The sequence below is a fragment of the Crocodylus siamensis genome, chromosome 11 (assembly GCF_052110815.1).
Source record: "Crocodylus siamensis isolate JL-2025a chromosome 11, ASM5211081v1, whole genome shotgun sequence".
NCBI classification, from domain to species: Eukaryota; Metazoa; Chordata; order Crocodylia; family Crocodylidae; genus Crocodylus; species Crocodylus siamensis.
Window position 1 is genome coordinate 40,328,298 of NC_143405.1, and position 144,179 is coordinate 40,472,476.

General features: G+C 42.4%; 1 protein-coding gene across 3 annotated transcripts; it reads right to left on the minus strand.

The window, feature by feature from the left end:
• Positions 1 to 7,680: 7,680 nt before the first annotated feature.
• FAM120A (family with sequence similarity 120 member A) lies at positions 7,681 to 84,595 on the minus strand. Of its 3 annotated transcripts, XM_090021074.1 has the most exons (18): positions 83,975 to 84,595; positions 77,236 to 77,482; positions 69,968 to 70,050; positions 56,428 to 56,556; positions 54,294 to 54,390; positions 51,843 to 51,940; positions 51,258 to 51,541; positions 48,717 to 48,804; positions 44,925 to 45,149; positions 38,073 to 38,247; positions 27,898 to 28,147; positions 26,517 to 26,631; positions 20,297 to 20,506; positions 19,043 to 19,226; positions 17,985 to 18,122; positions 16,031 to 16,172; positions 12,716 to 12,812; positions 7,681 to 9,581 (listed from the first exon to the last, which is right to left on the minus strand). In XM_090021074.1, the coding sequence occupies exons 1-18, from the start codon at positions 84,446 to 84,448 to the stop codon at positions 9,270 to 9,272; spliced, it is 3,348 nt and encodes a 1,115-aa protein (XP_089877200.1). In that variant the 5' UTR covers positions 84,449 to 84,595; the 3' UTR covers positions 7,681 to 9,269. The 3 variants fall into 3 exon arrangements, with proteins under 3 accessions (XP_089877200.1, XP_089877201.1, XP_089877202.1); XM_090021075.1 differs by lacking the exon at positions 17,985 to 18,122; XM_090021076.1 differs by lacking the exons at positions 48,717 to 48,804; positions 51,258 to 51,541 and having other exon boundaries at positions 44,925 to 45,145; positions 51,839 to 51,940.
• Positions 84,596 to 144,179: the final 59,584 nt, after the last annotated feature.

The window sequence follows — 144,179 nt, forward strand, 5'->3', positions numbered from 1 at the left end:
GACACTTGAGCCTCGCTAAGGGTGCTCTTGGCGCCTCCCCGTCCTGATGCCTATCGGACCCCTTAGTACTTACGTGGGCTGTTCCAGCGCATGGCTCATGGTTTGTTGATCCTAGGTTCTCTCTGTCATCTGCATCTCTGTCCCCCGACGAACCTAGTTTAAAGTCCTGCATAGGAGATCAGCCAACCTGTAAGAGAACAGACTCTTACCTTTCGAAGAGAGATGAAGACCATCACCATCAGGATGCCCCTTTTGTGGAAGTGTGGATCGTGGTCACAGAAGCCAAAAGCCACTTGATGACACCAACTCCAAAGCCGTAGGTTGACTTCTTTGACACAGGTGGTGTGATGCTGACTACAACCACTGCCCAGGAGGATTGACGAGAAAACCACCTGTGCCTTCATCTTCCTAAGCCTGGCCTCCTAACCTTTTAACCCTCCTGTTTTGGACTGTACAGCCCTTAACACAAGGTGTTTCAGCTCAGATAACATATGTTTCTTGAAATTCACCCTGTGCACTGTCTAGCTAACTCTCTAGACCTGAATCCAAATAAGCATCTCATTTTTTCTTTTTGACTAACATCTCACAATACTTTCAGAAATGTGTACTTTTGTTTGTCCTTTCCTGATCAGAGCCATTGGTATCCCAGGTGAATCAGTGGTGGAGATTTTTGTTTGGAAATCTTCTCTTTCCAATACATGCATCTGTTAACAAGAAATAACAATCCTTGGCTTGTATATAATTTTACAATCCATCCCCTCATTTTGTCATAGAAGAGCGACTGCTTCCACCCTCTCACCTTCATTGTAGTCAGTCAGATGTAGGCAGAAAGCAGGATTTTAATTTGCAGGAAGAGGGACTTTAAAGCTAGTATCTGACAGAGGGAGCCGTTGCTTGCGCAAGCGTATACATCTCTGAATTAATCTATAAAGGTGCAACTCTACACTGCCTCCTGCCTGACTTCAGACTAACATGGCCATGGCTAACTACTTCCGTCTGTTCAGCTGAAAGTACTAACAGTAATACATTTGCTCTGACATTGTTGGCAGTGACCCCAGGAATACTCAAAAAGTTTGCAGAATAGTGATCCTCCTGATGAACCAAAATTTCCCTGGTGTAGACCAGGTGCAACATGAATGCTGATCCATTGCCAATATTTGCTCAGACAGAACCGTAGCTCCTTCTCCTAAGCTAGACTGTTGCAGAGTAGTTGCTCTGCATCAGCCACCTTTCCTAGTATTTGTATCTTTTAATATTTTTATCATCACCCACTCTGATACTGGGCACATCCTCTTTGATTCCATCCTCTCTTTTAAAATTTCTGTATCACCAGCCAATGTAGCATGCTCATTTATTTTTCCTTAGCACAGTCTCATGAATTCTGGTCTATGAGGAACATAAGACTGGAAAGGACTGCCTCGGTTATCATACCAACCCCCTGCTACTGTGGGCAGCACATTAAGCAATCCCTTTCCTTAAGTCAAGTTTCATCTTAAAGGCCCTTTGGCTTTTTGGCTTTCTTACCTCCTTTGGAGAGCTGTCTCAGAATTTCACTGCTTTAACAAAACTTTCTTCTAATTTTCAGCCTACATTTATTCCTGGTCAGCATATTTGTTCAATTGCCAACATTGCCATAATTGTCCATTAGCTTAAATAGCTCTCTTTTCTTCTTAGTGTTCACCCCTGCTGTATTTATAGGCAGCAATTAAATGCCCTCTTAGCCAATGTTCTGTTAGCATTGTCAGAAATCTTCCAGGAAAATCTAAAACTAAATCCCTTTCTTCTGTAGACATACTTGAACTGCCAGGATCTTTCAGAGCTAACTAGATGCACCTGTGTGCCCAGTAAACTTGTGGGTGGAGAGCAGGACAAACTATCATCTGAATAGGTTTATTTTAATTGGATTTTCACTTGACTTTGCCTCTAGGCCTCAAGTAAACTTAGCTTGAAAGTGACATCCCCACAGTAATTGAGTGAGAATGTTTCTTCCCATGAGGTTCCTAAGATCAAAACAATGATGCCCTTATTACAGGGGAACAAAGCCCTGAAGTGGAGCGGGTACCGTGGACTCCACTGGCATGATGTTCCCTGGCTGATGAAAACAGAAGGCTGCCTCTGGTAGAAAAGCTCTTTCCCTTCTGCCTCATTAAATTCTCCTTTCAACCTTTTTCTTGAACTTCCTTCCCAGCTGTCGCACCTTCTGCAATGATGTTGCCACATTGATTTAATCAGGATTTAGTTCTTATAGCAGATTAAGACACATCACATATCAGATATGGAGGCCAAAAAAGAAGACACAGGGACTCTAGGGATCCAGACTACATTCAGAGAGCAGAGAGGTTGAAAATATACAATAAAGATGCAGAGTAAGAAGGGAGCACTCCCAGGGCAAATATGGCTGCCAGTGTGTCTATTAAGGTTATTAGACTGATTTAGCAACAACATATTTCTTTGAAGAATGGTATTGCTAAAATCATATTGTGTATGTTTAATGCAAATGCCCCTCCCTCCTTTTTGTTATTAATTTGAATTAGAGTTACACCTGCAGGATGAAGCTTTGACCATGGCCTGATGTGTTATGCTTTTAAAGTATTCCCAATGGTAAGGGTGCAAAACTTCACTGTGAAAGCAGAGCTTCAAAAATGGCCAAAACATTTCATAATTACCTTAAAAAAAAGAGAGGATCATCTTCCTGAAGCATGTGTACCCTTGAATGGAGCATGACAGGGGGTTGCCCAGTACTTTGGTATCCCACAGTGCTGTTCCTGCTCCTGCTCCCCACTTCCGGCAGAATGGTAGAAGAGCGGGACAGACAACCAGTGACGGTTCTCCTGTGTCCTCAGAAGCTGAGGCATGTAGGGAACCCTGCTCTCTAACTCCTTGGCTGGAGATACCCATCACTGCTTGCCTTTGTGACTATTTTGCCATGCTTGGAGTAGGGGGAGGGCACATCTGAACAGTGCTAAAACACAGAGCTTGGAATCTATATATAGTAAAAACACAGTATGAGACAGCCATGGTCATAAGAAAGCTTAGATTCAAAAGGCAAATGAGAGAATAGAATGCAAAAAAATTAAAAATTGCTGAAGAGATGCAGCCAGTCATGCAACAGTTCAGCAGTAGAGTCAGGAAGAGAATTCAGGGGTAAATCCTTAGGTTTCAATAGGGCCAGGGTTTAATTGCAGGTCCTCTGACAGTCCAGAGCTGTATTCAGCAAATAATGTTGTCCCTCAATCATCCATTGTTCAAGTGTCAGCAGGAACCATTCGTGGACAAGCATACAGGTATTTGTGATGCAGTGCTCACCACTTCAACATCAAGGCTGACACCCAAAAGTCAAAGACTAGCCCCAGCATGGCTCCTAGGTATTGTCAAAAGCATATCCATAAAGATAAAAATATACCCCTAAGACAACTCCTAAGATCTGAGGGTCACCAACTGTTCTATAGCCTAGGGCGTTCTGCTCATAAAACACTAAAGATGGTGGTATAGTTATCTGAGGACTGATTACTTAAAGTTTCCTGTTTTCTACTTTAATAGCAGCTACAACCTTACTACACTGCAAACTGCTACAAAAAGCAACGTAGGTTTGGGGTCAGTTACACCACTACAGTTAAAGCTGAAACAAACTTGTAGCTTCACAATTTAATCAAGTGATGTCAATCTCTGGTTAAATGCAACTATGTTCAGTGAAAACAGAACACAGGATTTTCCTATATCCCAGTATACAATCCACATGTACCCATGGGTGAGGAAGATATGTACAAATTATTCACTCAAGTTCTATGTCACTTCTCAAGTCACTTAACCCCTTTGGCCCTGAACCTCCTCACTATAAAACAGAAATACTAAAGATTAGCTAGTACCTATGAAAGGACTACTTGAAATCTTTGATGAAAATACTGCAGTTAACAAGAGCTAGGTACTATCATTGTACCTAGCACCATTTTTTGCAACAATCTTGTTGGTCTAATAAAAGATATCACCTATGTCCATGAGCCCTGATTGCTTTTTCCTCTAGACCAATACAGCTACTACCTAGATACCAGGTATGATCATCATAATCTGTTCTCTTCAGAAATTTCCAATCTGTGTTCCCAAACTCCATTCCTTTCAGGAAGGGACTCAGTTTATTGAAGAGCCTAAATCCCAGCTGTGAGAAATTACTTAACTGTCTGCTTTTGAAGACATAGGATGTAAAAAACAAACAAACGAAAAACCCCCCACACATTAAGGTGATAAATTCTTGCATGAATGGGCAAGCTGTCATTAAACAGTTAACAACATTGTCAAAAACAAATAGTAGCTAATTATAAAAAATGCAAAAAGAGCGGGGAGGGGTAATTCAGACAACAAAGTTCATTCCAACCAGATAATTTGAGGACCCCTGTTGCTTTATTGCGTCTATTTGGGAATTGTTTCTTGCCTCTGCTTAGCACTTCCAAAGACACTTAGATTTTAGCTGCTTGAAAAGCAGAAGACTCAGCAAAGCTCCGTCTTCACTGAAAAGTGTAGTCACATGAAACCTGAGCTAAAATTCTAGTGGAGACAAAATACATTTTTTTTCTCTTTATGTAACAGTAATGTAGCCAGATGATGTTAACCCTACATGGGGTAACAGGCACAGGTTTAGCCCTCAGATAGTTATATCAACCTAAAAAACTAGAGGGTTTGTAGAGAGCAAACTCCGTAAAGCTACCTTGACAAAGAAGTTAGTCTTCACTGAAAAAAGCTGTCCAGAACATTTTTCAATCCAACTGTTATCTTAAGAGATAGCAAGCAATCACTGCCATTGAAGCAAGTATTGTCAGGCTGACACAGCACACAGATTCCACCATGATGTCTACTTCAAAAAAGGTCTAGGGTCTTACCACTCACCATGGAGAGAGGGAAGGAAGCAAACACACAAACCAACCAACCAACCTCCAGTCTGGCCACATTCCCTAACAAGACTTACTGTTGTTCATTATCCCACTGGGCTTTGTGTACTGTTCTCTGCAGGGTCCCAACAGGTCACGCACCAGCAATGAAGACAAAACAAATCACACAGTTGGCTTCAGCCTTTCCACTGTGCCTGAAGCAATCTTTCTGGGCATCAGTAATCTTGGAGGTGATGTTGGGTGGCCTGAATTGTTGATTAACATACTGCATCTCCCCCCAAGGCACAATCTGTCTTCATAAGCTCAGGGAGATGCAGTCTGGGTATGGATCACCTCTGGCGAGGAGAACAGAACAGTAGGAGAGGGGGAGGCGGCTGCTAAAAAATCCAGTAGTTAGCAGCCTGCATACCCCATGAGCCAGATACTATGCAGAGCTCTTAGTTAAGGCAAGTAGAAGACTGTGATACCATTCCAGGGTTTCATATAGACCCTACTGAGGCTAGACAAATGGATCTTGCTTTAAAGCATCTTAAATGGTTTGATTAACACATTTTCAAAATAGCAGGCAGTTCATCACCTTTAAAAAAATAGGTCACCTATCACCTGGGCTCATCAACACCAAAAATTATTCTGGTATAGCTATTCCCTATAATTTATGTGGATTAAACAATATGGAATCAAGTACTGTAACCCAGAAAAAAAGCTTTCATGAAAGAAATCAATCAGGAAGAGTTAGTCTGTTTTAAAAATCAACACCCTGATTTTCATCCTGTATTAATTTTCATGTCCTGACTTGGTATACACTTGAAATATTTTAATTATAGTGGCTAGGAACATGGGGGGAAAAAGTTATGTTCCAAAGATATTGTTATGCCAACAAAAGTTCTGAAGACAGCACAGGTAGAAAGTCCTTTTTGCTGATATGTATTCCATACCAGACACTATTTTAAGCCATACCAGGGAAAGACTTTTTTTGACACTGTAAGATCTGCCAGTTACTTTCTGAAACACTATTGTATATACCAGTAAACTGAATGTAATGGAAATTTCAAAATAAAGCCATTGTGTGTTCACTGTTCATTTACTCAACTACATCACTACACTAAATAGGTGTATACAATGACACTGGACAACGCTGCCAGTGTTCCCTGCTGCTGAGTAGTTTGCCATTCTTAGAACACAAAACATTATTTTAAAACTGATGCTATTTTCTGAAATGCCCTCCTAATATTTAGTAAAAGAGAATACTGGCAAAAGTGTAGACAAGTCCCAAAAATCTATCACCTGTTCAAAGCACAAGTATTAAGACCGTGCCTACACATCAGGCTTCTACCATGTGAAAGATGGCAAGAGGAATTGTGGGCAGTGCCTTGTACTGAATCAGCATAATGCCTTGTACTGAATCAGCATAAAACCCTGGTGTAAATGCAGTTGTATCAGCAAAACTGCTGATATATTTTTCCTAATATAACTTGTTTCATTGATGGGGTGGGGAGGGGAGAAGCATTTTCCTATTCATGTACAAAGCATAGCTGTTATGTTATACTTGTAATCCTAAAAAAGTTTGAGTAGACATAACCTAAAACTGACTCTAAGGGTCTTATAAGTTATCACATTAACTTGCAACAGTTGCAAATTGTTGTAATGTAGTAACCTATTAAATCAGGGATCAAACATATCCAGCCCTGAAGACTTGATGAGGGTGACTGGACCCATCTGCAGGCCAGACTGGGACAACCCCCTGTACTGTGCATGCTCAGAGCCAGGGCTAGGATGTAGGGTCAATCCAGCAATCCATGACTCAGATCATATGGCTCCATGTGTCATCTGGCCCCCAGGCCATATGCCTGACACCTCCATATTAGTATGTTAGGAGATAACCCTTGTCTGAGAGGTAACAACTTTGTGAAGCTAGAAGGGCACTTAACATGTGCTGGACTGCTTGAATGTGCATGTGCTTGCATTTCAACTGCACTAAGTAGAACATGACACCTCCTAGAGATAGCTTAACTATGCAATTGGTGTATATCCCAAGTTTTGCTTTCTGGTCTGACCAGTACTAGTAGTGGCTGCTGATCATGAGCCTGAGATGCTTTGTGATTTTGCTTACTGAGATAAGAAAGTATGTCATCTTGAACTGACGGGACCCCATACTTGTTCAGAGGGTAAAGAATGAGGAGGAATTCTGCCAGAGACACCATGCAGAAGTAACTTTTCCTTGGATAGCAGCATTTTTTATTTGCAGGGATTCAGTACAAGGCACTGACCACAATTCCTTTTGAGAGTAAGAAAATGCTGGGAGTTGAGTCTGTTCCTTCATAAGAGTGAGGGGGAAAAATTCAGCTGTTCCAATATTTCATCCATATTTCTCTCTATTACAGTAGTTTCTGAAATAAGCAAAGATTGTTTTGCTTTTCTATTATCCGGTCTACTTCACTCTTATTGTGTCAGCCAGGATGGTTCTGGAGATGTGGGACTTGATGACCTCTATAATATTTCAGACAATATTGTGTTTAACCCCCTCCCCCCCAATCTCAGATGTATGCCCATTTTTTTTTAAATAACTTCTTTCAAGATCATTTGGTATTTTGTATTTCACAGTGAGAAACTTAGTAGTTCTACAATACAGACAGCATGAAGCACTGTTCTCAAAGGGAACATATTTCACTATGGGATTGTGTTGAAGTTTTGTTTTTTGGTAAAGAGATCATGTTATCTGCTAACTCAATCAATTTATTTGGGCATAGGAAAACTTTTATTTAAAACATATTAAAATATTTGACAAAAAAAGCATACAGTATTTTATACTAAAAGAATAAAGATTTTTATTAAGCACTGTAAGTTGCATTCAATAGCCTTCAAATACACCACACCACAATCCATCTACAACCAATCAAACCCAACAGTAGTTCATTCTTGCACAATCCATGAGTTGGGGCAGAACTCCCTTCAACTTACATTAAGATACCTACTTAGCTCTTGCGGGCAGGGAATGGGGAATTACACCTCATTTCTGATCACTAATGTGTGATGAAGAGCATCAGGAGAATTATATGAAAACGAATATAAAGAAATGATTCTGATTTTGAAGTACATTAAGTTTGGAAACACTAACAAAAACATCAAAATGATACAGGTATATTTGCTTATACTAAATTCTTGATGGGAAAGTTCTCAAGAACAAGCCATTTGTTTCCTGCTACAGAAGGGGGGTACTTTTTTTTTTTTTTGAAGATCAAAGCATTTTTTTTTTGTTTTTCACAGATTTCATATTTGCTAATATGAAGGCATAAAACAGCAACAGAGAACAATAATGCATACAGCAATGAGTACACCAGGGTAACGTTGATATTCAAAACGGCTAGATAATTTTTTTTAAGTTTTAGAATAAATGCAACAGAGGTCAATAATCACAAAATTTTAAGGTTAGAGCAAGATCAGTCAATGACTAAACATAGTTAACATCTTTTATAGGACTATTACTGATTATTAGCTTTTCTTGTTTTGCAAATGGGCACAGTACTTGTAAGAATGGAAGAAAGAGGACAATAACATGCATAATATTAACTACACACTTTAAAAATTATGAACCATGCAGAAGTTTAGCTCAAATAGTAGTACTAATGGTCTACGTCTGATTCAAAACCACATAGTTCATTGATCACGGATGCATGGTATTAGTCACAAAAAGTTTCAGAACACATTGTGTTTATTTTGAAAGGTCATTTGTATCTTCTATGATTTCAAGTTTATCTCCATTTAACTTGCTTGTAAAGTATGTATGATGTATATTTAAAATCAGCAGAACTGCAATATTACTCTATAATTTTTAGTTTCGATAGTTTGCACATTTGAACACAAAAGAACCACATCAACAGTGATGAAATTTAAGAAAGAAAAACTGTGGTTGTGCCTTTTTCCCCCCATAATCATGAAATCAAAGCCTTAAAGAAAGCTTTATTGTGACACAGTAATGCAAAATCAAATATAATGGCATACATATGGTGCCAAGTACTAAAAATTATATTTTAAGCTATATATACTTAAAGACTGCCAAAATTTGTTTTCTTTATATTTCAAGAAACAAAACTACAAGCTTTTGTCATAACCAGTTTAAACTTTATGTATACTTCATTTTAAGTGCGGGAGTCAAATGCTCTTCATTCTCTTTCTTTTTTTTGTTTTATTGTAGCATTTTGACTACAACTGGTTAAAACTAAAAAAAGTGTTGTTTAAATCTCTGACATCAAAGAGGGATCCGAATTTCCAAAGTCCTCATTTTTCTCTTACGGAAAGGAAAAAATGTACGTAACTGTAGGCTCTCTTTCTTTCCAGATATTCCTAATCCTGACCCTTCCCAACATCCTTCACCCTCTATAAAAAATAAGTTTACTCTTCTTTTTTTAAGACAGTGGCCTCAAGAGTATCATCTTTATGGCAAACACTGTCTGCATTTAGTGCATGTAAGTGAGGATTTGTATTGCACATTTTAGAGTCATTACTCAAGGCACTTTCAGACTGGTTGGAAGCCCTGATGTCTCCTGTATTCCCATTCATCTGGGAAGCTGGTTTTTCCTCATTCACTACTCCATTTTCAGCCAGGGATCCATCTGAAGACACAAGTGAGGATTTAGATTCCTCTGATTTTGACTTAAGTTCTTTGGCTACTTCTTCTGCTGAAGCAGCATAAGGAGGTTTGCCCTATTAAAAAAAAAATAATTAGGACTCTACATTTGTGATTAAGGTGTCACTATTTCCAACAGCATGCAAAAATTAACATTGAGCATTCCCAACATATACTGGAATAACAAGAATTACCATACGAAACTAAAGTCCTAAATTAGCACAGATTTGGAATAATTATAGTCCTTAAGAGAGATTCATGTGAATGCCTTTTAGTCCAGTTTTCTGAAGTCCTCATTGTAAATTGCTCTTTTTGCCAGGTAAAAGAAAAGGTGGCATTCAGACTATACAGTTAAGTCAGGAGATTCCAATATTAAGATTCAGTGCACAACCTTAACTCTGCCTCCTTGTTTACATGCAACAGTTAAAAGTCATGACATACTATTTCTCAGATACAATACAAAATACTTCTCTAACACTTTGAGGTATAGGTAGAGTTGTGTAACTATGGCATACTTTCCATAAAACAGATTATGACAATGACAGACTCATGTGAAGTGCACAGTAAATTTTTAAAACATACAGATGAATTAGAGAAAAGTATAGTCTTGGGGGTTTTTGGAATAAAACAAAATATTTTTCAACACTACAATAAATTTCATATCCAACAAAGCATAAAAAACCCATCAGTTTTACACTGAAGTTGATAAAAGACACCAATGTACACTGTAACACATCAGATGAGTCATCAAGCCCAAGCACTTAAATGAAACAAAATGAAAAGGTTCTATATACTTTAGGCAGGGGTAGGCAAAATGCAGCCTGGGGGCAGGACGCAGCCCTCCAGGCCATTCTATCCGGCCTATGGAACCCCTAAAAAATTTGGAAAATTAATATTAATCTGTCCTGGGCTGCCTGTCATGCAGCCCTCGATGGCTTGCCAAAACTCAGTAAGCGGCTCTCTGCCCAAAATAATTGCCCGCCCCTGCTTTAGAGAGTTCATGTGACACACACACACTTTCCCAACAAAATAAATCTTGAATCCAGGAAACAACTGTTAATATTTTCAATTCTGAACATAGGGGCTTTTTTGGTTAAAACCCCCCCTATAGTCACTGTATTACTACTATTATAATAGTAATAATATTACTATTATTTAGCTTGCTAGCAAAGTACATCGTAACAATCTGTAGTAAAACTAAGTAGATTTACATTTGAGTAATAACATTTCTATCAATTTTCTTCTTTTCTGGTTGTATTTTGAGGATACTAAAGAGAAATGCCATTTATTTTTAATAACAGCATTTATTTTCCATTTTAATTTTACACATACATGCGCTTCAGTTATGTTACTGAGACTCAAAAGAGTTAAAATGTTGCTTATTGTGAGTAAGGCTATCACAGAATCTGGCCCTACTTGAACAATGGAAGATTTACATTAGGGTAGTTAAAAACCACTGTAAATGATGTTGTAGCTGTAACATTCCAGAAATTATGTGAGAAGGTGCAGGTATTTTAGGATGATATCTTTTATTGGCTCAATATAAAAATCACTCCAAAAAATCCTTAACTATCCTTGTATTTCCATGCTTCAGGTGTTCAGCTTTACAAAGGATACAACTGATAAGCATATCGTCACTAAACTTATACTGGAATTAGAATAAGGTCCTTTGTCTATAGGATCTATCCCTTGTGTACTTCTTTTAAAACTTTTTTTTCCTTTAAAGAAATTGAGACATTGCTTAAAACAAAATCTATTAATAAATGACGGGATAGTAAACACAACAGCTCAGCAGACAGTTTACAGGAAAAGCCATCTTTCCTCCTTGATCTCTAAAGCAAAGTCACAATTCTAGCTCAAGATGTTTGTAACACCAAGTGTTTACCATCTTCACTTTCCACATCATTTATAGAAATCAATGGCAAAACTGGCAGAAAGCCCAAGTAGTGCAACAACATGGAGATTGATCTAGCCTCTTGCTTCTAAAAGTTACTTTCTCTGAAAGCATCTTATGAAACCAGCAAGCTTGGACAGCTGCTGCATGTGCTTTATTGATTCTTTGGGTAAACACAGACCTGCCATCACTAGGCCTTGTTGATTTTGTAACTTTCCTAAGCACTACAACTGCTGTGAATTAAAATAATAAATACAGACTGTGACTTAACCAATTTATTGAATAGAAGTTGAGAGGGAAAATTAAGAAAACTGAAGCTTAACCCCCTCCCCCCCAAATTAATATACAGCCACCATATACAGTGAAATTTAAATCAGTCTAATTTAATGGATTTAATGAGAAGAGCTAGTAATAAAAACACATTTAATTTTTTACAACTAGGAGATAGTTTTATTTAAAATTAGGAGTTCCCTAATCACCCACAAGAGAGCACTCCTTTTCCATTTGGGGTGTGTGCACACCACCTACTAACCTTCCTATGCTGATATCCATTTGATAACTTTCAGAACCATGTGATAGCTTTTATCAGGCACTTTTGTCCATCTTGTCTACTGACTAATGCATCTCCCTGGGAAACTGGTGAGCAACTGGAATGAAAAACTAAGCAAAAAATAGGGGAAGTGTCAAGCTACAGCAAACTGCAGTTGTATGTGTAATATTAATTTGCTTTAGCCAATTTGGTTGAAAAAGATCAAAAGAAAAATGAAGTGGACTTTTCAGTGGACCACCCCCCCAAACTTCATCTCTATTTATGGACTCTTAATGCAACTATCAAATAATACAGCAGCAGACTTGCATATGAGGCAAATATTATTCCATAATTTCTCAGAAGTATTTAGAGCATATATTCCAAGGTGAAATTTTCTCTGTAGAGGGACTGGGATCCCACAGTTAAAATTACAAGGGGGAGGCAACAATTTACTGACAATTTACTTCAGCTTCATTTCCACCTCTTTTATGCTTTTTTATGTTCTTTTAATTCCAGACTCCATATCACTTTCCTTCTCAGCCTAACCTTCATATGAAGGAACATTTTTCTCCTCCAATTCCATAATTAAATTTATTTATGAATAAGATGCAACATGGGCCATATCACCATCTATCTACACAGCTTAAAGTTTCAGTGAACAGCAAGTACTATGGTACCTAAAGGTAGTCCTCTATTCATCCTTCTCCGCAAGAGCTAACATAACAAACACCTTTTGGCTTAGGAAGCTTGTAAAGTACTGTCTTGGAAGTAATTCACACCACTATTACCTGCATTGCTCCCTGGCTTTTGTAACCTCTCCCATAGTACCTTCCACCTCTTCCAAATGTTCTTATCACTGGAGTGGAAATAATTCCTCTGGGACGCCTAGGAGTGGGGAAAGGAAAAATACATGTGACCTTTGTGGTAAAATACCTTAAACCAAATAGAATAAATTTGTTAAAACAATCTATTCCTAAGAAAAGTAAGACATTCTATAGTAACAACCAATTCAATATCAATCAATTCAGTATTTTAGGAATTTATTTCCTGTGAAAGTATAAATCACCGTTTTTGTTTTCTTAAAAAATAGCTACTACTCTTGTTTCATTTCAAGTCAAGCAATGATGAAGCACTTTTAAACTCTGCAAAAATGCCTTAAAATGAATATAAAATGGTCATTAAAACCCTTAGAAATACCATATATAAATCAGCCTGGCAACAAACAGTTATTATGAACTATATTTATAAGACTATCTTTTCCATTTACTTAAATGAAGGGCCTATAAACATAAAGATAAAAATATTATTTTAAAATGTGAAACAGCTGAAGCACTGGATTAAGTATTATCATTGATGAAGGACTATGGAAAGAAGAGGACAGGCTTGAACCAAGCCTGGTACAGGTTTAATGACAGTACCACTACACTCCAAGTTATGTCCAACTTTGGGTTGCTTTTGAGTGAAGACCTCCCATCTTACAGGGGATTCTATCTAGCCATATACACATACATATGTGACATACAAATGGCAACAGGTTGTTCCACCTTCACTCCAAGCATGTAGATCAGTGATTCTCAGTGAGGATGCCATAACACCCTGAGGTGCCTTTTAAGTGGTGATGCTTTCAAGGGTGCTACAAAATATTAGCACTGTTAGGTTTACAAACATAATTCACAAGATGGATCCAGAAATTTCAAATAGAAAACTACAGTTCTGGTCTTTGAGTTCTTTGCAACAGAAAAGTTCTATTATTTTTCTGTAGATAAAAAGTGTGAAAACTAAGAGCTGGCATTTTCCAAGGGTGCCTCAAGTCTATCCAGGAGGGTTTTTAAGTCTAAAAAAGTTGAAAACCACTCACTGGCGTAGATCTAAAACCAAGGGGCCATGAGTTTAGGACTGGCCCCTTTAAACCTAGCGGAGAATGGAAAACAGGACTTCCACATCTGACCAGGTAGAAAAAACAACTTGGAACCACCTCAATGCTATTTCAAGTTTCACTAGCTGCAGCTGCCACCAGTGAACCATTTTGACAGCTGGCTATCACTGCAGCACTCCAACAACAGTTACTTTCCTGCACAGCAAGCTCTATGCCAGGAAAAAGTCTTTAGACCAGTGATTCTCCACCAGGATTCCACAGCACCTTGAAGTAACACAAGATCTTTCTGAGGGTGGTACAGGGTGCTATGCACTATTAACACAGTTACATGTTCTAACACTTACTTATGACCCAGAAAATAAACCCAGGGATTTCAGATAGGAATCGACTGTCTCAAAAAAATCTGTTGTGGTTTGAGATATTTTCAACAGAAGTGATCTACTTTTTGTATTCAAGAAAGGAGTGAAAACTAAGAGCTGGAGATTTTTTAAGAGGTACCTTAAGTCTGAAAAAGGGTTACTAGAGCCTAAAAAGGTTGAGGAATCACTGCTCTAGATAGCTGATTTTGCCAGCTTAAAAGATCACTTTGTATTGCTAGAGGGGCACAAAACTGCTTACGTAGGAAGCAAAATCTGGTCCAATGCTTCCAGTTAACCACATTTTTACAAATTGTGATCATTCTTGGTATCTTATTATAAACATCTAAATGATAACTGCCACAACAGTTTTAGATTGTTCATTGCCATATTAGTCTTTGTGCTTTCCCCTATTCTTCAGCCAAAAAAAATAAATAATGGAATTAAAAGGAAAAAGGGAAGTGGTGGTTTTTTTCCTTTTTTATTTTAAGGTAATATCTGACTCTTCATATTGTATTCTGGTACACATCATTCTTTTGGATTTTAAAGATTACAAAACAAACCAGTCTCATTTAATAATTGTAATTACACTGGTATGTAAGCTCTCCAGACAGCTAAGAGGAAGGTTTTTGTAAGTCACACTCATAGCTCACTAGATACTAATGGACCACAGTTAATCAAAAGCAAGTCAAACTTAATATAATGGAGAAGACAGAAAATTCGGCTGCAGAGAACAAAGAGAAAAGGTGAAGGTGACTTAACTCACTCTGCTAAAATAGTACTGAAGAGAGTTCTAAATACATGGGAAAAAGTGATGAGGCTTGAGGTTACTATCTCTGAACATCAGCTGAAGAATAACTATTCCCTCTCGCTAGGAATCAAGCTCAAAGATGAGGCTGCCAATCATTCTTTTTTTTTTTTTTTTTGTTAAAGAAAGCACTGAAAAGTTTACTTTCTTTTGGCCGTTCCTATGGGCTGCTACAGTGAACTGGTGACCTCTCTGTAAACAGCATTTTCCCCATTCTGAATGATCCATTTTTAGTAAATCTAGATGTAAAGAGGTTAGCATCAATTATGGTCTGACCAATGAAGGCAGGCTTGGCACTGTAAAAAGTTTCAACATTTTGGAGGTGATTTATCCCCACCCAAAAAAGACAGCATCTCTGATGTAGGGCAGGTAGAAATCATGCATAACCCTTCTTCATACCACTTGGATGGTATATCTGCATTTCTCTGCCATGTACAGGTAGGTGTGATTGTATCCTTGCAGTTATTTCCCCAGTTCTTCCAAGGATAAGCAGTGAAACTAATCACTAGCCTCAAGCTGTAGTTTGTTTTGACTATATCAGGGGCAAAGTCTCTTGAGCCTTGAGGCTGAATCCAGAGGTGGGGGCCTCCCTGCAGGGCAGCAGCAGGGCATGTGGGGCTATTGCTTGCCCCCTCACCACGGTTCTATATGTGGGAATTCAGTTACGGACCCTTCTGCTCACCCTGCCCCAAACTCCAGGCCCATCCACAAGCCTTGTGGGTCGGGTGAAACAGATCTGTGGGTCATAGCTTTGATACCCCAGACTTAGTCCTCCAACAGAGGTTCAGTTTTAGGTGCGATGGGATCCAAGTTGCAATCCCAATAATTGTGCCCCCTAACATGCCACATGTGCATGGCAAGACACCCGATTTTTGGATTGGGGATTAGATCCCTATCATGCCTTTGTTGTCATTGCAGAGGGAGCCTGGGATCGAGATAAGCATTAAAAAATCCAGACATACCATGTGATCTCTATTGCTGCTTCTGTTTGCCTTTGAAGAAATAAAAGAATCCAGAAATCACTGAATTACATGAAGAATAAATTTCAGGGTATTGCACTTACCCTCTTGCTGGTCCTCCAACAGAAACTACCTGTAGAGGAAACGGCCCTCTACCTCCTCGTCCACGCCTGCTTCCAGCCCAGTGGCCGACTACAGTGCCGGCAATTTCAAGTTTCCCTCCCTGAGAAGGAATAGGTTGGACGCCTGTACATAAAAGCAAAATCAAAATTTGTTCTTTATAATCATAAAATTAAAGTTACTAATGAGCGGAAAACATGCTCCAGCAACCTCCAGTACAAGAACTGTACTGAACTGCTATAAGAATTACTTTCTCTTTGAATAGTACATATCTAATTTTCATGGTATGATTGTTTAAAGGAATTAAAACTAAGATTCAATTTTAGGGGGCCTTCATCTAAATAAATAAATCCCGAACTAAAAGAAAAATACGATGATATTACTACTTTAGGTTTGGGAATTTCAAACATGCATAGACGACAAGAAATTTAAGTGCAATTTTTCAAAATACACAGACCATTTCCCCTTCATGTTTACAAGATGGGGGAACTGGGTAATACAGGAGGAATTGTTTTTATATTTTATTGTCCCGGATACAGTACTGTATGTAATTCCAGGTATCAGCATAAGACACAAAGGTCATTTAATATATTTAAACTTCTTATGCTGAATTGTCTTACAAATTCTAGAGTACAGTAATATTGAAAAATTGTATTTTAAGTTTCCTTGATTATAAATTCTATATTTACCTTTAAAAAATAAAGGAAGCAAATAGTTTAATTATCCCAAAAACTGGGCAAATATCAGTTTCATGCATGTTTAGATGTGCATTTTATACCCCTCTAATGTCCTTCATGCTGGATCAGGGCATAACAGATATTTCCAGAAAACCAGATAAGCAGATATTAGAGCCAGATGTTATTGGTTATGAACCATCAGCAATGAAAGGGTTAAAAATGAGCATGTATGCAGCTATAATTAGTCTTCAAAAGGTTATTCCACTAAAAACTATATTACTGGTTAAATTCAGAAAGGATCATACTTCTCTGTGCAATTTTTACCTTTTACTGCATATAGTTTATGCTGGTTATTTTTATCATGAAGCACTAGAAGTATACATATATATATATATATATATATTTTTTAAACTAGGAGCTTAGAGAGTAGTAACTATAACTAACTCAGTGGAAAACAACTCAAATTAGAAATTGGAACTCAATAAAATATCTATTTTCCCATTTTATAGGAGGAGAAAATGGGCAATGGTATCTAAAAAAAGTGATATAAACTGACATGAGGCACGAGATAAGGGATATATTAGTAGTAACACAAACCTCTCAACTGTTTCACTTTCTCAAGATGCCTTATTCTCCTTCAATTTTAGAAAGGTTTTTGACATATCCAAAGTTGCACTTATACTGCCCATCCTAGGACCAGATCCTATGCCACCTACACCAAGTAGCCTTGGAGACTGGAACGTCACTTAAAATGTCACCAGATTCCACTCAGTCCCTGAAAAACCATGAACACAAGATGTAAGTGGGTCCCCCTCCTCCTCCTTGCTGTTTCTTTTCCCTTGATCTTAAAGCAAAGATGATGGCATGTTAAAAAAAGTGGCTGTATTAATAGTTTTTCAGGGACTGGAGCTGGGTGGAATAGGATTTTTGGAACCTACCAGGTGGAATAGGATCTGACCCCTGACATTTTGAAGGGAGAAGCTCAAATTAAAATCAAAAGGTATTTTACACTTGAAGAAAAGATTTAAGCTAATGTAAGGAGCAGCCTGGCCCGTAGACCAGTTTGCCACCAGGAGAAGACTCAAGTAGAGCAGAGCAGGCAGTGAGCGACTCCACCGCACCCTGAGAAGGTTCTAGACGAGCGATAGCTGGAGACAGTTAGGTAGAGAGGAAAACTGGCAGTCAGTGGAAAGCCTCAGACCAGACTGGAGTGAAGGACGCTGTTGCCAGAAGCTCTAAGAAAAGGGTTTGGTATAATTACCGCCCTGAAACTTGCTAGTCCTGTTGCTGTCATTGCCAGAGAAGGCTCCGGAGTGTCCTGCTGCTGCTGCCACCCGGAAGGCCCGGTAAGCGCCTGTTGCTACTGTTTCCCCATAAGGGCCTCCAAAGCCATAGACTCCTGTTAGACCCAGGGTAAAGAAAGACAGGGGAAAAGCTGTGAGGGGGCCAGGCATATGGGAGTTCCCCTGAAAGAGAAGCTGCTGCCATGTTGCTTTTAGAGTCACAGCATTTCTGAACACTTTAAAGATTATCGTTTAGCAGCACAGGGATTACAGCACCATTGGGGCCCAAATGCCCAGGCAGATCAGAGGCTGATGAAATGTTGAAGCAGCTCAGCACCAGGTTAGAGGGTCCTGCCAAAAGAGTAACTGCAACCTTGGTCTACATGTCCTCTAACCACTAAGTGCAGTCCTTTGCTTGGAACAGGATTTGCAAATTTGGAGAGCTGAACTTCCATAGCATAAGTAGCGTCAACACCCTCATAATTTGTGAGGCTACAAAGCTTCAGTGATTGCATTTTCTGCATTTAAAAAAAGCTATTCATCTTTCAGTTTGTCTAATATAACAAGCAGAGCACTCTGGGGCTACTGTTACAAAGAAGGAGATTCAATTTAGAAATGGGTGAAAGGGTACACTCAGATCTCTGGGACTTGCTCTAAGAGGTCCCACTGGTTAAGTAACTGTAGAAAAATGGGAAGCAGCATTCTCCATTCTTTTAATGAAGGTATTCTCAGTCTAGATTTATAAATGTAAACCAGTTTAAAAGGCAGTCTTATAATTGTACCTTTCATTATTTTTGTGGATTCATTCCTTTTTTTTTTTCCTCTTTACATTCCAAAAATATCCATCAAGGTATTTTAGGATTGCTATAGCTACATCCATATTTACTAAGGCATAACTAATAAAAATAACAGGCATGCCAGACCACATTCAGACCATTTATTTTACTTTATTATTAAGTTGACTGGATTAAGAACTTCGGAAGGGAAAGGACATGTCTGATTCTGTGACTGTGGACATGGTTTTCCACATACTTACCAGCAAAGCCTCTCCCCCTGCCCTGAGGTGGTGGGACTGGCCCAAAGTGTCGAGGATACATAGAAGCTGGATAGAAAGGCATGGCAGGTGGAGGTGGGAAAGGAAGTGGATGGTTCTGCCTGGAGAAATTTAATCCTTCTAGGATGCTCTGACGCATCTTTTCCACCTTGGCAGCCTGCTCAGCCTACAAGCAAAGAAAGAGACAAAATGCATGTTAAAATCCTCCACACAAACTAGACAAGTTATTGTTTTTTTGTAAAAGCAACCTAAAGAATGCATAAGGATAGATACCTGCTGCAACACACCCATTTTTCCCTCAGGAGAGTTAATTTACAGTAGATAAATAAGAATTTTCTACAGCATAGAATTGCCTATAATCTGTATTTCATTGGTGCAAAAGAAATGCCCCCATGTTCCCAAATCTACAATCTTTTTCAATAACATCAAAAACAAAGCCAAATGGTGGTTCTTCCTTCTCTAGGTTTCTAATGCTGTCAAAAATAGGCTATTACTATGTATTACATTATTCACTTTATAACAGTATTCATTATTCCTAAAAACAGAGGTAAACTTAATTATCATGGGCAATACAGAGATATTTTCAGGTACCTACCTATAATATGTCAAGTTCTGTTAAAAAACAAACAAATCAAACAAATGAAAAAAACACCCTCTTAAGGAGAATTTTTGAGCAAAAGTGCTTTAAAACTGACTTCAATTCCCTGTTGAGTAAATTAGGGATAGGATCTTGTTTCTTTACAAAACAATATTGGGTTCACCTTTTCTGACAGCATTGCCACCTTAATGCAAAACAAGATGCTGTTGCTATAAAGAATGGAGACAGCTGCCAGCTCTATTTTATTTCCTCTTTACTTCCGGAATATACACAGATTTCAATTTCCAGATAAATATCATATATGTGTATTTATGACAATCTTTGATAAACTGAATTTAGGTTCACCCTCAAAGTAATCAATGCAGGCTCAAGGTATATACACTGAAATGATGATAATGTTAAAAAATGAATTCATTCTATTTCTTCCAAAAAATCTATTACAATTAAAATGTCATCACCCTTCCCTGAGAAGATACAAATGAGACAGACTTGCACAGAGAGCAAATAATTAATAGCCATCCCCTCCCAGGTAGCCACATTCAAGATAGGAAGTATACACAGTGACTGATTCAATATATATAATGATTAACAAAAGCTCAGTATTTACCTCCTACCACCACATCTCTTAAGCTACATACCTGACCATCACAGAGGTCAATAAGAGGAACTTTCTCCCGGCTTGCTTTAATTAGCTTGGTCTGGAATAGCTTTCCATCAAAATACATCCACGGACAGCAGTGCTCCCATGGGATTGGCTGTCCACAAGCATCATTTGCAAAGAGTGCCATATCCACACCACTCATAAACAAAGCAGACAGCTGAATTCCCCGGGGATCTAGATTCTCAATCTGTAAGAGAAGATGAATTTTCAAAGGATGACACTGGGGAAGTACCAGGTGGAATTCCAAGTTTTTCAATATGCCAATTATTTTGAAAATAAAATGATTAGGGGGAGAGAGAGAGAGACAGAGATTTATAATTAAGTGGACTTTTGTGAGAAATTTATACATACACTTAATTACCTTTGTACTCAGTTTCTGGTGTCTGACCCATGCTTGCAAAACTACAAGTACCAAGGAGCCTCCAATCCTTAGCTGAACCCTCCCATCCTCCCACTCCCCGACCCACACAAAATTTAAACACAAAACCAATCAACCTGTGTTTCTAGACATCTACAAAGAAAAAAAAGGAAAAAAAATTGTGAGCTGTTGCTCAAGAAAGCTTATGTGTATCTGATTTAGTCCATAAGGTGTAACCTATACCCTGCATTTTGCCTGACTTCAGACTACCTCTTTCTCGATATTTTGTTCCAACGTCAAGAATTTACTGTAAGATCAAGGAGCCAGTGCAAGTTTAAAGGGATACTGCATGAATCACTCCACTTAGAAACTAATATTTTTCCATTGCTGTAAAGTGGAGAATATTTTACCTTTTTAATGGGATACAGAAAAATACCTCTCTATCTTGTAAGGTAAATGCTATCAAATTTCAAAAAAAGTTCTGATCACCAGAGTTCTTTCCTGTCTTATATTTAGCTGCCGTTACTTTAAGAAGTGCTAGTTAAAAAAAACCTGCTTGGCCATTTATTTATAAAAGTTTGAAATCTTGCTTCCTAGTTGTATACAAAAAGAAAAAAAACTATAGTGAGATAATTTTCACTAAAAGCACATTGAGAACTGATTGAAAGGGATAAAAACGAGAGGAGCAATAACATTTTTAATATGTCGTACCATACCTAATATCAAAGTAAAAATATCAACAGACCAATACAAACTTTCCAAGTCAAGTCAAAGTTCTAAGGACTACTCCTGGACCAGTACTCCAAAAGGGGTAGGAAGGGGTAAGATCTCTTATATTGCAAATTTATATTTCAGATTTTAATATTCAGTCTTAAGTCATGACAGGTAGAGGAGCTGTAGAATGTAAGAATGAGAGAAAATTCATATCAGAGTAAAACTCAAATGATAACAGCAGAGGAAAGAAATTATGACTGTACTAAGAAGAATGCTTTACTAAATAATACATTAAATAATATGTTTTGCATTGATAACAATTTACCTTTAGGTAGCCACCATTAAAAAAATACTTAAGACTAATTTACGCATGTTGTCAAACTGGTCCCATTAGAAGATTTAAAGTCATAATTGCAATTTATCAACTGAAAACTAAAAAGCTGTTGTTTGGCTTTACCACAAGACTACTATAAAAACAACATCTTCAAACAAAACTGGACAAGAAATATTTTAAAAAGCTGGAGTTTGGGTTAAGAAGCCTCAATGTTAATCTACTTCCATCTTTTCTCTAAACAAAGATCTTTACAATGAATATTTTTATTTCATGCTATAAACTGTAATTCATTGAAAAGTCGAGGAACTACTCCACTTAAAATTCCTTTTTTTGTTTTTTGTTTAGAGAATACAATTTTGAAATTAGTACATCCACTAAAATCCAGCTTTAATTTATACACACTCATTCTGAAAGAAGGTGCATTCAATTACAGCAGTCCCTAATGAAACTCTCAAAATTCCTCAGGGCTGTAATAAATTACAACAAGAGGTAAACTTGCCCTGAACTGAGGATGCAAGAATGAAGTCACTGTTGTCTCTCAACTACCCAGGTCCTTCACTGGAAGCTACAGGACCCAAGTTTTGTGGCCTGATGTACAAGCAATGTCTGATGCACACTAACTTGGTGCTGTATTAAAACCAAGTACACTTTGGTATGCTACAGATTACACAATTTTTCAAGTTCTGTATTATAGCATAGAGAAGTTACTATGGCCATGTAAAGACATTCAGTTTTTCCTGTAAGAGTTGCTGCTCTCCCAGGACCAACTATGAATGTACAGAGACTTGAGATTTTCCTCCCACAGTGAAAATGGTTACTCCAGGAGAAAAATATCCTGGGAACAACTAGGGTAAAATCACTGTCGGGAGAGCTTCTCCTAGAAAAGCAAAAGTCTGTATACATTCTTTTCTGAGAGAATCCACAACCCAGTCCTCCTAGCGTCCAAGGGTGCTTTGTCCCTTCCCTCCAAACACTGTATTGCTCACTGGACTCTACTACTACAGTCAAACAGGAGCAGAACACACCCTCTTCAAAATCCCTGCATCCCTGCATTGTACTTCAGGAAGACACAGATTGACCCTGATCAGTCTGGGTCAGTCATTCAGGACTGTCCTGGTGCACTGCTGCCATTTGTCTTCAGGCACACTGAGGGAGCCTGCAGAGCACACCGAGATGTGTGCACAGGGGGCTCCCTGGCTGCACAGGGTCAGCATTACAAGCCCTCTACTCTTCAGGGACTCCACATTTGAATGTCTGTTCAGATATATATCTGGGTAACATTTTCTACCAAGAGAACAAACCCAGGAGAATTCTGTCAGATTAGCTGAATGTGCATACATAGCCTAAGATGAAGAGACTTCAATCTTATTTTGATAAAAAATTTAATGGACTTGTAAACCTGTTGGTTTTAGTGCATTGTGTGCTTCTGTTAATTTTCTCCTAAAAAGTTGTACTAGCGGTCAACTTTAGCTTGCCGATTTTTATCATGTTCTGAAATATTCTACTCTCCCCGCCGCCCAATTCATTTTCTCTATAAGTGAACTTTTACTAGTTCTAGGTTGTCATCTTTGAAAAACTCTCTCTCAGAAAGCTTACAAAGTTAGGAGAAGTCAGTAAAAATCCCTAAATTATTACACATACATGAAGGCCTGTGGTTAAAGAAATGCTGAATGGATATATGGCATTAGAAGAATTATGAAATGAAATGAAAAAAAATTGCTTGCAGCGTATGTTTCTAGTGCGGAAACAAAATGTCATTGTCTCCAATTTCCACCCCCCACCCTTTCAGCATGTGAAGATGTCAATCCTTTGCTGGAAACATTTTTAAAAGGAAGACTTTGCCATTAAATTTCAAAAGTAATTAAACTGCATTACCTGTCTTATGCATAAGAAATCTGCAAGATCAAAAAGACAATCCAAATCACTTTGTAGATATGCAGTTGTGTTAAAACTCAGCTGCTCCTTCTGTGTCTGACTTCAACAGAAAGAGAAGCAGCAGCTGCATATGAAGACACTAACAACATAGCAAGAAATATAACATTTGCAGTTACTAACATGTAGTATGGAAATCATCTGTATTATATCCCATTCACAATCCAAAATAAAAAAAGTGGGAGAAAATTTTTCATAAAGAAAATAAAGATAAAAGCTTTAAAGATAAAATATCCTATCAGTCCTCATGTCCCTGATACTCATTCCCTGCAGAAGTGGAAACAGTTATCCTTATCTGAGAATTCTTTTCCTAAATCCTTCACTTTTCACAGTAGGTTTTCCTCCTCTCTGCCAAACCTGGAGGCAAAAGCAAAACTTTTTTCTTTGATAATACTTGTAAGCACTCTTGTTAAAATATGTACCCATAGAAGATATTATGTCCACATTGGTGGATTATGAGACCAGGTAAAATAAAGACCAAGTCACTGTCTTGCAGGTTTCCTTGTATAGGATATCCAACCTTCTTACTCATAAAATTGCCATTTTGGTATTCAGCGATAGCCATTAGTAAAGTTGCCCAACTAAGAGCCAGATAAATAACTTTATCCATCCTGCCATGAAGGATTTCCTCCTACCGCTTTGCTGGAGTATCATGTCACCTTTTTGTAGGTCCCGAACAAGAGCTTCCTTAACATGTCAGGTGACACATTCAAGTGACATTCATGATTAGAATAGAAACTGGCATTTTTAAAAAATAAAGTACAACTATGTTGGTCCTCTGATCACAATTAAATTTGACTAAATGATAGACACACTTATATCAGCTGCTTTCCTGTTGGACTTGGTTCAGGCTCCACGTGGGGAATTGTAAGTGGCAAGACATTTTAAATAATATTACTTTTAGGAACCTGGTCCATTTGTTTAGGCCTCCTGCAGCTGATCACTCCTCCCACAATGAAATAGGATTCTTGGGAGCTTTTGGTTTAAGTCACAGATAAGCAGTCTTGCAGAAGCCAGCCCATGCTCATTTTGTTTGCCTGTGCTCTGTCCCAACTCCTCATCCTCCAGTATTGAAAAATTGGAAGAGGAAGATGACAATGGAAAAAATATTTTCCTTTCTTTTCAGATTTTGAGGCATTAACACCTTAATGACTTCAGTGACTTAAAATTAATGACGTATCAGTTTAAACAAAAAAAATCTCACTTCTCTTGACCTTTAAGAATTCTGTAAAATGCACTTTTCTACTTGGTGAGTGAAAATTCCATAAAAGGAATATCTTTTCACCCTTTATTGAATATTTTTTTCTTTTTCTAAACTAAAACCAATTCATTTGGTTTGCTAGGATTCTTCACCTGGTTAAATTTATTTTCATGCCTCGATATGAGCCCAAGGAACCTTCCTGCTGTGAGGATCTCTCTACACTTGCTTACATGTTGATAGTGAGAAAACCTTGCTGAAATGCTAACAGTAAATGCAAGGCAGGTAAGGCTCTGGCAAGTCTGCTTGCCAACCCAATTAACAAGCAACTAACCTGTGGCCCACTGAGCAATCCTGTTGGCTGCATCAAGAGAACTCAGTTTCCTGAAATTAGAGAACTGACGTTTATGCAAGCTGACTCTATTATTAGTATGGGACATACTGATGCTAGGATAGCTGTTTTTCTCTGTGCCTCTTCCTCCAAATGTGAATGTGAAACTAAAAAACAAAAGAACTTCTGGTGTCTGCCCATCTACCTCAGGTACAGTACCGTATGTACTGGCTTGTAGGAAGACCAATCTCCTTCCAAATCACTACAAGAGAACACAAGCTTTCTTGACTTGCTATAAGATCCACTACAAAAGACTATTCCTTCAGTACAAAGCTGCAGTAGCTGAATATCTGCTCTTCACTTTCTTCTCCTCTCAGATGGCCATCTCCCAAACCATATAGAGGAGCTGTTAAACATCATCCAGTCTCCGTTCCTCACGAAAAATCCTTCATAGCTTCCAGTTTAGTGAGAGAGTTGGCTCAGATTTCAGGTGTGAAGAATGAAAGAGAATAAAGTTCAAATCTCAAGCAAAAACTGTGCTATAAAGGGAGGACTGCCTCTGTTCTATGGCAGATTAATTCTGGATAGTCTTTCCAAGAGGATGTCTAAAGCTAAGAAAGATCAAAAAACACCTAATGCCTCAAAACTCCAAGGCAAGAAGAGGAAACTTCACTATGAAGATGAAGGTCTAGGGAAAAATTCTACACAGAAACCCCAAGATGTTGCACTAGGAGATTAGCATTCTATATTGCACAGTATCCCACTGATTATCTAACAACTATATTTATTTCATATAGTGTAATTGCATCTAAAAAAGATGAGCATTTTAACTAAATTCCTTTGTAATGGTGTAAATTAATATTTATATAAAACTATCAGTGCCGATAAAAATGTTTCCTGACCCTCTTTATGTTAATGGGTATGAAATTGTCTCTGTATTTTGTCCACATGAAACAACTGTTACAAGATTCTACTGACACTTAAAATCTATTTACTCCGAGTTAACCAAGATCAGCATTTCAGTGCAGTCTCAAAAAATTCTATATGGAAACAGGTTTATTTTAAAGCTTCCAAAGGGCCACTATAAAAATAGAAATAAGAAAACCTCACAATGCACATTTTACTTATGTAAATGTAAACAATATAACTGAGCATTAACCTCTGACTAATGAAAATGTTGGCATTTTACATATGAATTATATCATTGCAGGGAACTGTACATACTTAACGTTGTTAGAGAAAAGGTAAAATTTTTGCATGACTTACGTTAACGTAATAGATGTCCTGGGGTTAGATATGTTTAATGAAAGAAGTTAGCGTTAAGAATTACCTTAAGTTCTTGTAGCTGGTCAGGTTCATAGAGCTTTGGAGACAATGCTTGAGCAAGGAAAGCATCAAGTTCCTGGCGACGAAGTATACGAACCCCTGGCCACTGCACCATGTACCTAAACAAAAGCAAAGAATCTCTGTTCATTTTACTAATAAGCTAAAGGAAATGGCATTATTATTATTATTCAACAGACTAGTTACCAAATAGCACCAAAGCTTTTCTTAAAAAAAAAAAAAAAACACACAAAAAAAAAAACCCTGAAAAAGTAGCTCAAATTTTTTAAAAGATTTTTAAGTGTACTGCCAATTTTTTATTTTGGTAAGGCCGATAAATAAATGAAAAATTATCTGCTATAGTTGGTCCTATTTCAAATATTTGAATCACGGCATAAAATGTGTCTTTTGTCGAAATTAATTACTTAAGGAAAAGTAGAAAAATAATTTTAATGACATTTATTAAATTGCATCTTCTAAGCTAGACACTAACAGGAAAAATATTCATTAGTTGATGCATTGTCCAAACAAAACACCCTGCATGTAAACTCATTCAACAGCATGCATCATTAAACTACTACACCCCCTTTACACAAGGCAAGAACCGGCCATAAGAACACTCTAAGACTGGAATGAATTCTAATCCATACAAAAGTTACAATGGTGTGGTGCTAACCTTTCATCAATATGAGTTTGAGATGAACATGCTCCTCCAAAGTCACAAGGGGTTTTTATGGAAGTAAAAATTCCAACCATGTGCTAATCAAACTCCTTTGCTTCACATTTGTCTACATATCTATATCCACACCCCCTTCCCCGCCATGTCAACCCCCACCTCCCCTCACAAAGGCATGTATGTATTTTTTTTTAATGTGGGAACAACGATATTCCTATAAGTCTAATTTATGCATATCAGCTTTACTTATAATTTAGCCTTTAAAAAGCAAGAGCTATTAAAACAAAATACAAAGCAAATTCCCATGCTCACAAGTCACTAAGCAACCGTCTTCTGCACCCTTTTCGTTTTGGAATTTGAAGATTCAAACTCTTTTTCCTTCTGGTTAGAGACTTTAGGTATTACAAGTCTGAGCCCATTCAAATGGAAAGCAGCAATGACAAAAAAACCAACAAAACAGGCGTTTTTTCCTTCTTTCATCTCTATGGAATTGAGCAAGAAACTGAAGAGTAGCCATGATGGTTTTCAGAATCACAGAAATGAGGAAGACTTAAACAAACCTTGTAAATATGACTTTTTTTTTTTTTTTTTGAAGTCATAGTGTGATGCAGAAATAAAACGAAATGCTGGATAAATATTATACTCTATATTGAAACACACATTTGTTTCACGCTATTTTCATCTGGAATAAAGTGAGTGAAGGAACACTCACCTTAGTACACAACAGAGCACCATAAGATGAGTGGGCACATTAGTTGGATTGAGCATTGCTGGTGTATCTGATCTCATACAGGCCAAAAATGCCCTCATTCTTCGGTTCTTGTCTTCTACTGCTTTTCCCAGCCACAGCTTCTTCAGATTGGGACAGGTCCATTCTCTGAATGCAAGTGCTTCCACCAGTTCAGGGGTTTGTGGAGATTTTCCTTTGTAAGCAGCCCATTCTTTTATTATCACTGGTGAAACTAAAGAAAAAGGGAGGAAAAAAGAATTCTGAGGTAAAACAATCTGTGCAATTTTAACTCTGCATGCACATGCAGATTAAAAGTGTATATCTATATCAAGGCTATATTTTAACCTAAAGGGTATGGTTTAAAGGTTGCACTGACATTTGCTAATTTGCATGATTACTAACCACTGTGCAAAGTCCCAAAGGATGATCTTTCACCTGTATTCTCTTCAGTACATATTTTAATATGGAAGAGTATGTAACTACAATAGTACAACTGGAGTGTTAATGTCAGTCTATTTTAAATCAAACTACTATATTTTGGACATCAGCAGTATGTGATGATAGGGGAAGCAGTCCTAGTTTGGACTACAATTCCCAGAAACCCACGGGACTGGGAACAGAAGAGGAAGATGCAGAAAAGCAGATGAGGGAGTTAGGGGAGTGTGGAGCTGGGACTGATGGCATATCTGCCACTCAGCTGTCAGCAGTCCTACAGTAGTTACATTTGTCACAGTGGGCAGTTAAGCTGCACTATAATAATAGTATGCTGTCATTAATAAATTGTCTTCCTCCCACAGCCTTAATTTCCTACAATCCTGAAAATTTTAATTTGTAAAAAACTAATTCTGCTAAGCCTAAATCTCTTAGTTTTTCTTCAAATTGGGATTTACAATTTTGAGCAAGAATGTGTGTGGGGGGGAAACAAAAAAACAAACAAAAAAAACCAGATTTTTTTCCTATACCTACATTTTCTGCCATATCACCATCATACTTTTCTATTCTGTACTATAACAACTTTAATGCAGAAGGGTACTTTTACTCAGTTCCATTATGCACTATCATCCTACCTTTAAGCAGTCAAAATGAGCTCTCAATCTTTGAGATGCCAACTGCCAAGTCCCAGAAAATAACTAGGTTTCTACTAGAAAAGATAACTTTCTGTAGAAAGCTCTCAGGTGGGGTGACTGTGCCTAGAGGTAGCAGCAATTCATCTATCAGCAAGGATGGCAGGTAAGTGGCTCATATGCGAGAGCAAGGTTTGGTTTTCTTTTGGGAAACAAATTCCCTAACCAGTGATTTGTACTGCATGATTCATGATCAGTACAAATAATTCTGAAACATGCTTAATATACTACCCTAACTAACCTAATAGCAAGACACAGAAGAGTTTTTCAAATTAAAAAAAAAATGCCTGAAGTGCAAGATGTTGCTAAGAAGCTGGTACGTATAGAAACCAACTTGTAATGAGACATGTTTCTTCACTGGATTCAAAAAGTCTTCAATTAGTCTTCCTTACATGTCTAGAGAAGGCCAAGACAACTGATTTCTCTCCCAAAAACTTATTTTTCTCCTCTGGTGTCAAGGATTTCCTTGGCATCCATGAACAGACAATGAATCCTAATGTAGGAAGGAGTATGAACACCTTTCTTGGCAGAGCAGATATATGAGAACCAGCATGACAGGAAACAAACTGAGGACAGCACATGCCCTTTATTCTGGTTTGCACAATTTAACTCTCAAGCTGCAAATATGTCAAACAATATTATATCAAGACAAAAGGTAAAATTCTCTTTGGAATATCTGCCACTAGGGCTGTCTGTGAGAAGCTTCGGTTCATGATTCAATTTGGCAGAGATTCGGTCCAATTCGGTGACTAAATCTCTGAATCCGAGGATCCTTCACCTTTATATGTTTTTTCTACATACCTCTAGGTACCAGGTGGCTCATGAATGCTGCGATGCTGGGCCGGATGGAGCATCTCCCAGGAGTGCAGGGGCGGGGGCAGGGGGGAGTCCCTGATGTGCTTGGCAGCAGACCCAGAAGTGGACCAGAAGCACTTCTGGTCCACTTCCAGGTCCACCAGGAAGTGCAGTTGGGGTGGAGGGGGGGGGAGGGGTGGCAGGGTGCCCCCCCCAGCTTGGTGACTGGTGCCTCCTGGGTCTGGGGGGGCACCCACAGCCGATTGCCGAGCCAGGGGCCTCCTTGTGTGCTCCTGGAAGTACTTCCAGTCCACTTCCAGGTCTGCCGCCAAGCACATGGAGGGCCCCCCCTGCACTCCTGTGGGACGCTCCATCCACCCAGAATCACAGCGTTCCCAAGCCATGCTGCTACCTTGAGGTATGTAGAAAAAAAGCTTTTAAAGCTGTGTCTGTGTCCCAAATCGCTTATTCTCTGAATCAGCATCAAATCTTCAGATCTGTATTAACCCGAATCAAATTAGGGACAGCGATCTGAATCAATGAATCAAATCACTGTCCCTGATTTGGGCTGAATCCAAACCCGAATTGAATAGGGCCCGCTTTGCACACCCTTATCTGCCATAGAAACAAAGCTGAAAAGAATGCCCGTTTAAATTTACAGTTATGAGGATTCTTCACAATTCTGTTGGCAGTGTGGATCACATAGCAGATATGCATGTGCCCCACACACACAAACTCAGAGCTGTAATAATGGCAGTGTCTGTCATAAATACCTGTGCCATCTCATGCTTGCATACAACTGTGTAAAATGGTTAAAATGGTAATTGCACCACCCCCCTCCACCCGGCTGGAGCCACACCACCCACCTGCTGCTGCTGTGGACACAGGCAGAGAGGAAACGTGGCTCCAGCCCAAAATGCCATCTAGCTGTCTACATGCCAAACCTGCCTGTCAGTGGCCACTCCCCCCCGCCCCCCGGTATCCGGAGAGCCGCAGTGCTTTTTTATTTAGGTGTGTCGTGAGGGGAAAAAAAAAGCTGCTCGAAGGTGCCCCAAAGGATTCTTTTGCCCAGGGCCCCAACATCCCTAACCACTATCATCAGTTTAACAGTGATTTTAGTATTGTTCTCCCAAATGTCGCATTGATTTAGTTGCTAAGTCCAGGGCATATATACTTAGCAGTACAGGCATACCTTGTTTTATTGCGCTTTGCTTTATTGCGCTTCGCAGATATTGCATTTTTTACAAATTGAAGGTTTGTGGCAACCCTGCGTCGAGCAAGTCTATCGGTGCCATTTTTCCATCGGTTAGCATTTTTTAGCAATAAAGTATTTTTAATTAAGGTATATACATTGGTTTTTTTAGACATAATGCTATTGCACACTTAATAGACTACAGTATAGTATAAACATAAGTTTTATATGCACTGGGAAACCAAAAAATTTGTGTGACTCCCTTTATTGCAGTGGTCTGGAACCGAACCCGCAATATCACCAAGGTATGCCTGTATTAAAGCCTTCAATGCATTTCTCAAACACTTGGCTTTATCATAGTTACTGGTATCTGGACTAATGCTAGACATGGTTTTCCTCAATTGCTTAGGAACAACGTTCAGCTGTCCTTTTTCCAAGACTTCATTTTAGGCATGTCTGCACTGCAGACCCCTGCTGTCAATGACCTAGCATGAGTACTGAAAGCTGCTACGTTGCATACTGAGATCCATAGTGCCACAGTTAGACTGCTTCCAAAGTCAGGCTAGCTTCAGTTCAGGTAATTCTGCACTACATGGCAGAGCAGTGATTCTGAAAATGTCCAAGTTATGTCTGACTATACACACTCTGTTTATGTTCTCTCCATGTGGTGGCAGGTGACTGCTTTAGTGCTTGAGGTGCAAGTACTGGGACAGCTAGAACAGGCTCCAAAGTCAATGTTGGGGACTCTCAAAGCGTTGATCCTATCCTGTTCCAAAGTTCTAGCCAGAAAGTTAAGCACCACTGGTTTAGATGGTCAGTGGCATCCACTGTCAGCATCCTTTGTCTTCCTTCCATTGTCTAATTTCAGTATATGAATGCACTCAAGGGAACCATGAGAAAGCAGTTCACTAGCCCCCAAAGTAACCTGTATGAACTATAGATGTGGCTTAACCTAAGAATCCCTGAAGCCACATATCCCAAAATAAAAGGACTTATACAGAGAGCAACTATCTGCTGTATGGTCCTCCCAGAAGCAAGAGGCATTAGCTGCAGCCACCACTGTCAGGGAGCAGCCCACTGCACAAAGGACATTTTTGTGCACACTCATTTATGTGCAGTATATGCCATATGCATAAATGTGCATATCGAACACTGTATTTACTATTGTATGAGAATATACAGCTGGCTAGGAATTGCTACAAACTATGCTCTAAAACCTCAACGTTAGACTAACCTTTAGGTTTGTGGAGGAAAACTTAAAAATGTCACCCAATATATTTCAGAGTCAGGAGTAACTGCTCAAATGTGCTCTTCTTGGTTAAGTGACTTTAAAGGATTATGAGAATAATCATAATAAATAAATTACATTAGATCTCCCTAGGCCTGGTCAATCTGGATGCAACACAGGAAGGACCCCCACAAGCAGTGAATAGTGATCAGATGCCTATGATGACATTAGATGTATCAACTGCTTTCAGTATCAGCGAGCATTAAGTGCATTGACTTGCATTAAGTTAAACACAGGTTATGAACACTGTGACTTGTATGGCTTGGCTCTTTCCTGGCCAAGGTCCCAGAATGCTGTACTTGAAAGTGCTCAACTCCTAAGAGAATATTCTTATGTGTAATATTTTTTTATGTTCACGCAAGCCTAGGACTTACAATATTACTTGCTTTCCAACCATCTGACCTCAGTGTTTTAGTGGGCACTGCAATGAGGAAATCTGTCTCTAGCACAAAACTTTTGAAGAAATAATGGTTGAGGTATGATTTATAATTTACTCCTATCTACCTCATTTTAATAGTAAATAATCTCTGGCCAAACTCACTTCAGATATTTAAAGGAAGACAACTTAAATACTTATGTGTAATTACACTTGAACTGGCAAGATCTGGTGGGACCGGAAGATCTTGCCACTGACCGAAGACAAATGAGGTTCAGAACCAAATCTGTGAAGCACTAAACTTCAAATGATGTCTAAATAAAGGAGAAACATCTTTGTAAGAGATTATTCTAACTTCAGAATAAACAGGAAATAGTATCATCATCTTGGTAAATTAAATGTAAGCGAGAATTAGTCCACCTGGAAATTCTATATGCACAAATTAGGAGGTAATTACCAAAAGGAAAATAGCTGCATATTATTTTTCATCATAACTTTGTTTTGCCTTCAAAGGCTCTCTCTCCTGTCAAAATAGGTCCTTCTGACTATAATACCACAATAAATTAATAATTAACTGCAAATTTAGAGATATCCTACAAATCTCAGCCATCTGTATAAAAAGAAGACACTGTCAACTGAAAGCACACACATCTGTCTGAAAAAAATCTTCCATGTCCTTTCCATTACTGTAATTGAAAGCTCTTACAGGTGAAAAAACCACATTATTTTCCAGTTTTCAACCAGCTGGCCCAATTTCAAAATGTTCCTGTTTGGGTTTTTTACACTATAAGAGACCATGTGCAAGAGCGCACACATACTTAAAAGCACGCATAACTGTTACACAATAAAATTAATCAGCAAGATTCAGAGACAAATATACTTAACTTTTTTTTCTTTTTGGAACCAGAATAAAGTCCAAGTGCACAGTCCCAGATGACAAATTGTTTGTCTATAAGGAAATCTGGCAAGCGGAGCTTCATGTTTTCTGTACTGCCATATTGGTTGCATTCTGGCAATTATCTCTCTCATAAATTGTTTTAGTGCTTTCAAATTTAGCAAAACATTATGTCAAATACCGAAAATATAGTATATTTTTTAGATGTTAAACAAAGTAAAAGGATAAGATTAGGGGTGTACCAATAAAGATTTTGTGGCCGATACCGATAGCCGGTTACTAACCAGTCATGTCAAAGAACAGATATTAAAAAGCGATGCTAAATTTTCAGGTGCCTATTTTAAGCAGAAAGAAACATGCATGGGTGGAAGGTGCAGAAATGTCAATGCCAATGACAGCAACTGGAAATATGGTTACACCTCCACCACAATAGAATCTGCAGTAACCTCTATATAAGTCCTACCAACAATACAAAAGTTAATTTCGTTCGCAATGTTCATATTGGTGCCAGTCTCAGACACTTACTAGATGTTCAGGCTTGGCATCAAAAGAAAAGTGTGCTTCTTTCATGTTGAGCAGAAGACAGGGTTAATGTCTGCTACTAAGTGAGCATGCTTAGTGCCTTAAACTCTGGAAATCAATGATCTGAGCCTCTCCACATGGGAAGAAACTGCTAAGAATTATGCTTATCTTGGTGGTCAGAATTCCTGCCCTTGGTGAGAGGGCAGCCCTGATCTTCAACAGCAGACACTTTCCTGACACTGAAGAGATGTTGTCAGTATTGACACTAAAATTGTGTGTGCTGACAAGCAAAATGCCTTCCCCAGGCTTAGCTGTGGTCTTGGAAATCTAGTCTCTCTCTTCAGGGTTTGTCATGCCACAATACACCATTTCAGGGGTTACAACAGCAGATGAGACCCCCTGTGCTTTCATGTTCTTATTGGGAATGAGTGAAAAAGCAGAATATCACATAACTTTCCCTGAAGCAAAACAGAGAATAGGTGGGCTGGTCAGCAAATGGAATTAGAAAGGAAACCTGAAGGCTTTAACGTTCTCATTTTGCCATGAAGAGAGGTGCCCAATACAAAATTAAAAGAAGGGTAAGATTGGATTAAAATTGAATAAAAATAGATTTCCATAATTATACAAAAGAAGTAGATTTTGCTGCCATGGGCAGTAGCATGGTACTGAGCTCATTCTGCTCTTACTGTCCTCGGGTACACTGTATGAGAACACACATGACACAAGCACAACCCAATCATTACCATTATTCAAAAGATTAGTCTCATGTGGTAGGACGGGGTGGGCAAAATATCGCCCAGACTGGATCAGGCACACCAAGCCATTCTATCTGGCCTACAGGGCACCTAAAAAGTTTAGAAAATATTTATCTGCTCTTGGCTGCCTGTCAGAGATGACAGGAGCCAGGGCCAGTAGGACCCAGGGGAAGCTGGCAGGATCCAGGAACCCTACCACCCCCAACCCCCTCCTACCCCCACCAGAAGCCTCTGCCTGCCACAGCTTTCACTGCTTCCCTGCACGCTTGCTCCTGCACCACGTGGCCATGGGCAACACCACCAGGCTACAGGAGCACAGGGCTGCACCAGTACCCTGGGGCCAGGAGTGGGAGGGAGGAAGTATGTGAGTGTGGCACAGCATGCATGTGAGCCTACAGGGCAGTCCCACAAGCACACCCCACCATACACACACCTACATCCCCTCACACTGCCATACACGGAGATCTCCACACCCCCAGCCACCCTTCCCCCCACAAACACCGTACCTACCCACACCCCACATAACCACACTCCTGCCTATCCACCCCTCCACAAACTCCCCACACAAACCTACACCTACCCACCATGCCCCCCACAGTATACAAGAGTAAGACTTCATTTTAAGCTACTGTGCATCACCTCTGTACACTACAAAAACACATGTAAATCAGCACAAAAATATTTTTGACACCAAATTACTGAACATTGCATATGTTTGATTTTTAGAAAATAATTTGGTATTTTTCTAGCTCTGAGATGGCAAAACCCCTTGCTAAAAGGGGTATTTCTGGGGGCAAGGGGAGGGACTTCTGGTGGCAAAGATCAAGGGTTAGGGGGTGGGATTTCTGGTCTCAAGATGGCAACCAGGGGGAGGGGCACCTGTCAAGGGGCAAGGCTACCCATGCAGCCCTCAACAGCTTGCCAAAACTTGCTAAGTGGCCCTCTGCCTGAAATATTTGCCCTCTGCCTAAAATATGAATTTTAGAGTGTGTGAAAACGATACAGTGGGATCCATACAGGCACTTGAGTCAAAAACACTACGTGGGTTTGTTGGGTGTGTTAATTGCATTAAACAGAATTTTTTGACCTTGTCAACATCATATTTAAAAATACCATCATTTAAAAAGCATGGCAGTCAGTCAGAAGTTTCATTATTCTACAGTTTGTACATTATGACAATAATGAACGGTAAATGCTTCATGTCAGATTTCACAACTGAGACTCCTCACATACTCGTGAACTCCTAAATATACCTACAATTTCTATGTGTACTTGACTATACAAAACTTAATTGAAAGAAAGCATATTTTGACAGTTCAACTTTGTGTAACATGTCAGAATTAAGGGTGGTAGAAGAAAAATGGCATTTTTTTTTAAACACATCAACAGTCATTAATTGAATTTATGAACTCTAATAGTAATGATTATTTCATAAAAGTTGCCTTAGCTCTTCATTTGTATGCTTTTTAATAATTCATTTTTTAAACAGTGAATGTTCTAAATTTCTAGGACATCTTAAACAGGTTAACAATCTCTGGTCACCAATTTTTAACTCACCCCTTTCTTCTCTCTTCTCCTAAACAACCCTCTCACAATATACACTGCTTATCTTTATTCACCGTCTTGTGCCATGCAACTGCTACCGGGACAGAGGAACCTTACCCTTTAAGTTCCAATATAATATACTGAACCTAGCACATCAGGATTTAAAATGACTCTAGCTCAAAATTGCCTAATGTTCTTATCAATATCCTAAGCATTTTGAAATATGGTATATTCTTTTATCTACACTTTGGCTTTATGACTAGCAGGTCTTTGGTGCAGGGACCACAAATCCATATAATTTCTTACTGATATTACAGTAGTGTCCAAGGCAAAGCTGCAAACAAGACTTCTCTTGACCATAAGGTTCTTTCCTTAATTACAACTACTTTTAGTATGTGCTGTTTGTTAATTCACCTAATACAGTAATAGTTCCAACCACAATTGGGGAACTGGAGTGTTACTGTCATAAACTTAATATGCACAACTTTATTGCATTAGAATTCCTCACATTTTTTTTTAAAGATAGAGAAATGATTATATGACTTGAAGAATCTTATATTTTATGCTGGTAGAAGCAAAAAGGTTATGGTTTATAGCTGAGTTAATAAAAACATTGAAAATATTACACTTAAAGTCAATTTGAATTTACCTCTCCAGAGTTGGAGCAGAAAGGTAGCGCAATTTAAGTGAAGAAAAGGATGGAACTAAGTGGCTCAAAAACAATTCTATGGAGCAACTTGCTTAATACCAAATGCTCTATTTTTCTCTAATATTCTTTAGGTTAATTTTTGATCAGTTGTCTATAAAGCAAGCTAACCAACAACAGAACATCTGGCACATGCTAACTGTGTGCTGCCCTACAATTACCCTGTGGTAAGCAAAAGCTAAACTAGAACAATTTAGCTCAACTTCATTTGGACAAAGCTGCCCCAGCTTAGCTTTCACTTGCTTTTAGCAGTTTCACAGCAAATCCCCACCCTCTAAAAGTTAAATGTGATAGTCTGTCCATATTTGAATTCTACCCCTTGTAGAATTCAACCATTTTTTATTGTGTGTTTCACATTAAGAAAACCAATCCTCATAAAATGACCCTAGGGTGCCAGGAGCTGGAATTTTTTGGAATGAAATGAATCACTGGTAGCCACAGACACAAAAATGTGAATACTTGATTAATGACAGGACTGGTATTCATTTTTCTTGATTTTATTAAAACACAGACCCTGAAGCACATTCACTCAAAAGAAAGTTTCTTTTGCTAGCTCTATCCCTGAATCAGTATACCTGATCAAGGTAGTATAATCAGAACTAAGTTTTCACAGATTCACATTTGAAAAATAAAAGAACATACCTGTCTATTTAATCAGTATTTATCACACTACAGTTTTTGGATGAGTACAGGGAAAAAATACAGGAAATGTGAGAGAGGGATCTCTTACCCTTTAAGTTCTAACATGGACTGAACCTAGCACATCAGGATTTAAAAAAACAACACTCAAAAAAACCTGAGAAGTCTAAAATCTGCCACTTGCGTCTTACCAAACATTAACATTTTGTTATATTTTCATTAATGAAATAATAATTAATCTTACTTTCAGTTATATTAAAATATGTACATAGGATTATGGATGTCTAAAGAAAATAAAGAATGGATCATATAGTACATACATTCTGGTGGAAGTCTGTTCTTTCTAAAAGCAAGTCTTTCAGTTTTCTTTCTGCTTTCTGCCAAACTAAACAGGACTCCGTAAACATACTGACGAACTGGCCTATAAAGCAGAGCAGCAGGAGGCAGGTCTTTGTTGGCTTCATCTTCTATAGAAACAGCAATTTTGATTTCACCCTTTGCATGGAAGCAAGCAGAATATTGTACATTTTTATTCTGAATGAAAAACACACATGGCAAGTATCCTTACAAAATCCTGCTTTAAACATATTTTGATTATATAATAATTTAATCAACATTCATGATTATACTTGAAGAACAAATGCTAAGAACTGATGACAAATTTTAAGGGGAATGTTTCCAAAAGCGCTCAAGTGATATCAGAGCATACATTTGATGGAATTTATCATCCTGAATACATTAAGGACTTCTGAATTTGTTATTACTATTATCATTATCCAAAATCTAAAATAAGTCATGCACTTCAGTCACTGAGCTGCCAGTATTATAAATGTAATTTGAAAACAACTATGAAACAGTAATAATGCACAGAATAATAGTAATAAAGTACGAAATTAGCAAAAGTAAGAGTTATGTGTTTTATAAGTAAAGAAGCAATTAAGAATACAATAAGTGTGTTCTTTCCTTGGGAAAACAAAGTAAAAAAACTGGTAAAAAATATTAGCCAATAATAAGCAAAAGCTCAATACAAGGGGGAAAAAAGTCAAATCCTCTGATATTTTGAAAGTCAATACAAATTATTTTGTAACAATTATTTGAACTTACAATGTGCTATAAGATGTATCAAAATAGATTTAACACGTTGCATAGTTTGTTCTAAAGTTAAAGTAATTTTAGGCATACAACATAAAATGCTGTATAAAATTAAATTTTCACTGCACATACATAATTATTCTAAAATACAAAGTTGTTTATGTTTTGGTTCATTAAGGAAAGATTGATACAGTTTATTCCAACAGTACTTTGTGTTGACAAAAATAATTTCTTGTGAGGAAAAGGTAGGATGGTCTTTTTCTATTGAATCCTGGGCTGAGCGCCAAGATCTTCTGACTTCCAAATCCGAATTGGTCCTAACAACAAAGTTTTTGTACTATCACTTAACCTATCTAAAATAGTCCAAATTTAAGGTGCACAATTTTTCTATCACATGAGATGATTTAATATTAACATATGCTCAGTACCCTGAAAATGGAGTGTGTTATATTGATGCTGTTAAAAAAAGAAGAAAGAGTTATTCTGCCCAGTTACAGATGCTCCACCATGAATGTCTGGAAAATGCAGTCTGTCATCTAAATCTGCAACATTGTTCAATTATAGCATCTTCATCCTAGCCAGGTATCATCTTTCTTGCAACAGTGTGTGGCTGGTATTCAAAAATGCTTTTGTGATTTGACAAAGTTGGAGTCCAACTAAAAAAAAAAAAAAAGGCTTCCAATCAAGTTGTTCAAGGTTCTGCACACGTGCTGAACAAAAGCTCTGCCCAAACACATTGAACGAGATGCAGATTTTTAGACAAATAACTTTAGACACCCATGTGCTGGAGAAGCTAAATATAACACACAGTAACTCCCAGAATCCAAAGACTGCAGCACTGGTGTCATCAGGAAGGCTTTCACAGCCCGCTCTTTGGCGAGAGAGGCAGCGAGCTGCTGGGAAGAGATGGCCTCCACCTCTCCCCACTGGGGAGGAGGCTCTTCTCAGCCAGACTGGCTGACCTACTCCACCAGGCTTTAAACGAAGCCTATTGGGGGACGGGGGGACTACTGCCACTGCTGGGCCGCTGAGCAACCCTTGCACAGCCAGCAAGCCAAGGCACTTAAGGGAGCCCACCCCTGCCCCAGACCTGGTACAATCTGTGGGCAAGGCAAGAGCCCCCAACGGGACACTTACCTGCCTGTACACAAACGCCAGGAGCTTGGGGAGATAAGCAGGAGGAACTCGTCCTCCTGCTTAACACAAATAATTATGATGTCACAGGGATAACGGAGACCTGCTGGGATTCCACCCATGACTGGACCATGGGTATTGATGGCTATACCCTGTACAGGTGGGATTGAGTAGATAAAAGGAGTGGAGGTGTAGCTCTCTATGTTAAGGAAAGCTACGTGTCCCTGCAAGCTGATGTTGGTGACCAGGGTGGACGACTAGAGACCCTTTGGGTTACAATCGGTGGGAAACACGGCACAGGGGGCACAACGGTGGGAGTCTACTACAGACCTCCCACCCAAAGTCAAGAGTTTGACCAGGAGTTTGCCCAGGAACTGTCTGAGGCCGCATGCTTCAGGACCATGGTTGTCACGGGTGACTTCAGTTACCCAGACATCTCGTGGGAGGATCACTCAGCAAAATCTGAGCAGTCGCAAAGCTTCCTATCATGCGCGGATGACCTCTACCTGACTGAAGAAGTCTACGGGCCAACGAGAGGTAAAGCGCTGCTCAACCTGGTACTGGCTACTGGGGATGACCTAATCGGTGACCTAGTGATCGATGGGAAGCTGAACACGAGCTGATCACCTTCACCATCCACCATAAAGCTGGCAAGTCAGTCAGCAACACTGAAGTCCTTGACTTCAGAAAAGCTGACTTCGATAAGCTCGGGAGGCTTGTCAGTGAGGCCCTAAGGGAGCACAACCCCAGGGAGAGGGGAGTTCAGGAGGAGTGGTTGCTCCTCGAGGGAGAGATCCTCAATGCACAAGCCAATTTTATTCCATCTCGGAGGAAAGGCAGCAAGGTCACAGCAGCCCCCCTGGCCCTCCAGGGATCTAGCAGACCTCCTGAGGCTAAAAAGAAAAGGCCTACAAAGGATGGAGGATGGGATTCACCTCCAGGGAGGAATACTCTGCACTGGTCCAGTCCTGCAGGGAGCAAACCAGGAAAGCCAAGGCTGCAACTCAACTCCAATTGGCTTTGAGCATCAAGGACAATAAAAAGTCCTTTTTCAGATATGTGGGGAGCCGGAGGAAAAGCAAAGGCAACATTGGACCCCTGCTGAACCAGATGGGACAACTGATGCCCAGGAAAAAGCCAACCTATTAAATGGGTACTTTGCGTCAGTCTTTCATCAGTCCCATGGGACACCCATGCCCGTTACGGGACAGGGAGGTCCAGGTGAGGGAGATCCCCTGCCCTCCATTACTGCTGACCTCATGAAGGAACACCTTGAGAGGCTGGATACCTTCAAGTCAGCCGGCCCTGACAATCTACACCCCAGGGTACTCAAGGAGTCCCTGGCGAGCATCATAGCCCAGCCTCTGGCACGGATCTTGGAAAACTCCTGGAGATCTGGTATAGTGCCCAAAGACTGGAAGAAGGCCAATGTGTTGCCTATCTTCAAGAAAGGGAGGAAAGTAGAGTCAGGAAACTATAGGCCCATCAGCCTGACTTCTATCCCGGGGAAGATCTTAGAAAAGTTTATTAAAGTGGACACCCTTAATGGAGTGGCCGACGCCAATATCCTGAGGGCTAGCCAGCACAGGTTTGTCGTGGGTAGGTTTTGTTTGACCGATCTCATTTCCTTCTACGACCGGGTGACCCATCACCTGGACGGGGGATGGGGAAGAGGAGATTGATGTCATATCTTGACTTCAAAAAGGCCTTCGATCTGGTATCCCATGATCACCTCTTGGTGAAAGTGGGTCCATCATGATCTGCTGGCTGGGAAACTGGCTCTGTGGTCGGACCCAGAGGGTAGTAACTGACGGAAGTTAATCATCATGGTGCCCTGTCACCAGTGGGGTCCCCCAAGACGCTGTCCTTGGACCCATATTGTTCAACATATGATTTAGGCTAGATATCAGGAGGTGCTACTTCACTGTCAGGGTGGCTAGGATCTGGAACCAACTTCCAAGCGAAGTGGTGCTGGCTCCTACCCTGGGGGTCTTTAAGAGAAGGCTAGATGTACACCTTGCTGGGGTCATTTGACCCCAGTACTCTTTCCTGCCATGGCAGGGGGTCAGACTAGATAATCTACTCAGGTCCCTTCTGACCCTAGAAACTATGAAGCATCTTCATTAATGAAGTGGACACTGGAGTCAGGAGCAGACTGGCCAATTACACCAAACTTTGGGGCAAAGGATCCACACCAGAAGACAGGAGGGTGATCCAGGCTGACCTGGACAGGCTCAGCAAATGGGTGGACGAGAACCTGATGGTGTTTAACACCGAAAAATGAAGGGTTCTCCACCTTGGGAGGAAAAACCTGCAGCATCCTTATGGGCTCAGCAGTGCTACGCTGGCTAGCACTACCGAAAAAAGAGACTTGGGGGTCATCATTGACCACAAGGTAAACATAAGCCTGCAATGCAATGCTGCAGCTAGTAAAGCAACCAAAACGCTGGCTTGCATCCATAGATGCTCAAGCAAATCCCGGGACGTCATTCTCCCCTTGTACTTGGCCTTGGTGAGGCCACAGCTGGAGTACCGCGTCCAGTTTTGGGACCCACAATTCAAAAGGGATGTGGAGAAGCTTGAGAGTCCAGAGAAGAGCCACACGCATGATCAGAGGTCAGGAAAACAGACCTTACAACGATAGGCTGAGAGCCATGCAGCTCTTTAGCCTGGAAAAGCGCAGGCTCAGGGGTGATCTGATGGCCACCTGTAAGTTTATCAGGGGTGACCACCAGTATCTGAGGGAACGATTGTTCACCAGAGTGCCCCAAGGGATGATGAGGTCGAACGGTTATAAACTACTGCAAGACAATTTCAGGCTGGACATAAGGAAGAATTTCTTTACTGTCTGAGCCTCCAAGGTCTGGAGTAGCTTGTCATCGGTGGTGGTTCAAGCACCTACATTGAACACCTTCAAGAGTAAAGTGGATGCTTATCTTGCTGGGATCCTATGACCCCAGCTGACTTCCTGCCCTTTGGGCGGGGGGCTGGACTCGATCTTCCAAGGTCCCTTCCAGCCCTAATATGTTTATGAAATCTATGAAACAGAAAAAAATTACTTTTTTTCTTCTCATGAAGGATGCATCCATTCCTCTTTAAAATAAAAAGAAGACTTATTTTCATTTCAGTGTCACTGTTATAGAAGCAGGAGAAAGGAGCTATGGTTGAGATAAAGGGCCTTGGCAGATGTTACTTTTGTAGAGTTACAAACTTTGTGGCACTAAAAAGCTTAAAGTGCTATGGACAGGCACTCATGCAGACCCCTCTCAGCTGAAGCATGATAAAAACTGCCTTAACGGCATGCTCTCCAACTAGGCAGCTATTCTTTAGCTCCTGTTCAGGACTTAGTCTCTCGCTTAGGACTAAATCAGCAATGGTAATTATAGTCTGAAACACAAAAACAATTTATTAAACAACAAACGCAAGTTAAAAGATTGAAGTGAATAGATCCCATTCTGCCTATGCTTGGAACCAGCAAGCGTAGAGGGACAGGTTCAAAAATATAAGACTGTAGAAATGTATATCAGAAACAGCAGAAGAAAATACAAGCGGTTTTGGAACCGAAACAGTGGCAAAAGGGGTTTCTGCCATTCAAAGTCATGGAAGAACTTATGGCACCCAAGAAGAGGGCAAGGTTTCTTATAGCCTAGAAGGGGATGAATTACTCTCCCTCCACTTCTCTATTTAACGGAGTAGCAAAGGTATTTTTAAAATTTAACGCTGGAATTAGGAGCAGGAACATGACTTTGCAGCATACAACTGCTCTGTTTGCCACTACGTCACAAACAACAAATAAGTATATTAGTTTGCTGTTTCCACTAAAATGATCATTTAAACTGTCAGACTTCAGTGTTTACCCCCCCACATAAAAAAGTCAGTTGACAGCTCTCCAAGTTACTGTTTCAGGCTGCCAGCAGATTCAAACTGGCAACACCATATTAGTTACACTATCTATGTTTTCAAGTTTTGTTTTTTCCCCTCCCATTCCAAACAAGTGGTCTTCAGGCCTTTAACATGCTGGCTATCAAGCCACCCAGGACTGGGTGTCCTTTAAACTGCCAGCATGTGAACCCCACTGTATTGGCACTTTAAAGGGCACTCAGATTGCTCAGCACCAGCTTTCCAGTGACAGGCTGCTTGGGTGGCCAGGGGAACCCAGGTTTCCCCAACGAGGCAGCCACTGTCCCAGCAGCCCTATCTGCATTACTAGAGAGTGGCAACAAGAACAGCACAGCTGCAAGTCTCTCTGATGTCATACTGAAAGCTGGGAGGGATGCAGTTGTGCTCTCCATCCCTCCCTTCTACCATTGGAATGGAGTGGAGGGAAAGGAGAGTTGTTAGACCTGGCTACATATTAAATTTGTCCCAGCACAACAAAGCAGTTGCTCGAACTAGCAACTTTTTTTGTTGCGAATCCATCATTTTCTTTCTTGGGACAAATCACTTTAATGCCTGGCATGTACCATTTGTTGTAGGAAATCTGCATATATCCGACAACAAGTGTAACACCTGGCGTGCAGACAGAAGTGTAGCTTCCAGCTGTAACTCAGAATGACTTCTGCAAAGTGTTCTTAGTTTGGTTACCCCAAACCAACAAGTTCACTGTTGGTCCCAGAAGGGAGGGAAACGTAGCTGGGGGTTGGGAGCCTGCAGCCAGGTTCTCACAGCAATGGCTAGGGCTGTCTGCAAGTGGTCCCTGTTTTCAGAAAGGGGGGGAGGGAAGGCAGCAGAGAGACTATATGCTGTGAAATATGGTAATTTTGCAAGCAATGCAATTTTAATACCATGGGCCAGATAATTACGTTTCATTTGTTTAAAAAATACTTTTAGAAACACTAGTGAGGGATCAGCACTCCTGACAAAAGCATATGCCCATCTCCCTTATGAAAATGCCTGGTCAGTGATTCAGAATTAGTATTTCACAGTACATGATTTTAGTACCGTACCTTAGTTAGGACATGAAAGATGTAGGGATACATTAATCCCTTTTTATGCCTATGTTCAGCCACTCTTAATACTTCAGGTGCTACAGGAGGTAATGGTGGAGTGGTAATATCCATGTGATTCCTGGTGGGCATCGACAACAGACATGGTATTTGTGGGCTGCCAGCTTGATTCCCTTTGACATCAGCTGCCTGACTTCCTGAAGAAGCAGTAGAGGAACCTTCTGCCTGTAATTAAATGTACAAAATAAATGTTTTTTTGTTTGTTTTTTTTACTGAGTGTGCAGAAAAGTACACCTGTACATTAACAGAACAGAGGCAGATTTTCTACCTCTACCCTGTAACAAAGACACTAACCCTTTTTTTTGATTTTATATACATATGAAGATCCAGAATTAAATTGCTCAAAAGGTAGCTGAACAAGCTGCACACACGAAACTATCAGTAAGTGATAACTGTGATGATAAACAAAGGAATACCAAGAATGGAGTCTTGCTGTCCTGCTGGTGGAGAACAAGCAAGAGGCAGAGCAAGCCAGCACAGATTGGGAGCTGCAGGTCCAGGCTAGGAACAGGCAATGAGGGCCATGCCTGCATTGGGCAGCTCCCACAGTCTGTTCTGTGCCTATCCCACTCCGGCAAAGCACACACCTACTGCCCCAGCTTCCTAAGTAGTTTCCAGCAGACAGCCCCTGCATCCAACCTGCAGGAAGGAAAAGGGGGTTTGCTTGGGGTCTTGCAGCAAGCATCTCCATTCTTGATTTGTTTGTGTGAGAGACTGCTGCTCCCATACTGAGAGAGAAAAGCTGCTCTGCTGGTAAGGAAATAGAATTTCACTCTCTCAGAAGTGTGTAGCAAACCGTGGTTCCTAGCCTGTAGTCAGACCATTCCATCATGTGACTGAGGGTATGACCCAGAAATGGTTTTTTTTTTTCTGACTTCCTGTGTTCACCTAACTTTGACTGTAGTATTGCCTTAAAAGTAGCTTTTCAGCTTTATTTCCATGGTCTTAATTTAAAAAAAGATCTAAAGAAAACTATGGTGGGGTACCTTGAGCCTAAAAAGTTTGAGAACCACTGGTTTATCTGAGAACACTTAATGAATGGACAGTTTCACAGTTCTCTGCATTATGCACGTTCTTTAAAAATGTAAGAAGCTCAAACAAACTGAAGAGGTAGCAAGGAATAACAGTACACTGAGAAAGGCAAAAAACAGGTGGGACAAAGCACATTAGCATTGCTCCTTGTAGGCAGATCTGTAAGATCCTTCTAAATATCAAGAGCAACCAAATTCACAAAAGACAAGACATTTTCTTTCAAAAAACAGGTATACTAATCAAAACGATTATCTACCAACACCTTCAAGCATACCCAGATTTTTAAAGAGTTAGATTAAAGAGGAATGTTTAGAAAAACAGAAAAAACGCATGTACTTTAAACAAACAGGTGTCAGTTATAAAATATTTTCTTAAGTGCACCAGCCGCAACTTAATCACATTTATTTATTTTTGTTAAGGTTTCAATTTCAAAGCTATTTATTTTAAGGATTCCTATTCACAGTTCTATGTGCCCTAACAATTTAAGATGCCAACAAGTGCTACAGATGGTTTACAACTGGGCTGTACAACTTCTAAGCAGCCAGGGGCCAAAAACCCCATAGGCTGTACCAATAGGGTACAGACAGCTTCAGAGTGAGCCAGGTCTGGGCCTCCCAGGCCACATTCCATAGGGATGCCTCCCATCCTCCCCACCAGGGGTGTCCCCCACCAGCGTATTCCCATCTGCCCCAGGCTCACCCTCGGCTCCCTCCACCCTGCCATGCTGCACTGCCCCATGCCCTGAGGTGTGGGCAAGCAGCAAAAAACAGAGGAGGGAGGGAGAGCCCAGAAATTCTGGATGCTATTGAAGCTGCAGTGATAAGGGGAAAAGTGGCAAAGCAGGAAGCCAGGAGCCACAACTTAGCTCGTCACTGGCCCCTTAGACACCAGCTGGACAAGCTGGTTTACAAAAGCATTCTTCTGCTACTGACAGGGAAACAAACTAATTACAGAAGAATACTATTCCAAGGCTCTCGTGGAATGCCACATCCAGATCCTTTCATTGTACCCAGCACAATGGCATCTAAGTGCCTACACTGAGGGACCAATAACACCACCACAATTAAGAATATTTATTTTTAGGATATATTTTTATTACAGTTATATATAAAGGCCCAACTCTTCTGAACAAACATACAGAGAGACAGCTGCTGCCCAAAGAGCTTGCATCTAAATGAATGAGACAAAGAATAAAAGAACATCAAGGTTGGCTCACTTTGCGTTAAAGTCAAATGTTAAACTAACTGCTCTCCCCCTAAAACGCATATGACACCACATTTGGAAATGGAATTCTATTAAAAAACCATGGGCAATTCACCAAAAACTTCAGAGACAATGAAGTTCAGAAATTTCCTTTCACCTTTGAAAAAGCCCTTCTAAATTATTGGTTGCCTTTTTATGAAGGAACCTCATATCTGTGAACATCAAACCTCATTTTTCCTATCACACTAAGCAAATGCAATAGACCTCCACTACTGTAAAGGAAGCTGAAAAAGCACATAGACATTTATAAAGAATGTTAGCTAAATAAAAACTTCATTTAAAAATGTATATATGCATTACAAACACCTATCCATTTAATTATTTACACAATTTTTCTAGAAGTAGCATAATCTACAAACCATCCAGTGTGCATATTGCAAATGATGTATGCCAGAATCAGATGGCTATTGCATGGGGGGCGGGACGGGAGTAGATTGCAAGGGTAAATACAGATAAGGTGAGGTTCTGGCAGTTATCAGGCTGATGCCACAGTCAGAGCTAAAAGTATTTTACTGGGATTTGAGGGATTTATTTATTTATTTTTGAGGGGGGAAAAACCATATTTTCATAGACACTTTGATTAAGTTTTCTTTAGACTGATTTTTCTGTGGTTTTGTTTCAAAGAACCAATTAAAGGTTCATCTTTTATTTCTGACATGTATATTCTTAAAATTGGAAGTACATAATTTGAGCACTCACTGAAATAAGGTCGAAACTTGGCATATCTGCCATGATGTCAGTTTGACAAGGGGTAGGAACTGAACTTGCAACCAGGTTTCCACATCTTCCCCCCCACCCGCCCAAATGGCTGCCACAATCCCAGACTTTGCAGGCCAGATAAAACTGCTTGATGGGACAGATCTAGTCCACATGTCGTAGTTTGCTGACCCCTGGCCATGAGTGAGTACCTAATACCACATCTTGAAGCAGCCATACTAGAACTGCTTTTAAGAAGGTTATGGGACTTAAAAAGCAGGCTATAAATATACTAAGTTTAGGCCATTCATATTTTTATTAAAATCCAAAACAAGACATTACTACATAAACTGTGCAACAATATCCAAAGAAGGGCATGGCAAGCTAGGGGTGTAATATAACTTTAGGCTTGCTTCTAGTACATTGTTATATTGAATAGCTTTCATTACAATATATTTTGGCATCTTATTGTACATTTTAAGGTTAGACAGGCATCTGGCTGGGGTCATCTGACCCCAGCACTGTTTCCTGCCAAGGCAGGAAATAGATGATCTGTTGAGGTCCCTTCTGACCTTAGCATCTATGACATTTACTCTTAAAAACCCTCCACAACACAAGTACTTTTAAAAGTTTAAGGTGAAGTCTCTTTTTTAAAGTAATTCTCAAATTTAACTCATGAGCTAATAGAAAGCCATGAAATAAAACAAAAATATGTGCAGGTTCAAAATACAAAAGAATTACCTTTGTTTGGTCTCCTAGATCTCCACGTGTTTGATTTTCTGACTGGGGTCCTGTTTTCTCCCAGCCTATTTTGTTCCCACTGACATGACTGAATGAATACACAAAGAAAAGGATAGAAGTTAGTGTAAAGTACAAGATACAATTCATTAGCATTATTAACAGGTGTCATGTGTTTTGTTTTATTAGCAAATGAGCACTCTAATTTCAAGAGCCACCATAAATTAGAAATGCCAATATGCAGAAGAGCCTAGAGGGGCATTCTAATATTGCTCAATTTGTTCACTTAAATTATATCAATATTTGGATTATAATTTAAAATATTTTCTGGGATCCTTTTAAAATGACCAAATAATGTTAACATTGAAAAAAACTTCAACAATTTTCAATGCCTGTCAATCTACTAAGAAATTTCCCCAGTAAAGAGTTCAGACTTCTAAATTATTCAAGTATTAAATTACATTTGTCTGGACTCCTATTTTTTAAGTCAGAGCTTGTCTGAAAGAGTTTACTGTCAAAGATAAAAACTGCAACAGTAGGCTGTTTTTCCCTGATACTTTTATAAACTTGGAAACTTTCATTGTGAAAATAGGTCATTAAACAAAACAAAAATAACGTGATCCATTTAAGATAAAACAAAATTAGATTGTTATCCATAAACTGGGGATGCTCACAGATATACATTTATGATTGTATACAAAGTGACAGGGACCTGGCACTTCTTTTTAATTAACTGATTAAAAGCCTTCCTGGACTTCTGGAAGGCTTTTGACACAGTCTCTCACCCCGTTCTCATTAAGAAACTGGGGGGCTGTGGTGTAGACACCCACACAGTCAAATGGGTCGCCAACTGGCTGGAGGGCCGCACCCAGAGGGTGGTAGTGGATGGGTCCTTCTCAACATGGAAGGACGTGGGCAGTGGGGTTCCGCAGGGCTCGGTCCTCGGGCAACATCTTCATCAGCGATTTGGATGAGGGGGTAAAAAGCACCCTGTTCAAATTTGCTGATGACACTAAGATGTGGGGGGACGTGGGTACATTGGAAGGATGCAACAGGCTACAATCAGACCTCGACAGGTTACAAGGCTGGGCAGACGAGAATAGGATGGGTTTCAACACAGACAAGGGCAAGGTGATGCACCTCGGGAGGAACAACCGGCACCATACCTACAGGTTAGGGAACTCCCCTCTTGTCAGCACAGAGGCGGAAAGGGACCTGAGGGTCATCATTGACTCCAAGATGAACATGGGCTGACAGTGTAGAGAGGCAGTCAGGAAGGCCAACTGCACCTTGGCATGCATCCACAGATGCATTTCGAGCAGGTCCAAGGAGGTGATCCTCCCCCTCTATGCGGCACTGGTCAGGCCGCAGCTGGAGTACTGCGTCCAGTTCTGGGCGCCACACTTCAAGAGAGATGTCGACAGCATGGAGAGGGTCCAGAGGAAGGCCACTCGCATGATCGGGGGGCAGCAGGGCAGGCCCTACGAGGAGAGGCTAAGGGACCTGAACCTGTTCAGCCTCCAAAAGAGAAGGCTGAGGGGGGATCTTGTGGCCTGTTATAAACTAGTCGGGGGGGGATCAGCAGGCATTGGGGGAGTCACTGTTCCCCTGAGCACCGCCAGGAGTGACCAGGAATAACGGTCACAAGCTGGCAGAGGGTAGGTTTAGGTTAGATATCAGGAGGCGCTACTTCACGGTCAGGGCAGCTAGGGTCTGGAACCAACTTCCAAGAGAAGTGGTGCAGGCTCCTACCCTGGGGGTGTTTAAGAGGAGGTTAGATGCACATCTTGCTGGGGTTGTTTGACCCCAGTATTCTTTCCTGCCATGGCAGGGGGGTCGGACTAGATGATCTGCTCAGGTCCCTTCCGACTCTAGAAACTATGAAATTAGTAAACTAAGCAAGGTGACAGGAATGTGCAGTAAAGCACCAGGGCCACTTAGGAGATCAGAATGAAGTAATCATATCAAAGGTTACATGACCACCTTGCCAAAACAGACAAAATGGAGCTTAAGTTTGAACTACCCCTGCACTCCCAAGCCAGGGCACACTAGTAAGGCAAAACAAAGAAGCATTCAGTGCTATTCTGGGATGTACCTGGTTTTGTGGATATGAGCCCTCATTTACCAAGTTTGTTAATCATCTCATAAACAGCAGAATTCATTGCGAAATTTGTTTTCCAAAAGTTACAGAAGTGCAAAAAAATACAAGTGGAATCTTACACTTGCAGCTATTAGAACTAAAGCATTTTGTGCAAAGGCATTTTTTTAACATATAGTTCAAAACGAGATTGTTATAAAATATTCATCGAGTCTGGGATCTTTTCTTCTTAAAGTAAACAGAAAGAGAGTGTGAAAAAAAAATGTTTCTTTAGCAAGACAGCTGGAGTGCACATAGATATGTTGATAATTACAGCAAGCCAAAAAAAATATGTGAAGTCCTATTTACTGTTAGCAACCTGACGCTTTTTCTGCATTTGGAGAAAAAATCATGCTTATAAATGAACAGAACAAACAACTGTGTAGGATAACTCAAACATTACTTACTTCACTGCACCTCCATTGCCTTCATCATTGTCGGAGGAAGATGATGTAGAAGAGGCAGGAAAGTAGGTTGAATCCACATGATTGGGGCTCCCACTCTGAGCAGGATTTATTGGAGAGGATCGTTCATACAATGGAGTATGTTTTCCTTCATGAGGAATGTTACTGTAGTTGTTCTGCTCAGAAAGACTTTTTCCACCTGTTTCCAAGGTGATGGTTGGCTCAGAGAGACTATATGGGTATGGACCCTGACCTTGGGCACCACCCTGACTGGACATCTGCTGGGCCTAAAATAAAGTGATGTTTTCTTAACCAAAAGTAACAAAAAGGATACTGTTACTGTATGAAGTGTGCTATTTACCTATTTTTTTTAATGTACAGAATTAAGTTGTTGGTTTCTAAACCATTCGTAAGAAATGCTTTCCTTGGCGTTTAGAGTCTTTACAGTAAGTAACAAGACAAGTTCTGTCAGTCAACGTTGGTTGTGAAAAATAAGTTGAGATTTACATCCTTACCGAAGATTTTTTGTGCATCTAGTAACTTATACATGAAAAGCAAAAAAAAAATAAAAATAAAAAATATACTTGCCACAGGTTTTGCTTGTAGTGAGGTCTGTGGAATGTTAAGCATCTGAGAAGGAACATACGGTGGCACTATACCAGGCATTCCAAACTGATTTGGTCTGGCTGTTTTATTAGTAAGGAAGAGAGAAAAATGGGGAAATCATTATACAGAAAATACATGAAATTATGTGAAAATAGCTATTATGTCTTAGTCTTTTTATTTTACATACTAATCTTCAACATGCTGCATATAACTGTCATAAAAATGTAAGTATTGGCATTGTGCCAAACCATAGGTCCATCTTGTCCAGCATCCTGTGTCCAGGGGCAGAGTTTATGATCAGCGGCAGTGTCCAGTTTGGGTTTTAAGTAACCTTCAGTTAAAAAGGGGTGTGTGCACGTGTACACACACACCCCTTCTTAACTGGAGATTACTTAAAACCCAAAACTGGACACGGCCACTGATCACGAACTCTGCCCCTGGTTTTGCTGTTGTTTCTTGTTTTGTTTTGCCCTTATTATTTATTTGTTCTTTTTCTACTGGTGTTTATTTTCTATCATGTCTTCCATATTCCAACTGTATTATTTTTGTCTTCTACAATACATATACTTCCCTCTTCTGTAGTTTACTGCTATTTTTCTTTTTTCCAGCTACTGCCTGCTTTTTCTATGTCTCTGGGCCCCACTACACATTACATTTATGAAACAATTAATGCGTTTCATATGGGAGTAGGAACCAATGGGCAGGGAGCTTCTTCACAGAAGTCATGGACATGTCAGACTGAATGCAAATGTACTCCCGTGGAGCATAAAGAAAATTGTGGAAGGCCAACAAAATAAGAGGTAAGAGTGAAGTTAGGAGTGGGGAGGCCGTTGGCTTGCGGGCTCAGAATCAGAAAAGATTTTACAAATAGGAATTCCCAACGGTCGGTATTCCTCTGGTGTCAGGAAACTGCTACAAAGCACACTACTAAAATGAAGACATCATCCAGTACACTGACTGATCCACGGAAATGAAAACCTGAAACCCTAATAAAATGAAAATGCAAGTTTCTGTTTGCTCAATCAATGTCTGTGCTATGAATCCAGAAGCTCCAAACGTATTGATGACCTATGAGAAAGTCAACATAATTCCACAGGTTAGAATTATTTTTAAATTTTTTTTAATACAATCTCTGCAGTTTCTCTCATATATAGCTCATCTCAAGGCAGTGAGTGAGTGACCAACCTAGATTAAGGTGGATTGTGAAACTTTAGTAATTATTATATATCCCATAATTACAAACAATTTTGAATTTTCTCTCACAGCACTGCTAAAAGCTCTCATTTAAGAGTGGGTCCCCCCCATGCAGAGGATAGTATATAAGAAAAACTTGTAGGAGAGAAGGCAGAAAAGACTCTACCCAACCTGACAATCTCAGGGACTCTCAGAAAGAAGTGAGCTAGGGGAGGATCTGTCTCAGGAGTCTTTTTCAAAAATCTGTTACTCCTAAAACCTTAGAAGCTAAGGTTAAAAGGATATTCCTTTGCTAAGCATGAACCTTTGTTTTCCTGCCGTGTTGTCTCAGAAGCAGTTAAATACATAAAACCCAAGTGCTCCCAGCCTGCATGGACGTAGTAGACTGTGGAAGGTCACAGACACTTGCTGCAGGTCTGCTAGCTATTGAGCATGGTCATTTGTCTGGAGAAGTGGTGTCAAACAAGATCTGACCCCAGGAGCATAACCAAGTGTGTCAGAACTAGAAACTGACCATAGACCTTACCCAGACCTAGCTGGTTTACACAATCATAAGCAATTCTGGCATTTCTTAACTTGTGAACACTGGGCTTTGCAACCTTTCAGGTTTTTTTAAACATACTTCTTTGCAGGTAGCACATGGGTACTATCAGATGAAAAGAATAACAGTATGGTAACATTACATACGGCAGCTAAAAATAACTTTTTTGGGAAACAGTTAAACACCTGTGGTTGTTGACGGCTGTAGTTAAAAGAGCGATTTGTAATACCTATATAATTTCTATGCTTTTAAATTTCAAGTATACTATGACAATGGAAAAATATATGGAGAAGAAAAGATTTTGGTAGAGTCCAGAAAAAAAAGAAGTGATGAGAAACAAAGAATCTACTTTATTAAAAATGAACAGTAGAACTACCTTCCTACTGAAGGTGACCAAATTTCATTTGGTATTGTTTCCATAATTCCCCATGCAGGAAAAACCCCCCCACTGCTTTAGCTGAAACCCAATTAGTGCTAATATAATGGAAAGAATCTGGAGAATGAACACCATCTCTCCACTCACCCCACTTTGACAGAAATGAAATTAAATGACGCAAAACAAAACCAGAAATAAGGCCGGGATATGGAAGATAAAAATCTCACTAAATCAGATAAGGACTACAAAAAAGGTATCCTCATCTTGTTATCTTTGATTTAGGATTACTTTCATCTATTTTTTTTTAAACACTTTTACTTACCTAGGTAGTGTGGTGGATGAAATGGCATAGGTTTACTAGTTGCTGAGTAATATGCAACTGCTCTCTTAAACCGAGTAACTTTGTCATCTGTTCTAGACTGAAATAAAAAGCAAAAAGTAAACCCCTTTACTAGCAGGTATATGAATATGACCTGAACACCATGGCACAGACTTTTAATATATATAGCTCTATTAAATAATTACTTTGTATAGTATTGTACTATTACAGAAGTTTTTTGGGCCAGGTTAAGAGGGAAGGGCTGGACTGGAGCGTGATACTATCTCCTAATAATTAAGGAGGTGCACCAATATACGCAGGGTTCCCCAACCAGTGTGCCATGGCACACTGGTGTGCTATCAGGTGATGGCACTTTGGGCTGGAGCCATGACCCCCCTGCTTGCGGCTGCTGTGGACACAGACAGACGTCCCAAAACTCCGTCTGGCTGGCTGCATGCCCACCCTCCTACCTTTCTTAGTAGTAAGCATGCTGTGGGGGAAAAAGGTTGGGAAACGCTGATGTATCAGTCCACATGATATCAGCACTGATAAAAGGAAAACTGACATCATCAGCAATCGGCTTTCTCTGGCTGATGTGGACAATCATGTCACTGACAAATGCTGTGTGCAAGCATACAGCCACAGTATGCATGTGGCCAGGAATGCTGCCCAGCACCTTGGAGAGCAGCATCCTACCGGTAAGTCTGTGGGGAGGAAGGGGTTTGGGGGGGGGGGGGGGGGCAGACTGAGGTCACCACGGTGAGGGAGGGAGTGAGGCTGGGGCTGGGGTGTGGGACAGAGCTGCACGCAGCTCCCCGGGTGGAGGTGGGGGGCTCCTTCTGCCACCACTGTGCATACCCCCGGGGGAGGCATGTGCCTCCTGGATCTGTGCATGGGGCTAGGGTAAGCTGCCCACTGCAGGCTTGGGGGCACAGTCAGCCTCTTCCCAGTGGAGGGGTTGGGCTAGGGCTGCACTCAAAGCGGGTGGTGGCTGAGGCACTGGGAGGGGGGCTATAGCAAATTTTGAGGTGGCTGTAGCCCCCCCCACAGACCTGCTGCCACCCACCCACCCCCAGTGCAGCCCCCCTCCTGGAAAGAGGCTGGTGCAGCCCCGGCCCCAAGCGGGCAGCCTGCCCGCCCTCCATGGATGGACCCAGGGGCACTTGTCCCCCATACCTCCCCCAAGCTGCACGCAGTGATGGGAGCTACTTCTGCCTCTGAAGAGCCGTCCATGGCTGTCCCACACCCTGACTACCCCAGCTGTATAGTGCCTGCCACTGCCCCAGCTCCACTCCCTTTCACCGAAGAGGCCTTGATCTGCCCCACCCCCTACACCTCTTCCCACCTCCCACATCCCACATCCCTTCTCTTTAACAGGCTTACCAGCCAGATGCTACTCTCCAAGCTGCCAGGCTGCATATCAGCAATTAGATCGGTATCAGCTGATAAATAATCGGCCACTGGTATCAGCCCAAAAAAATTCTTTATCAGTGCACCCCTACTAATAGTATTGGGAAACACCTGCAATGTAACCAGGTCTGGATCTGGCCACAAGGAACACCACACTTCAGATGCAGCCCATGGGGATGATTTTGGTAGCTACCTAGCAAGCTAACCATGTTCCTTCAAGAATGTTATGCTGCTCTAAGCAGGCTGCTTCCTAACCTTAATGTAAACGCAGGTTTTCAAATGGGCAAATTAGAACTGTCAAGTGACAACACAAATCTGTCCCCCCTTGCTAATAGTTCCCTAATGGCACTGCAAAGACGCAGCTACCTGGCCTGCAGTTTCTGAAGAAAACTGCTTGAAGAAGCACAATGGGCATAATCAGCTTATTGTGTAGTCAGTGCCTAGATTAATTGTGGGGTTCTTTGTGGCTGTAGTGTGCAAGACAGGCCAGTGCAGATGTTCTTTTGGATAAGTATTTGCAGGGGATTAGACTTCAGGGCCCAGGACATCCATTCCAGGTCTATGTTCCTATGTTTCCTATTTATAGCAGGAACTAGTGTTCGCAGGAACTGAACTGATATACCACTGAATAAAAAGATCAATTTTTACTGGCAATTACCATGAGGTATAAAACATAAGACTTAAAAACAAGTCTTTATAAACAACAGGTTATTATTATTTACTATACCTGTGAATGTTGAAAAACATCTTTAGCTATGGCATCCAAATCAGTGGTATCTTGAATATTGCGGACGTAGTCGGCTACAGCTTTGATCACTACATCGCACGGTGGTAAAACTAACTGGTGAGCACGTACCTATGAAAATAAACACACATTAACACCCAGGATATTTCAGTTACATAGTTAAGAAAATAAAGCAGAAATTCCACACTGTGGGGGTAGATCCAGTCTCTGGATTTTTGTATTTTCCTCTCTCTCCTGCAGAATTTTGCTGTTGTTTTCAGTTAAGACTGAAAGCCCTTTTTTGTAAAGAAAATATTCCAAATAGTAACTGGTACACTGCTTAATTTCAGGTCTACAGAGAGATGAAACCTCATTTCTAAGGAGGTACTGGCTGTCCCATATAGCTCAATTAAATAAACGCTCCAGCTCATAATGGATATTTTAAATGTCAACCAACTAATTATTTCACTGCTTGCTGTATTAAACAAGTACACAAGTAAAGGGCTTTATACCATGTGGTTACATTAAATTTGGAACAAACAGCTGTGAGTTTGTTAAACCCTAGTAGCTATAAGTTTTTTTGGTCCTGTTTGGCCCTCAGTTTAAGAGAATAAACTCCATGGGGGGAAGAAAAATATCAATGGGAACAGGAATTTAAAACACAAGGACAGACTGAACACCTTCAAGAGCGAATAGGATGCTTATCTTGCTGGGATCCTATGACCGGGGTCATTGCAAGTCCCCTGGCACAACTTTATGAGCACTTGTGGTGCTCTGGTGAGGTACCGGAGGACTGGAAAAGGGCCAATGTGGTCCCCATCTTCAAAAAAGGGAGGAAGGAGGACCTGGGAAACTATAGGCCGGTTAGTCTCACCTGGATCCTAGGCAAGCTGTTCGAGAAAATTATGCTGGCACACATCCAGGAGGGGCCAGCAGGAGACTGCATGCTTAGGGGCAACATGGGTTCATCAGTGGAAGGTCCTATCAGACCAATCTGGTGGCCTTTTACGATCAGATCACTAGATCGTTAGACGCAGGGGTTGCAGTGGATATAATCTTCCTGGACTTCCGGAAGGCTTTTGACACTGTCACTCACCCCGTTCTCATTAAGAAACTGGGGGGCTGTGGTGTAGACACCCACACAGTCAAATGGGTCGCCAACTGGCTGGAGGGCCGCACCCAGAGGGTGGTAGTAGATGGGTCCTTCTCAACATGGAAGGACGTGGGCAGTGGGGTTCCACAGGGCTCGGTCCTCGGGCCCGCACTGTTCAACATCTTCATCAGCGATTTGGATGAGGGGGTAGAAAGCACCCTGTTCAAATTTGCTGATGACACTAAGATGTGGGGGGACGTGGGTACATTGGAAGGATGCAACAGGCTACAATCAGACCTCGACAGGTTACAAGGCTGGGTGGACAAGAATAGGATGGGTTTCAACACAGACAAGGGCAAGGTGATGCACCTCGGGAGGAACAACCGGCACCATACCTACAGGTTGGGGAACTCCCCTCTTAAAAGCACGGAGGCGGAAAGGGATCTGGGGGTCATCATTGATTCCAAGACGAACATAAGCCGGCAGTGTAGAGAGGCAGTCAGGAAGGCCAACTGCACCTTGGCATGCATCCACAGATGCATCTCGAGCAGGTCCAAGGAGGTGATCCTCCCCCTCTATGCGGCACTGGTCAGGCCGCAGCTGGAGTACTGCGTCCAATTCTGGGCGCCGCACTTCAAGAGGGATGTCGACAGCATGGAGAGGGTCCAGAGGAGGGCCACTCGTATGATCAGGGGACAACAGGGCAGGCCCTATGAGGAGAGGCTACGGGACCTGAACCTGTTCAGCCTCCAAAAGAGAAGGCTGAGGGGGGATCTTGTGGCCTGTTATAAACTAGTCGGGGGGATCAGTGGGCATTGGGGGAGTCACTGTTCCCCCGAGCACCGCCAGGAGTGACCAGGAATAACGGTCACAAGCTGACAGAGGGTAGGTTTAGGTTAGATATCAGGAGGTGCTACTTCACAGTCAGGGTGGCTAGGACCTGGAACCAGCTTCCAAGAGAAGTGGTGCAGGCTCCTACCCTGGGGGTGTTTAAGAGGAGGTTAGATGCACATCTTGCTGGGGTCGTTTGACCCCAGTACTCTTTCCTGCCTTGGCAGGGGGTCCGACTAGATGATCTACTCAGGTCCCTTCCAACTCTAGAAACTATGAAACTATGACCCCAGCTGATTTCTGCCCTTCGGGTGGGGGGCTGGACTCTATCTTCCGAGGTCCCTTCCAGCCCTAATGTTTATGAAATCTATGAACAACCTAAAGAAAACAGAAAGATCTTGGGGGGAGGGAGGAATCTTTCTCTCTTTAAGATAACACTGAAATAGAATCATTATTTGAAGTTTCTCAGTCTTTACTCATGTACTAGACTTTAAACACAGGGATTTTGTTTGTTTTGCTTTGTTGTGTGGTTTTTTGTTTTTTTTGTTTTGTTTTGTTTTTTTACAGGACCAGGCTCTAATTTATTAACCCTGTGTATTTTGACAACAGCTGTTTGCCTCCCAGTCACTAAGCATTTCTTTCAAGGAAACAAATATCTTATAGTCAAATATAATCCTTTTAAAAAGCAGCCAGATTTTTACAAACCTAAAAAGGATCCTGTAATGTAATACAGCATGCATCCTGATACAATTCTTGCAGCCTCACATAATACATTTGATCCTAACAATGGTAAAGATGAGGGGGTTTAAAAACAAAAAGAAAAAAAAAGATGCGTGGGGATGGGGAGGAGGAAAAGAGGTATTTGGCTAACTTACTCATTTGTAAATACGTATGCCTAGGAACCTGACACTACGTAAACATGTTGGGTTAATATTTCATTTAAATCCAAATTCAGCACTAAGTTCCATGCTTAGAATTAAAAACATACTTAAATTTTAAAAAATGTAACCTATGAAAGGACTTTTGAACCAACCTGAGCTGTTCTTAGGAGACTATTACAGCAAATATAATGTATACCAGTCTTTGTATATACTTGAAGAACAGGCTAGAAACTGCCCTTATGAAACAGTACTTGAGTACTGTTAACTTCAAATGCTTCATTGTAGCATAAGCATAAACATACTAAAAGGCTGTATAACAGATCTGCTCAAGGGTAAAAGAAAAATTGTTCAGGACTCTTACTATACAGGAAAGTCTAATATTGAGACATTTTGGAATACGAGTGAACCATGACAAGGAAAACAAAATGTATTAAACAGCATTTGTAGCACACTGATACCATCTACTGGATAAGAAAGGGAAAGCAGTTCAAAAACCTAAGAACTAGACACCTAAAAATGTAATTTGGTGGCACAACCAAGACAGAAGATAGTCCTTGACAGTCAAAATAAAAACCTTTAAAAGTCTGAACCCCAACAGAGGCATAATTCAAAAAGTTACATGAATTACCCACAGCTTTCCAACGGGATTCCTCTCTCAATCCAAAAATCACAACCCAAACAAGACTTGTGAACCAACCACAATACTTACCTTTTATGGAACCAACTAAGCTAATCCCCTAAATTGGACATCTTGTTTATTTTATTCTAATAGCTTGAATTCAGCACTTCATCTGTCCCAAATTTCATGGGAAGAGAGAGAGAGAAAATAGTACATTTTACCTAAAGAGTGCATACTGAATCACAGAAATTTAGGGCAATGTATAAGGATGGAGAGAGCAGGTGGTCAAACTCAGACTGTAACCCAGACCCAGGGGTGGGTTGGAGGACCTACCTCCAGCAGTGGGGTGAGCAGCAGTGGCATTAATCCCCATGCCAAACCAACTGTCAGCACCACCAGCGCCTAGGGTGGTTAATGCGCTGCAGGAAGCCTCATAGTCCAGAGCTCACCTATGAACCAAAATGTTTGATGCCCCCAGTATAAGACATAACAGTTAGCATCTACTGTGCATTACCCAACTTTAAACCACCATAATTTATTAAACCATAATTACTGCCTGCCTAGCCTTTTCTTTATGCTTAGTATTTTGCACTTGAGAGAAATTGGTATAGATAAAATTATCCTGACCAATTACAAGTTTTGATTACGTTTGTATAGCTGTCTTAAACCTATATTGCCTAAAAACAATGTATATTTATCACAAGAACACAGCTTGTCCTAAGAGAAGAAAATGCAGTCTTGAACAAAATGATTTCTGACTAGATTAAAAATGTAGATAACAAACACTGCAGACAAACAAACACTGCTAAATTGTTATAAACCACCTTTACAGTGAGCGAAGAAATGCAATGTAAAGCTACACACCACAATCCAGTGTGAAGTTATGACATAATGGGTGTGTTTACACATTGCCTTACAGTGATGTTACTGCACTGTGCTTTAGTACTTCTGTTTGGAAGCATTACATGTAGACATGTCCATAGAGCAGTAAAAGTTACACCAGTGTAAGTTACATTGGTACTGATATAATGTGTCTGCATTAGCTCAGGGGTGCTAATTTAGTTAGTGTAAACAAGCTTTAAATTTGGTGGCAAGGCACGATAATAAAGCCTAACAGATCAGTCACCTGGGTTAACTGGTCATGTGACCCTACTGCATCTTGGTACTAATGTGCAGTAGTTACTGCACATTTATTTTAGTACTTGTATAATCAAGTACTAAATAAACACATGGTAACTAGAGTTACTGTTCAGTAGCACCAATGAACATCTTTTTAGTGACACTACTACGCAGTAGCCCAATACTGCACAGTAGCGTATTAGCAGTTTGTGCTGTGACATGTGACTGAGCACTGTTATTAAGCTACTGTGCATTAAGCATCTTGTGTAGATGCACCCACTGTGTACAAAATCAACACAAATTACAACCATGTTAACATGCTGTGGTAGATTATGGCCATATTCTAGTCCTTTGTAGTCTCTGAAGTTAATGGAAATTAGGCAGTTACTAATTCACTTTGCTGAATTAAGGCCTTAATGTTCTCCTCAAACCTACTCCTTTAAAAAGTAGATTTCATACTGGTTGATTTCCCAGGACAGAGGATCTGTTTCAACAATATTTATGAAAAGGGGTTGCTGATTAGTAAAATGTAGAACTTTCAGTTGCCTTTAAGTCCAAAATAAGGTTCTCTGATAAATTTTGCTTTTTTCAGGAACCACGTTGGATTTCGAGGAAATGAAAAGAACTGAGGGAATACATAAGCTTTGCCTTCTTCAGAAGTCCTGTACCTAAAGAATGAATCTGTGAGAGCCCAAAGATACAAAGCTTTCTGGAAGGTACGCTTGTGCATCTTTCAAAATATGGATCTATCCTTACAAGGTCACATGCATAGCTTTGTAACTTATTTGGATTTACAATTACAACCACAGAATTAACCACTCTGCAAGTCATTCAAACCGTTGTAAATTCCAGTTTTTCCTTACTGTTATGTATTTTTTTCCTTTTTAAAGAAACAGTCTCTTTCTAGGTACCTCCAGGCAAGAAAGAACTCCCTTAGGTTACTATCCAAGATCTCTGTACTCTGTTCGGTGGCGTTTTGTATGCAGCAAGTTTCTAGTCTTGACAGTGAATGCAGATAAGTGATCCAAGATTTCAGAAAACCTAGTGACTGGCCAGCCCTTCGACTACTCTCCACATTTCGTGTAAAATCCTTACATTATTGTATTCTTTAGTGATTGTCTTTCCCTTGAAGTAATACTCCACTGTGCTTTTACATCTACTTTAAGAAAGGAAACACTAAATGACAGTTCAAAACAGGATAACCAGTGCTTAGGTGTATTCACCCTGCTGGTATTTACTGTTGTGCAAATATCAAAATGTGTGGAAACTCTTGACTTCAAATGTGCAATGTACCTTTGATAAATTATGTTCTCCTCTGCCCTGCTGTTATGGAATATTTGACTAAGCAGCAAGCATTGTCTTGGCTTACAGAACATAGGAGCTGTGTGTCAAAAAATGGTGTAGTTAAATTTTGATTTTTATGGTTCTTTCCTTAATTTCTAACTCTAAAAATGCAATGCACGTTAACTGACTATTCTGTACAGCTCAAGGCAAAGCCAGGCTGAGTCGCACCACAATAGCCTTGTGAGCATTTGGTCCCAAACTGGAAGCAGTGTAGTCATGATGCAGTACAGTAGGCCTGTGTGAAGCGGCTAGCATTCGCTTCGGGTTTGGCTGATTTGGGGGACAGTGATTTGAATCACTGTCCCGAATTGATTTGGCCTAATCTGATTAGGATATTTGGCTGCAGCCTAATTGGCCAAATCTCCAAATTGAACAGGTCCCATCCCCCACCTGCTCTCTGAGCCCCATCAATGGCTGCCCCGCCCGGCCCCAGTGCCCGGCACTTTAAAATAAATAAATAAATAAAAAGTACCGCACTCACCAGCTCCTGCCAGGTTGGGGAGCGGGGGTGTCGATCCCCACTGCCCTGCCCTGCATGAAACGGCTCTGCCACAAGCCCCCAGAAGCCCAACAGCCAGTGCAGCATCCAGTGAGTGCAGGCCTTTTTTTTTTGCTTAAGCGCCAGGATGCTACATGGGCAAATGGGCTCAGCTATAACACTTCTTGTTTAACAGGCAGTGGGGACAAGTCTGGCAGGATGCATCTTAGCATAGCATTACACTGTACTATACAGATATACCAAAGATCATCAAACCTACATTTCATAGACTTAAGAGTAAATCAAGCTTCTTATAATAGTCTGTGGGTATGTCTACAGGAGACATTGACTGCAGAGCGGCCTACACAGCACCACATTAAACATCTCACATTTACACATGCGATGCTATAAGGCAGGAATAAACATATTAACTCTGCAGCACCACACATGTTGACGCTGACATGGCTGACTGAGGCATGATGGCGCTGCAGTGAGGGGGGCTACCTGCCCACTAGGCCTGCAATAAAGCATCCTCATGCCCTAGCCAGCCCCTCAACAGCACAGTGAGCTGCACAGAACATCCCTGGGCTAGCAGGCTGACCCCTACAGTCTCCCGCCAGTTGAACCAGCTCAGAATGCTCTGAACCAGCTTGGAATGCTGTGGTCTTGGCGCATGTGCAAACAGCACACCCGGGAGCAAAAAACTCTAAACTCTGGAGCACCTTGAGCTATTTCCCTGCATTAACTGCACGTGCAGACATGCCCTATCTTTAATAACTACATTGTATTCCATGTGAGCCTTTAACAAACAAGTAATACAGCATCCTAAATTCACATTTGGCCTGCCCACTCAGTCTCACATACCCACACCTGCTCTGGATTACCAGATAAAAAGTTATGCTTATTTAGTAGTTTTTCCACCACCATCTAATTAAGCTATTCCCCCCACCTCCTCTCCCCAACTCTTTGGATTATAAACTATAATACTTGAGCTATAAGTAGTACATTTTAACATGGAAACATCAAAATCTTTAATAAATGGCAATAAATGAAAACAACTTAAAGAAGTTTAACACTAAAAAAAAGGTAAAGATACTCAAATAATTTTAAAACAGACTCGTATTTTACTCCTTAGAAAACCATCGATGAAAAATCAGCCATTGATTAAAAATCAGTAATTTCCTCTTTTCTGCAAAGGTCTTTCAGGGAAGTGAAAATATGGAAAAAGGTTTCAAAAGCAAAATAATTGGAAGGAATCTCACCTTATATCTACTGGGCTAGTGTTTGGCATTATCCTGAAATTGCAGGGTTTCCTTTCCAGTTGAAAATAAGATATGTATGCACATTTTATGAAAGCTGATGGGCAGACAAAAGGAAAATGCCCCACTGATGCACTTTGAAAAGATAAAATAGCCATTTTGTACAGCTATTTGACAAAATGTAAGACTTTCCCATGACAAGTCCTGCAGCTCTAAAAAACTTTTTTGTTAAAAGCCTTATCATCAGTTTTTGACAGCCTAAGCATCATCAGGATACATTTTATCCAAAAAAGAGCACTATAATATTTGCTATAAGTGGATGACACTACCTCCTCCACTATGGGGAAGGGGAGGAACTTCACACCTGAAAAACTGTAACATGGAAACTGCCATCCTAGAACAAAATTTAAATTTCTACCTAGCATCTGTAAACTATAAAAATCCACAAAAGCAATGGTAAGGTTTTGTTTTTGTTGCTACGTAAGAAAGATGTTAAACTTGAGTTTTATTTTAACATTAATGAGAGAAAGGACCTCAAACACTTGCCAAGACACTGGAACTAGAAAATAAATTGATCCTAAACCCAAGTTCTTTTCTAGTTCCAGTGTCCTGGCAAGTGTTCAAGGTTCTCTCTCTCTCTCAATAGTGTTAGAATAAAACTTTAGTTTAATACCAGTCAAGTGGGCACAGGCCAAGCAACTGCAAGGCAGGCAGGGCTGCATTAGCACAGCCTGTGCCCACCCACCTGCCACCAACAATCATGTACCATGAAGCCACATATTCTGTGGCAGGCACAGTCCCTGTTAACCATATCCCCAAATTCTCTGGCCCACAGGTAGCCAGACAGACTCAATGAAGCATCTCTGTGCACCAGATTTGGTTTGGGGACTGTCTGTTTGTTACCAGTTCTCAGTTTGCATGACTGGTCCCAGGACTCTGCTCTTGACCTTACACTGTCTTGACCTTTTTCTTTTCTTTCCCAGATAGATCCATTAAAAATGACAGCTGTACCCAGGACAAGCTAAATAAAGTTAAAAAATACATATACACATCAAAGCATGATTCATTTTTTTTAAGAAAGGCATTGTGGATCAACTCTTTCTTGTTGAGTTCTGCTCCATTTTCAATAAACTCCTTGTTCCAGATGGTCATTCTAAGGACCTTTTCTCTTGATCAATGAATAGGATACTTTCTCTCATTCATGCTGATCATTATTATTATTTACTTGACCTGCCAACAATTATTGTTCAGGTAATTTAAAAACAGAAATAGTCAACACCCTGGCCTAAATCAGGTTACAGCATTTACAGTACTTTTTGTCTCCTATTGTAGCAACAGCAGTACAGGCAACTTAATTTAACATTGGCCATAGCACTGTAAATCTTTCCTAAAGTGGTAAGACAGCCCCTCCCTCTGATAGGCAAAGCTTTTTGTCCCTCTGTAGCCACTGAATGCAGTCAGAAAAGAAATCTTCAGCATTTTACTCCAAGAAGTTTTAACACCCAAGCAACAAGAAATAAATAATTCTTTCCTAAGAATTTTACTAAATTAGAGTGGGTTTAGTTTCCCTTTCCATTCCCACTGTTTTGCAGGAATCTTCAAATTGAGCAGCTACAGCTTCTTAACTTTTTATGTATCTGTAGGAAAGTTGCTTTCGTTTTCCTCCCCCTCCCCCCACTAATACTCCAGCACACAAGAACAATAGAAGTAGCATTTATTTGATAGGACAAGCACTTTTTTCTTCCCCAATCCATAGTTGGTTGAAAGCAAACTCTTTCCTTTAATGTAAATCACTACTCCGCTTACGTACAAAGACAAGAAGAGAGAGAATACCACAGAAAAACAATACCTGAACACTAAGTTACCAGGTCCTCCTTTTCCTGCTAAACTGAGAGGTCAAAGCTCCCAGAACTCTGAGGTGCTCCAACTCCAATCAAATCAGAACTGAAAGTTACCAACACCTTTAAGAAGACAATACTATCTAACAGTCTTACAGCACCTCAAAGATTTACATGGCATGGTTTTGTTTTCTCCATATCTAGAGTCAACCAAAAAGTCACTATAGCCAGATTTACAATGAAATAATTTATGAAACTATGCCAAAAAGCAAATAAAAACAACTCAAAGGGGCAATATCTGATGCACAGAAAAGTGCAAGTCAAGAAAAAAAATTCATTTTAGTCTAGAAACAACTGTATAAGCTGAAAAGCAAATAAATAAATAAATAAATAAAAATTAAAAAACCTTAATGTAAAAGCTAACAAGGCAAAATGAATTTTAAAATATTTTATTTTCATAATGCCAAGTAATTTCCTACAAATGTTACAAGTTCCTTATTAGATATGGCTGTTGCCATGTTGTCCAAGCAATATTTCAATCTTTGGGTTATATTACACATGCAAACAAAAGTTCTTAATGGTGGGCATCTAGGATCTCAAAATGAAAATGTTTAGGGTGCATTAAATTAAACACACAAATTTATCAAATAAAAATATTTACTAATTTAAAGTTAAATATAGATTAATTTAATAATCTAATGTGTGTGCACATGGGTCCATGAGTATAGACAAACACATTCTTACTCCTTTACAGATTTCTCTACCGCTTGTGTACAATGCAGCACAAGAAAGCAAAAATTGTACTTGCTTTTATTTAGGCAGCCAAGGTTCTTTGGGTGAATCTGATATCTTTTATTAGACCAACATAAAAATTGTTCGTTGGAAAATTTTTTTTAGCAAGCTTTCAGGTTTAAAAAACCTTCATCAGGCTGAGGAAGTCTCTGCAGTTGGTATGTGCTCTTCCTGGATGGAATGAAAAGTAAAGAAGCCAGAGGCTGGGCTGGTATGCGTACAAGATAGGCAGTCAGTGAAGATAAGATGTAAACTGAGGGGGGGAGGGGGAGAAAAGGGGGATGAATGTAGCAGTTCAATAGTGGAGAGGTACCTGGAAAGTCAGATGTCAGGCAGGTTATATAATATGTCATAAATCCAATGTCTATATTTAGCCCGTGACTTTTTGTATCCAGGAGGCTGATGAAGTGAAGTTCATAGGTTTGCCTCTGAGAAGTGTTTTGTAAGTTTCCTTGGAGGATTAGAACACAGAGATTGGAGAGAGAGAGAGTAGTTTTCTTGTGAGAAATGTGCCCTCACAGGTAATTGGGTTTGCATTTCTTGTCATGGCATGGTCTGGATCCCTTTGGTGTGTTCTGGGCCTGAAGAAGTTTGTTTCTGATGAGGAGGTTAGCAAGGTTTGGTGCTTCGTTGAAGGCTAAAATGGGTGGTTCTGGGAAGATCTCTTTAAGAGTAGGGTCCTCTTCCTAGTATGGGTTGCAATTGTTTGAGGACTTTCCACATGGATTTGAGGGGTGATATGTCATAATCAACCAGTGGTGTGCGATTCGTGGGGGATTTTCTTCTGTACTGCAGCAATTCATCTCTCTGGAGGAGTGTCCTTGTTGGGTGAAAGCCCTTTTAAGACTAGTGAGGTGGTAATCCCAGGTACTCTCCTTAGCGTAAATTTGGTGGTATCCTAGGGCTTGGCTGTATATCACAACTTTCTTGGTATGCTTAGGGCAATCACTCATTCTATGCACATATGTATGTTGGTCTGTGGGTTTCTTGTATAACGTGGTCTGTATTTTACCATTCTGGATAGTGATCATCATGTCTAAACAGGAGATGTTGGTGCTGGAGTATTCAAGAGATAGTTGGAAGGAGGGATGATGATTGTTGAATTTCTGATGGAACTCAATCAGTGACTGCAGGTTTTCAGTCAAAACGATGAAGACGTCATCGATACATCTCAAGTATAGCAAGGGTTTGATGGTGCAGCCCTTGAGGAATTCTTCTTCCAGTGGCTCATAAAACCCTTTGAGGATTAGTCCATGATGTTTTGTATCTAGGAGAAACTTACAAAATCCACGAGAAACTTGAAGAAAACCTCTCTCTCTCCCCAATCTCTGTTCTAATACTCAAAGGAAATTTACCAAACACTTCTCAGAGACGAGCCTATGAACTTCACGTCATTAACCTAAAAAAAAAAAATCATGAACTAAATACAGACATTGGATTTATGACACAAAACCTGCCTGACATCCAACTCCCCAGGTACCTCTCCGCTATTCAACTGCTACATTCATTCCCCTCCCTCCCCCCAGCCTGTCTCACCCACTGACTCCTCAGTTTACATCTTCACGGACTGCCTGTCTCACATGCATGCCAGCCCAGCCTCTGGCTTCTTTACTATTCATGCCATCCAGGAAGAGCACACACCAACTGCAGAGACTTCCTAAGCTTGCCGAAGGGTTTTTAAACCCGAAACCTTGCTAAAAATAAATTTTCCATTTTTTTTTCCCCCAACTATTTAAGTTGGTCTAATAAAAGACATCAGGTTCACCCAAAGAATAGGTCTGGCTTTGCTGCTCACCTACAGTTTGCAGCAGCACAACTTAACATGTAAGTCAGAAAGCTGAATAGCTTGATGTCAAGTTTAAGGGAAGTGGAAAGTGGTAATTTTAAAGACCCCGTTCATCATCCTATCCTTGTAGTAGTTCAGTTACTCTTTCTAAGTGGCTTTTGGCTTATTGACCACTTCTAACTTTCAACATAAAAAGGGGAACCAGTAGAATAAGAGTTTAGTTGGTCACTAACACCTGAAATGCTACTCACAGGCCAAGCCACTTAATGGGAAAACAATGGAGAGAAACCATATATGCCTTTAAAAGGGATGCAACAGATGTATGAAAGTTTTCCAGATTTTTCATTTCACTGGAAAAAACAAATATTTTGATGATCTTGGTAAAGGACTGTGATTTTTCAGTTTGGCCAGCAATTATCCACACAACTCTCTCTTGCCCTTTTATAGTGCTTGATACCAACATGAATGAAATAATTATCTACACCTCCTCAGTACCGTTTAGGCATGGAAAGCTTTTTTCAAAACTAGGTGCAGATTCTCAGGTGGCCATTATCTCACAGACATAAAGGACCATTATCCCACAGACATCACCAGAAAACCAAGTTAGATCAGCTGAAGATCTGTCCTAACTGGAACCATGTGAGAAGCAGAGGAATTAATTGTGCCTGTTTTATTAATGGAAGAAATAAAAGGCAGAGAATTTAGGAGATAAAATCCTCTTCAGCCATTAAGTTACACTTTAGTCTCCTCACATGGGCATGGTATTGTTGAGAGGCTTCAAGGAGCAGTCTCACATCTTTTAGCACCCCACTCTATCTTCAGGTTTTAAAAAATTCAGAATTATGAATATACATTATTACAGATAAGGAACTAATTTTAGCAGCCATGTAAATGACAAAGTAAAAAATCCATGGGATCAATAAAGAACAATAATTCATATCCATGTAATGTTCAATTACACGAAGTAAGTGTATTTTACAGAAGAGACAGAAGAAGAATGCACAGCAGTACAGAGGCAACTTCGTGACATAAAATAAACTCTTTTACTATGGAAGCTACATACTTCGCACATTCATTGAAGGCCATATCAGTATAAATTATACTGCTCTCCTATGTATTCCATTCTCTTGTTTACTGACACCATCATTTCAAGTCACAAATGATTAATTGCATAGGGACTACATGTACTTGCACCAGTCTTGATACACGCCGACTTGTCCTTACTGTTTTCTCTTACTCTTTTACTAGGAACAAGTTTTCATGCATTAACAACAACCAATTCTTTTTCCTAGGAAAAAATAACACCATGAAAAGTTACATCATAAACTAAGGTGTGCCTTAATAACTATTTGTGCAGTTTTCATGTAGCTGAAAGACACCCGATGTTCAGTGTCATATGTGACAAAGCACCTTAAGCGTTAATCTAGTGCTGTTAAGTACAACTACGGTTTATGCTACAATGAATTATTAGTTTAATTGCTAATAATTAGATTAAGTTGGTACCTTAAGTGAGGCTAGTGGATGTTCTGGACCAAGTAAACTCCAATGAAAGGAAGCCAAATCTTCATCAGGTAGAATGTGATTACCTAGAATATAATATTCAGAACTTTTTTTTAAAAGTACACCTTAAAAAAAAAGTCACTTTTTTGCACACTGATTCTATAAGCAGCAACACAAATTTACAGTCAAATCCTAATCAAGGTGTTTACCCAAGGAAGTGGAGGAATTAAGTTTGTAAATTCTTATCAATGACTTCAGTAAAAAAAATTAGAATACTGCACTTATAAAAGTGTTCAAAAGACTGTAAATCCTATTAACAGCATAAATTTAATGCACTTCCACACTTTTAAAGCCCAACCTTAGTTCTTAACTTTCCAAAGTATATATATTTGAATAGCTAAGTTTTACTTCAAATAATTATATTCTGATTTTTTTTCCTATGGGGGGCAGGAGGGGGTTTAAATAAATACTTGTTTGGCATTATTTAGACATGGATGATCCCAACTGTGCAGTAGGTTGGATTACATCAAGGGTGACCAACAAGTGGCATGGATAGCCCGTGTATGACATGTGGCAGACCATGGAGGGAACAGGCAACAGACTGGGTTTGGACCAGAAAGAAGCAGCAGAAGATCAGGCAAGGTAAAGGGACCAAAATGGCATTTGAAGATTGTACAGTGCTAATTTGTGGCACACCTGCCAAAATGGTTGGGCCCCATGGGCTAATGGTGGAAGCCAATGGAACAAAATATAATTGAAGCAGTCAGGCTTTTGAGACAAGGATGCAGAAAAATAAGGAAAAAAAAAACTTTTGAAATAAATAATGAACACTCATTTTTAAATCGTGTATGTGGTTTCCCAACTGGCCTATTCCACTAAGCCTTGAAACCATTAAAAAAGATTTACCCTAGAAAGAACATTATGCATGAGAGGTATAAAGACAAACTGGCTTAATGTGGCAATGTTGGGTTAAAGAAGGGTTTAGCATAAAATCCTACTTAACAGAAAGTTGAATTCCAAGCTAAAGCTACTGTTTCTCTATATTTTTCCCCTAGAAATTCCATGTTCCAGTCATCCTTACACATTTTTTCAGTTTAATATGAACACTTTTAAAACAGGTTATCAAGTTGCATGGTTCTACTAATTACTTATACTGAATACAACTTCGAGTCAGTTTGTTAACTGAGGAATGAACGGCACTAGCAGATTAACTACTTGATCATTATTACCCTTAAATGATTTTAGCAAAGTGGAAAGTCATTTACGATTTTTTTCCAAAGCACAGTAACATTACAATCTGAGAAGGGATTGAAAAAACAGGAGGAGATTTTCAAAGAGGGGAAGAAAGAAAAAAAAAATCACTAATAAAACCAGCAAGAGAACACAGCATATCTGAAACTAGATTTTCAAAACAGCTAGATAAAATCTTTACCCTTTTTCACAGAAAATTTAATATTTGGGGGGCAGGGTTGTTTCTGAAAAGTGACAGCAATCTAAGTTTTCAGTGCCTATTTAAAAAGCAGGATTTTTCAAACTTTCCACAAACCCATCTTCCTGAACAATATTTTCACATACACCACATATTATTGCTGTGGCTGTCTTAGCAATTATTTACAAGGAAAATTAGAAATGTAGTATAGTTTAGCTGACTTTTAATGCTATTCACCATGCAAAAATAAGAAGAAAATTCAGCACCTTCCTATCAGTCACCCCTTGCCAGTTCAGCAGCAGATGCTTTTTGGGCAATGGTTAGTATAAAAACAACCAACCAATAGTCCACAATCCATACATGAATGGAAATTTTAAAAAATAGAACTTTATCTCCATGCCCATTCAATCCTTTACCTCCTTCTGCAACTGCCACAGAGAATAAATTATTATATTTTTCCTGAGAACATGCAGCAATTAACTGGAAGATTATAAATATATTTCATGGAGGCATTCAAATGCTTTTCACATACCAACTGTAGAACAGCACTACCAACTGCTGCATCATTGGAGGCCATGTAAGATAACACTCCATTGTCCTCTACTAAGGCTGAAAAATTCACCGAACCCAAGGAAGTCAGAAACTTTCCTGAACAAGTTCCATCAACACCTATAAAAACTAAGATTTGGTTGTAAAATATTTAGGCTTTCAGCCTCTAGGTCACAAAACCAACTCTTGTGTAATCTTAATGCATCTCCCCAGTTAAGCCTCTGTCTATATTTGTAACGGTCTGATCAGAGTAGATAAAATGAATGATTTTAAATCAATCAATCAGATTTTTATTGATTTTTTATTTTTGTTACGATGCTTTTTTTAAAAAAAACAAACAAACCTATATATAGTTTTATTTTAAGATGGGTTAGAGCTCAAAGATATCATCATGGAATAGGGATTATAACTTATTTGAGACAATATATTCATGTACCCTTTTTAGAAAAGTTTTATAAATAAGTAACAACAGGCCATGGACTATATTAGGGGTCCAATCTTATGGGGTTCCCAGAGGCTCCTCGATAGATTACTAAATATTAAAGAAAACCACTCTACCCAATGGGTCTTAGCGCTCAGTCTACTCTAGAAGTATCTCTGTGACACTTAGTTTCAGTTCTCAAACTGTAGATTTGTCTCTCCAGAAATAACATCCTTGTTAACAACAGTATATGGAGATGAGAGAGAACAGACCTGATTACCCATCAGCCCTATTGTCTCTCTGCAAGTTTGTGTACACAGAGTCAAACCCTTACCTCTCTCTAAAAGTGCAAAGTTTCAAAATGTTAAATGAACAGAGGATTGTTGGGGGTGAAGTAGACCTGGGCAAGGAGGAGGAGCCTAGAGATAAATGCAAGGAGGGAAGGGCAGTAGAAACAAAAGAGAAACATTCTCAGCAGACTATTCTAGAAGTCTTGAGTGGTAAGTGCCTGTGTGTAGCCTCTCCATTGATCTGAGATCTAGCGAGGGAATGGTATGGTTGAAGGGAAAACCTATCATGGTAGCAGGCTTGCAAGGCCATAAAAGAGACCCTGTTTGGGAATATTTTACTGAAGGTTACATCAAACAACAAAAATGCACTTTTTGTAGAAAAAGGTGATTAAATCGAGGCTATTTGATTTAATTCAAACCCACCCTGAGTCTGATTACTTCATAATTCTTCAGAAACTAAAAGACACATAAGTACAGCAGCCTGTTCTGTGTACCGTTAAGTAGACTAAATATTAAGAAGTACGTGTATGTGTGTATATATATATATATATATATATATGAAGTGTATCTCCTTCAAAAATTCTGCAAAAGAGCACAAATAAGTGCACGCTACATCTCAAACAAAACAAGTACCTCTTATATAGTATAGTCATGAGAGGGAAGAGATTAACATTGAACAAGCAACCTTAGCACTAAACTTTCCCAACTCCTTTTAATTGCACAACTCCTTTTTGTATTGCCTACATATCATCTGTTTTTTTTAAAGAAAAAGTATATGCAAATTGAAGCAACATCCGCATAAAAAGATTATTGAACCCCCTACATCAAAACATGCTTAGCTTTCCATTAGCCAAGATTCACACAAATGTTTTCAAGTCAATACTTAATGAAGAGTTCAACCAAAGAAAAGAAGAGTTTGGCTGGGAAACATTAAGTACCCACTCTAGTCAGAAAAGGGCAGTGATTCCCAAATGGGGTAGTGCGACATGGGAGTAGATAACATCCCCCTCTGTGAGGAGGTAAATGCTCTCCTCCCCTGTCTGGCACTCTGCACCTGCCCCAGCTGCTCTTCTGAAGACTGCTGCCACCACTGCAGTAGCACATTTTACTGTTAATGGAAAGACACAAAGCTGCACTTTGCAGCCTGGCTCTGGCAGGAGTGAGAGACCTGCAGGAGCAGCCCCACCACAAGGGCTGCCCTTGCCCCCTCAGGTACAGTCCAGGAGTCAGGAGGGGAGATAGTGGGAAAAGCAGGGCAGGTTTTTTTCTGCTGTCATTTTTAACAGTATATCTCAGCACTAGTATGACTTCTTCTGGGAGGAGAATAGAATTTTGGGGGGGAGGGGAGCAGGAGGAATTATAATATATATTGTGTGTATATATTATACAACCCTTTTCAGGTACAAGAGCAAAGTATGCCACTAATTTTAATTCAGGAAAAAAAAGTTCATATTACATATCAAAAGTTTGGGAAACACTGAAATAGGGTGTTTTGGCACCATCTTAACTGCTCACTGGGTGGGGCACTCCTTCCTATACTACACTACTAAGTTATACCTGCACAGTACAAAGACTTTCTTCTCTAGTTACAGAGCACTGTGGGAGAGAGAGGGAAAGACTTGTAACCTACACCCACCATCTTCAGAATGTGATTTTTAAATGCTCAAACTTGCAAAATGACTAACATTATAAATTAACTGAAATACTCAAATGCTAAGACTATTTCACTGCCAAGTTTCAGTTCCTTAGTCCAAAACGCATTAATAATAAACTTTAAAAAAGTCTTCATTTCACTTGCACTAAATAGCAAAGCTTTCTTCCCCTCAAATATGAAGAATGACACCCAGAAAATGAAACATCAGTTCTAGAAAAATTTCAGCCCAAAAGGTTAACCTTTCGTGAAGTTAACCTCTGGAACTAAAATCCAAAAGAGAAATAGAAACGAATCCATCCAAGAAGACTGTTCCATATAGCCAAGGCAGAATGATTATTCAATTACTGTTATGTGAGTATCACTCCCCATATAGGCACTCCTTTTTGAAATAAGAATGACTCCCCCCTGGAAATACCATAAAAATTATTAAGACAGCAACCTATTTAGACTTGTTCTAGAATAAAGTCACTCATTTCAGAAAATGCCCATAAGGATGAATTACACAGCCATAACAAAGTAAATATTTCCCTCTAACTATGCCAGCCAATTTCTCCATGTAGACAAGCTCTTTGTAATCCTCACCCATGATGGTTATCTTCACTTATCAATAAGGTTCACAGAATACTATAGGGACCTAAAGGAACGTAATTTGAGGCTTGTGGAGCCAAGCAAGCCAAGACAGCTTAACTTGGATTCTATGAGCTGAACTGCTTTAACACATATTCCAGGTTACAGAAACACTGGGCGTGTACATTTTAAATTTTGATTAGAATTACTGAAATATTACTCTCTCTCTCTCTTCTGAGAATTTTGAGCTGATAGTTATTCTTGAAGACCTTGGCAATACTTTAATCCCAAATACAGTTTTATAAAGTTTGTACCACCATACCGCCTAAATTCAGCAACATGCATTATAACATTAAACATACAGCACAGCATTGATATGCCTGAATAAATGTACCTTTTAAGTCTATTTTCCATAAATATGCAGAGTTCCTAAAGAACCTTTCCTACTGTTCCATCTGTCACCCTCCAAAAATCGTAAAACCAACTATGCTGCTGGTTTGATATGTACACAAGGTTTGAACCAACTTGAGAAGATGCAAAAACAACCAACTTCTGATCCTTTGAGGAAACACTGTTTATAGGTTTACAAAAAATTTTCAGTGCAATATAAATCAGCTTTCAGGCAATTCAAAGCACAATATCAGCACCTTTAAACATAAAAATAAGACTTGCCTTTACCTGTTTAATACAAATTAAGGTATATTTGCCTGGCGGGGGCCAACTGAGGTAGATTATCAATCACCACCAACATAAAACTTCAAGCATGACTAGCTGTTTATCAGTGCTTTGGAAAAATATTGCATGAGTCTCATTTCTCAAGATTGAACTGATGAATCCTGAACAACACAGATAGCTATAATTCTATGGTAGATAAAGAAAATGCTATTTGTGTATAATTCATCATTTTGTACACTACTGGTTAGGAGAATTACCACAAATTGTAATAATTATGCGTTCCACAACTTTAATAAAAATGCATTGCAAGACCCACCAATACTACAAGTCCCTTAATCTCAAAGCCACACAGTTAACTCAAAATTTGTGTTTCAATTCCAAATCGTAAATAGTCATTTTTCACTGCCACCATTACCCAAGTCTGCAACTATTTCAACATGGAAAGAAAATGTGGACTGGCAGGATCAGAAATATTGCCTCCTTATTGTAGACGCATTGCAGTTTCTTTTTTAATTACCCTATACATGGTTCTCTCTCTTCTTGCTAGGGAAAATACATACTTGGATTTTGTTAAAGTCAGTAAGTTGACAGAAACACTGGCATACAGAAGGAGCAATATATGGAACTTTTTATTTGCAGGTTTCAAAACACTTTAAAATTATTCTCATTTTATGGAGCATATGACTTGCCCAAAGTAATGTAGCAAGTCAGTGGGAGACATGGGAATAAAACACAGGTCTCCCAACCTAGTTTGGCATTCTATCCAACATATCATGATCAAAAAAATACGTAGTCAGTATTTTTGGGAGGGTTTTTTGTTTTGTTTTTTTTAATTTTTTTTTTTTTTTAAAGAAAGTGTACTAATCTACATAAGTCTTATTATTTTGAAGGCTCTCATAGAAAACCTCAGTACCATAGGAAATGGGACCAACAATTAATTAAGAGTCATTATTTCATCAGGCAAAAGTCAAACAGCAGTCTTATAGCCAAACACTATCTACCCATACTTTCCCAGCAGTTTCACTCAAATATATTATTCTTCAGTTCTGGTCTTACATTGTTCTGTAATAAAATGGCTGTTGAGCTTCATCTCACTGGATGGAGACATGAGCCCAGGCAACTGTAGTTCTAGAAATTTACAGTTGTACAACACTTTTATGCTACTACACCAAAGAGGGGGAGAAGTGATCAAGTTAAAAATACACTACATAATGGCAGGGGGGTTGGTTTTGTTTTTTAGCATAACACACAGCAGAAAGAGTAGACAAGTACATATGCCTAAGTCAAAATTTAAGATTAATAAGATCAAAGTAGAGCTTAAATTTTTACCAATTAACACTGCCCAAAAACTGTTTCTCTTCACAAACTCTGAAGTTATTTCAAATGCTTCTTTGAAATGACCTTCACAGATGTTCACAAGACATTTCTGCAGACTCAAAAGTTGGCTGCCCTCATAAATGTGTAGTGTCCAGAGAATCCTAACACCACTACAGCATAGAACGACAGACTTAAAACAGCTCAGACACAAAGGGTAGGAGAATGGGTGGTGCAATGGAGAAGTTTTGCCTGAGTCCTTCCACTTGGCTAAAATTATATGTTTAAAAACAATAATTTATTGTTAAAGCAATTTAAGTTGCAAGTCTTGCTAGTCATGTAATGCAAGACTTCTTGAATTACTCCACTTACCTAAAAGAGCAGCAAAAATAGGAAAGCGATTTGGATTCAGGTCCAGTTGCTTGGCAACTTCATGCATCAGATATTGGCTTGTTGTGAGACTTTTCCCATTACGGCTCAGTTTTAGGGCATGGGCACTGAAATAGTAAGGGATGTTGCACAATGCATAATCGGAGTCATATGCAACCAAACCATGGAAACCTTTTTCTCTGCAGAAGGCAATTACTTCTTGATGGTGATCTTCAATGCTCTGTGCAACCTATATAAGAGAAAGAGTAATTAGAGGGACTGTTAAATTGCAACAATCTTTTTTTCTGTTTACTATCATACATTAACATCCATAATTATACTTGAAGAACCTCAACATTTGTAGTATATTTCAAATAAACAAGGATCTTAGTAACACTTTCTAACAATATGTCTCATACAACAAAATAAGTAGCGTGATGTGAAAAGACTAAGGTATACAGACTGAAGTGATACTACTTTATGGTAGCTCAGTAATATCGAACTAGGTTTAAGAAAATTTCTCATATGGAACTACTTCACCAGTAAGTGTCAGTAAATCCACTGAAGAGTCTAAAGTATACACTTTTCTAGCCACTGAAATGGCTGGAAGAAATAGGTTCCCAAGGAGGGTATAGTTACAGAGGTCTCAGCTAATTCAAAAAGAGACCAGTGCCTGACCCTGCCAATCAGTGAATTATCAGACCAGAAAAGGAGGGACTTCTGTAAAAAAAATATTTAAAAAAAAATCAAATAAGTATCCAACCATCCTGCAGTCCACCCTTCTGAAAACCTAAACTTATCATCAACAACTCCAAAAATTACACAAGCTAAAACCGCAGTACAATTTTTAATAAAAATACAAATCAGTAGTACATTTCTGAAAAATGCACTTCTTTACCAATACCTGTTACCTACCGAACAAATCTTTAGTCAATTATTTGGAAACCCCCAAAGACTGGAACAGCCAACCCTCAACAAGTTTCTGATTTTAAAGACAAAAGGTAGCAGGACACCATACCAAACAAAAAAGGATAAGCAAAAGACATAAATAGAAGTTTCTTTTATCACACTCTTTTAATATAACTAGAAACTTCGACATGGTCATAAAATAGTATTTCTGCTAGGGCCAAAGCTTTGTAGAGTTTAAGTGTGTATTATACAACTGTGTAATCAACTCAGGGCTGTTTAAGCTAATATTTACTCCACTACTTACTAAGAAAGTTGCTTTATTCTGACAGTAAATTCAGGGAGTTGTTAAAATGGCCCTTTTCTGTGAATATTATTCCTTTTTCTGAGTATGTCTTACAGACATTATATTGATCTTTGGTTGATTTTTAGTGGGACCTATAAACAGAACAGCATTCTATAAACACTTCAATAATGGAAGCAAGGATTGTTGAGAATGGTATCTTTTACTGGACAAACTGCATAGTTGGATAGATTCTTAAGCTTCCAAATGCTATACATTCATTCTTCTTCGGGTCACCAACATTCAAAATCTTTTCTAGACTATCCCTACCTCATTAGTTGCTCCAATAAAAGATATCATCCACAACAAACCTTGCCTCTTGCATAATTCCTGGACCATCATACCTAAATCACTCCAACACTACCATTAAGAACAGACTCAAAAAAAAAAAAAAAAAAAAAAAAAATCAAGGCTTGAGTTGTTCTATGGTCAGTACTTTACTCAGCAACCCATTTTCACAATCAGTTTAAAGCTTACTAGAACAAGTAAAAATGTCTTAATTTTTTATCTAGTATGAGGGAAATTATGCGTATTTATTGATTAAACATTTAATGCCTTTTAACTGTACCCTGTGATCAGGATTACCATTGACAATCTGCATTTAAGGCGCATGATAAGTTTCTAAATACAGTCCCTTCCTCCTCCAAATAAGGCATTACCTTTGGAACAATTCCACAATAATTGTACACATAACCAAATAGTTATAACACCACTTGGTGTGATATTCACTATAGTTCTGTTTGTGTGCGATAGACTGAAATCTTCGGGGCAGGTATCAAGTTATCACAAATGCATGCAGCATGAAAGTAACAAAAAGATGTTTTACATGTTTGGATATGGTTTATTTTAGGATGGTCACTGGCAGTTCTTGCTTCAAAAATTCTACAGAATCAAAATGAAGTATTAGCACAATCCTATGTGCATGTATCACACTTTTGTACTACAAAACCACTGTGTTTAAATATACGTGACTGTTCTCGGATTACCAAAAATCATCAAGGTACACCTAACCTGCAACTTCACTGAAATCCAAAAGGACAGGAGACTAATAGAAATAAGTATAACTGCTTGAATGATTGCTTTTGGAACTCTTATGAATTCATAACTAAGAGATACTTATTATTCCAAAGTAAAACGCTTGGATTAACATAAATAATCTGAAAAAGGCAACGCCAGAAGTTTGGAACTGCAATTTTAAATGTTAAAAAACCCAAACATTTTGGCCTTAAATCACATCATGTACAGACACATTAATGATGCCGTATAGGAAGAAAATAATTCAGATTTACTATGCGACATACAGAAAAGAATATGAGAATCTGCCAAAGCACTAATAATACTAGGATCAAGCTTTGTGCAAGCATTTATATTTAACAAACATACTTGGCATTAAAAATTTCTGTTTCCGGAATTGCACTATTTTTGTCAAAGGGACAATAAATAGCAGATCAAAACAAAACTCAGGAACTGCAGAATATTTAATATTCCCTGAAAGAAACCGGTTGGTTACAAGATAAATTGCACTAAACAGAAATGTTTTATAATTGCTTTTGTTGGAAAGCAGTGACTTTACTCCCCTAGTTAGCACAATAGATTAAAAGCAAATGGATCATTTGTAGGGTTACAGAAGTCCAAAGTCATAAATGTTTCCAGTAATATTTGTAAAAATGAGTTCATTCTAAGAACTGGGTACCATTTTTCTCAGAAATAGCTCTCTCACTGAAGAAAAAAAAATCCATTCCACCACAAAGTTTTATTGCTTTATACATATGCAAATAAAATTAGACATGCAAGTTCCATTTGCTCTTGCCCACTGGGAACATTGCTAGAAAGTATGTGGGAGGGAGAATATGAAGTGGATTTGGATAAGGTTTGAAGGAGAAAAATATACTCAAGAACTCCAAATTGAAACTATGAAGAGCAGATCTACTTTATATAAAGAAAACAACAAAAAGGCAAAAAAGTAACTTCTCTGAGAGTAGAAAACATAGAAGACATTACTAAAAAGTAAATGATCTTAAAAATATATGTCATCTCATATATATATATCTCATTTTATAGATCTATATATACATATATATATATATATAGGATATTCTGGCCCACCCTCCCCCACATATCCAAGGCTGCTGTAGAGCAAAATCTGTTCAATTTGCCTATGGGATAACTCACTACTAGGGCTTAATTCATCACGTTTCCAAATCCCCACCTGTAGCTCCATTATCAGCTATTGATAAATGGTCATTTCTGTACATTCCAGCGTTATTTACACATTTCTTGGAGTGGCAAATTAACTAGAGTTTACTGTAAAACCTGATTATCCACTGGGGCTATGCAAAAATTCTTACTAGTTTCAAACAGCCAATATGATATAAATCTAAATCAGCAATCTGAATGTTGATCGAGATAGAGGGACAAAAAAGAAAGATTACTGTTGAGTACCTTCAAAAGTTCTTTGGCACTTTAAATCAAATTCAGAAAAAAATCTGTCTCCAGAAAATAATCTCAGCAAAAAAGCCAAATATTCATAAATATGACCAACACTTGGTTTCATTTTTGTTGAGGGTCTCAGAAAAATATGAGAGAAATCTTGAGAACTCTGCGACTACGATGCAAAAATATCCAACACCCTTAATCTGCTGATTATCCAATTTCATATAACATTAAAGAAAAGTATGTATTAAAAATTTTACCAAGAAGTACACAAAGACTTAGCAAATCTCAATCAAAGGGAAGACGAAATTAAAATGATGCTATAGCCAGAATTTCAGACTTAATTCTTCTACTAAGTAATCTGTAACGACTTTTTATTTAGGAATAAAAATGTTCTTCTCACTGCAAAAAGAAGCTAGTATTATTGCACTGAATACACTCACACTTTCCGACTTGGAATAATCATGTAAGCACAGGCATCTACCACTCAAAACCAACACTGCTCCCCCCCTCCTCCTCTCCAGCCAACAAACTCCATCATTCTGGCCAGATACTGAATAAGAGGAAAACAGAATAAGCTACCCTTAGTACAGAAGTAGACATACCATCTTTTAACTTTAAATAAATCAGGGCTGAGCGTTTCAGATTAAGTATCCAACTGCTGTAAAAAAAAAAAAAAAAGGGCTTCTAGGCTTGACAGATTTCTAGTTTATTCTAGATGCATGTCACATCTGATTAACTTGCACAAGAAGGGTGCAGTTTCACTTCTTACTAGCCTTAGGCTGTCGCACAAAACATTTAAACATACATGCAGGAACAGAATGATTATTCACACTAACTTGTCAACAGTAGTAGCACACGGTGTCTGTCATTCCTGTTAGCCAATCATTTTCTAGCTACATCAATCCCACGGACTTATAAAATTTCTCATCAGTTACAACAGGAGCGAGGGGTGGGACTTCCACTATCACTGTAGGCTGAACTACAGCTGCCTCCTGAATGCAGGATGACTTCTAATGTGGGCCTGGCAAACAAAATAGATCATTTTCCCCTGTAAAAACTCAGGTCTCATTGGGCCACACACAACTCCAAAAATTAGTTAACATGGTTGTTTCCCCCCTTCTGCTGAACAGCAAAAAAAAACCCTTAACCTCAAATTCATCTTTTAGACACTTTTTTCAAAAAATGCAATCTTCACAGAAATGCACCCCATCCTCAACGTTCTCCTTTGGTCCAGTTTCAGCATTGTGGTATAATCTGCCAAAAGGACAGTATAAAAGCCTGATAATATTAAGCTCCAGTTACCAAGCACTGCATGACTCTGAAGGTCAGGTAATATTTACTACGCAGCAGAAGTAACAGGCAACAACACTTGCAACTAGTGAGTATGTGCTCAACTGCTGCACCCGTTTTCCTTAGGAGTTTAAGGAAACAGCCCCTGGAATTACACATTTTTTGTTAAAGAATTATTTTTACAGTACAGAAAAGTATGCACATTATATCACTTTTTTTGTTTTACTTCCTTTTCAAATCAGCAATATAGAAAGAGATTACCAAGTGGTCTGTTAAATGTAAAATGTTTTATGGCCCTCAGAGCCATCTTTTCAATACTGGGAGAAAGAGACTATAGCAGACATACCAGCAAGTTGAGCCTTTTCCTTAAAATAAAAACATGTTAAAGTAAAATGGCTCAGACACATCTGTTAAGTAGTCTTTGGTTTACAAAAAAGAGGGGGAGATAGTTAGGACAAGACTATGATAGTTATGTAGATGAATAAGTGTCATGCTACCTTTCACTCTCTATGAAAGTTGACTTTTTTTTCCAGGAGAAGGAGGTGTTTTGTTTTCTTTTTTAATTCTTTATATCTGACATAGTTATTTTGAGCATTTTATTGTAGAATCAGAACCTCTGCACTCCCCTCCTCCCTTAAGGCAGCACCTCAATTCAATCTGGAGTCTGCCTCCACCTGGAACCTGTTGCTGACCTCTGAGGGAGACACTCATTTAACTGAAGTCTTTTTAATCCCTGGATTGTAAAGCCAGTTTAAATGCTGGCAAACAATGTAGGTCTTCATTTGCATTGGCAGATACAGAAGTGGAAGTATATTGTTACCTGTAGAGTTACTAGTTAACCTGGTATCTCAGTCAAGAGACCTCTGGGAAACAAGTATAGGTCACATAAATTAATGGAACAAAGCACAGAGATCATGGAGGCAGAGGGTCTATCCTAGCGCTGGGAGTCCAACTTTTGAGGTTGAAACTACAGAAGTGGAAGAGAGGAGCAACTAACTCCTCAGCATCTGGAGGCCCTCCACAGCAGTGAGCAGCCACGTGCGTGAGGCAGCCAGGGCCCAGGGCGGATGCTCCGGGCTCCAGGCAAGGGGACAGGGAGCCGGGAGGGGAGGAAAGAAAACGGAAGAGGCAGAAACTCGGCGCGAAAGGAGGGAGGTGGATGGAAGTCGCTGCTGAAGACGTGATGGGGGAGAGACAAATGGAGAGAAGCGAGGAGAGGGAAGAGGCGGACGAGGGAAAGGAGGCGCTGAGTTTTCTCGGCCGGGAGAAGTTTTCCCCGGGCCGCGCTACGAGCGCCGTGCCCGGCCCTAATCCACGCCGACAGGTCGGGCCGGGGAGGGGCTGGGGCTGCTGCAGCCCCGCCACGGCCTGACAGCTCGGTATAAATAGAAAATCCCGGCGGAGATTGAGGCCATCGGGGTGCCCGCTAAACCCTCCCCGCCGCCGCGAAGGGCGCCCTGCCGCTTCTCGCCCGGCCTGGGCAGGCGGGGCCACGGGCGGCACAAACTTTGGCCGCGGCGGCGAGGCCTCTGCCAGGCCGCTCTGCTCCTGCCCGCCCGCCCGGGCTCGGCGACATTTTGCGGATGCGGGCTCCCCCCGGCCCGACATTACCGGGAGGGCAGCCCCGCTCGCTGCCATCTTAGAGCCGTGCCCCTAGTGGCGGGCGCCGGGCCGCCACGGGGGCGCGGGCGGGCGGGACAGGGGCGCGCGGCGGCAGGGGGCGCCGCGGGGCGCGGGGCGGGAGCCGGGCCGGGCCGGGCCGCTCACCTTGATGTGGAAGCGGATGAGGGCCAGGCGGATGCAGTGCGCCATGCAGACAGGCGGCAGGAACCAGACCTTGGGCGGCGGCGTGCCCTTGTTCTGGACGTGGCTGACGATCTGCTGCGCTGTCTGGCGCTCGTTGCCCTGGCGCTTCACCCACTCGTGCAGCCGGGCCTTCTCCAGCGCACCGTTGAAGAAGACGAAGAGCTCGATGTTGCCGTTGAAGCAGGCCTTGGCCAGCGCCGCCAGGTAGCCCAGCATGTGGTTCCACTGCCCGCCGCTCACCCAGTCCGTGTAGAAGCCGCCGTACAGCCGGTGCAGGCAGTTGTCGGCGTCGATGAGGAGGCGCAGGGGAGTCTGGGGGGGCCTCTGGCGGCCCCCCCCCACCAGGCTGCCCCGGGCCAGCTTCTGCAGCTCCACGGGCACCACGGCGCTGGGGCAGTGCTTCTCGATGTAGTCCTGGAAGCCCTGCACTCCCATGGCGAGGCGAGGCGAGGCGGGCGGCGGCCCGAGGCGGCGGGAGGGAGGGAGGCGGGCGGCGGGCTTCGGGGCCGGCCGGCGAGGCGGTGGTTGCGGGGGAGCGGTGGAGCCGGCTGGGAGCGCGGGCGGGCGGGCGGCGGCGGCTGTTCAGGGGGGAGTCGTGTGGATGAGTGGGGGGCTCATGGCTGCTGCGGCCGCCATGTGCTGCTCTCACAGAGCCATGGCTCGGGGATCCGGGCTGTGCTGCCGCTGCGGCTCCTACTGCCGGGGGGAGGGGGAGCGGCAGAGCGCGCAGGAAGCCAACCCGCCGCCGCCGCCGCCTGCAGCAGCCGCGCGAGCGGAACAGGCGGGACTTGGCGGCCGCCGCCGCTGCCACTCACAGAGGCCCGCGCACACGCGCCTCGGCCCGGCCGCCCGCCTGCCCGGCCGGCCGCCCGCGGCTGCCCGACCCACCCCGGCCGCCTGTGCGGCCCCGCTGCCCTGCCCTGCCCTGCGGCTGCGGCACTGGGGCGGCGGGCCCGGGCGGCCTGGCGTGCGGCGCTGTTGCATAACCCGGGCATGCGCCCTGCGAGCGGCCGGCGCGGAGCGGAGCGGAGCTGGCGCGTAGGCGGAAGTGGGGGCCGGGGGGAGGGGCCCGGCCGGGCAGCTGTAGGGGGGGCGCCCGAGCCCGTCTCCCCAGCCGGGCGGGTCGCTGCTCCCGCCCGAGCTGCGCGGCGGCAGCGGCGACCGTGGCACGAGGAGGCGCTGCCGCAACTCGCCGTTACGTCAGCGCTGAGGGGAAAACGATGCTTCCCCCCCCAGAATAAATCTCCCGCCGCCCCCCGCGCTGTTATGTCAGAGGCTCCAGCCTACGTGCGACTCGTCCGTTGGGGCCGAGGGCTCCGCTCCTCGCTCCGCGCCGTTCGCACTCGGCCTGGAGCAGCGCGGGGCCCAGCTCGGATCGGAGCCAAACTGGCCCAGAATCTGCTTCTGGCGTTTTTAGTTTTTCGGAGGTTTTTTTCCCCTAGTTTGGCCGCGCCGGGAGGAGCGAGCATGTGTTCCCGCCTCTCCCTAGAAGTGCAGCAGCCGCATTCACTCCGAAATGAAGGCGGCAGTAAGGGATTAGGCTCATCCCGCCTGCGGCTGCAGGCTGAGCACTGCCGGGGAAAATCCTCGGGGGAAGCAGGCGCAGGAACCTCGTCGGGCTGCAAATGCAGGCCCGACAAGCCCCGCCGGTCCAGCCCATGCCTCTATCGGCAGCTTGCAGTTAGGAGCGCATGGGCTTTCCAAAATAAGACCTGTTGTCCTTTTTTTTTCAGAAGTGCTGCCAACCTTTAGTTAGATAATTTTCTTATTCCACTTTTAGCTAGTCAAATGGCTTATTGGAGGCCCAGATTTTGGCTTCAGATGTTTCCAGGCATAGCAAGCTGCACAGTTTCTTTTTAATATTAACACGGTGTCTTAGTATTCCTCTGTGTAACTGTCAAATATTGCAGATGTCTTATACTGACTTTAATATTATATTGGCAAAAATACCATTTATTTTAACAAGATCTCAGTTAGGTTAGATTGGCACCTAAAATAAATATTCCCTTGTGACTCACTTGGAAGTGACTGGTTCCTAGGGAGTGGGTTGGTTTGCTCTTAAGCAGTACTATCACAAATCTGGAGGACATTTGTAGCCCAGAGTGACTGATGTAGCCAGTACAGATGGTGAAATACACAAAAGTATAGAAGTCCTTAATGAAAAAGTGTTGTGTGGAACTGGTGTTTTTCTTTAATACTTTGATAGCACAGACCTCCTTTACAAATACCTTTCTACAAAGGTTTTCATGAGTACCTGGCCAGAGCTTTTATCCAAGTTAGCTTAATAGAAAGCTTAGTAGATTCTCCCTATAAAGTGCAATCATCTAATTTGGTTTTAATATTAAGGATAATACAACAAAGCGTCTTGGAAGAGTTTAAAATTGTACAAAATATGTTGAATAAAACACTAATTGGTTAGAAGAACAATTAAAGATTTAAGGGGGCTTTTAAAAAGTGTCCAAAGCTTCAGCAAAGGAACACCAAATGCAGTACATGAGACCAAAAAAAATGTCTGCGCTAAGTTAGTCAACAGTCCAGCCAAGGAAAAATGCAGTGTTGAGATCATTAATGTGACTTTGTGATAAACCATTCAGAATCGCAGAGACAGCCAATGAAAGGAAACTTTCCTTCTTCAAAATAGTGTCTGTGAAGACATGTCTTTCTCCTTTCCTTCGTATTCTGACATCTCTCACACATGGTGCAGGCTTTTCTCAAATTAATCCTAACCATCACACAGAACAGCTGACTCAAAAAAGTAATCTATAGTTTATCATTAAGCAGGAGTTACCAGAGTGCATTTACATTCAATATGCTGAGGGAAGAAATCAGACAAATAAAAACATGACACCAAAAAATCTGGAGATTTTTTAAAAGAGGAAACACTAAGCAAAAAGGACCAAAAACGTGAGGATATTAAAATCTTCACTCTTGTCACAGAGTTATTTATGCATAACATAACTAAGTGACAGATGGCACACGTATCCCTAAACAAAAACAGAAATAGGATAGAATTACAAAACAGTATGTTTCAAATGGTTATTTGGGCCAAATAGGTATTTTTCAATAATTAGAAATCTGACCAGAAGTAAAAGCAACATAAATGATAGTAGACAAAATTAAATTGGGAACTAGACAGGCTAGAAAGATTTAGGATCAAATAACCAAAGACGTAAGATATTCTTTATATTTATCAGAAGCAGAAAGCCTGTGAAAGAATTGGTGGGTCATTTGACACGATCTGCTAAGTTAGGAAAGCATTTGTGGAGAGGCTAAATGATTTATTTTTCTCTTCATCACTGAGGATGAAATAAGGACCTAAAGCTTTTCACCCAGTTAACAGATATAGATCAGTGACTTATTAAAGATCAATGACTCATTATCCAACCTGCATATCAGAAAACTTGGGAGTGTTTTTTTGGAAAGAACTGAGCAGGCATAGGGGAGGAGCTTGAAGTAACCAAGACAGGGTTGAAGGTGTGAGATGAACTCTATTTTTTTAAGTGTTTTAATTCATGAAATGAGGAGGGTGAGTTTCAGATCTACTGCATTGGTATAATAAAATAAGAACGGCATTTACTTTTGCTGCATTTCCTCCTGGTCTCTCTGCTTTGTGTGGGTGTGAGAGAGTCTACGTCACTGGACTGCCACAGAACCTTCTCTTCTGTCCCTTTAAAGAAATCTCTAAACCTTTCCTTGCTGCTGCTTTGCCCACATCACACAGAGTAAGAGTGTATTCCAGGGCTGGGCAGTTCTATCCACTGGAGGGCAGCTTAGTGAGTTTTGGTGAGCTCTGCCCCATGACAAATGCCCGGCCCCCTTGTTGCCAGCTTGGACCAGAAGTCCTGCCCCCTAACCTTTGCCCCCAGAAGTCATCCTTTGGGGAAGGGGATTTGCCATCTTGAAACCTGAAATAAAACAAATTATATACTAAAAAATCAAACACTGACAGTAACATATTTACTTTTATTGTAAAAAAAAAAAGTCCTGATGTGTGTGTGTTTGTGTGGTGTATATAGAGGTGATTGTATAATAGCTCAAAATGAGGTCTTACTCTTGTATATTGCCAGGAGGAGTGGGGGGTATAGATGGGTGGGTATGGGGTTTGTGTGGAGCTGTGGGTGGGTGTGGATGTGTGTGTAGGTGGGGTGTGGGGATATGTGTGGATGTGAGTGGGTGGATATGGGGGCTCAGGGGTGTTTGTGGGGATGTCTGTGTGAGTAGGGTTTGTGGGGAGCTGTGTGTGTGTGGATGTTTGTGTAGGTGGGGTGTGGGGGGTGTGGATGTGGGTGGGTACGTATGGGGGGCTTGGGTGTTTGTGGAGATGTGTGGGGGTGGGGTGTGTGGCGAGGGAGGGTGTCTGAGGATATGTGGGTGCATGTGTGTGTGGAAGGGTGCATGTGGGGTTTGTGAGGGATGGTGTGGGTAGGTGCGGTGTTCATGGGGTGTGTGATTGGGGTGGGGGTGGTTGTGGAGATTGAGGGGGTAGAGGGGTGTGCATGGGGGCACCCCCCAGGCCAGTCAGCATCTGCCCCCTCTCTGCAACAGCTCAGAGCCCACGTGCCCTGCGGTGCTTCCCCACCACCACCAGCAGGAGCACGCAGCCCCAGCTCGCCCCTTGCCTGCTCTGGACTCACCCCTGCTAGAGCAGATCAGCAGAAACCTGGGCAGTCCCAACCTGGCCCAACTCATATTGCCTGCCCGTTGCACATCCTTCTGTACCCTGGACATGCAGCAGGGCTGGGGCAGCTGCTGCCTTTCTAGATAGCCCAGGTGGCAGTGGCTTCTGGCTGCCACTACCACTGGCCCCAGACCCTGCGTGCACCATACCTGCTCCGGACTCACCCACCCAGACTCATTAGTGGTGGCACAGGACAGAAGCTGATTATTCAGCATGAGGAGAAAAGCAGCCTCTCCCTCTTGCCACCGTTGAGCTATTCCTGCTGCAGCCACCCAGAGCATGCACCGTGCCACGCTGGGCTGCCCTGAGTTGGGCCGCCCATTGGGGCAGTGGTGGCAGTACAGAGCAGATGCAGGGCAGCCCAGCATGGTGAAGGCTATAGGTGGCTGCAGCAGGAATGGCTTGGTGGTGGCGAGGGGGAGGAGCTGCTTTTCCCCCCATGCTGAGTAATGGTTTCTGTTTTGCACCCACCATTGCTGAGCCTGGGCAGGGAAGTCCGGAGCAGGTGTGGGACGCGCAGGGTTGGGGCTGTGCAGGTGGGTCCCTGCTGGTACCATGGGGCTGAAGCCAGTAGTGGTGGCAGCCAGAAGGAGCCACCGCCACGTGGGCTGCCTAGAAAGGTAGCTCAGCCACAGGGCTGCCACTGTGTGCCCAGGGGTCAGCAGGATGCTGCACAGCTGAACTGTGCCTGAGCCAAGGGGGACCGAGGGACCTGCAGTGAGCTGGACAAAGACGTGCTGTGGACTGTATTTTGCCTACCCCTGGTATATTCTGTGGATGGCTATCCTTTCATTTTTTATTTACCTTCTACTTCCTTCTACTATATAACTGATTCTTTCCATGTTTATTTTAATGCAGGGACTTCCATTAAATATCATAAAAGATACTATGTAATTACCAAGCTTTGATTTTAATCATAGTTTCTCCCTCTATAGTGTCTGAACCACCTGACTCTAGTATTGATATGCAAGTACAACATGCAAGGGATTCTGTAAACTGAGGCCAGGGCACCCATTATGTTCCTGCTCACTGTTGCTTTCCCCTGTAGTTGACTTAAATAATATGGCAAAAGTCCTTATCCAAGTATGCTGTCAAGTAAGTTTTTCAGTAGGTTCTTATGTTGAATTCTGTGCCCTTTTCTGACTCTGAACACAAACTGCAGCAGTGTTTCTCAACTCATGGGTCACGAACCAAAAGTGGGCTGCGAGAAGATTTCAAAGGATCATGAGCTGCGGCAGGGCAGAGGGGTAGTGGGAAGACGCCTGCGGGGGGAGGGCAGGGCAGGGAGCTGTGGCCTGCTGGCAGGGGTAGAGCAGCCAAAAGATGCTGCTTGAGGGGGCAGTAGGGCTGTGATGCCTGCCTGCCTGGCATGAAGCTGCAGTTTCAGCCGGGGGAGGGGGTGGAGCCACAGGACTCTCCCCCTCCCTCCAGCCTGTGCCCTGAACTCAGTCCACCGCTGCCCACATGAGCAGGGGCTGCAATGCTCTGGCATGAGTGGGACGGGGCCGCTGGGGGCCCCGTCCAGCAGGACCAGGGGGAAAGGGGGCTGTGGGTTGGGAGTGAGGGACACCAGCATGGCCCCGGGGGACAGGAGACTGGGGGTCAGGCACTTGCAGGGCCAGGAGGGTGTGGGTTGGGATAGGCCTTGGATCTTTGCAAATGGTCCCAGTAGGAAAAAGGTTGAGAACTACTGAATTAGAGCATATAAAATTGGGCCCCTGACCACTGTGCAAGCACTTGCACCCCATTTAGTAGTGTCCTCATTATTGTTCTTTTCAGTGCTAATACCAGGCCTGTAGGTAGCAATTAAATTAGGCCTTTAACTTCCTATCATACAACTTCCTCTGTTTTTGCAGTAGCACATCTATATAGTTCCAATGATAGATACACATTTCATCACTACTGTGGCTTCTTTTTAAGACCATTGTATAATTCAAAAAAATCAAAACCAACCAGATATTACTTAGGCATCTTTTCCATTGACTTAACACAATTCTCACTATTAAAGCAAAAAAAAGTTGCTTGTAGCTAAAATCAATGCCCATTATTTGGTGTGCTGTAGTTAATTCATGTTTTTCCTTTTTTTTTTTCTTACCTGATCTCCATTCAGTGAGATTTGTCAGTTCTTGTAGCCTTTGTTTTGACTCTGTCATGGCTGTTCCTGTCTGATGAACCTTCCTTGCATCCTAATAGTAGATGTGTATATGGCTACATCATACACATGTATCACAGAAAAAATGAGTTACACAATTACAGGGCTTCTTATTAATACATCTCAATTAGAAAAAAATGAAAGACCTTTGAACATTTTTCCCTCAAAAAGATTCCTAGACAGTATCTTGTTTTAGTATGCAACAGTTTCTTTCAAATATCTGTTATACATTATGATTAAATATTTTCCTCTTGGAAAGGAAAACGTTTGTGTGTGAGGGGGTATTCAACTAATTTGTGTTGTACTTCTCAGTCTCTCCATCAGCATTATCTCCTAGATAAGTTTCACAGTCTATTTTTAGAGCTTCTTGTTTTTACCAGATTGCTGCAACAAGTAAGACTGCAAGACATGATTGGTTAACCCAAATGGATTTATCAGGGCTGGAGGCTAAATGTTTCTACAGTATACATGGAGGGATATTATTGTTCAACAATCATTTACAGTTATTTATTGTTTCTTTTATAAAATCCTTACACTCTCCTGTAATCTGTCTTGCTGAAGTTTCTATTTTCTACTTATCTACCCTTGCCTGTCAAGCATTTCTACATTCCAACTTTCTTCATCTTCATTTAAAATAATGAGAAATCTTGTCTGATGAATCTGGCTGAGTGTTCTGGGATTACTTCTTTATTAACGCTTACTCAGCAACTTGTGGTCTCTATCTCTTTCACTCAAACCCTGAAATTCCTGTAGGAGACACTTACTAGAGAGGTAGAATATTCTTTTGCAGTTTCTCATGGACCTGGACATTGTAATATATTTCAACTTAGATAACCTTGATCACTTTGCAATGTACTAACTTGCTTTTGAGTCTCAGCTGTAATCTTATTGTGGTAGCTGTACTGATTTGTGCCTGTCAAGTTCTTCATCTTCTTTGGCCTCAGGCATGTGTCTTTGCACCAAAAAGTGTTGCTAGCTAAGTTTGCATTGCTCCACTTGGATAACTCAGTTTCTTCTTCTTCCTTTTTCTTTTTTTGTATTTCACAGGTTGCAGTCCATGGTGATCAGTTCTACTACATTCTTACCCATAATGGGAAATAGGAAGGAAATCAGACCTCCTGATACTAAGGATATTCAAATTATCCCCTACACAAGTGGGAACTGTGATGAATTCGCAGGATCACAGGTTTTTTTCCCTAGCTGACATTCACTATTTCCTGTAATCTTTAAAGAGTGTAGCTCAGTTCAAAGTATATACTTTTGAACCATGTTTTCTAGTCTTGGTCAGCAACGAGTTTTTATTGGCAAGCTTTTCTATTTTATGCTTCTTCCTTTACTCTCAAGAGTAAATGATGGTTACCTCTAACCTAGCCTAAAGACAGAAGATAGGGCAAGGTAGCATTCTCCCTGACTTCAGACTACCTACCTCTCTCTACCTAGTTTTAACAGGCCCTCAGAATGATTTCTGTCCCTTAATCCTGAAGTAAATTATTCATCCAACAAATTGTCAGCCTTTCACAAGCCTGCTAAACCCTTCTGTTTTTGCAGATTCAGAGCATTATTCATGTGCTCTTAAAGTTGTCTTTGTATGAGTTATATAGTTAACCAAACTTGGCAACAGTTAGTGGGAGTCCAGCTCACAATGTAACAAAATGAAGACTGCTTATTTGATATGTACATTTTGTCTGGGGGATCCAGCTTCTCTTTATTCATAAAGATGGCAAATACCTGAAGATTTTGACATACTGATGCTATTACCCATGGGACCCTTGTGATACTTGCCCCCATTACAACCATCCACTTGTTTCATTCTGTGGATTATTGTCCCCAAGGCAAAGACTGTGGTATAAATCCTTTTACTTATGTCAAATGTATTTCAGAATAAATGATCTGGAACTTCTGCATTGTGAGCTACATCTGTGACAAATCCCACATCATGTTCTGTGGTATTTTCATTCCTTTCAATCCATTGCTCTTCCATAGACAAGATGCTCAAGCTGTTGGGTTTTTTTCTTTCTAAAAGGTGATTGATTGGGAGACATATAATAGGTATATTTTATAGGATGGGTCTGATGATAACCATTCATATTTCTTTTACATTGTCAAATAAGTTAATAGAAAAAAAGGGGAGGGGGCAAAGGAGGTAGTAGAGAAGGAGACCACAGGGAGCTCACTTATGTTTCCAGGTGAATTTCTCAGTCTTTTTCTTGATGTTCTTCCACCTCTGTTTACTTTCAGTTGTTCTCTAAACGTGTTCCTTCCCCCCTTCAGAGACCCGCTTACTATACATTTTCTTCAGGCCTCCCAAAATCCCAATGTGCCCCGGACTCTGGAGTCCAGCATTCCAAGCCTTTATATTGTAAAAGGGATCTCGCCCAAATACTCCACCTGCCACATGAATGCTGGAAAAAAGGACAGGAGCACCTGCGTATATCCAGTTGTACTGTAAGTTTTGAGGTAGTAAAGTCTACTGCGAAATACAGATCTCAAATAAAGAACTGGAAAACTCTACGGGGAACTATGTAATCAGATACTCTTACTACGGGCATTTAACTTTTGTATTGAGCCTAGTAGCTAAGTGATAGGTGCTAGATACTCTACACACGCATTGTAAATGCCCCGTAAGCTGACTCAGAGCAAGAAAAGCTTTGCTTTGTACCCACGTGGTCCTTGGTGGAGGATAGAATGACTGCTTTCACTACAGGTAGAAACAACCAAGGCTCACAGAATCAGATTAAATCAGGTCAGTCTGCCCTCTTTAAAAAAAAAAGAAAAGGATGGGGTTCACAAAAAGTTCTAAAGGCACCAAATTTGCCTCTATGCTCAATTTCTCCACAGCAAAGCATGAATAATACAAAGAGTATAAAATAAATAACAATGGCTAATGGAAACAATAACAGTAGTTCTTATGAAATATGGAACACCTGCATGCTGTGCAATTGTTATAATTAGTAGTTATGTAATGCATGCCAATGCATGCTGTGTTTTAGAACAGGTCTGTCCAAAAGTGGCTGGGGCTTCAGGCCCAACAGCCATACAGCCTGGGGGCCACACACTCCACATAAGACCTCACTGTACTGTGGGGCTCTTGACGCACCACACAAGTCCTTCACTCCGCACTGTCACAATGTACGGGACCCTGATGTGGAATGCAAGGTCCCCACAGCACTGTGCAGGTCCCAGTGCATGCCAATATACAGACATACCTTACCATGCAGGGAGGGAGGGAACTCAGGCACTCTGGCAACAGCAGCAAGACAGCAAAGCGGGAAACAGCAGGTGGGCAAAATATGACCCATGGGCTGGATCTGGCCTGCCAACTATTTGGATCCGGTCTGCGAACGGGCACTTCCCAATTGGTTGTATCCAGCCTAGGGCAGCCTTGCACTGCACTCCTACCCACAATCCTGGTCGCAGCCAGCATGCACAGCTTCCTAGCAAGGCTGCTCCCAGTGCAGCTGCAGCTGCTTAGATACTGCTCAGATTCCTCTGCCTCCAGTGGCCCCTCTTCCCCCTGTCCCTGCTGCACTGCTCCAGGCAGCATGTAGTGTGGGGAAGTAATGGCAGCTGTGGGGATGTGTGCTGGGCACCATATGTCCAACCAGATAGGGAAACTGCAGCCAGGTGGCTCCTGCCCCAACAAGCAGGTCTTCAGCTCCCAGCTGCCAGTCACCCACTTAGCATAATGAGCAGCCACCTGTGGGAGCTGAAGGTGGAGCCCCACATGCTGGTGCAGAAGCCACCTGGTGGCAGCTTAACCCCCATCTGGCTGACCGTGTGATGCCTGGCACATATCCCCACAGCCGCCATCGCTTCCTCCTGCTACCTGCTGCTCTGAGTGGTGCAGCAGAGGCAGGAAGAGGAGGAGGAACTGCTGGAGGGAGAGAGAGCCAAGTAGTACCTAAGTGGCTGCAGCCACATGAGGAGCAGCCCTGCCAGGAAGCTGTACACTGTGGGCCATGTATGATCGCAGACAGGAGCATGGTGCAGGCTGCTCCTGGTGAGAGTGGACAGGGCTTGGCCCCATGGTGAGCACTGGGAGCAGTCTCAGGCCGGATTGGGGGCGGTGCACAGACTGCATCTGCACTGCACCACCCAGGCAAGCTCTGCTGCATGCTCCCCCTACACCCTCTCCCTCCCTCTACCCACCCCTGGCCAGCTGCCAGTACCTAGTGCCCAGGGAAACCCTCACACATACGCATGCACACCCCCCACCCTATATCTCTGACACGTACACGCTATATAAAAGTAAGACTTTATTTTGAACTATTATGCAACTACCTCTATATACACATTCAGAAACACATGAATCAGGACAAAATATGTTTTTAAATAAAATACGTTACAGTAGATGTTTAAATGTTAGTATATGGTTTGATTTTTATATATATATAATTTGTCAAAATGATATCTTCTGAAAGATTTTGTGCGTGTGTCCCTCAACAGCTCACCAAAACTCATTAAGTGGCCTGACAGCCAAAATAATTGCGTACCCCTGACTTAACCTGTTGGGGGCCACATGTGGCCTGTATGCTGCCAGATGGACAGCCTGGTTTTAAATTATGGCATGTTTTCTGCAAGTGCTTCTCACCAGCAAAGCTGTAATCTTCCCAACATTATTGACAAACATGTTGACCAAATTGAGATGTACAGGTGAACATGTAGTCATTGGCAAATATATAGGACCAGCAATGGAACCTGGGGACCCCCAAAATTAAAAATGATCCTTCCAGGAAAGTTATCCAGAAACTTGCACTTAATACACCATGTCAAAATCTATTTTTGCATTTATATTATTGACATAGGCATTTTAATGCCAAATCTCAGCATCAGACTTGTCCAGCCATAGATGGATTGTTTAGGCACTCCATTTTAATTAGACTTTAATTGTATTTTCTATGGTAACTCAGTTTCTTATTACAGCCATAGATATTCTAAGCACATACCAAAGTGACCTGATAGTATATCACTTACCATTGCCAAAAGATATGAACAGCACAGGGCAAGGCCAAAATACTCCATAATTTCATGGCCATGGAACTTGTCATAAGATCATATCTTGCAAAACTGTGCCCCATAATTTATATTTGAAAAAGATATTTCTCTCTCTTTTATTTGCAAACATATAAGCTGATGCAGAGAAGTCTGCTTCAGTAAACAGACTAAAATAGTAGCTCTGAAATGAAAGCATTATACCATTTCTTTCAATGGGTTGCTAGTTTTGGAGTATAATGAAATCCAAATAATATGCGGATCATTTCAGCAAGCAACTAACGATAACAGTCTGAAAGGTGCTTTAAAACCTACAGGCTAGGGGCAGACATTCAAAAAGCCTGAGCCTGAATTGATTCAAATCTTTGCAGGTTCATCTAAGCTGGCTAAGCTAAATCAGTTTGTAACTGCACAGACACCCCAGACATATGCCTGCAGTGGCTCAAGCTAGAAGCTGGGGGTTGCTAGAGCAGCCCTCCCTTCCCTTTTACAGTGCTGAGATGAGGGGGGCATGGCCAAGCCCTGGCAGGATGGTCAGGGAATTAATAACACAGTGTTTATCACCCTTAAGTGTTTATTACCCCATTCAGAAGACAACAGAGGGACATTACCAGCTACCTGTTGATTCTGCCTTTGTTCTGTCTGCCACAGCATAGACCATAGCCAGCATGTGGTCTAGCTAATACACAGACACTTTTCAGCAAGGGGTCTGGGACAGACATTGCATAAACCAGTTTGGCCCAAATCCGTTAAGTCTGATACTACCTGCAACCTGGTTTCTCTCAAACTGGTTTCAGCTATTTTCAAACTGGTTTATGTGCACTGAACAGCTGTTCTGTTTCTGATCACTTAAACTGGTTTATGTGTAATGTCTGTCCCTAGCCACAAAGTGTTATAAAAGTGCTAAATATTGTTATGAATACTCTTGTCCAAAACTGCTGTCTATGTATTCTCAGGTATAAAAAAAACAGTGTCTCCTGCTAATCTGCAGCAGAGGAAATCTAGATTCATAGATGTTTGGGTCAGAAGGGACCCCAGTAGAACATCAGATCCAACCCCCTGCCTTGGGCAGGAAAGAGTGCTGGGGTCAGATGACCCCAGCCAGGTCCATATCTAGCTTCCTCTTAAAGACCCCCAAGGTAGGGGAAGAGCACCACCTCCCCTGGAAGCCCATTCCAGATTCTGGCAACCCTTACCATAAAGAAGTTCTTCCTGATGTCTAACCTAAATCTGCTCTCCATCAGTGTGCGGCCATTGTTCCTATTACTCCAAGGGGTGCCCTGGTAAACAGAGCATCTCCTATTCCTTGCTGCCCTGCTTCCTCACTCCCAGCCCCCCAGTGAATTTGTAGACAACCGCCCCTTGCAGAGGCTGAAGAGATCCAGGGTCCTCAGTCTCTCCTCATAGGGCTTTGCCTACAGGCCCCTAACTATACGAGTGGCCCTCCTCTGAACCCTCTTGAGGTTGTCCACATCCCTCTTGAAGTGTGGGGCCCAAAACTGGACACCATACTCCAACTGCAACTTGACCAATGCCTCATAGAGGGGAAGTATCACCTCCCTGGACCTGTTTGTCATGCACCTGCTAATGCATGATAAAGTGAAGTTAGCTTTACTGATTGCTTTGTCACGTTGATGATTCATGTTCATCTTGGTGTTAGCAATGACTCTGAGATATCTTTCCATGGCTTTGCTGCTGAGAGAGCCTGTAAGCATGCTGGTGATTCCTTCTCCCTAGGTGCAACACTTTTCACTTGTCCTTCTTGAACTGCATCCTATTCTGTTCTGCCCACTTTTCCAAGCTGTCCGGGTCTGCTTGGATCCGTTCCCTACCCTCCAGTGCAGGGGCGGACAATTATTTCAGATGGAGGGGTGCTTACCGAGTTTTGGAAAGCTGTTGAGGGCCGCATTTCCCTCTCCGGTGCAGGAAAGCAGGAATAACCCTATGGTCCCAGGCCGGAAGCCTGTGCTAGGCAGGGGTTTCTGGTTGGGGGGCAGGGCTGGGCCAGCATTGCTGCTGGGTCCTGACACCAGCTTCCTCTGGGTCCAACTGCTCCAGGTTCCTGTCATCTTTGGCAGGCAGCTAGGAGCAAATAAATATAAATTTTTTACATTTTTTAGGGGCCCTGCAAGCTGGATCCAGCCCCTGGGTCATATTTTGCCCACCCCTGCTCTAGTGTGTTAACTTTACCTCATAATTTGATATCATCTGCAAATTTGGACAGAGTACTGTCCATGCCCTTATCCGAGTCACAGGTGAAGACATTGAACAGCACAGGTCCAAGGACCAAGCCGTGTGGGACTCCACTGCCCACATCTTTCCAGGTTGATGCCAACCCATCCACAACCACTCTCTGGGTGCGTCCCCTAAGCCAGTTTGCCACCCACCTCACTGTGCAGTCATCTATGTCACAGCTGCTCAGTTTATCTAGAGAATTGGATGAGATAACATATTGAATGCCTTCTTTAAGGCCTAGGCTGAAAATCTAGACTGAAGATTAAAAGGAACTTTCTGACTATGAGGGTATTCAAGCATTGGAACAGGCTAGTTAGAGAAATTGGAAAATCTCCATCCCTGGAAATTTTCAAGAGCAAAGTTGGGCAGACGCTTGGATGGGATGGTTTAGTCAGGGGTGATCCTGCCTTGAGCTACGGACTAAACTAGATAGCTTTGTGAAATCCCTTTGGCCCTACCTTCCTATGATCCTGTGAGCTTACTTATATTTTATACAAGGGTGCCCATACACCATTGACAAATCCATTCTCCAAATATATATTTGGAGTGAAGTCACTGTTCCTCACAGTAGAAATTCAGCTGAAAGATACCAGATCTGTTAACTACTGAAAGCATAGCAGCAGTCAAGTTTATATATATATATATATATATAAAACACCTATTGCATGCACTACTCAGCCTTGTAATTGATATCTTGGAATGGATGGTTGGTTAAGCTCCTGGTTGTTTAAATATATGCTTTTAGTAATTTAGTTCAGTTCAAAAATATACTTAAACAGTAGCACAATACTCCTTAAATGCAGAACATGATTAGAATTTTGAAGAGGATTTTTTTCTAATAACAGCAAAGGAACAATTAAAGATTTGATGTTTGCTTTCTCATTGAAAGATTGGAAGAATGCTAGTTAATACCCGACTTTTGTTGCTATTAACTGTTTGTGCAGATTTAAGCATGCAAAAATAAACCCTCTCAAGTCTTAAAGCCTATTAATAGTTAATCCTCAGAATATCATTGTAGTTTGCAATGGGCACATCTACACAAGATGCTTTACTGCACAGTAGAGCAAATTACTGTGTAGTAAGCATCAGAGTCTACACTTGCAGACCCTTCATTTATTCATTCATTGGCAGCCATCGGTCTAGGGAGACCATGGGGATTGTGCCCTTGGTAGTTTACCATGTACCACCATAGCTTCTTGAGTGGCTGAGGAGTCCGATGCACGACGGGCAGACCCTCTGGCAAGTTGCACATACAAACTCAGTTGAGGTTGCACTGGCATGCCGAGTACCATTTTGTCTTGCCTACCTTTGGCGCCTCTTCTCTAGCCCATCGTTGACCCTCTCCATCTCAAAGCGATGAGCTAGAGAAGAGGGGAATCCCCACCCAGCCATGGGCTCACTGCTAGCTGCCCCACCAGCAAAGTGGGGCAGGGGCTGGGATCTGACCCTGCCCCCTGCAGCTCTTTCCAAGACCTGTGCCCCAACTGAGGAGCCAAGGCCTGGAGCTCCCTGGTGCTGGGGCAGTGGGACATTGCCCCACCCACGCTCTGCCACCAGAGCCCACCCTAGCAGGGGACAGCTGTCTCCTGGCCCCGTGCTCCCTGCCAGCCCCTGAGCTAGCACATGGGGGATCCTAGAGCTCCCCCTGCCTGCTGCACCAAGCTAGTGCAGGGCCAGAGGGGGTGGGACTAGACTGCTGCCAGGAGCAGCATAACTGCTCCCAAATGGGCGCATGTGTAGACGCCTGCCCAGGGTAGGTTTTCTCCAGAGTAATTTACTCTGGAGTAAACTCATCCAACAGCATTTGCACATGTAGATGTGTCCAATGTGTCCTTAGTTTCAAGTGCAGAATCACTCAAATAAAAGCAAAGCTAAAAGCAACAGCTGGGCACAAGGAGAGAGCATGTGGGAAGTGATCAAAGATGTAAACAACATTTGAGAGCAAGTTTCCTAAAGAGACCTCTGACTTTGTCTGTAGGATTGCTAAAGCATCCGTTTCCAGTAGAGGTAGACCAATATAGTTCAATATGATCAGCACCAATAAAAGGAAAAGTGACATTATTGGCAATTGGCTTTTTTTTGGCCTGTGTAGCCAATAATGTCACCAATAAATGCTACATGAATGCAGGCAACTGCAGCTTGTACGCAGGCAGGAATGCAGTCCAGCAGCTTGGAGAGCAACAGCCAGCTGGTAAGTCTGTAGGGGGAAGGGACATGGGGGAGGGTCAGATCTCGGCCCCCATGGTCAGGAAGGGAGTGGGGCAGGAGCAGGGGCAGGCACTACCCAGCTGGGACAGGGCAGGGTGGAGGCATGAGATGGAGCTGTGGGCCACTTGCCTGGGGAGCATGGGGAAGGGGACAGCTCCCACCACTGCATGTACCCCCAGGGGAGGCAAGGGGGGCATGTGGCCCCCCAGATTTGTGTGCAGGGTGAGGGCAAGGTGCCCACTATGGGCTTAGCTGCCTGCCCCAAGCTCAGCCCCAGCCCAGTCCCCCCTGCTGGGAAGAGGTCGACACAGCCTCTGGTCCTGAGCCTGCAGTGGGCAGCCCACCTTCATCCCACACAAATCTGAGGAACACATGCCCCCATGCCCCTCCCAGGGTTGCACGCAGTGGTGGGAGCCACCCCCCACCCCTCCTGTGACCCCCAAACCAGCCACCCATGGCTCTGTCCCATGCCCTACCCTGGGTGAGCAGCACCTGCTCCTGCCTCTGGGCCAGCCTCACTCCCTCCCTCACTATAGGGGCTTCAATCTGCCCCTTCCCTCCCCCCACAGACTTACCAGCCTGATGCTGCTCTCCAAGATGCGGGGCTGCATATCAGCTATCGGATCGATATCAGCCAATGTGGCTGGTTAATAATCAACCCCAAATTTTTTTTAATCAATGCACCCCTAGTTTCCAGGCCTAAAATTGGAATCTCTGCCTAACGCAGGTATTTGTCCATGTAAATATGGTAGCTGATCACACAATTACAGATTTGCACATGCAAAATGATGCATCTACAACAAGGGTTTTCAAACTTTTTTTTAAGGAGAGTACCCCTTCTGATGGGTACTGCTCCTGGTGGGTACCCCCCTTCTAGATGTGGAGCATGGGGTGGGAGTTCCCCAGTGGCCAAACGCAAAGCAGTGACATTGCGCAGCAGCAGCAGCGGCAACAGCAGCATGGTAGCGCACAGGCATGCAATGGTGGTGTGCAGCAGCACTTCCCAAGTATGTCCACTTCTCCATTCCGCCACCACATAGCCCCTGGGGCCTTCCCAAGTACCTCCAGGTACTTGATAGCCCCTGGCCTACAGCTTTCCAGGTACAATTTCTACAGCCATTTAGCCTGTGAGGTTTGTATTTAAACTGTCTTTTTCAGCTGTTTGGATACTCCTTTAAGTATTTTCTAAGTGTCTCCTTATTTTTTCTTTAAGAAGTTGCAAAAATGGTATTTTCTGAGAGGAAAAATAATTGAGATTCTTATTCTTTACAGTTAAACAGTGTTTTTTCCTACTTTGCTGCTGTTATAAACTGTTTAAACAGGAGAACAAATTAATCCCACCTCCTTCTCTTTTAGGAAATACTAACTTCTGATGTCTACATGCTCTTAAAAAAAACCTCACAACTTGTACGGAAAAGTAAACTTGAACAAATTATTAGACAGAAGCTAGTGTGGTAAGAGTATCAGTTCTTAATTAAAATATTACTGTATGACACTTTGTTACATTTAAAAACTTTTACAAGAGAGGTTTTTATTTTTCTGTTTTGTACCTGAGAATTGCCAAAACAGATTCAGACTGACATTGGTCAATTTTTCATCTTAATTTTATTTTTGTAAAAACAGCGTTATTATTTGGAACTTTTTTGGTCATGTGTAATATTTTAGTTAACATGAAAGCCACATGTAGTTTAGAAAATAATAGGTTCAAATGGTGGTAGTGTATTTTTGTTGCAACAGTTGAAAGGTATTTAAAAATCTTTCAGTTAAATAAAACTCATGTTATTCACAGTATTACAAGTGTACCATCTAGACCTACATTTAAATTACTGATATTAAAAGATGGCCATAAAGTCATGGACCATTTCTGAAAATAGAGTCATAAAAATGTAAATATTACACAGATTTTAGTAAGAAAAATGTTTGCGTTTTGGAAGGGCTCATTTCCTTTTTTTTTTTGACACTTCCACGATACAGACTAACTTATGCTATCCCCATAAGTAGAACAGCATTGGAAAGTGTCTCTTTAAATTAATTTATAAAATAAGTCAGAACTGTGGGTGTCTTTGATCTGTTCCTCTCTGGTAAAGTACAGAAGAGAAGAACATGTTGCTAAGCAACACTGTGCGGTAGAATGGAACTTGTGGAAATCGGGAAGTGCGGGGGGAGGCGAGGAGGGGATGAATGGTCCAAAATTACAAAGGGAAAAAAGAAGCAATGTATGAAAAAAATAAAGCTCTAGATAATGTAACAGACAGATGTTTAGAGGATTACATAATCTTACTCATATATATTATTTTTTTTTATTTAATAAAGGAAAAAATACTTGACAACTAAAAGGAAAAAGGCATGGGGCAGCAAACCATTTTAAAATAGTTTCAAAACAGGTTTGCACCAAAGGGAACCTATATTTTAAAGCAGACAAATACAGTCAAGACTAATCTAATCATACTTAATGCATGTTCATCTGAAGACTTCAAATCATTTCCAAGAGGAGATTAAGAGTCCCAATTTTACACATTGGGAAGTTGAAGTAGGATGAGATTAAATAACTTGGCTAGGGTCACATAGAAAGTCAGTGACAGAATTGTGCAGTTTTCTAACTGATACTTTGTGTGTTTAAGCATCCAACATGATTAGCTAGTCAGTAAATGTATGAATCAGGAAACAGATAGATAGATACTCATGATTAGTCAAACCATGCCATGGATCAGGGGTCACCAACCTGTGGCATGCAGCAGATGGGGCAGGGAGCAGACAGCAAAAGAATGAGATTTAAATGGCACTTGGGATGTGCACAGGATTAATTAGTGACACACCTGCAAAAAAGTATGTCCCTCACCAAGTCAATCCACACTAAGATTATGGCTATTTACTGATTAGTCCTGAGAGGTTTGAGTCGACTACACTGGGCTTTAGAGGGGCCTTACACTCTTACAGGATAAGACATTTATTTAGATTCAGAAGTCTTGGGTTCACTCTCTGTCCCCATCTGGGGCATTACATGTGCAAGGGGTAAGAAAGTAATTAAATAATGAGAATCAAACAGACATTGAGTCCTGGCCAATACTTCCTGCTTATAATAGGCATGATCCCTATGACAAACTCCGGTGGGTGGAGAATTGGCTGGAGGGTCGCACCCAGAGAGTCGTGGTGGATGGGTTCGACCTGGAGGGGTGTGGGCAGTGGGGTCCCGCAGGGCTCGGTCCTTGGACCGATACTCTTTAATGTCTTCATCAGCGACTTGGATGAGGGAGTGAAATGTACTCTGTCCAAGTTTGCAGGTGACACTAAGCTATGGGGCGAAGTGGACACGCCGGAGGGCAGGGAGCAGCTGCAAGCAGACCTGGACAGGTTAGACAAGTGGGCAGAAAACAACAGAATGCAGTTCAACAAGGAGAAATGCAAAGTGCTGCATCTAGGGAGGAAAAATGTCCAGCACACCTACAGCCTAGGAAATGACCTGCTGGGTGGCACGGAAGTGGAAAGGGATCTTGGAGTCCTAGTGGACTCCAAGATGAACATGAGTCGGCAGTGTGACGAAACCATCAGAAAAGCCAGTGGCACTTTATCGTGCATCAGCAGATGCATGACAAATAGGTCCAAGGAGGTGATACTTCCCCTCTATCGGGCGCTGGTCAGACCGCAGCTGGAGTACTGCGTGCAATTCTGGGCGCCGCACTTCACAAAGGATGCGGATAATCTGGAGAGGGTCCAGAGAAGGGCCACTCGTATGGTTAAGGGCCTGCAGGCCAAGCCCTACGAGGAGAGACTAGAGAAACTGGACCTTTTCAGCCTCCGCAAGAGAAGATTGAGAGGCGACCTGGTGGCTGCCTATAAGTTCGTCAGGGGGGCACAGAAGGGAATTGGTGAGTATTTATTCACCAAGGCCCCCCTGGGGGTTACAAGAAATAATGGCCACAAGCTAGAAGAGAGCAGATTTAGATTGGATATTAGGAGGAACTTCTTCACAGTTCGAGTGGCCAAGGTCTGGAACGGGCTCCCAAGGGAGGTGGTGCTCTCCCCTACCCTGGGGGTATTCAAGAGAAGGTTGGATGTGTATCTAGCTGGGGTAATGTAGGCCCAGCACTCTTTCCTGCTTATGCAGGGGGTCGGACTCGATGATCTATTGAGGTCCCTTCCGACCCTAGCATCTATGAATCTATGAATCTATGAACAGAGCTTAAGTAAGTGGTGTTAAAACATCTCATCTGGACTGCTGTGAACCTGGTGATTCTTTCCACATACCATTGCCTCAGTGTTTTGCTAGGCCAGCTGTAAGGCTGCTCTAAGTTATATTAACTTCTAACAACTATATGACACTATAACCATGGTTGAGAGGTCCTTCTCTGTAGTTACACTCCTGTGCCACTCTTCACCAATCAGCAAGGAGTGTATGTGTCCCATGCTGGCTCTCTCCGACTAATAAAAGGTAATCCTCACTGCATCTACTAAATCAGGCTTACAGCCAAGTTACGCTGGCAGTGCAGGGCACAACAGCTGTACTTCAATTATAGGATCTAGCCCTATATAAAGATGAAAACTGCTGCAAAAATTGTCTGTGGGGAGGATGACAGCTAGAATTAGTTAATTTAACAGAAGGAACTGATGGGAAGTATAATTAAATGAAAATGGAAATTGCTGAGTCTGTGTGTTTTGTATAATGATCATAAAAATGAACTTTGAATTTTCTTAATTCTTATGTTTCTTTAATGTCCAGTTTGCTTATGATTTAAAATTTAACAGATCATTCAAAAAGTTCCCCAAGTACTTTATAAAGGATACTTATGTTACCCAGTCTGCCTGTTCAGTCAGTTGTAGGGTGAAATGCAGTCACTGAATAGAACATGTACCAGAACTCACACTACAAGTTGAAAAACACCTTATCTGTCTGTAATTTATCTTTTCCATTTCATCTCTAATATATTCAAACTATTATGAATATTACCTTATTATTCAAAACCAAGGGATAATGGGGAAGGAATGATCATTTTTGCTTATGCAGTAATAGAAATGAAACTATTAAGGTTTCTTTGAAACCTGATTAATACCAAGTTTCCTGGGAAACTGCACTTTAGGAATACTGCATATACACTAAGGACTTTAATACTCTGGTAGTAGAAGAATTTCTTATTTCTCACAAATGTGGGAACACTGAGTGCAACTTTACAGTTGACTTCAGAGAGCCTGCATTTTACCCAGAACTGTAAGGCAATACTGCCAAATCTTATGTAATATGACTTTTTAGAGACATTTAATTAAAGTGTTATATACATACGTTTGTTATAATAAAAGTGATTTTATGGAAGAAGCTTGTGTGGGTTTTCTCTTTATACAGCTGTTCTCTGCATATTTTTAATAAGATGGATTTTATGAACCAGTTTGTTTGAAGTATTACAAATGAAGGCACACAATATGGTCTCTGGTTTATCATAGCTTGCTACAGTTTGATTCAGGAGAAGCGGTTTTGGTGACTGCTAAAATTTGGGGAAAGCAAGTCCAGCAATACAGTCTATATGGAGTAGATGTTCTCTTTCTAACTGTGCATTTATAATGTAGCTGTCTTAAAATTTAGTGATTTTTGTTAGGTGAGTTGATTAACAAGGTATCTGTGAGCTTGTGAAAGTTATCCTGAGAAAATAGTTAAGAATATTAAGTAAGAAAAATAATTGTAAAAATATATAATATGATTTCCATTAAAGAAAATCAAGATAACTTCATAATCTAGTGGTTCAAAGTGTCTCTTGTGCATTATCGAGTTCTCTTGTTTTCTTGCTTGACTATTTATTTGCTAAAGATCCAGTGGATAGTGTCACTATCAGGGTCACTGCACAGAGAGGGAAGGGTTTTCATGTCCTCTAGCACTAATTATACTGATAATCCTACTCTGTAACAGGCTGTGTTCTTGAGGAAGAATCTCTAATCTACTCTAAAGTAGATGAGACTATTTCTCTTGACTATAATCTTATCCTAAATTAAAATAGGATTATTCAGACTCCTTCACTACTGCCTGGAAAAATTTGAATTGAAATGAAAGATAAAATTGCTCATATTGGCCATCCCTCTGCTCTTTACAAAGCACTCTCTCAGTAAGTCTCAATTTGTTGTGAGAAAAAAGGCCTAGTTTTTCTCTGAACCTGATCATTTTCTTTGACCAGTCTGCCTAACAGTACTGGGTGGCCAGTAGAAGGATCATTTGATAATTAAGGTCCTGTCCTCAGTAGGAAAAACGTGAATACCTCATCATGGATATAGTTCCTTGGCTGATGCAAGTTGCAACAGTAAAAACTGTAATATATTCAGGAGTCAGGAGCATATTCAGGAGCCTGTTACTGCTACCAAAACTGCATTAGCAGAGAAATGGATGCCTGGATCCATCAGCACATAACAATCTATAAATAGTATAAAAGTTCATTTGTAATTTATATGCAGAGCTTGAAAAGAATGGGACTGCTTACTTTAGAAAAAATGAATAACAGGAGAAACAAGGGAGGGCAGGTTGGCACCTTATTAACACAGGAGGCATGGCAAAGAGAAAATAGTGGATGGCATAGAGAAGGCAGACCAGAAAGTTTCTGTCACCTTTTTCACAAAACAAGAACGCGGGGACTCTCTCAGTGGGAGATGTACACTCCTCAGGAACAAAAGGGAACTCATTCCCTATTTGATTTAAGTGCCCCCAGCCAGAAGTCTGCCACCTTAGAGCTGGAGACTGCTGGGCAACCAGTCCCTTGTTATCAGTTGTGAGATACAAATACCAGCCAGGGAAGCCTCGAAGAGGAACTTCTGTGAAGTGTGATGGTGTTGGAAATATGGATGGTGCCAATGGTTGGAATGGATGGATTTGTGGAAGAACAGAATAGGTGACAGTTTTCCTTTACATTGGATAGAATAATATTTTACTTGGGGAGTTTACGTGTACCACTGACTATGACAGAATATTTTTGAAGGAGCTCCTTGTCAACATTTTGTCAGCATATGATGCCCCCCTACCCCGCATTGCAAATGTCACTCCATCTGCCACAGACTGTTTGGGTGTGTCCGGACGAGCATGCACATACCTGCTGTTTGACATGCTGTAAGAGGTACAATAGGAGCAAAACATTTTTCCCCACATTGCATATTTGGAGTGCAGACTCTAAATTTGATACCTAGAAATCCATGGAAAAAAAGCAGGGCAAGTCACACTCCTGTAGCATGCCCTGAGACAACCAGAGGCTGAGTCCAGGCAGACCATCTCTACAGCTGTCCCCTTCCCCTGGTAGGAGCAGGACAAGGCTGCAGCATGACCCAGACCAAGGTGCCTTCCTAGGTAAGTAGGGATGTGGGGGTGAGGGGGATGGAGACTGCTCAGGAGGGGTGGGTCCCCTCCTCAGGGCACACAGCCTCTCCTGCAGCAGCAGTGGCTGTCAGGTGCTCAAGACCCGCTGCTGGCAGAGCCCTGCTGTGGTACAGTGCATCCCTGGCTGCCTGAGACCCAGCACTGCCTGTGCCACATGTTTTGGGCCCAGCCTGGGGCCATGCGCCTTTGGGCAGCACCGGGCCACTCTGGCTGTCACCTGTGGTCCCAGCACCATATGCAGAAGCTGCGTGTTGGACCGGCCCAGGCTGACCATGCACGGGGCACTCGGAGGCAGGACCTAGCCCAGCCCAATATGCAGCCCCCGCGTGTGGTGCCGGGAGCCCGGGGGACAGCTAGAAGGCGCATGGCCCAGAGCCGGGCCAGGTCAGGCCCGTGACATGCGGCATAGATGACACTGAGTCTGAGGCAGCCAGAGTCATGCTCTGCCAGCACCAGGCCCTGAGTGCCCAACAGCTGCTGCTGCAGGGGAACTGTGCGCCCTGTGGGGGGGCAGGCAGGCGACCTACCCCTCCTGAGCAGTCCCCCCACAATCCCCTAACACCCACAGCCCCCCCACAATCCACACACAAACCCCACATCCCCAAACTAACCCCACAAACCCCTCACCACATACCTAGCCACAAATCCCAAAACCCCACACAAGCCCCATACTCCCCATGAACCCTATGCTAGGGCTGTGCAAAACAGCACCATTTTGTTTCAATGTCCATTTCATCATTTCAAAGGGACAGTGTTTCATTTCAAGTTTTGTTGCACTGTTCTGTTTAATTTCGTCAAAACTATTTCACTGTTTCAATGCCTTTTCCCCATAGGCTATGATGGGGAATCGTGAAAATGCCTAAAGCTTTGTAATTTCTTACCTGATTCGGATGAAAATTGCAGGGATGGTAGCCCCTTCTGATGGGCATGAAGCCTGCCAAGTTTCAAGGAGATAGATGCAGAGGTTTCTGGGAAACTGCACCTCAAACTGTGCAGGGCTGTGCCAGACTCCTCCTGGGGGTGCAGGCTCCCAGATCTGCTTGCCGGATGACAGGACCTCCATGGGGATGGTGGGGCCACTCGGAACACAGCCCTGACTCCCCTGCCTCCTGCCACCGGGCTGCTTCGAGTCTTGAAGCATTTCAAGTTCCCTCATTTCATTTTGAAGCTGTTTTGAAGCTTTTTGTTCCGTTTCTATTTCACTGTTTCGAGCTCAAAACGCATCGAAACAGCTTTGAAATGAAAGACTTGGTAAAATTTTGCACAGCCCTACCCTACACCCACCCACAAATCCCCCACTCCCCACACACAGCCTTTCCCCCCACAAATCTCACACCCTGGCTACATGGGATGGGATAGGACTAGCTGGCAGGAGTTTTGGCTGCAGGGGCAACTGCCACATTGTGACCCTGCCCTGTGCCCACACCAGTACTGGGACATGCTTCCCCAGCCTGGGAAGGACTCCTGGTACCAAGAACCACTTTGGGGGTGTGATGGGCTGGGGGGAGGGGTGGAGGTAGCAGCAGGGGTGTGTGTGAAAGAAAGAGAGATGGCAGTGGGTGCAAACATGTTCTGGATAGGAAAAGCCACCAGAGCCAGGCTTAGAGCCCTGCCACGCCCCAATCCCCTAGAGCAGCCTGTGTAGGGGGAGGCTGGCCTGGAAGGGAAAGGCCTTGACCAGCCCAGTTCCTGAGCCCCAGTTGAGGTCTTTCCAGGAACAGCATGGGGATCACTGGGTCCTGGGCTAAGGTGCAGGGAGCAGAACAACAAGAGCTGGCACTGCTCACAGCTACAAAGCAGCAGGTGGGACAGCTGCAGCTGGACCTGTGTCCTGGTGGTCAGATGGAACTGCTGCCAGGAGGGAGCTAATGGGAGCAGGCAAGGGCTGCAGGTCAGGAGTGAGGAGACTGGGGGCTGTGGGTTGAGAGTGAGGGGCAATGGCAGGAGCAGGGCACTGGTATATCAGTGCTGCTCAGTGCTTCATATCCTGGTGAGTGAAGGGGTCAGGGGCAGCTCTGATTTTTCTATGTTAAAGAACCAAAAGCAAACACCAAACTGTATAGATATTTAGAATTTTTATGATGATGATAGAGGCACTGGTAGGCTTCCAGATTGCTTTAAGATTGTAAATATATCAATAAAACATTGCCCAACTGATTTCTGTCTATATAGTAGTGTTTCATTTTAAACATGGAAGTACAGAGATTTGGATTTCTTATCAGAGAATCTGCCGTTTTAAAACAGGAAACACCAGGATCTCTGCTGGTGAGACAAGTGGCAAGACCTGGGCAGAGGAATCTGCCCTGGGCCAGCACTGGGAACTCAGCTGGAGGGCAGACAAGGTGACTGGCTTCGACAGGAAGTCAGGAGGACATGCTTCGACAGTTCAGAGCAGGCCCCTGCAACAAGCACATCTGGTCAATAGTTGCCCAGAAGGCAGGGTGGGGGCACCAGAAGACATGGCAGCAGTGCTGCACAAAGGCCAACTGTGCAGACACGGCCCACTGGCAGCTGGCCCAGAGGTGCAGCAGGCTGTACTGCAGTGCCCATACCACAGCCCAGGCGGCCATGCAGTCCCCATCCGGGTCTGGTAGGCGCATAGCCATGGGGCTGCATGCTGTTGCAGGTGGCAGCAGGTCATAGCCATGCAGCAGCCCCCACTGCTAGACTGCTGCAGTGGGTAGAGGGGGAAGGGGCCACTCTTGGTTAGGGCTGCTTCAGCAGTCCAGCTGGCACAAGGGGCTAGTATCCCCAGATACCAACTGGCTGGGCTCCAGAAGCTCCTGAGGGCAAGTAGCCCTGAGCTGCTCGCTAGGGCAGCTTTTTATACTACTGAGGCCAGCACAGGTGCTGGCCTTAGCCTCTAGCTCCCCCTGGCTGATGATCTGGGAGGAGCTTGGCAGAGTCAGTTTGCCCCAAGTGGCACAATTTGCCCCACACCAAAATGCATGTTCAGGCACATGTGCCGAGGCACAAATCTCCGACACAAATTTGCGCTGCTGCTATTGGAGTTGCTGCAAGTGAACATGGCTGCATGTGTAGACACACGCTTTGGTTCCAACATTTTGTCCTTTTTCCTGCTAAAGCGGCATCATCCAAAATATTGCTGCTTGAGGAAAGCAGTAGTAGCATGTAGATCATTACAGAAGCATACCCTTTTGTTTAAGATTTGTCTTGTTAATTAGTAGAACCCATCATAGCTTCGTTCTTCCCCAGGCAATGCCTAGTTTTAATTTAATTGTGTTCACCATTGCTTAGACAAGTCTTTGATAATGGCATGGTCTCTACTCATTAGAGTTACTAATATTAAACTATATTGGTACAGATATGCAACTTGAAACTTTGTTTGAACAGTTGTCTATTGATGAAGTAAAACATTCCTTGAACCCAGCTGAACTCTACAAATTTCACCTCACAAAATGCTCATCTTAAACATAGTAAGTGTGAGAGCATTTCAGTATGCAGTTACGTTACACACAAGTACCAGGAAACCTTCCAAAGCTGTGTCAGATGAACTCACATTCAGCATTTGCCCACGCACAAAATGCTATTTTCAGTGGGTCCCAATTCAGACAAAGTAAATCCAGTTTTCACTAGAACACTCAAAAAAGGTTTGTTTTTTTATCATGAAGCCCAGCTTCCTACATCGAGCCATTTAGCTGCTAGAGTTAATAAAACAATTCTGAGTGTTGATGTTCATATGCACATGCACATGAAGCGAGGAGAGATTCATTTCCAGTTTCCTCACTCCAAACCACATCTGAAACACGTCTTAAAATTATCTGAGAGATGGGTTAGCCTCCAGTTTACAGCACCAGACTATGAATCGTAAGATCTTGTTTCACTTTTCAGCAGATTTAAAGACTTCATGTTCAAGTTGGACAAATAAGCCAATCTGTGCGTCTCAAGATCTGTAAAACGAAGCTAAAGATGCCTCTCTCTTTCTCAGGTTTTGTCTATTTAGACTTTAAATTCTCTAGGATAGAGACTATCTTATTGTGTTGTGCATACCGTTCCTACTATAAATGTGGTGGCCTTGATGCTGTTCTCATGCAACTCAATAACTTATCTTAAAGGAAGAACAGACTTTTAAAAAATGTACTGACCTAAGAGGTTCATCTTTCAGAAAGCTTCAGCACATATAGATGTGGAATCAGAACTAAGAGATGATCAAGCAGCTGCAGAGGTTGTTTGCATTTAATTTGTGGAATGGAAACAGTGGACAGATGCACCAAGACAATACAGAACAAGAAGAGTTACAAAAGAAAAGCAAAAGAAATGAATAACAGATTCTAGCAAAGTCAAGCATCTGAGTGTTTTGAAGAGGTAATAATATTACTGTAAGGGTAACTGGAATACACTTTAATGGAAAGGAGGCAGAGTATACTAATATTACACAACAGTTGCAACAAGGAACATTACTGGAAAACAACAATTACAGTTTGCAAAGAAGTTTAAGATTTTGAAATATGTTTCAGTTAAAATGTGTAACTAAACAGACCTTTCAATTTTTTTTTTGGAGGGTAGCACAGAGGTGACTATCCATCTACCTCAGAATAGGCAGTAGCCTTAAGTTATGTGCACACCAAATCCAAGATGAGGGCCCTAGGGTCTCCTGGAGTAGTAGCTGTGTCTCTCTCTTTCAAACCTGCATAACTACCCAACAACACTTTTACTGAAACTGATACATCTCCACCAGATATCTCAGCTTTGATAGACCCAAATTTTTCAACAAACTCTAATTACAATGAGAGTAAAATATACTTGGTCCATTAAACAATGAAAAAAGCATTCTAGATAAACAGCAAAACTATATTCCAGGAAAGACAAATTCAAAGATTACTTGTAATCTATGCTCTTGCAGCCACTTGATGCTACCCAGCTTTGTGATGGATCTAAAAACAAAGAATGAAATGAGAAAAATATTTCCTTTGATATACATTAAATTATTCAGTTAAAAAATTACTGAATCCTAGTCTCAGCATTATTAGCTATTAGTATGTTACATTTCTTGATACTGCTCATGAAGAATGCATATGAGAGTGAGAAAGAGTCCTTCTTTGAAGTTATTGCCACTGAGTTGTTGACATTTCCTTTAATTGGCAGCTGTCCTGCTTTTGAATGCAGCGTTCTGTCTATTATTGAGATCCTGATTTTTTAAATGTGTTTCCCCCTTGATTAGACTTCTGAAAGAGCAACTCTCAAAACAAAGCTACAGAAGAACAACAGCCTCCAAAATAGTTAACGCTCCATTCAATTTCCATTAAAGGACTTATAAACTTATATAAGGAATGCTAGAGCCTAATTCTTCTACCACTAAAGTCAGTTGGAGTCTTACTGTAGGCTTCAACAGGAGCAAGATCAAGCCTCCAGATGGAAAGGTAATTTGCACTTCAGTCTATAATAGTAGGACAATTCTTCACTAGAAAAACCTGTATGGATTTCTGCCACTTTCTTAATTTCTTTGTAGGAATAAGGAGGGAATAGGGAATTAAACAGTTTTAAAAATAGGTAAGTGAGGAATAAGATAACCTCAACCAAACAAATATAGGCTTGAACAATAATAGTAACACTAACTATTGCACCAGTCTGCCTCCATCTGTGCTGTTTATGCTGTATAGTGTACAATAGAGAACATACAGCTTTTTTTATTCTAAGTTCGTCTAATAGTTACATAAGAATAATTTTAATGTTAAAATAAACATAATTTAAATGAAACTTGTCTTATTTAAGAAGGAAGTAACCTCTTAAAAAGCAACCTTTAATATGTAATTTAATAAAAAATGTGATATAATGTTATGGAATAAGGGCCTTCAGTTTACCTTGGGTGTGACTATGCATGCATTTAAGCACACATAAATTTAATGAGCATTATCTTAATGCACATTTAAGCGGGTTTAAGCAGGCATCTACATGTACAGGCGTTAAAGCACCTTAACGCTGTGTGTGGACTGACTTGGGACTGAAGTTAGTCCCAAGTCAGTCCACATACACAGTATTAATGAGTTCAATGTGTCTCCATGTGCATTAATGCACTTTAACTATTTGCACCTAAATTTGATACTTGCATTTACAGATATCAAATTTAGGCATGAATAGCTTAAATTCACCATTTTTAATGCACATTATGGCCACGCACTTGTAGACACACATCCTTAATGCACATTAATTTAGGCTAATGTCCATAAAATCGTCATGTGTAGACATGCCCCTTATGGTTGAATCTGTTCTCTCCTCCTTCCTAACTAAACAACTCTATTTGTCCAACTTACTTTTGTTCCATGCTCACTCACTCGCTCACAGATGCACAATCTTGCTAATTTCTTCCAAGAGAAAATTGACAAAAATAAGATGATTTGAACTTTTCTCTCCACTCAATTTGCCTTCCCTTCTTACAACTCTCTTCAGTTTCACCTCCTATCATGGATGCAGAATTCCTTTCCTGCCATTCCTCCTAGTAACCACATTCTGTCTTCTGTTCAACCCTTTTGCTTCCATTCAAGCCCTCCCTCACTTTTCTTTTTAACTGGTTTCTTCTGGCTTCTCACTTTCCCAACACTACATTATTTTATTTTCTTCTATCTTAAAAAAATAAAATAAAATCTTAACCCCATTTACTTCTCCAATCACTGCTCCATCTTCCTTCTGATCTTGTTTATTATATTGGTTACAATCACTGTGGGTGTGTCTACATGAGATGCTTTACAGCATAGTAAACAAATCTAATGCACCGTCTACACATACAAATCCACATCAATTACTGTGTATTAAATTAGTTTAATGTGCTGTTTGCTAGTACCAATACATACAGTTACATAATGAAAAAACAGCTCATTAACTTATATACTGAAGTGCACATGTAGATCCTGACTGGGAGCAATTTGTAGGGCAGGGAGAGATGTCCCAGCTACATGTTAATTGGTCCCAATCCTGATCTCTCCAGGGTGGGGACAGCTGTCCCCGCTCTGGAGGCAACTCCTTGCTTCCAGCCATGTGGCAATCAGGGCTGGCCCCAATCTCTGCAGAGCAGGGGAGAACTGTCCCTGCTGCAGGGCAGCTGCCTCCCAGCCACATGGAGATCGGCACTGGTCCCAATCTCCATGCACCTGGGAGGAGCCAGGACAGCCTTTGCTCCACAGAGATTGGGACCAGCTCCCCTGCACTCTGCCAGCCTGGAGCTGGCACCCAGAAGAGCCTAGAGCTCCCCCTGGATGCTGCAAGGGGGGCAGAGCAGGGCAGGAGCAGCTCTGAACTTAATTGCTCCTGTTGGGAGCAAATTTTCTCCCAATAGGTGCATGTTCAGATGCATGCCTGGGCAAAGTTTAATACACCTGAATTTTCTTCCCAGAAAATTCAGGTGCATTAATTGCATGTGTAGATGCACTCTGTCTGTAGTTCTTATCCTTCTGTTCCATCTTAGATCCTCTCCAATACAATTTCTTCCCTTTACACTCTTTTGAAACTTCTTTCCAAATTCTCTATTGGTCTTTTCTTGGACAAGGTGCCCAATGTGTACTCCATTCTCATCCTCCTTGACCTGCCTTTGATGCTCTCTACCATGATCACCATTACATTTTGTCAACCCTCTGTTATCTCCTAGTTCTCCTTCTACCTCTCTGGTCTCTCTTTCAGTATGTCAGAAGGATTCTCCTCATCTTCATTAATTTTTATGGAGTTTCTACAGGGCTCTGTCTTTGGCTTTAATATTGTCTCCCTGTTTCTTATCTCTGGGTAATCTCTTCAACATAAAATCAACTATCCTTTCTGTCCTAATGACTCTTCATATTAGTCTTCTCTCCTTCTGTCCAAACTAAAATCTTTGTCTGTCTTTCTGACATCTCTTCATTAATGTCCAGTTGTTCATTCAATCTCAACACAGCTAAATGACTCTTAATTGCACCTAAGCCTTGTTCGCCACCTCCTTTTCTGATCCTTGTTGACAACATCACCATCTGCCTTCATTAGGCACATAACATTTGTCCTCTTCATCTTATATTTTTTTCTTAGTTCTTCCATCCAGATGATGTCTAAATTTTTAATTCTTTCTGCAATAACATCTTTAAAACGTGGTCTTTCTTATCCATACCCACAGTTTAAACTTTTATTATCAATAAGTTTATCAATTACTGTGTGACAAAAATGGAACCCCAAAAGGGAATTTACCTGGGGGAGAAGACAAGCAGAGCCAGCATGAATCTGATGGACCCAAAGGAGCAGTGGGCGTGGTGCTGCAGCCAGAGAGAATGCCACAGTAGAAGAAAAAACAAAAAGCAACTGACCTGGGAGGAGGCAGGATTGACTCCTGTGCCACCGTGGGCACATTTTATGGCCATGTGCTTGTGCCGACTCACCAGCTGGCCCATGGAAAAGGAAATAAAAACCCCGCTGGACGGGAAGCATGGAGGACCAGAAGTGGGTTTCCCTGTGAGCAGCCGGCAGCCTGGAGCAAAGCAGCACCACACTGAGGAAAAGTGGTGGCAAGCCCCAAGAGAGGACTTTTGGAGATACTTCAAGCCCAGAAATTACTTACCTGAGATAAAGCCATGGACTCCTTATGTCTCCCGAAGCAATTGGACCACACAGGAAACCTGCAGAGAGAAGGAGACAGCTGGCCATGCCACGGCAACTGCACACCAAGGAAAGTGAAACTGACACTGGGAGTCAAGTTAACTCGGGGTCAGGAAGAGGCTAGGTTATTCCCACTATGGCCAAAGCAGAGTGAGGAGGGGGTGACCCTGGAGGCCAATGTACAAATGGAGGTAAATTTAACACTGCAAATAGAATTGTTAGGTCAAACATTTCATGCAGTAGCCAAAGTGTTTGATGTCCAGCAACAGCAAGCATTAGAACAGCAAGAACAGATGAGGTGAAATTGGACTTCTTTCTGAATGCATAGAATGATTCATGAAGATGATGCAGAAGCATACACTGAGTCATTCGAGCGAATGGCCATACAAATAGGTCTGGACAGGCTGCAATGGGTGAGCCAGCTGGGGTCACTGGTGGTAGGAAAGTCTCAAGCAGCATATTGGGCTCTCCCCCAGGGAGGCCGGTGATTATGAAAAAGTAAAAGCAGCAATCTTGCATCACCTGGAACTTACATCTGAACATTATTGTAGGATGTTCTGAGCTCAGAAAGGAAAGGACGATCAAAAACCTAGAAATGTGATGCAACTCTTAAAGGACCTCATGAATAAATGTGTTCCACCAGAGCAGGTAGACTGGGCTGCTTTAGCTGACCAAATCCTTTTGGAGCAATTCGTGAGAGATTTGGAAGATAAGACCCAATTGTGGGTATGCCAGCATCTACCTAGGACAGCTGAAGAAGCTTTATGAGTTGCAGAGGCTTTCGTGGCATCTGAAGTAGAACACCTTTGAGAAAAAGGGTATAAGAATATGGGAGCTAGTACTAAGAGGGGTGAGGATCCTCAGCAGGCACCATCAAGGTTCCAGAAGCAAGGAGTAATATGTTATCGGTGTGGGAAATCCAGTCATGTTTCCTGAGAATGTCTGCTGAGCCAACAGGAGACGTGAAAGCCAGCAGGGGATAGTTCAGGACTAAAGAAACAACCCAAGATGAATGAAGCCACTGAAGAAATGGATTGCAGCTTCAGACAAAGCAAAGAAATAGCAGTCTGGGATAGGCCCATGTTGATGGCATGGATAGCAGGTACAGCAGTTCAAGCTACCCTGGATACAGGACTGCTCCCAAGCCCTAGTGAGGTCTCGATTGGTACCAAAAAACATTGTAGACTGGTGCAGACCTGTAAGGATATGCTGTATTCATAGGGAAGCAGAACAGTATGAAAGAGGCTATGTCGACTTAAGGATAGTGTAACAGGGCACTAAGGTGCCTGCTACTTTGAGAGCAGAGATAAGGACCCAGGTGCAGGTTGCTGGGCCAACCGGTTAATGAGGGTAAGGACTTACACCTGCCTGGTCAGCTGACCAGAAGGGGCAAGGCCTGGTGCCTATATATATAAACCACAAGTCTGAGGCTGGGGTATGTGGGCTGCTGGCCACCAAGGGAGAGAGAACTCTGCCTATGTGAGCAGAGGAGAAGCTGGACTGCATGAGCAGGCTGATACGGGGGAAGAGACAGTACCCGTCGGGTGGCTCGAAGGATGTTACAGCTAAGTGTCTAGAATTTATGTTATAGCCCAGGGGATTATGCTTTGTGTTTGTGGTTTACACTGGAGGATTGGGTGAGGCTTTTAGGGGTTGGACGAGGCCTCATAGAGGCTCCACGGTAGCGTGGGGACCCCGGCACCAGAGCAGCCGCAGCATCTGGGGGTGCTCTGCCCAGAGGAAAAGGGGAGCAGAGAATCGGAGGCCAGGTAAGGCTGAGGCCACCTGAGCCCAGCAGTGGGGTTGAGACCCCAAGGAGGAGAGTTGAGGCCAGGCACGGCTATGGCCACCTGAGCCCCAAGGCAGCGAGAAGCCCCGAGGCAAAGGGGGCAGCGAGACTGACTGAACGTCTCTGAGACTGACTGAACCGGACTGAACGTCTGGTACATCTGTGAGGCTTGGGGTGTGGTAAAGGGGTGGTTGGAGCCACGCATAGCCCATAAGGCTGGGGTTCCCAGGAACACCCATTAGCAGAGCTGGGCTAATGTACAGGAGGATAACCGTATTCAGGAGAACAGAAGAGGCAGCCTCCCTAATTACATAATTGACATCAAAGACATGGTGGGCGAGATTGAGGGTGTATCGTAGACCGACTGGGCACGGTAAGGGTTGCTAGGGGAGAGCACGGCAACCCCTAGGGAGTTACTCCTGTTACAGATAGCCAACAAAAATCTGTACTCCTGTTACAGATATCCAGTGCCAGAGGACTGGAAGAGGGCAAGCGTGGTTCCCATCTTCAAAAAGGGGAAGAAGGAGGACCCGGGAAACTATAGGCCAGTTAGTCTTACCTTGATCCTGGGCAAGCTTTTTGAGAAAATTATTCTGGCGCATATCCATGAGGGGCCAGCAGGGGAGATCATGCTTAGGGACAACCAACATGGGTTCATTAGCGGCAGGTCCTGTCAGACTAACCTGGTGGCCTTCTATGATCAGATCACCAAATCATTAGATGCAGGGGTAGCAGTGGACGTAGTCTTCCTGGACTTTCAGAAGGCCTTCGACACTGTCTCTCACCCTGTTCTCATTAAGAAACTGGGGGACTGTGGTGTTGACACCCACACAATCAATTGGGACACCAACTGGCTGGACGGCTGCACCCAGAGAGTGGTAGTGGATAGGTCATTTTCGACCTGGAAGGATGTGGGCAGCGGGGCTCCGCAGGGCTCGGTCCTCAGGCCCACATTGTTCAACATCTTCATCAGTGACTTGGACGAGGGGGTAAAAAGCACCCTGTTCAAATTTGCTGACGACACTAAGATGTGGGGGGATGTGGCCAAGCTAGAAGGGAGGAATAGGCTGCAATCGGACCTAGACAGGTTACGGGGTGAGCGGATAAGAATAGGATGGGATTCAACACCGACAAGTGCAAGGTGATGCACCTGGGGAGGAACAACCGGCACCATACCTACAGGTTGGGGAACTCCATTCTTGTCAGTACAGAGGCAGAAAAGGATCTTGGAGTCATCATTGACTCCAAGATGAACATGGGCTGGCAGTGTGGGGACGCAGTCAGGAAGGTTAACCTCACCTTGTCACGCATCCACAAATGCATCTTAAGCAGGTCCAAGGAGGTGATACTCCCCCTCTATGCGACACTAGTCAGGCCACAGCTGGAGTACTGCGTCCAGTTCTGGGCGCCACACTTCAAGATGGATGTGGACAACATGGAGAGGGGGCAGAGGAGGGCCACTTGCATGATCGGGGGCAGCAGGGCAGGCCCTACGAGGAGAGGCTACGGGACCTGAACCTGTTCAGCCTCCAGAAGAGAAGGCTGAGGGGGGATCTAGTGCCCTGTTACAAACTAGTCAGGAGGGGCCAGCAGGCACTGAGGAAGTCCCTGTTCTCCCGAGCACTGCCAGGAGTGACCAGGAATAATGGTCACAAGCCAGCAGAGGGTAGATTTAAGCTAGATATCAGGAGGCGCTACTTCGTGGTCAGGGCAGCTAGGATCTGGAACCAGCTTCCAAGTGAAGTGGTGCTGGCTCCTACCCTGGGGGTCTTTAAGAGGAGGCTAGATGTATACCTTGCTGGGGTCATTTGACACCAGTACTCTTTCCTGCTATGGCAGGGGGTCAGACTAGAGGACCTACTCAGGTCCCTTCTGACCCTAGAAATGATGAAACTATGAAAAAGGTAGGATGAGAGTGGGATTCGCACCCAAATTGGATGGCTAGATAATTGTAGGATGGGATTGGCCACCCCTGTATTAAGTTTTAGAAGAGGTCAGCAAGGATGAATTAAGATGGAAAAGCTGGCCCAAAGTTGAGGGTTGGGTAGCTGAAGAAGCGTCTTCCTCAGAGGAAGAGGACCTGATGACCTTAGGAATAAGAAATATGGGGCCCCAGTTCAGGATGGCGCAGGAAGAGGATGACGAATTCCAGAGGATTCAGGAAGAAGAGGTGGCCTGTGTCGAAGATGAAGTAACCCGACTGGATCTTAGCATAAGTGACCCACATTTTGAAATACATAATGGTTTGTTATATAGAGTAAAGAGATGCCCAGTCAGAGGAGGCTGGACTTGACAATTAATGGTACTGCGTCCATGCTGTTGACGAATATGGGAATTAGCATGCTGCTGTCCCATGGGAGACCATTTTGGGAAAGATAAAACTCTGTCCAAAAATCAAGCGATGGTTTTTTGGCCAAGGATGAGGGGGGACATCACCCAGCAGTGTGAGGCTTGCTCAGAATGCCAAAGGGTGAGAGAAAAGCGGCCACCAAGAGCACCGTTACAAGTGATGCCTCTTACTGATACACCTTTTGATAGAATAGCCCTAGATATTGTGGACCCTTTAACAAAAAGCAGTGTGGGAAAGCAGCATATACTGGTTATAATAGACTATGCAACCCGCTTTCCGGAGCCAGTGCCTTTACAATTGGCAGCTGCACCTTGAATTGCTGAAGAACTCCTAAAACAATTATCCAGAGTGGGAGTCACTAGAGAAATAATTACGGACCAAGGTACTAATTTCATGGCAAGGGTTATCAAGGCCACGTGTCAAGTGCTGGGGATCTGGCAGTTACGTACGTACATTTATCACAATGGTCTGGTCCCACCACCTGGTGGTACTTGCCACTTCCCCAATCCTTCGATCCTCCCATCAGTCTTCCTGTTTTGGGGCTCTGCCTCTCCTACACCCCACCTAATGCCAACCAATGATATTGAATCCCTGTCTTCTGGGTTTGGTCACAGTGTTGGTACATGTGTCTTGGCCTTTCAGATGAGTATAAATGTGTACAGATGTCAGACCTAACAACTGACCTAACAATTCTATCTGTGGTGTTAAATTTACCTCCATTTGTACAATGGCCTCCGGGTCACCCCCTCCTCCCTCTGCTTTAGCTGTAGTGGGAATGACCTAGCCTCTTCCTGGCCCTGGGTTACCTCGACTCCCAGCAGGAAGAGCTCCAATGCAGCTGCTGCCTGCTCCTCCCTCTTCACCAAGCTGCCTGTGGGGTTTAGCCATCGCTTGTTGCTCCTTCCCACCACAGTACCCAAGTTCTCCGAAGCGGCTGCAGCTTAGCCCAGACTTGTGATGGAGAACTGCTTCTCCCTGCTGCAGCTCTCCAGCCATCCTTGGCTCCCAGAACCCAGACTCCTTGTTCCTGCAGCTGGGTTTGCCTGGCTGACGCTTGAGCTTCCTTCCCCACACTTGAGACTGCTGCCACCTGTGTCCACCGCCTGAATCTCCTGGCCGGTATGCCACTCCTCTCCCTGGCCAGCTGATTCTTTCCTTAGCTGCTCTTTGAGCAGCCCACACTTCTGAGGCCCCACCCCTGGGGCTCACCAATTCACAGGCTGAGGTAGCTCCAAAACTGCCGAGCCTGCCCTGGGGTTTCCCTGCAGCTGCCGCTTGTCTCCTTCCCTGCAGTAAGTACTGGGGCTTGTCAGGAAGGGTCCTGGGACATACTGGGCGGGGCTTTTGCCTCCCCTCTCACACATACAGAAAAATTATTTTCCTATCCTGATGTTTCCTGCTCCTTTACATTTTTCTGATTACTTCCCCTTCTCTATCACATTAAACAGACAACTGGTTTTTGTCTTTAAGACTCTTCCCAGCTATTCCCCTCCACCTATCATTTCTCATTCCTGAGTCCAGCCTCTCTTTGGCTCATGATCTCATCAACCAAGCAACTGTCACCAACTTGATACATTTTTAAATGAGTACTTCTACACTTGCTCTTGTGCTACCATTCACAGAAGGGAGGAGCTCCCAATGAGCACTGTGACATCCATTGATACACTCTTCCAGCCCTCCTCTCCTGAGATGCTTACAAAAACTGAATGCCATTATTATTAAAATCCTAAACCACAAATGGCATGTCATTCCAATTAACATTACATATTTTAAAAATAACATCTGAAGCAAGAAGGACCTTTCTTCTTTGCAATACTTTAAGATAGTTCTGGAAAAAGTGTGTTACTGTTAAATAAGCAGCTAGCTTAAAACTAATTCTACAGCATAAATAATAAAAACTTTAGTACCTGTGGTGAGGGAGCAGCATTTCAGGCTATTCCAAGTTGAAGATGGTCATGTGAACTATAATCAGATAGAAAAAGAAAAGCATTGGCCCTATAAAGGAGGATAAGGTAGCTGATCAAGCAATTACAAAGTCATAACTCAGAGTCTTTATCTTGGAGAAGAGCAACATTTTTATAAAAGCCAATCTTCTCTAGTTGAAAAATTCCATTAAAAGATTCAATTCTAAAATTGTAAGCTATTGTCTAGAAGTGGCAAAATACTGCAATGTTGCTCATGAAGTGAAGCTGAGGTGGACCGCATAGAGACTTTTGTATCTTACTGTATTTCCTTTACATTTAAATATGGGTTGTTTAAAGCAGGGCTGTTAAACTGGCAGGCTGCATGCAGTTGCTAAAGTGTTAAGCTGTAGCCCTGGGCTCCTTGTCTGGGTGATGCTCCCCTCTTCACTCTTTTGCTGCTGCTACCAAAGTGCTGGGGCTCCCTCACCCTCTTCTAGCTTTCACTGCCAGTCCCCACCCCTGGAGGCAGGGTGGAGGTGTGGTCCGTGGGTCTAAGGGAGCCTGCGACCAGAAAGCTTTGGGAGACCCAGGGACTCTGTGCAGCATCTGCACTGGTGCAATGCAGCAGAAGTCACTCTGCATAGTAGGACCAGACTGCATCGTATCCGTGCACACAAAGGGCCTGCACGGTGATGCACATCTTTACATCAGGGTCATGGGATACTTGGGGGGCCAGCACAGGGCAGCAGATGGGGGTGGTCCCATGACATATCAGGGGCCATGCAGTGGGGGAGGGAGGGGACTTTCATGCCATGGCACTTGGCCTGCACAACATGCAGCCATGGGAGTGACCTGTGTGCAGTGTGGCTGGGGAGCAGGGCAGGGTTGAAAACCCAAGCTGCATAGAAGTTGGTCAGCCCCAGTTTAAGAAATCATTTTATAAGCAAATTCCTTGAGTGAAATCCTGGCCTTGCTGTAGCAGTAGTTTAAATATTGTCTTCTTCTGTAGTAGTTTAAATATTGATTTCAATGAGACCAGGATTTCTTCACAAGTAGCATCTGCACCTGGAAGCACAGCTCTACCAATGTTGAGTAGGGTGAAAACATGGGTTCCTGGATCTGTTTGTACATTCAGTTTGGATGGTTGTTCATACCACAATAGCATGTCATAGTTGAATCCCGTTCAGTCTGTGATGCATTTTAACCCCCAGATCCTTTTCTGTACAAGTGCTGTCTAGCCAGGCATTTCCCATTTTGTATTTGTGCATTGGCTTTTCCCTACCTACCACAGTTTTTTGCACTTATTGAATTGCATCCTATTTATTTCAGACCTTTGCTCCAATTTGATCAGGGTCATTCTGAATGCTTCCAAAATGCAAAGGCCAACCTCTGCCAGTATGGTATCATTGATAAACTTAAATAACTAACTTAATACTGGTTTTCTCTTTGTGCCATCATCCAACTCAAAACATGAACATGTTTAGTACTGGGCTTAAGGCAGACCTCTGTGGAATCCCCCTTGATACAGCCTTCTGGTTTGACAGTGATATATTGATAACTTATCTGAATATGGTTTTCAAAACTGTTATGCACCCAATTTGCAGGAGTTTCATCTAGACCATCATTCCCTAGTTTCCTTATAAGAATGTCATCAGATACTGTCAGAAACCTTATTACGCCAATATATCACATCGTCTATATCCACAAAGACTATTACTCTGTTAGAGAAGGACATTTTTTGGTTTGAGATTTTTTTTTTTTCTTGAAAAAGCCATGTTGGCTCTTACTTGCCATCCTTTTATTTTCTAGGTGATCATGAATATTTTATTATTTGTTCCAGCATCTTTCAGAGAACTGAAATTAGGCTGATTGGAGTATAATATCATTAGACTACCTTCTTCCCCTTTTAAAAAAATGAACACTATGTTTGTCCCTTTTCCAGACTTGTGGAACCTCATTCATCCTCCATAGGTTTTCAAAGATAATGGCTAACCGCTCTGAGATTGTTTCAGTCATTTCCTTAAGTTCTTTGAGTAGATTTCATCAGGCTACTGGAAAACATCTAACTTACATAAATAGTCTCTAATCCAGGGGTAGGCAACCTTCAAGAGCAAATCGGATGCTTATCTTGCTGGGATCCTATGACCCCAGCTGACTTCCTGCCCTTTGGGTGGGGGGCTGGACTCAATGATCTTCCGAGGTCCCTTCCAGCCCTAATGTCTATGAAATCTATGAACCCCTGGCACCGGTGTGGCATGCCAATGAATTTTATTGGGCGTATGTGCCTTGGAGCAAATTGCAGGGAAGGGGCTGGAGCTGCTCAGCCACAACAAGGATTGAGAGGCCCTTGCAGGTCCCCCGCCGTCCACCTTGGCATGCCAACATCTTACAAGTCGAGGTTGCAGGTGTTTTTGGCACTCTGCCCAAAAATGTTGCCAACTCCTGCTCTAATCAGTTCTTTCCCTCTTTAGTTCTTTGCTTCTGATCACCAGTATTAATTCTGGTAGCCACCCGATCATTTACTTATTTGGTGAAGACTGAAGCAAAAAGGGCTTCGGTTGTCTCACTATCATCTATTAACTATTCTTTCCCATTGAGTGGTGGACCAACTCTTTCCTTGGTTTTACTCTTTCTACTGACATTTTTATAGAATGCTTCTGTTCTTTGTGAGTTGTATTATTTGGTGCCTTGGCCCTTCTAATTTTGTACCTATATGCTTGAGCTCTTCTATTACCATATTTACATAAATCCAAGGCAAGGTTTTTTCCATGCATTTTCCATGTATGGAATCTAATTGCTAGGGGGAAATCAACTTAAATTCAGTCATTTTGGATTTGGGTAAGTGCAATATATTTAGACTTAGTAATATTCTCTAGTTTTTCTTTTCTATAATTCCTTCTTATGTTTCCAGTCAATGAGGAACATGTGGTTTAGCCAACTGGTTTCTTACTGCACTGCCAGTCTTGTCTTCACATTAGAATAGTTTGCACATGTACCTTTAACAGAGTTACTTTAAGAAGCTCTTCTGAATCACTTTTCCCCTAGGGATATTACCTACCAGCCACAGGCAGATCTATGGGGTATACAGTGGTGCAGCTGCAACTCCTTTGAGTCCACACAAAGTTTAAAACCAGCTTCCTAGTAGAGGCCGCAGAATTTTTATTCAGACAGTGATGAAGGACTCAGTTGACTTAATGCCTTATTGTAATCTATCCAATTCCTTCTAAACTCTTCATTCCGTAGGTAATAATGACCCTTTCTCCCTTTTAATGGTCTTGATTTTCCATTAACCAAGCTTCTGTTGTCTGTTACCTGATCCTGGTAATGTAGCTACTATTTCACAACCCTGCACACTGTGTTTAACTCTAGCTAGAAACGTTAACTTGGATGTGGAAACATTAACTCAGGTGTGGAAATATCTTTCAGTGAAGTATTAGATCAGGGCAGACAATTATTTGGGTGGAGGGTCACTTATCAAGTTTGGGGGAGCTGTTGAGGGCTGTATAGGTAGCCCTGCCCTTTGGCAGTTGCCCCACCCGAGTTGTCATATTGGGACCATAAGTCCTGCCCACAACCCCTGACCTTTGCCACTGGAAGTCCCTCCCCTTGCCCCAAAAGTACTCCTTTTGGGAGGAAGGGTGCTGCAATCTTGAAACCAGAAAACCCCCAAATTTTATAGAAAAAAATAAAACATCTACTATAACTTATTTTAATTTTATTTAACAATATTTTGTACTAATTTATGTGTTTACAAAGTGTATCTAGAGGTGACTGCATAATAGCTCAAAATACTGTCCTACTGTATATTGTGTGTGGGCAGTAAGGGGATGTATATGACGGGGTGTGGTTGGGGAGTGTGTGTGTCTGGTTAGGTATGTGTATGGTGGGTGGGTGTGGAGGGGTGTAGGGTATGTGTTTGGGGTGGGAAACAGAGAGAGAGAGAGAGAGAGAGAGAGATGGGGCCAGGCTGCTGGCCCCATCGCATGCAGCTTGATGTAAGCCTCACACAATGCAGCCAGGCAGAGCCCATGCCCAGACTCTGCGCTTCTGCTGCCCCACCCTGGGTCCCTGCTGATCCCAGAGCACCTGCACGGGCTCCGTGCCCACCCACTACCACCATTTCCCTGCATTCCCTCCTGCACGCTTGCCTGCTGCTCCCTGCGCCATCCCCCCTGCTCCTTGCGTCACTCGTTGCAGCCATCGCCACTCCCCCACCACTCCCTGTGGCCCATGCCACTTCCCACACCACTCCCCGTGGCCCCTGCTGCTCCCTGCAGCCCCTGTGTCTCTCCGTGCCACTCCCTGTGGTCCCTGCCACTCCCTGTGGTCCCTGCCACTACCCACAGCCACCACCACTTCCTGTGCTACTCCCCATAGCACCCGCTGCTTGTCATGCTGCTCCCCACAGCCCTGCCACCCACCACGCTGCTCCCCTCCCTCCAGCCAATCTTACCTGGGGCGGGGAGGGGCTTCTGGTTGGGGGCTAAAGGCAGGAGGGGATGGGGGGGGATGGGATGGGGTGTAGCCAGGCTGGCCTTGCTGCTCAGCCACTGGGTCCTGCTACAGGCTCCTGCTGCTGCTGGCTGCCTGTTATCTAGACAGGCAGCCAGGGGCAGATAAAAATTAATTTTCTAAGATTTTTAGTGACCCCACAGGCCAGATAGAATGGGCTGGTAGGCCGGATCCAGCCCGCATGCCATATTTTGCCTACTCCTGTACTAGATGCATTGTGAAGGTACTCAAGAAGGCTAGATTTTACATAAGAATTGCTGCTTACTGGACATGTCTACATGTGCCCCCCACAATGCCATTGTTACGTCACCGTCATTTAGTACTTGCTGTCATTTAGTACGCTGGGTCAGACCATAGGTCCATCTTTCCCAGGATCCTCTGTCATGCGCTGGCAGAGAGTAGATGCTGAAAGGGAGAGTGCACTGGGTATGATCAGGATTTTTTTCCAGGGTTTTATGAATCTGAAAGATACACATTTAATTCAAATGACTACAAGAGTCATGAAATGGCTGAGGACACCAGAGGGAGCACACGGTGCCTGCGGTATCCCCCGACCCTTGAGGCGGCAGCAGCACCAGCAACAGCAGCAGGGATCCGCAGCTAAGGGACAGCTGCTGCAACGAGGAGGTAAGCCAGGGGAAGGGAGCGAGTGGGGCCAGGTGCTGGCGATCGGGCAGGGGACTCTTTCCCCGCCTGACCTTATTTAGCCACACCAGTTCATGAATGACTACTGGGCTCTGGGGTTGGGGGCCCAGGTGGTCTTTTCGTCCCTCCTCCTGGTTAGTGGAGGCTGTCAGTGGTAAAGCGCCTACATCCGTGAGGTGAACCGGCGCCTCCAGAGTTGGTGTCATCCTGCCGGATTTGGCTTCCTGGACCATGACCCCCACTTCAGATCAGAGGGCATCCTGAGGCGTGATGGTCTCCATCTCTCCCCCAAAGGTAAGAGTTTGTTTTCTTACAGGCTAGTTGACCTCCTCCAGTGGGCTTTAAACTAAGTTCGTTGTGGGACGGGGATCCACTGGAGCAAGAGATAACTCAACCAGGCGTAGGACCTGCCCAGGTAAGAGCTCAGGTATATACCAAGGGACCAGTTGTCTCTCAGGTAGGGGGGGTGCCCAGGGCTCCTATGGGGGGATTAAGGTGTCTCTTCACTAATGCAAGAAGCATGGGGAACAAGCAGGAGGAGCTTGCTCTCCCGCTTGCAAGTAGTAAAATCGACCTGGTTGGCCTAGTGGAGACATGGTGGGATGAAACTTTTGACTGGGCAGTAGACATAGAGGGCTATAGGTTGTTTAGAAGAGATAGGAAGGGGAAAAAAGGTGGGGGAGTTGCGCTCTATGTTAGGGAACAGTATACCAGTTCTACCTTCCAAATGGGACCAGAGGAAGGCTTAACTGAGACCCCTGTGGGTCAAACTTCAAGGAGGACATGGGGAGAGGGATCTGGTGGTAGGGGTTTACTACAGGCCACCACATCAGGAGGAAGAGCTGGATCCAGAATTTTCCAGGCAGCTGGGGGAGGCCGTGTGTGCAAAGGATGTTGTGGTCATGGGGGGGATATGAATTACCCAGACATCAACTGGGAGGAGCAGTAGGCCAGGTCTAGCCACTCACAAAGGTTCCTGACGTGTACAGGACCTACACCTCCTGCAGGAGGTACTCGTCCCCACTAGGGGAAACGCCATACTGGATCTGGTGTTAGTCTCTGGGTATGACCTGGTGGGGGAGGTGCTAGTACAAGGGACAGTGATCATGAAATGATCCAGTTTGCTATTTAGAGAAAGGTGGGGAGGGTAACTAACACAGCGCAAATGCTTGACTTTAGGAAAGCCAACTCTGACGTGCTCAGGGCAGTAGTCAGGGAGGCACTCGGAGCCCAGGATGTAGCCAGTATGGGGGTCCAGGAAAGGTGGTTATCCTTGGGGCACAGCAGGACGCAATTCCTCTGTGCAGGAAGGTGGGAAAAGGGTCCAAGAAACCTTCATGGCTGAGTGCAGATATCCAGGCTGGCCTGAGGGCAAAGAAAAAAGTGTACTGGCGGTGGAAACAGGGGGCAGGGACAAAGGAGGAGTACACCTCCCTAACCCGAGCTTGTAGGGATTTGGTAGGGGAGGCTAAAGCCACACTGGAGCTTAGATTATCTTCTGGGATTAAGGATAATAAAAAGTCCTTTTTCAAGTATATAGGTAGCAAGAAGTCATCTCAGGGTAACATTGGACCCCTACGAGGCAGGGCAGGGCAGTTGGTGACGAACGTGTGAGAGAAGGCAGAACTCTTCAACAAGTTCTTTGCCCCCGTGTTCCTGTCTGCTGACAATGGGGTTCTCTTGGGCGATAGCGTAGAGAGGCCCAGGAAGGATGTGAGCCCCCGACTGTTAGTTCAGACCTAGTTAAGGATTACCTGGAGGGCTTAGATATATCCAAGTCAGCGGGCCCAGATGACCTTCATCTGCAGGTGCTGAGGGAATTGCTGAGGGAATTGGTGTCATTGTGGAGTCACTGGCACAGCTGTTCAAGGACTCCTGGTGCTCGGGCCAAGTCCCTGAGGACTGGAAAAGGGCCAGTGTGGTCCCTATTTTCAAGGGGAGGAAGGAAGAACCTGGCAACTACAGGCCAGTCAGCCTCACTTCTATCCTGGGGAAGGTCTTTGAAAAAATTATCAAGGGCCACATTTGTGAGAGCCCTGCAGGGGAAGTGATGTTGAGGGGTAACCAACACGGGTTTGTGCCAGGCCGATCCTGCCTGACTAACCTGGTCTTTCTATGACCAGGTAACTGTCCAAGTTCTTGGAGTATGTTGAGGGGGTGGAATTATAAGAAGGGTAGAAAAGCAACTAGTAGGTTCTTTTTTATTTGATTATGACCAATAGGAAAGATCTTGTTGAAAAAGTGAAGGTGAAAGTCCATTTAGATTACAGTGATCATGAAATTGTAGAATACATGGAATATATGATTCTTATCTGGACTGAAATAAAACTAGAGAACTGGTGGCATGGGTGGATTAGGATTTTAAAAAGGGTGGTGCAGATGCTGTGGTGCATCATCACAAATATAACACAACACACATTTTTTCTGTAGCTAAAAAGAAACTAAAGTTTTACTAATATGCTAGGGGTCTAGGGGTTTATTCTTCAGTTTAAGATCAAAGAAAAAACAAGTTTATTGGAATGTGCATTAATTTCCTGTATCATGTATTATGTATTAAAAATCACAACAAACTAGACAAAATAATCTAAAGATGTTGTTTCATAGAATCATAGAATCAATGAGTGGGAAGGGACCCGGACAGATCATCGAGTCTGACCCCCTGCCATGGGCAAGAAAGAGCACTGGGGATGGCAGGGGTCATAAGACCCCAGCCAGGTGCCTATCCAGTCTCCTCTTGAAGATTTCCAGGGAAGGTGAGAGCACCATCTCTCTGGGGAGCCTATTCCAGGCTCTGGCCACCCTTACAGTGAAGTAGTTCTTCCTAATATCCAACCTAAACAGCTTGTGGCCGTTGTTCCTGGTGACTCCAAGGGGGGCCCTGGTGAACAGACTCTTGTGGAGACTGAAGAGATTCAGGCCCCTCAGCCTCTCCTCATAGGGCTGGCCATGGAGGCCCCCAACCATACGAGTGGCCTCCTCTGGACCCTCCAAGAACTTGGACAGTCTGTGTCCTGTTGTATTACTCTCTCAACAGATGTCTGGGTTTAATATCTCCCATTATAAGTAGGTTCCAGGTGTTGGATGGCTCTGTTAGATGACCCACCTTTGTCTTCCTGGTTTGGTGTTCCACCATAGCCCCATGACTGCTCCCACTATGAATGCACTCTTTCTTTGCCCATTTTATTTTTACCCAAATAGTTTCAGCAGAATTGATTTGTATCAAATATACTAGTCATATGCCATGGAATCTGTTGTGCCACATAAGCCATACTATCAATTATATACTAACACTTCCAGTTCCTAATTGTTCCCTATACCTTTTGCATAAGTACCTCCTGCACAACTATGCATTCAGCTCTAGAATGTGTCATTTGCTGCTTAGGCGCTTACCCTTGACTGGAAAGATTGAAGAGACCCCAACACTCCTGCACCCTCATTTCAACAATGTTGTCATCCCTCTCAGAGTGATTAAAGATTTCTAATAAAGTATACACATTTAATATCTGATGCTTTGGGAGAGATGAGGTGGACTATTTCCCTTCTTCATTCCCATTGAGAATTGAAAAAAGCAACAATTTAGCTGTAGGAACTACCTTATTATACAGATTTCTAAAGTTAGGAGCCATGAAAGCAACTCAAAGCTACAAGTTCCACTCAAATTTATTTTTGAACTACTTAATAACAAAGAATAATTAACAAGCAAGCAGAAAGAACATGCAATTACTGTGTATTTACAAGGTATTTGCCATGTGGTTATAGTATAATTACAGGGATTATATCTGCCCTATAGAATAAGGGTACATGATATACAGCTTGCTTTATTTTGTGCTACTGCACATGGCTTGATCCAGCAAAGCACTGTACAGTGCAATGTTATTTAAACAAAGCAATTCTTTCTGCTGTAGGTAAGCGAGCCACAGGTAGGAAACTGCACATGAATCTACAGACAATGCTTTATTTAAATTATCTCCACAGATTCTAGGTAATCAAGCTGGAAACATTGCTTTTTGAGCCAATGCTCAAAAAGCATTTCGGACTGCAGCCTTCAGAGTAATATACATGAAGCTGGAGATGTAGAGTTGATACATGAAAAGTTAGAAAATAGATTCACATACAGTAGATGTAATTATTTTTAGTACAGGTAATTTTTCCCCTCCTGTGTGTGAAAGATAGTTGGCTACTTATTTTGTTTTCTTTTGGACCGGTAATATACTTTCTCTTTGCTATATTATTACTGCTTACCTATGCTATTGTTTACACTTTGAATGCTTGTTATATTTATAGTACATAGAGATAAATTTGGGGAACAAAAGGAAAATCAAATCTGTACCCAAGACTTAAAATACTATAAGTACCAGTTTCTGTCATTTATAACTTTGTAAATATCAGAATGTAAAAGGAGATATTTCATAATTTAATCATTGTGAAAAAAAATCCAACTAAATACAGCAAGTGTAAAAAAGTCATTGTTCCTTTGAATTCTTTGCATTCTCGTTTAATTGGGTGTTACGAACTAGGAGTAAAACCAATTGACAAGATGTTATTGTGAGAGAGTGCTTATGCTAAGCAAGGCCTAGCATTAAAAAAAATGCACTAAAACTCCCAGAATGCTTCAAGGAGGTTGAGGAGTCAGCGATTGACATTTTGGTAATCACTTTCTGACCCTTAGATGAAGATACTGAACTTCTGACCTTTGAACAATGATAAAAATAGCAGACATGCCGCTTACATTGTTAAGAATAGGAAACTGCATGGCTAAACCACAATGACGAAAAAACAACCGCATATTATGTCAGTTTTGACATTTTAACCCTGCAAAACCCAGCAAAACATATAGATGAATAATGTATTTAGGTTATAGAAAATTAGCATAAGAAATATAAAGGTCATTAAGAATTAACATAAGAAGCGTAATGATTATAATACAAAGCGTATCACCTGCTATTATAATATAGATAAGTTAACTAAATAACCAATAGAAGTAAGAATTAGAAATGCATATGTATAAGTGTTATCATATATAACTAATAGTAAAGTTATGTTAGATGCCTCACTTCCACCATGGGGACAGTTTTGTATCTTTTGCCTAAAAAAAGATAAGGGACTCCTTTTAAATGAGCTGTTGACCAGTTCTGGGACGACTGAATCAGGCAGCCGCACCTAGCCTCCGGGTTAGAGAGCAAGGGCTTGATTTGGGAACCTCGTGAACCAACAGACCTCCTTTAGTTTATAACTTTGTGAAACAATAAAGTTTTAAATTGAACAGGTCTGAGCCTGTGCTTAATTCAGTCCTATATAATTCGGCATCGAGCTCCCACAGTTATTATGTTTACAGTCAACTTCTAGCAGAAAGAGGAAAACATTTTTTTAAAAAGGAGTGGAGATTAATTTTCCAAAGGGACTGTACCTTTAAACATGCACATATCAACAAGGCTGCAATATATGGGCATGGCAGCAATGGGAGTAACAATGGAGACGGGCAGCTTTTGAACTCATGACCCAGAAAAATTGAGTGATTCATGCCTTAAAAATCTTTCTATAGTTTATTTATATGGTTTACAAAACTACCTCGGCTACAAGGGAATATACTGTAATGGACTATTTTGGATTATTACTTTTCTGTATACATTCAGGATGTCATTTAACTTTAAAATAAGCATCATAGGTATGGATGAAAATATATATGGCGTCCCAAACCAACATGTAGTAAGCTGGGAGAGAGAAAATAGTTCAAGTATAGCCCAAAATGGACATGGAGCCTGATCCAAAGCTCAAAGTCAGTGGAAGTCTCTAAATGCCATCACTGAGCTTTGGATTAGGCCCGTGGACAATTTTAAATAAGTACAATTAGTAGTGCTGATTAACATCTGTAAAATGAGACTAGCTTCATATAGATAACAAGATTTTAAGTTTAGCCCTTTATGTATAGTTATACTGGTTATTAGAAGATGGATACAATACTGCTTTGGGAAACTAAATAATTGAACATGTGTGTGGATTTCATTTAGATTTGCCAAACAGAAAATTTTAACAGCAGCATAGAAGAGTATGGTCTAAGGGCAGACTCATCTGCTTCGTATGGAGAAAAAAGGTGGGCAGCTCTCCTAAATATAAGCTATTACTATATTACAATAATTTTCCTGTCTAGAGGGACATGATTTATGAGTAAAGTGATAAAAAAAGTTTGTGAGAAAGACCAGCAATATGACATAAGGCATGAATTGCACTGTATTCATTCCCACTTAAGTGTTGGCTGAGTGCTACCTCATCACCAAATTAAATGCAAATTAATACAATACAATTCTCATGCTAGAATGCCTCACAGTGATATTAAATATTATTATATACATTATACAAATTATGCACTAACTAGATCAGGAGAAGAACAGAATTTCTCTTTGCCAATCAGACCACATGGATTAACCTGCTGGCATTATGTTAATAAGACTTAAATTCTGAGGTTTTATAAATTACTAACAAATTGTCCATCAAGTATGATGGGGAGGGTGTTTCACTAACCAGTCAGAGTGCTCCTAGAGTGTTACAGACAGACAGATGGACTAAGCCCTTTATTATATAAGAATACTGCAGTCACAATGTTTGGAATTCTCACTGGAATTCTCAGTAAAACTCACAGTCAAGCCATGAATTTGATGACATCTCTTACGACTTCATGTCATCTGCTAATTCATTTGGCCCTACATATTTTATCATTTTTAAAGGCTAAGAATCCTGTTCTGGCTGGCTGAGGATCACTTAGACCCCTAGCACATATTCATTTAATGGCACCATGAGATCTGATACCAACAACGGTGCCTCCTGTCATGTCACATATGCATGGCAGGAGTTGAAGTTTTGGGATTGGGGAAGAGATCCTATTCATGCCCTTCATGGTCACCACTGCACAGGAAACAGGATCAGGACCCCAGGCTCCCCCTGTATGAGCAAATTCAAAGCTGGATGCCCTCAGGTCTATGGCCAGGGGTGATAATCAGCTGATAGTCAGCTCTGAGGCCACAGCTATTTTGAGGCCCTGGTGTAGTCCTGTGGCCAGAGCCAACAATCAGCCCCTTCCACATTTTCAAGTTAAGGCACCATACAAACAAGCCCTAAAAATCTTCCACATTATTTTTAAATTATGTTGGTTTACCATTTCATGTTGCCTAAAATTGGGTGCACATGTAGCACCCTTGCCAGTTACATTGCAATTAGCATGTTAATCATGACTTAAATGTAATATGTAGAGAAAACTTAGGCACATATGGCATCTGGCAAAACTAAAAGATGCAGCTTATCATGGTAAGTTAAATTACTGCTTGCACTTGTGAATTTCTTGTCCTACAGGCTAAGTGCAGACAATCAAAAAGCCCAAGACTGAACTGACTCAATCTTCACAGATTAGTTTAAGCTGCATAGATTGAGCCAATAAGCAAGTGAACAGACATTCACTTTTGATTCTGGAAATGCAGCCACCTGCCTGCAGTGGCCCAGGTCAGAAGCTGGAGGGGGTGGTGTGGGTGCTAAAGCATGCCTCCCTGCTCAGCTGGAACAGACAGCATGGGCCAAACCTAGCCTACCCATCCTGCAAAAGGGAGTTTGCAGGCAAGGTGTAAAGCATCCTGGGATGCTCTGAGTTAACTTGAATCTGGAGGGCATCTGGGACAGAAGTTCAATAAACCTATTTAACCTAAATCAGTTAAGTTTGATACTACATCCAACCAGGTTTATCTTAAACTGGTTTGGGCTGTTTTGGCTGCTTGTACACGCCACCATTTAAATTCAGTTCAGTTGCCCCTAAATTGAAATGGTGTTTTTTTTAAAAAACACTGCTTCAATTTAGGGAAAATTAAACTGAACTAAACCCCTGTGACATGTACGCAAGGCTGGGGACCTAATTCCTTTCCTGCCTCCTTGGTGGCGGAGGGGTGGAGGTCAAGCTGGTGGTGGGCCAAGCAGTCCCTGAGCTAAGTGGGGGCCCTCCAGGCAGCCCCTTACCCACAGGCACCCAGCCTGGGCAGTTGTCCTGGGGGGTGCCACAGCTGTGGAGGGAAGCACTGGCCCTCCCACGCCTGTGGAAGGAAACACCGGGCCCCCACGCACCTCAAGCAGGTAGGCAGGCTCTAGCAAGGAAAAAAAAAAAGATCAGGTTCACTGCTTTCCCTTTCCCAATTGAAGGAAATTGTTAGCTGGCAGGTGTGCTGTGGGGGAACTGCAGACTGCTCAGTTTCCCTCCATCCCTATAGACCCAGGACAGGACAGTCAGGGAACTTAAATATATACAAATTTATTTACATTAACTTTTCACAGGGAGAAGAAACATGGATGGATATATATATATATATATATATATATATATCCAAACAAAGTTGTGATTGAATCAGAATTAACATAGTCCCTCCATGGTGGGAGGGACTAGCCCCAGCCTAGCAGCGGGAAGGCAGCTAAGCCAGAGCCGAGGAGGGTCTTGCCCTGCCCCGGCCCCTACTTTACCCGGCCCCTCAGGAAGCCACATGAACAGACTGTACAAACAGGCACGCTTGTCTGCCTGGCACATGAGTTAGCATGGAATTTGCTCAGGAGGGTGAGCAGGAGGGCCCGTGGCCCTGCCTGTGAGCCCCCTTGGGTAGGCATTCCCAATCATAGCCGGCCTACCAGTGGCGATCCAGTGGCCCCTTGGGGCCCCCGGAGCCTGCTAAGTTGCCAGCTCCCGCAGGCAACACAGGCTCAACTGTAACTACCACCCCCGCTCTCTCCAAGACAAAATGCAAAGTGTTCATCATGGGAGACTCCATCCTGAGGGGGATGGAGAAGGAAATCTGCTGCCCCAACTCCTTAGCCTGGGAAGTTTGCTGCTTCCTGGGAACCCATATCCAAGACATTGCAGAGAAGATCCCTAAGCTCCTCCAGCCCACTGATCTATGCTCCTTATCCATGTGGGCACCAGTGACATGGCTCAGAGCGCTCCCAGCCAGGTTATGAAGCACTACAGGGATTTGGGAGTGGGGCTAAAGGGTCTGGGGGCACAGGTGGTGTTTTCTTCAATCCTCCCAGTCTCGGGCTACAGGCTGAGGAGGGAGAGGAGGATCCAGTTAGTAAATCAAAGACTGCGGCACTGGTGTCATCGGGAAGGCTTTGGCTTCCATAACCACAGTCCACTCTTTGGCGAGAGAGGAAGCAAGCTGCTGGGAAGAAATAGCCTCCACCCCTCCCCCCTGGGGAGGAGGCTCTTCTCAGCCAGACTGACCTGCTCCACCACGCTTTAAACTAAGCCCGCCGGGGGACGGGTGGACTACCTCCACTGCTGGCCCACTGAGCAACCCTTGCACAGCCAGCAGGCCAAGGCACTTAAGGGAGCCCACCCCTGCCCCAGCCCTGGAACAATCCGTAGGCAAGGCAAGGGCCCCCATGGGGACACTTGCCTGCTTGTTGTGGTAGTAGATTTGGTTGGGCTTCTGGCTTGCTTGATTAGGAAAACAGACAGAGACCAGAAGTGCTAATACTGCTTATTTCAGTTATGTTCTGAGATAAGGAATCCTGCATGCCTTGTTTTGTCTTGATATATTACCCTGTGCACGGATGTTTTCTTTACAGGCAGTAAACTGCCTGTATGTCTGTGTGTGATTTACTTCTATTTTGTTTCTCCAAGGTTGTATTTTTTTTCTCTCTCTCTGTCTTCAGTATAAATATGCTTGTAAACTTATAGAGTTCGAGAAATCCTTCGAAACAGACAAGTGGGTGATTCCCCTTGCTGTATTGAATTCTCCCTGTGATCGCAGTACAGCCCTAAATAAAGAAAAGCTGGCTCTGTTAATTCTGATTCAATCACAACACGAAATTTGATTTCTTCCACACTGTAAACGATTGTCAGGAGCTTAGGGAATAAACAGAAGGAACTTGTCCTCTTGCTTAACACACATAATTATGATGTTATAGGGATAATGGAGACCTGGTGGGACTCCACCCATGGCTGGACCATGGGTATAGACGGCTATACCCTGTGCAGGAGAGATCGAGTGGACAAAAGTGGGGGGTCTAGCTCTCTATGTCAAGGAGAGCTACATCTCCCTGCAAGCCAATACTGGTGACCAGAGTAGATGACTGGAGACCATCTGGGTTAAAATCCGTGGGAAACATGGCACAGGACACAGGATTCTGCTACAAACCTCCCACCCAAAATCAAGAGCTTGACCATAAGTTCACCAGGGAATTGGCTTAGGCCACATGCTCCTCATCCATGGTTGTCATGGGAGACTTCAACTACCCAGACATCTTGTGGTAAGAGCACTCGGCCAAATCTGAGTGGTCACAAAGCTTCCTCTCATGCGTGGATGACCTCTATCTAACACAAGAAGTATACAGGCCAATGAGAGGTAAAGTGCTGCTCGACCTGGTACTGGCAACCAGGCACGACCTAATCAATGACCTAATGGCCAAAGGGAAGCTGGGTGACAGCAACCATGAGCTGATCACTTTGATTATCCTCCGTAAAGCTGGCAAGTCAGTCAGCGATACCGAAGTCCTCAACTTTGGGAAAGCTGACTTTGACAAGCTCAGGAGGCTTGTTGGTGAGGCCCTAAGGGACCACGACACCAGGAGAAGGGAGTTCAAGAAGAGTGGTTGCTCCTCAAGGGAGTGATCCTAGATGCACAAGCTAAGGCTAGTTCATCTTGGAGGAAAGGCAGAAAAAGGGCACAAAAGCCCCCTTGGCTCAGCAAGGAACTAGCGGACCTCCTGCGATCCAGGCTGACCTGGACAGGCTCAGAAAATGGGCGGATGAGAACCTGATGGTGTTTAACACCGAAAAATGCAAGGTTCTCCACCTTGGGAAGAAAAACCTGCAGCATCCTTATAGGCTCGGCAGTGCTACACTGGCTAGCACTATGGATGAAAGGGACTTGGGGGTCGTGATTCAAGATGAACACGAGCCATCAATGCGATGCTGTGGCTAGTAAAGCAACCAAAATGCTGGCTTGCATCCATAGATGCTTCTCAAGCAAATCCCGTGACATCATTCTCCCCTTGTACTCGGCCTTGGTGAGGCTGCAGCCAGAGTACTGCATCCAGTTTTGGGCTCCGCAATTCAAAAAGGATGTGGAGAAGCTTGAGAGAGTCCAGAGAAGAGCCACACGCATGATCAGAGGTCCGGAAAACAGACCTTATGATGACAGGCTGAGAGCCATGAGACTCTCCAGCCTGGAAAAGCACAGGCTCAGGGGCGTTCTGATGGCCACCTACAAGTCATAAAGGGTGACCACCAGGATCTGGGGGAATGTTTGTTCACGAGAGTGCACCAAGGAATGACAAGGTCTAACTGTTAGAAACTCCTGCAAGACTGTTTCTGGTTGGACATAAGGAAGAATTTCTTTACTGTCCAAGCCCCCAAGGTCTGGAATAGACTGCCACCAGAGGTGGTTCAAGCACCTACTTTGAACACCTTCAAGAGAAATTTGGATGCTTATCTTGCTGGGATCCTGTGACCCCTGCTGACTTCCTGCCCCTGGGGCAGGGGACTGGATTCAATGATCTTCCAAGGTCCCTTCCACAGCCCTAATGTCTATGAAATCTATGAAATAACATAATACTGTTTAAGTAAATGCTATAAAACCTTACATCAGTGCTCCAGATACAGGTAAGTCACAGGTAAGTATCTGATCTGAAACAGATGAACCCCAAAATAAACATAGATAGCCAACAGATAAACTATAGATAAGTATAGGTGAACAATAAATAAGCCACAAATACATACAAATAAACAACAGGTGAAATAATAGCAAAAAGGGATCCAAGCAGAGCCTCTACTCATCTCCTAATCCACAATCATGAGGGTTCACAAAATATAAGGCACGGCATCACACCAGTTATGGCGCATGAACCTCAAAGATAAACTTTATCCCAAAGGATAACCCTAACCCAATGCCCTTGGGCTTTTTCCCAAGCCCTTCAAGGAAGCTAGTAACTTCAGGGGGACTGCCACTTTCAAGATCCCTTAACAAACCAGGGGGGACACTCCCCCTCCCCCGTGGGAATCCTTTTTTCCCTGCAAGTCACAGCTCCCAAGCCTGGAGGGTGGCCCTCGCCCTCTGTGCCAAGCTGCTCTCTCACCTGCGGTGGGCTTTGCATGGCGTAGCTGTCCCCTGGAACAGGGCTCCGCTATACAGGACTTCTGGAGCCTCTGACTCAGCCCTGTGTGCTGGCTCAGTAGCTCAAGCACTGTCTGGCTCCCTGGACTCAACCTTTTGCTATGTGTTGGAGGCCTGGGACACCTTGTACAGCACCAGACTCGGTCCGCTCCTGGACCCTCCATGCAGCGCCTCCTGCACTGAGCTCCCAGCCTCATTCCCGGGGTTGAGGACCTGAGCCGCCCAAGTGCTCCAAAGATCCTGCTCCATGCACTGGCCTGTGCACCGTGTCTCTGGCCGCATGCTGGAGGCTGCAGACCCGCGCCGCTCCCAGGGTCTGGATGCCGTGTGCTGTGCTGCGCACCGAAAGCCTAGCCACTGGAGCCGTCCACCATTCCCCACCGATGGAAGTCTTCGGGGCACTTCCGAGCTACTGCTTCACCCTGCTTCACAGCTCTTCTCAGCCCCGCTGTCCTCTCTTGCAGATGTGTCTCCCCTGTGCTGAGCATGCAGCTCCTTTTATACTGTCCAGGGCTCTGCCCCGAAGTCTTCCAGACCTGACAGCATTTCAGTTTTCAGACAGATCCAGGGGAGCTCTTCTCTCCCTCCCCTCAGGAAAGGGGCATGAATTAATGCCTCTTGCTGTCTCCTGATTGGTGGATGGGATCCACCAATCAAAACAGCAAAATCTCAACCCTGGGACTCAACCCAAGCTCTGAAAGGAAAGTCTGCTACATTTTTTTCTTCAATGGAGCCTGCTTGCACGAGCTGCCGCCAGGTCCCACAGCTCCTGAGCTGCACGAGGCCCACCAACCCCCAAGCACATCGGCTTCCAGCGCGCCGTGCATTGTTGCACTTTGTTAGGTAACAAACTAAAACAACTCGGAGGTGCTTTATCTTGCTATATACCAAAGTAATTTAAAGCGGAATACGCTGCCGAATGCACAAACATCAATACCATTAAAGCAGTGCAAAAGGGCATTTAAGCTGCTTTAAAGGCCAGTTTTGTGGCATGTACAAAGGCCCTTTGAAAGCAGGTCATGTGTGCTAAACTTCTGTTGTGTTACAGATTTGAACCAGTTTCCAATCACTTATATCAGTTTATGTGTAATTTCTATCCCTAGCCACAACAACGCATATATCCATTTGTTTTTTAATTTGGGTTTGAAGATTAGGTGCTCAAATTGTCAGAGAGGTGCCTAAAATTAATATTTGGATAATGGATCCAATGAGCATTAAGACCAAAACAAAGCAGGACCAGTAACTTAAATGAAAAGGTAAAATACCCTAATAAACCTAGAAATGCCTCAGATCTGATTGCAGAAATCAAATGGCCTAATGGTAACTTTATATTGCTACCAATAATGTAAACACACTGAACTTTACAAGTTATGGAGGCATATTCCACTAAGAGGGAAGATTGTGCATAAAAGTAATTATGTAAATACTATGTAAAGATGTGTAGTTTTTTCTTAGCCTCTGGCACACACTGCTCTAGCATATTCCATGGTAGAACAAGACAGATCCCAATCGCCATTTATATTTGACCTCCTTTAACACATACTCTTATTTCCACCCCAACCACAAAACTGAGTAGTAGTTCCTTTAAAACTACGAAGTACCATCAAGAGTAACTGTAGTATTTAGTGAGATTTAGCACTAATAATTCTTTTATATAACAGATTCATTTTCTATACCCACGTGTGAGCAGTGTTCACCTCGTGGTCCATCTCAGAAGATTTCAGAAGGGTAGTGGCAGAAGTGACTGCCTCAGGGACATAAAACTGGTACATTAAGTTTAAGAACATAAGAAATGTTATATTAAGTCATATCACAGGTCCCTCTAGCGCAGCATCCTGTATCTCTCAGTGGTTGAGAGTGAATGCTAAGGGAAGGAGTATTTTTGCAAGGCCTATCCAAACTGAGCAGTTCCTGCTCCTCTTCCCTTGCAGCTTCCAGCATTTAGAGGCCTAGGAAGTCCTCGTGTGGAGTTCACAGCACTAGCTATCATATATAGGTCAACTGGCCATATATAGACCAGTTAGTCTCATCTCCATAGCCATATACAGTTTCATCTCCATAACCAGGAAGTTACTGGACCATATTATAAGGAAGTCTATTTGCAAGCATCTGGAGGAGGAAAGGCTGATCAAACGCAGCCAACATGGATTTACTATGAACAAATCATTCCATACAAACTTGTTTTCTTTCTTCAATAAGACAACTACTTGGGTGAATGAAGACCTATGAAGCTGTGGGTCTACAGGCATCTGTCATGGGCCCAGTGTTATTCAGTGTGTTAGTTAATTATTTGGATGCTAGAATTGAGAGCTTGTTGAGCAAATTTACAGCTGACACAAAACTGGGAAGGATTACAAACTTACTGGAGAACAACAGCACAATTCAGAAGGATCTTGATAGATTGGAAAGCTGAGCTGGAGCTAACAGCATGAAGTTCAATGTAGACAAATGCAAGGCGCTACCTGTCAAGAACAATAATCAAAAAAACAAATACAAAATGGGTGACAACGTGCTGGGTGGCAGCACAATGGAGAAGGATCTAGGAGTCTCGGTGGACTAGAGATGCTATATGAGTCTGCTGTGTGTTGTAGCTGCACAAAAGGTGAATGTGGTTTTGGGCTATATTAATAGGAGCATTAGGTGCAAGACACAGGAGGTGATCGTCTCTGTACTCAGCATTTGTTAGGCCTTATTTAGAGTACAGGGTGCATTTTTCGATTCCACACTTTGAAAAGGATGTGCAAAAGCATTTCCAGAGGCAGGCATCAAAATTGATCAAGAGTTTAGCAGGTAAGCCATACGAAAAGAGGTTGAAGGAAATAGGCATGTTCAACGTGCAGAAAAGGTGCTTAAGAGAGGACATGATAGCAGTCTATATCTGAAGGGCTGCCATAAAGAAGAGGGAGAACACTTTTTATCTCTTGCCACAGAGAGCAATATGCAGACCAATGGCTTGAAGTTACATCAAAGTAGATTTAGATGGATATCAGGAAGAGCTGTGCGAAGCTTTGGGTGCTGATTTGATTTGGAGGAGATTCAGCCTAATTTGGTGGTCCAATCTCTGAATCCAAATTAATTGGGAGACCAGTAAAAAGGTCTGAATCAATTTGAAGCTCTCTGAATTGATTGGGAAAAAGAAAAAGAAAGCCCCGTGCTCACTGGCTGCTGCAGCGGTTGTTGGGACCTCTGGGGGCTTGTGGCAGAGCCCCCCCACAGAGCGGAGGGCAGCAGGGATCACCCCCCATGCCCCTTGGCAGGAGCGGGGCTTTTTTTTCTCTTTTTTCTTTTTTTAAGAGCCAACACTGGGGCTGGGTGGGGCAGCCATGGGGGGGGCTGGGAGAGCCAGTGGGGGATGGGAGCTCATGGCAGAGCCCCCCATACAGCCAGTGACAGCAGCCAGTGAGTGCAGGGTTTTGGTTTGTGTTTTTTTTTTTAAAGAGCCAGGACACTGGGGCCAGGCAGGGGAGCCATTGACAGGGATGGGAGAGCAGCCGGGGAATGGAGCCTGTTCAGTTCAGAGATTTGGCTGATTCAGCAGCTGTCAAATCTCCAAATTGGATTTGGATGAATTGATTTGGGACCGTGATTGAAATCACTGAATTTAATCACTGTCCCCCAAATGGGCCGAATCAGAATCCAAAGCAAATACTAGCTGCTGCACATAGACCTAATATCAGGAAAAACTTCTTCACTGTCAAAACAGTGGGGCAGTGGAACTGACTGCCTAGGGAAGTTGTAGAATCTCCATCATTTTAAGTGTTCATGAAGGGGTTGGATAAGCTTTAATCAGGGTGATACAGGAGTAACTTTGTCCATGCTATACTATGGGTATTTCCCATATTTTTGGGTATTGCTGGTTGCTGCATGGGACCAGGAAGCCTTTTTTCCCCTGCTCCTGTTACTACATGTGTTGTGGGGGGTTTGTCTACTTCAAGCATTGGGTATTGCCTACAGCCAAGGCTGGGGATATTTTACTAGGGTGTGCCAGTATTCTTGCATGGACTAAAACTCAGAGGTTCCTGGATAGAGGGTCTTGCCTCTCCACTCAGGGTCAGACCCATCATCCCATTTGGAGTCGGGGTGGAATTTTATCCCATGATAAGATTAGTATGGATTGCGGGGGTTCTTGCTTCCTCTGTAGTGGGGATGTGGCCATCTTTCTTGGATCTTTCAGCTGTATTTTAACAACCCTTGCAGCAGGAGAATTCTGGCCACTGTTGTCCCCCTGCTTTACCTGTGGCAGGTTAGGATGCTATGCACTGTGGTTCCCACATGATAGTATTGACTGTGTAGTTTTAGCAGTAAGTTAGACAAAGATTTGTATGGGATGGTTTGGATAGGAATGATGCCGCCTCAGGCAGGTTGGATTAGATGACCTCCAGAGGTCCCTTCCCGCTCTTCTTTTCTATTATTCTGTGATTCTATCCTGCATGAATTTGTCCAGTCCTTTTTTGAAACTGGTCAAATTATTAATCTCTACTGCATCTTGTGGTGATGACTTCCAAAGGTTAATTACATGCTGCACAGAAAAGGAAGTCTCTTAGTTTGTTTTAAACTGGCTACCTAATAATTTCATTGGATGATTCCTGGTCCTAGAATTGTGAGAGATAGTAAACATAAAAAAATTACCTTCACCAAATCACACATAATTTTA

Coding starts and splice junctions, on each gene's coding strand:
- FAM120A (XM_090021074.1), bottom strand. CDS start 84,448: ATGGGAGTGCAGGGCTTCCAGGACTACATCGAGAAGCACTGCCCCAGC. Junction 18,123..19,042: donor CAGGGGGAGAGGCTTTGCTG/GTAAGTATGTGG, acceptor TGGGTCTAACAG/GAGTCTATGGCTTTGGAGGC. Junction 16,173..17,984: donor GACTAGCAAGTTTCAGGGCG/GTAATTATACCA, acceptor TTTTATGTACAG/GCGTCCAACCTATTCCTTCT.